Source organism: Aedes aegypti, chromosome 2, assembly GCF_002204515.2.
Source record: "Aedes aegypti strain LVP_AGWG chromosome 2, AaegL5.0 Primary Assembly, whole genome shotgun sequence".
In the NCBI taxonomy this organism is placed as follows: Eukaryota; Metazoa; Arthropoda; class Insecta; order Diptera; family Culicidae; genus Aedes; species Aedes aegypti.
The window spans coordinates 318,165,792-318,275,532 of NC_035108.1; the positions used below are offsets into that span (position 1 = coordinate 318,165,792).

Sequence of the window (109,741 nt, forward strand, 5' to 3'; positions counted from 1 at the left end):
CGGCTCGTAAATAATTGAAAGTGGAGCTGATAGGATTGAGAATCGCTTCTTGGGATATTTGAAATGTAACAGGGACATGATCAGAATCAAAATCAGCATGAGTAATCAGTTGGCTACAAAGATGACTAGAGTCGGTTAAGACCAAATCAATCGTAGATGGATTTCTAGAAGAGGAAAAACATGTGGGGCTATCAGGGTATTGAATTGAGAAATATCCTGAAGAGCACTCATCAAATAAAATTCTGCCGTTGGAATTACTTTGAGAATTATTCCATGACCGATGTTTGGCATTAAAGTCACCAATGACAAAAAATTTTGACTTATTGCGAGTCAATTTACGCAAGTCAGTTTGGAGCAAATTAACTTGCTGCCCAGAGCATTGAAAAGGCAAATAGGCAGCTATGAAAGTATATTTACCAAACTGTGTTTCAACAGAAACACCTAAAGTTTCAAAAACTTTAGTTTCAAATGATGAAAACAGTTGATGTTTTATACGCCTATGAATGATGATTGCAACTCCCCCACATGCCCCATCAAGTCGATCATTACGATAAACAAAAAATTTAGGATCTCTTTTGAGTTTAGATCCAGGTTTTAAATACGTTTCGGTAATAACTGCTATATGCACGTTATTAACCGTAAGAAAATTAAACAGCTCGTCCTCTTTACCATTCAGAGAACGAGCATTCCAATTTAAAATATTTAAATTATTATTTGGATCCATTAGAAAAACGTAATCCAATAACAATTTGATTTGTAAATTTTACACCTACTTGGACTGCTTCAGTCATAGTGGTGGCTTTGAACATTGCATCAATCATTAGATTCAATTGTTCAGTTAGAAAATTAAAATCAGAGGCAGACATGTCATGTGATTTCCCATTAGAATTTTCGGTAGACGAAGAAGCGGAATTACCTGTGGCGGTAGGATTTTTTCCATTTGATTTGAAACAAGTAGAATGGGTACTTATGGAACGAATAGGGGAAGAGTTCAAATTACCTGCTACGATATCGGCAAAGGATTTTCCGTGGGTAGATACATTCGAAATTGAAAGATTCGAACGGCTACCCGACGGATTAAAATTTGTTTGTGAATGAGCATGATTATGATCTTCCTGGTGGGTATGATTCCTAATCAAGCGATCGTTAACTGAAAAATGAGCATTGTTCGATACTCTACCAGGCAAATTCCGGAAACGACCGTTATCGTAACGGATATTATCCTTCATCTGCCTGGCACGAGCCTCAATGACCCTTTTGCGTGAAGGACAATTCCAAAAATTGGACTTATGGTTAGCCCCGCAATTACAGCATATGAATTTGGTGGTATCTTCCTTCACTGGACAAACGTCTTTGGCGTGAGAAGAACCTCCGCAAATCATGCATTTAGCATCCATGCGACAATTTTTTGTACTATGACCCCACTTTTGGCACCGACGGCACTGAGTGGGGTTCTGGTAATTTCCTCCAGGTTTCTGGAAATGTTCCCATGTCACACGGACATCAAACAAAAGTTTTGCTTTTTCTAAAGCTTTAATATTATTTAGTTCTTTTTTGTTAAAGTGAACTAAATAAAATTCTTGAGAAAGCCCTTTCCGAACAATGCCAGATTGGGTTCTCTTTTTCATAATGATTACTTGGACTGGGGAAAATCCAAGTGAATCATTTATTCCATTTTTGATCTCTTCAGGTGATTTATAGTCACTTGAGAGACCTTTCAAGACAACTTTGAACAAACGTTCAGTTTTGTCGTCATAAGTAAAAAAATGGTGCTTCTTCTCTTCAAGATGTTTGAGAAGAAGTTCACGATCTTTAAGAGTTTCCGGCAAAACGCGACAGTCTCCTTTCTTTGCGATTTGGAAGGAAACCTTGATTCCCCTAATGGAGTTCAAGATCTCCTGCCTAAATCCCCCAAATTCGGAACAACTGACCACGATAGGCGGCACTCTTTGCTTCCTCACTTGAATCAAAGAGCCTGGGCTAGAGGCTGCTTCGATTTGGTGTTCGGAAAATTTGTCTAGAGCATCGAACTGATTGCTCATTTCGATACAATCATTCATTTCACCCTTGGAAGAAAGTTCGCATTCCGGGGAAGCGTCCTTTCTTCCATTCTTGCCACGTGTAGTGACAGTTTTAAAACCCACTTTTTTGGAAGGAAGTAGTGAATTCAGAGATTCACCCTTCTATTTGTTTGTTGTTGATACCATGTTTAGTTAATAAACGAAAGAAGACGTGACCTTCGAAAGGTTTTTTCCCAAGACGGTGTCCAAGAAGGATTACCACCGCTAGCTTTCGCCAACGGGTCCAACGAAAAATCGATGGCACGGGTCCAAACAAGGATCGTAAAGGGATCAATAGTAGAAAAAATACTACTGAAAAGTACTGTTTTTGTAGCACTGAAAAGTACTGTTTTATTGCTTTAGGTAGTTTTTAAGAAAACTTCCAAGAGCAGAGAGAATTCGTGTACGCACAGCACGAAGGTACGATGCGCACTGTACATATACAAACTTAATTTTGATAACAGCAGGGTAATTCACGGCTTCGGCACCATTCGGCTATTATCGAAAACTAAAATTTAAACGGTAAATTTACTGTATTTTACTATCATAACACTTCAATGTATACATGTACATGACTCTTTGTAAGGTTAGCATAACTTTGATACATTGTTCAATATCGAACAAACAATTTCGCCCTAATATTCATTATCTGATATATAAACGGCTTAACACCCGGTTGATGTCAAGTTGCCGATAATATTAAAATAATTTACCCGCAGTTCTTATGGGAAAGACTGCCGAAGAAAATGGGGCTGCCGACAATAGACAATAGCCGATAATGTTTTGTTTATCTGCTTCTGATAGCCAGGAGGAGAGTGCTCTTTAAACCATGGAACAAATGGAAATGAAACAAAGCTATGAAATTCAATGGCGTTTAAATTTTCATGCCTCATCATCTTTTTCAAGTCGTGGAAATTTTTTAAAGGGAAACGGTTTCTTGATCGTCTCTGGTTCTAGCGATCCACATCAAAACAAAAAAATAATAGGGTAGATGTACCAATAGTGGAGGTACTAAGCACAATTGAATATCATATAACCGCCTTAATAAAAAAAGCGCAATTAATGTACATGTTAATGTTGTAACGACCATTGATTTTATGAGAAAAATGATTTCATCGCAGTAATCCACGGCATGTTAGTGAAAAATAATACCACCACTATTGGTACACTGTTCCTTTAATTGCGGTATCCATTGTTTTCTTATGGGATCCTCCACTATAGGAACACTTTAGCGCAACAATTGGTACAAATAAGGAAAGTTTTAGCATTTTAAGTGATATTTCATCAGTTTTAAAGCAATTTGAACGCTCTTTCCAACTATTCCGTGTATCAACAAGCCAATACATCGATTGGCAGTGTCGGTTCTGTAGTTAATGTAATAAAATCAGTGAAAACGGCACTACCGCAACTATAGGCACACCCACAACTAAGGGAACACTTACCCTACGGCATGACGGACTTTTCCGTAACGTATTCAAAAATTTAAAAAATCTAAAATAAATAAAAACGTAATCGTCATGCCATCGCAAATTAACATGCTTTTCAATGTTCTATTACATTGTATGTGCTTTATTACATTTGAACACACGTCAGATTGCAACATAATTCCTTTCAAGGGTAAATTTTGAAATTACATTCAGTTACACGTGTCATTCCGTCCAAACGCTGAATGTTGAATATATTATACGACATTACAACGTACGACGTAAAATTGTTTTTAAAATCGTAGAACAACGCAGCAATGCTGGTAGAAACAAAGCTCATGTTTTGAAGCATATTTCTGCCGAACAGAAACAGACGGCGCTAGCTCCTGTCGTTTGTCCGTATTGTGAATAATATAGTGAAAAACAACTGCCTCGTGAAGTTTAATCACTAACAATTCTAAAAATCGGTTTCGTGAGTTATTTCTGTGACATTATTATTTGATACCCGATGCGAACTCCAGTTTCTTACGCGGTAAGGAATTCTGTAACCAAATCATGTCATCATTGGTATGGGTCGATTGAATTCCACTATTGATTGTTAGACCAACATAATTAATATTGCTCCCTTTCTCCTGTTATCTTGACTCGTTTTGAGGCTTCAGCATCATTGAAAAGAATTAAGAAAAGCGAATTAATTGTGATAAAATGCGAAAACAATATATATAGATAAGACTCAGCCGGCTGCTTTTTTTCGTTTGTTTTTCATTACATCGATTTTCTTACATTAAATTTACATTACTTGTCATTTTTTTTTAATACGAAATAATGACAATAATGTGAGGTGGTATTGGATCACAATTGAGACGTGGATGATGTGCATTACACTTTTTTTTTGCTGTGGATTGCTATGAACCAATAGTTTAAGTGTGATAGATTTAGAGCGAAGCATAGATGCATGTGAAAGATGCAACTAAGTACAAAGTACAAAAAAGGGACGGCCCTGGGATTGTACCCATGACCTATGACTTATGAAGCAGAAGCAGTAGCCATTAGATTAGCAACCTAGTCTTCAGTTGTCTACAAAGCTGACTAGAGTTGATTAAGACCAATTCAATAATTTCAGAAAAAGGAAAAACATCATGTTACTCCTGCACTGTTTTCCATAGGCTACACTGTAACAGAAACATCATTGCGTCAAAGACATTAGCAATGCTACATCCAAAAATAACCTCGACTCAGCCTTAATTTTCCTATCTCACTCGTTTATGAGCAGCGCTCATTTTATTGGTTGTTATCATCCTATGCACTAGAATCTACTTATATGCTACTGGAGGTGGGAGTGAATGGGCGGGTATCCATCGGTTCTAACGAGATGCCATTATGCTGAATCATAACGAAGGTTTCTGTGAGATCATTTCTCTGTATACTTCACTTGAGTTTTTTTTTGTATTCTTGACAGTATCCTCTTAGGAAGGCGAATTTCGTTGTACTGGGTATAGTTTTGATTTGCATCAATTCCGGCTAGTGATGTTCTGACTGTCCTGCCAGAATCACATGTAGCCAGTTCTCAGCGTCTCGTCGAGAAACTGTGGCAATTGAATGCTGAAACCAAAACACGTGATTATGGCACCGAGAGGCTCAAGCGTTGATTCGCGAAAATTGTTCAACATTATTAGATAATAAGATGACGATCGGGATAATGAGATCGCCTTTCATAGTGGCACAGGGTTCGACTAGAGGACGTCCGCTGAAATGGAAGTCAAATTCATCGTTTTGCTTGGCTGCGACTGGCTACTTGAACCCAGTGCAGGCTCAAAAGGCAAACAGTATCAATTCCATACATTTTTGGCAGTGTGACATAATTCTTTCACCGTTTTCGTTCTGATGAAAACTACAGTGGATTAACATTTGAATGGGGAGGAAATCCTTATTACTCTTCAAGTGGCGTATGTATGCACTTCAAAAAGAGAACTCTGAGTAACAAAACCCCAGTAATCTGGGGATGACACAGGTACTCAGAGATACGTGACGCAAATAATGCGCCAAGCAAATCTCTACCAAACCTATGTGCAAATTTGAGGCTTGTTTATTCAATCAGACTTGAATAAATCCAATTGTGTCACCAACTGCTGCTCATAAGTGGCCGCAATTTTGGTTTGTTTGTTTTACACATATGGATGTCTTACAGCTTTGACTCACAAACTGTGCAATTTAATGTTGAAAGGAAATCTTGACTAACTAGCAGGTTGATAATCATAAGTATAATGTTTTAAATCAATTTCGTACTATTATTATAACCGGTTATCCGATTTGAACCGTATCTTTTGATGATGATGAAATTTACGAGAAGATCATCATGCACACTTCTTCTTCTTCTTCTTTCTGGCGTTACGTCCCCACTGGGACAGAGCCTGCTTCTCAGCTTAGTGTTCTTATGAGCACTTCCACAGTTTTTAACTGAGAGCTTACTATGCCAATGACCATTTTTGCATGCGTATATCGTGTGGCAGGTACGAAGATACTTTATGCCCTGGGAAGTCGAGAAAATTTCCAACCCGAAAAGATCCTCGACCGGTGGGATTCGAACCCACGACCCTCAGCATGGTCTTGCTGAATAGCTGCGCGTTTACATCATCATGCACACGGTTTGATCAAAATACAGTAGCCTCTTCACATCTCGATATCGGATAGACCATCGAGATAGGGAGAGACAAAAAACATTAATTTAATTAACACTAGATTGATAATAACTTCGTTAATAGGAAAATAATAGACAAACAAACTTCATTTCGAATTTCAAAATTGTTCTGAATCGCTTAAATCGCTTAAATATCATGTAAACATTCAGGAGTCTGTGAGATTACTTGTCATATAACGCTACTTCATATGAATTCAAATTTAAATTTGCGCTACTCCATATTTATATCAAATGAATAAAGTATACGTGGAGTGATTATTTTTAACAATAACAGAAGAAATTCGCAATATGCATAATCATTGATTTGATGATAAGCGAATCATTGTTTTACGTGTTTTATCGTAAACTCACAAATTGCATCCCGACGATCGGAAGGCGATCGCAGCTCTCGAGCTATCATGTTTCTCCCACTTTTATCAAATTTATAAAATCTAATAGGTAGGATGCAGAATTATTTGGGCACTTCCATGATTCACTATTCACTATTCCTAAACTTTTTTTTGTGTTTTTTTTTTTTTCATAGAACCAGTAGGAGCCGGATCCTATCTAGGCACTTTCGATTCATTCCGGCACTGTTTTTCTTTTGAGAGCTCAATGGTTTATAGCCCAACTATTTCAGCAAGTCTGTTAGATATTGTTCATATTTTCAACCATAATTTGTTGAAGTGCCTCGGCAAGTATATTCAGTTCAATATCAATAATAGTATAAAATTATCCTAATGCCTCAAAAGTTGCTTTCTGAACCCCTACAAAAATATCAAACTTCAAAATATTCTGTGTTCTTCTACAAAAAAGTCCAGGAATCCATACTCTGTCCCCTTGATGCTACAACTAGATATCTCGAAATTTGAAATTCTAGATTCTTATATGTCAAAACATTATTCTTAATTTGATCTGCAAAATATCCACGGCGCATAAGCGTGTGATTCAAAATACGTAAGTTAATGTTTATTTTTCAATTATATTCTCTGCGATTAACCATCACCATGTAAAACGATCATGTTTCCAAAGGTGCACATCTCAAAATTTTGATTTTCAAGTTATCTAGTTGTAGCATTAAGGGGATGACTTAACACTTAGATGTCCATATATGACACAATTTTGGTCTTGAGAATAATCACCTTTCTGTTTGAGTTTGAACAACTAAAAGTAATTTTAAGCGGATTGCAAAAAAACGATTTTTTTCTCTTCGTACTTGCAAAAGGAATTATTTCTCTAATTGCTTCCAAAATACATTTTAAAATATTCAAAAAAAAACCAAAAGCCCTTTATTTGAAACCTACAAGTAGACATTTTGTCACAATGTGAGAAATACCAATGAGTTGGTTTGTTGAAGTTAAATGCCGTGAAATCGGGTGAAATTAATCATTGTGCCACACGATCTAACTTATCACAAATAGAGTACGAATATCAATATTACTTGTGTTGTGTTATCGTGTCATAGTTTCTGATGTTTCTTGCGTTGACAAATCCACAAATTACACATATTTATAAAATTGCTTTTTTCAGAGTCATGTTACGGAAGAGAAAGAGAACATACATAAGAAAGAGAACGACAGTCACAAACTTCAAGTTATAAACATGGATTTACAAATGGTGCGTTAAGTCCAAGAATCTAAAAGTAGATTCTTCAACGATCAACGATCAACTGATGGAACATACACTTCGTAGTTGCTACTCCGTGATCAATCAGGATAGTGATATTGCACAGAGAACCACTCAGATGAAGCTTGGGCTTTAGCTTGTTTACCATCTTCAATGTACAATAACACTACCCTTGATATTTCTCAATTGATAACGGCGCCGGCCACGTCCTTATGTCCACCGGGGAGAGGAGGGAAGTTAATTAGTTAGCCGTTGTTACTAGAAAACCGGAGAATCTCCTGCATTTCCCACAGCTACCTTGGAAGTAGGAGTGTTTTTTTGTTAGTGATGGATGAGGTATTCGACCGTATGGATACCACTGTGGTAAGCGGTTAAGTCGATATATTCAGTTCTAGCGATAGATAGAACTGATGATGTTTGCGCCATAATGACGCAGAGAGATAGTGAAAGACAGCTATTAGGAAGAGTGTTACAAATATGTGAAAGGGACGGGCCTGGGATTGAACCCACGACCTTCTGCTTGCAAAGCAGAAGCGATAGCCATTAGACCACCAACCCCGTCTAAGAATCTAAAAGTAGATTCTTTCATCAAAACATGTATAAACATGTTCAATAGGGCGATTCAAAATTTAAAATTGTTCGGAAATCCACCCTGCTATATCTTTTTACCATCCTTACCATAAAAAATAGTTCTGTGAAATTTTCAGCTTTCTAGGTGGATTCAACGCTCAAGGATCCGTCATCGTAATCATCGAAACTTTAAAAGCATTTTTTTTTTCTGTTCAAAACTGAAGTTTATTCGACGAACATTTGTTCACTGTGTTTAGGTTGGAGAATAGAATAGAGTGAACACATTTCCATGTAAACTGCTTGAAAAAACTGCTTTTGAAAATTCTCAAATTGATGACGAATCCTGCCTCCTTAAAGGTGGCCCAAAGACGATGTAGGTTCATATGGAAATTACTATGGAGAAATTTTGAAAAATGTTCCAAACACGTCAGTACTGTAATGAAAGTATAAACTTGTCACCTTATAGTGAAAACTCATTATTTTAACTCTAATGAAGGATGTTTCTGAAGAAACAAATCCCTTTTGAGCTAATTTTGTTTGGGATTTTTGTATATGTTTACTGGGCTCAATCGCATATGAAACTAAATAAGAGCCAACAAACTCATGAATATCTCTCCTCCTATTCGTCGGCCTGAATCTCTCTCTTCAGCAAATTTGTTTATTATGGTTTGAAGAATGAGTTTTTACTATGGGATGATAAGTTTGCACTTACATTTCAATACTATCGTGTTTGGAACATTTTTAAAAAATTCTCAATAGTTATTTCCAAATAAACCTACGTCGTCTTTGGGCCACCTTCAAATCATCACCCAAAAGCTGAAAATTTCCCAAAACAGGGATTGAATTGTGGGGATGATATGGGAGAAAGGATTTTCAACCTTTTTTAAATTTTGAACTGCCCACATGTCCATTCTCTTGAAAGACACGGTTCTTTTGAAAATTTCTTTAAAATGCTTGAGAAATTTTATATATTTAGAAGTACAGTTTTGACTCAGATCCCGAGCACTTAAGGTCAACAGTGACTTCAAATGCATCCGGTAGGCATAAGATTTGTGAAAATTATAATTTCTCTGCAAAGTATTACTGTTAAGTGTTGGGAGTGCCGATAAAAACGTTTATTTAAACCTGTTTAGATTGCTTTTACTCAAAAGTGTGAAACAACATTTTGATTCAAATGCCGAACACTGTGTTCATTCTGTCTCATATTCCGAACACCTTGATTCAAATTCCGAACAGCACGAATAAATTCTATTCAAATGAATAATTTCGCAAACAAATTTATCTGAGCTGGTTCTACTGGTCTCAAACTAGAGAATCATCACAACTCCCGAGGTAGAAAATAGATTTGAGGACGTTATAACTGAATTGCAATTGACAGCCATATCCTGATTATTTGATGACATATTTCAGCGAAACATTTCAACTAAATCGCCATACAAAAACAGAGTGTTCGGAATATGAGTCTGTTCGGAATTTGAGACAAAACGGTATAGCGTGAATCTCCTCCCCTTGGTTATGCGACCTTGCCGCGATGGGAGGGCATAGTCCATTAGCGCATATGATGGAAACCAAAGGCGTACCCTGTAGTGGTGGTATCACATTTTGGCATTTTTGCTTAAAGCCGCGTCATAATTCATATGGAATAGACGCAATAATATCTCGGATGTGATCCAACGGACATTCTGCGTCATTGATAGAATTGATGCCCATTTCAAATAATTAATCTATTCGAAGTGGACATTAATACTATTGGTGACGATCAGTTTACCTTTTGCTAACCAGAATGATCCGTAGCCACTCTTACTATTAGGTAGCTAGACACATCGTTAACATGTACGACGTAGGGGATATAACTCTGAGGAAAATGACTTGTAGATTCACTAAGTAGAAATAAGTGGCGACAATCTTATTTTAATATGGTTTTTACATTACCATAATAAGCAATACCTCGTTTGTAACAGCGGTATAAATAATCTAATTCCAGCTTCATTTTCGCAAAATTTACAAGTAGAAAGTAGGCGTTGTGAAGCATTGCATTTGCCACCGAAAAGTGAATCTTGTAGGAGACTGTAATAGAAGCCTAAGGCACCTTTCCTCTTGAATATTCATGTCATTTTTATGACTATGGAAAGTAAAACGCTAAGATCGATCATTAGGGTCAACTTGCAAGTTTCGAGAAATTGTTGAACAGACAAGGAAAGTGACTTTTTCTTCAAGGATATATGAACGTAATTTTGTTAAGACTTGACGACAATTGACATTTAAGACTCTAATCTTTTACGTAAGACAGGAGTAATCAGAATAGCACTTAAATGACAAATTATTCAAAACCATTTCGACTATACAGTATTAGTAATGACACTACTGCACTATTATTTCAAACAAATTATGATGGAGCTGCTGATTTTCACAATGCTTCCTTTTCTCAGAAGCAAGGGAATATGGGTATTTTTCAAAAACTACCACGTCACAATACGAATAAAAAACAGTGTTCATGTGGGCACCATAGCCTAGTTCGTCTGGTAGTTGGTCCTGGTAGAGGGGAAACTTAGCAAAAGCCAGACCAAGGGTTCAGCCCTGACAAGTTAAGCTGTCACGCAGCTCCAACTGAATACCATACAAAAAAAAGTAGGTCTAGCGTGAATCTCCATTATTGAATATTTCGGCAAACATTGGAATTTAACAATGCTAAATATTCGTCAGGTGTAAAACTAATTATGTACATTGAAATTCCAATATTGAATCGTTAGATAAATGTTGAATAAAAATTTATATAATATTAAGTGAATTATTAAGAATAAGTTGATTAAAAATATAAAACATTGATCAGTTAAAATTCTTAACTGCTCGCTAGGATAACATAACCGATGGAACATGTACAGTATCGGACATATAAAATGTATAAAATCCGTTTTCCCGTACGACAGGTTTCTCTACCAAATGTTTTCGTTTTTCTGTAATGAACTACCGTTTTGGCTCATATTCCGAACACTTAAGGCCAACAGTGACTTTAAATGCATCTGATAGGCATAAATTAGCTGATATTTGTGAAAATTATAATTTTCCCGCAATGTCTAACTGTTAGTTGTTGGGTGTACCGATAAAATTGTTTGTTTAAACTTGTTAAGTATTGTTTTACCGTATAAGTATGGAATAACATTTTGATTCAAATGCCGAACACTGTGTTCGTTCTGTCTCATATTCCGAACATCTTAATTCAAATTCCGAACAGCATGAATAAATCGTATTCAAATGAATAATTTCGCAAGTAAATTTATCTGAGCTGGTTCTACTGTTCCCAAACTAGAGAATCATAACTACTCTCGAGGTATAACATAGATTGGAAGATGTTAAAATTGAATTGCAATTGACTGCTATTTTCTTGTAATTTTATGACATATTTCAGTGAAACAGTTCAACCAAACCGCCATACAAAAACCGAGTGTTCGGAATATGAGACTGTTCGGAATTTGAGACAAAACGGTACGAATTTTATCAATTTTTGATAACTATTGAAAAAGATGTATGCGGATTTTTGTTACGTAAATGGAACTCATGATCTCCCCAAGTAGCACTGGTAACAAATGCAATATTTTAGAAAAATAAAACAAATTACATTGCAGTTGCATTGAAGATAATTTGTAGCATGTCTTGTTGACGGTTTCCAATTTTGGTTACTAGGCTATTACATCGTAACTTACGTTTTGTTTACATTACATAGGCGTTGCATTTTGCCTCGCATGTAACTTGTCCTAGAGCTGTCAAAATGAATAAGTTACATTGAAATTAAATTTGTGGTTGCAAAGAAACACATAACAAACTAGGTTACGTATAGATTGCTAAGTCACTTGTGTGTAACAACATGAAGTTGTATGTTTGGTTACAATGTGTCATAGGGGAAGAGGTGAAAAAATGAACAGGGTGGTGAAATGAACACCGTCCTTGTTACGCATGAAAAACAAATTTCAATGATTTTTATGACAATAAAAATATGTGAAAACTCATCTATCTAAGTCTTAATTCGTGTCGCTGCGTTAATAAACATCTCTATTTTTGATATTGTGCGATAGAACTAATTATAATAAACAAACAAATTAATAAATTAGGGAAAATATCGCGAGTAGACATATCATAGATCATAGAGTTACATTTGTAATGTTCTCTTTACTACTTTTGTGGGGAACGTCAATTTTTGAGCCCAACAGGATGACGAGGTATGGTTTACGGGGGCAGGATCCGTCATCAACATGATAATTTTCAGGTTTTTCGTTCAAAATCATGAATATTTTCATGAAAATGTGTTCACTGTATTTTATTCTGTTGAAGTTTCGATGATGACGATGACGGATCCTCGAACGTTTAGGCGCAAGAAAAAATGGCACAAAAGTCAGAACTGAAAAAGCAGTTTTCTCCTTTTAAAACAACAAATTGATGAAAATCAAAACACACAGCCTTTTTCGCAATTAAAAGAGCTATGTGTTTTTATTTTCTTCGATTTGTCTATTTAAAAAGAGAAAACTGCTTTTTCAGTTTTGATTTTTGCACCATTTTTACTTGGACCTTGAAATGTTTGGGTCCTCTAGTCAATCCCGTAAATGATTGTATTTTGTTAAGCTCGATGACTTTTAGTCGACAGCAGATCAGTTGTTGTCTTCGTTGTTAAAATTTATATAGGTCCATTTGTGCACATTCATAATACACATACGTAATACAGTGCAAAAAATTTGTTAAATTTGTCCTTAAAAAACTTATAGAAGGTGCTAAACTTCAATCAACTGGTGGGGGCTGAACCCCCACCCCCTATTTCATAACACCAAAATCGCTGTTGAATTCAAATTCTACCAAATGTAATGCCACGCTGAAGTAACGCACAAATTGGAACCTTACAAATGTATGTTTTTCGCATCAGCACTATTTAACAATAACATAACAAACAATCACGAACGCCTGCATTACAGGGTGATTACTATATCCTGTCAGTAAAATAAGTGATCATAGAAAAAAAATGGTTAAATGAATTTTGATTACTAGTGCACATCCAGTTTAGGACATCTGTAACATTTGTCTTTGCTATACATAGATAACAAATTAATTTTTTTACCTCAATTTCCAGCCACAAGCATTGTTTCAGAAACATTACAGTTAACACGCACGTTATTCAAAAGCATATATTTTAACCAAAAAATACATATTTTTTCGCTAAAATTTTCCATAATCAGTCTCATTCTATTCCCTAGTAAGTCTAAAAGATTATGGTAACATGCTGTTTCAATCAGGCAATTTTTTCAGCGAAGTTTAGTCAAAAATACATATCTGTGGAAAACGTGCGTGCCAGGTGCAATGCCTTTAAAACAACACATATGACTAAAAACTAAGGTAAATGAAAAAAGATTTAATCTTTACTTTGTCAAAACTAACTTTATAGATGTACATCCTACACCGGAAATTAAAATTCATACATACATCTTTTATCTACGAACACTTACTTTACTGACAGGAATTAGTAATCACCCTGTATATATGCAAGCATGATCGAGTGCGTACGTTTACTGCACCACTAACCGTCTTGCTTCTAAGGCAGCGTCCATTTATTACGTAACGCTAAATTTGGAAATTTTGACCCCCTCCTCCCCTTGAAGTGAAAAATTGCTAACAAAACCGCATATTGTCACCTCTATTCACAGAAGAGAGGATCGTGAAGATTAATCGATCATTGGACTGGCGCCCTTTTTCGAGCTATTTGAGCACGTCACAAACCATGTGCATTCTTGGATGGAGCATTTAGTTTTCATACCTTTGTAAGGTCCCAGTTAATTGGCTTGGGGTTTATCGCACATTATTTATTGATTTATCGCAAATGCATTATTTTCCCATTAGAAGCAAGATGATATCCTTAAGGTGTTCATTTTAACACCCCTTACCCTATTGACAGCAGTGTCATTTAATGGCAGTTTCAGTATAGTTACACATCAGTTTCAAAATAACATAAGATTTCTGGGTAACTGATGTGTTACAAACAAGTAACTTGCTGACAGTGGTCAACACTACAGACCAAAAATGTTCATACGTATCGTGAATTTTGATATAAGAACTTGACTAGTTTATGACCAGTTATTGTTTTCATAGATATTTTTCCAGTGATGAATTAAAATTGTTGGATTCACAATATGCAGCCTTTCTAATAACTTTTTAATAGTTGTCATCACTTTAGGTTGGCTGTCTTCAAACAGTCATTCCTCAGTGTATATGCAGCCAGATGAAATTAAATGGCGGTTTATGATAGGCAATCAAGAAAATCCAACAGAGGGATACGAAAAAACGAGATTTTGGAATCACAAACAATGAAATACAAATGAGAAACACTACTGATTTGAGTAACAGGGTAAATTTCCATTTTTCATGGCATTTACAATGGCATATTATCTAAGCAATCCACGTATCATGTATTATTCAATTTAAAATTATAAGATATTTCATGAGCGCGTCAATTTTGAGCAAGTAAAATGATTGATTTCACCACAAATTTAAATCTGCATGTTAAATTTAATTAGTACTTGTGAATAATTACGCGTTCCAAGATCATAGGCATAATATTTGTTGACATTCAATTCTAAAATGGTTGTTCGGTTTCAAAACTGTCAGAATGAAACAATAAGTTCAACGCCGTTCCTTTTATTTTGTCGCAGGAAAAACTTCCAATGAGTACTGCACACTGGTTCAGGAAGCTAATTTAGGCGGACATGAGGTTTTCGTCAAGATTTATTGATTTTAGAGCCATAGTTTCTTCTGAGAATATGTTCAGAATTTTCAATACTACAAAATGTACGGATCAAAAAATTTCACTTCCCTTCCGAAGGAAGTCGTCACTAAAAATTTTAGTAACTATCTCGGGGATGGAATTCGATCCCAGGTCCTCGGCGTGAGAGGCGTGTGTTCTAACCACTACACCAGGTCCGTCCCCGGACCGAAATCTGTACAGGCTCAATATCCATACATTTCATAAAAATAGATGGCGTTTTGTATGCAGTGGACCGATTTAGATTCATTTCTTAGATGCACAGATGATTGTCCGACTTTTCCCCGAAAACCAATTCCTCGAATGCAATTTCTTCAAATGATGTTTTCCCGAATGAACTACTTCGCGGAAAACTATTTTTTGCAACTTCGTTTCAAAACATCCTACTTTTCAATGAGAGGATGAACGACATAATGGCCTACTTTTCCTATCAAAAGAATCAGTATTGAAAAGTGCTACTTTTCAGCACTATTTTCGGTGCTGAAAAGTGGCACTTTTCAGTACTATGTCCGAATGTCTGAGTCTCTTCAAACGCCATCCGTATAATGTCTAAGAATTTCTCAATAACCTGCCACAGCTACTGATTCTATACCGTTGGGTGGTCCGGATCCGACTCAGATCATTTCTAACTGGAAGCGGAAAGCTCAGCGGGCGTAGAGAAAGTTACAATAAAGTCAGCTTTTTGGCTTATAAGTAAACCCGATCTACATACATACATACATAAGTAAACCCGATCTTTCATGCTACAGTTCGCGTAGGTATTAATAGCAACAAATTAAATAATTGGAAGTTACTCGCGACAACTCACCTGGTCTGTCGTTCCATGGGAATTTCGATCAGTATAATGGGGAGCGTGAAAGTTTGTGACAGTTTTCTACAGTGTGTGTTCTACAGGCTGTGATACAGCCTACCTGATTGAAAACTATTGAGCCTATACTACGCATGGACGTCCACGTGGGGTTTTTTGTAAAACGTTGTGATCCTAGAACCAATGCAATTCAAATGGCATTTTTCGTAATTGCAAAAATGAAGTATTCAACTCGTTGCAAAACTCGATTTTTTCAGCACTCGTCGTATTTATCCAACTCGACGAACCTCGACGACTCGTGCTGAAAAAATCATCATTTTGCAAATTGTTGCATAAATAACAATTTCCGAATGTACCATTTCCCCGAAAAAATCGCATTGTTCTTTACGTATTGAAAACTGTTCATAACTATGCTACCATATAATGTTCAACGTGCTAACTGGTGTACGTTTAGATGAAATGTTGTTCAATTTGCTCTAAAAGCCTTGTGTAAAAATAACTGATGTTTAATAGGATGTGCCACGCGCATTCAACTCAAAACTATTTAAAAATAGCTCTTATGATAGTCTGCCATGAACACATGATAAGCGGTATGTTTGACATGTAGATGTTTGTCTTATGGGCATTTGGCCGAAATGACGATTGGCCGAATTTCGCCTTCTGAGAATAATAGGCTATTCTCTTATGTTATAATCTTCCAATAATTATTGTCACCAAGCTGATAAAATTTCAATTATTAGTTTTCCTTCTTTTGACAATAGGTCGTTCTTTTAAACTTTTTCGCATTTTTTCGCAAAGATACATTATTTGGTCAAACGTTCTTATGCGATATGTCAATTAGGCAAAACTTTTTTTTTGTTTTCATAATATTTAGTTTGGCATAAAGGGCTTTAACTACAGTAGCGTTGTTATGGTATACTTCTTAGAGTAGATACTAGCTATATTCATGTTTTTTTCTTTGATAGTCCCAAAAAAAATGCTTTCAGGAACAAGGCTTGGGAGTTAAACTTGATCTAATCTGAATCAAGAATACCAAAACCATGAATTACCTATTACCTATTACCAGCCACGCCCACCTTTGCCATGACATGAAATCGGGAAAAGAAATGTCGATGTAGCACTTAGGCGGCATCCACAAATTACGTAACGCTCTAGGGGGAGGGGGGAGTAGTCTCAAGCGTTACGGCTAATACAAAAATTCGAAACTTTTCATACAAAAAGCGGCCGAAAATTTCCAATTTTAGCGTTACGTAATAAATGGATGCCGCCTTATTTAATGAGAGGCCACCGACTCAGCGACGCCCTCATAAGTGATACGGAGTTGGGAGCTGGGAAAGGTATTAGGGCAGGATTTGCCTGTGAAACTGGCGATAGACCCAAAGCATCAAATTTATAAAAAAAAATATATATAAAAATAGGATCATAACTACAGTAAGTCCATTAAGTCATACTTAGTTCATAAGGCTAGTGATAGAATCTGTTTCATATTGTCCTGCATAATTGCACGTCCAGAGTTTCACTTCTTGACACTTTTCAAAAGACGAAACAGCTTGTTTTTTCTTAGAATCAATATCGGTTTAACACATTCACATCTTCTTATGTTTCGGTTACAAATATAACGTTCTGATGAACGTCATTTAGGAGCATGTAAGTTATGAGTACTCAATATGCTTACAATTACTACTGAGATAGAAAATAATTAACCTATTTAAAAATGTCTTTATTTTGAGCCAAATGAAGCTTTAAAAATGTTAGAATCTATGGCAGTTGTGTTGAAGCAAACTTGAAGGAATAGCATGTAAATACAAGAAGAAAAATGATTCAGGAACTCTATTAATTTATATTTATTTATTTATTTATGAAGAGCAGCCTTATATTAAAAGAAGAAAACATTTCTGCTGAAATAGTTAGTAGCAGCGAACAAAAAAAAATGACGCAACAATACTTTAAAATAAGAAGTTATTGTTGTTTATAAGACTAGTTAAATGGAAGAACAACCTATGTTTTAAAGAAGGGATATTTATGAATTTGAAAACAAGAAAATTTAACGTTATTAGTTAAAACAAATATTACTATTACTTCTACCTACAATTTATGAACAAAAAATTGCTGACGTGGAAAAAATAAAAAAAAAGCTTTGACGCAATGTATCAATGCCACAATTTCCCAATCTCTTAGATGCTACCCAAACAAAATAATTGACTCAGTTAATCTCTTGAAGTTCTTATGCAGCAAAGATCATGATGTCCTTTTTGAATGACGCTTTTGAATCCTGCAAAATGTTTCAAACCAGTCAAACTTTATTTCATAATTCTGACATTGCCCGTTCAGCCAGATATCATTTAGATTAACTGTTTCACTTCTTGAATATTCTTTCAAAACCAACCCTCCACATATTCTGCATTTTATGACAACTCTTAAACCTATTTTTAACATAATTTACAAAGTAGACCTTTGAATAAAAACTGTCATCAATTTCCATCTAACCGTAATATCTCGGCTGTCGTTTCTCGATTCGAATAATTCATAAGAGATCCGTTCATTTGAAGCGACTATCATACATGCTGAACTCAGTATATAAATAAACGAAATCTGGAATACGTCTATGGAAAAACCTTTTGGGAAAACAGTACATTCGGGGAAACAGTTCATTCAAGGGAATGGTTTTTGGGGAAAAATCCTTCGGGAAAATTTAATACAAGGAAATGGTTTTCGGGGAAATGTCGGACAATCGCACAGATTTTGATCCCGCACGATAGTTTCCACGCAACTTTTTCATTTTTCATAATTTTGTAAGGAAAAACGACTTTGGTGCATTTTATATGTCCCATACTGTAGCTACCCCAACAGTCGACAAAGTCGAACAAACCAGATCACTACGCTGACAGCGACGCTAACGACCACGACAACAACGACGACGACGGCGGCGCCGCTTCTAGGCGTCAGCGTGCGAAACGCGCGCAACTTGCATTTCGTGTCTCCGCTGCCGGTGTATGCAACAGTTGCTATCAAATATTTGGCTACTAATCTCCAATTAGTGGTTGTGGTGGGTAGTAGTAGTGTCTAGTACCGGGCTGTATCCTAGTGTCTAGCCAAGCTGTTGACATTGTCTGCTGCGCTGCAGTAGTTGGGTTAGTAGTCCTAAGAGCCGACATAGCGAATTCTCGTCCGGTCGCCCGCCAAGTGCTTCACGTGATTTTGGCATCGCGCATCTCAACCGTTCCGTCAGTTGGTTGTGGGTCGTGGACGAGATCGGTTCGGTTTTCTTCTGCTTACAAGGGGAGCGTATGATCTTAAAGATTAGTTGGGAAGATTTTCGGAATCTAAGCCAAATTAATGGTTCTGAAAAACATTGATGTGACATTATTCGACGAATAACATATAAATTATCGTTATTATCAGGGCAAATTCTAAGTGCCAAGAACTTGTTGCAATTAGTGCCCACATTCTCGTCGTGCCGTTCAAGGCGAATGTCAATGCAGTTTCTACAGTGAGCTACGGCGAGTGGTGTTACGAATCAGCTGTGCAAACCAAATTAGGTTAAACAATTATAACTAGACTGTGTGCAGTGTTGTCGAGAGTTAAACTTAACCCCGTCGGGCAGAGACGCACGAGAGGTGGCGTTAGAGCTAGACGACGCCTCACCTAGCAGTGGTCAAGCGGCAACAATTTGGAATTCCGGTAGAGCAGAGCAGTAGAGTGAGCCTTCTAGGAGCGTGCACTAAGTAAAGCACGATCAGCGTTCCGCGGACTTGAAGTTCAACCGTTGTTGTCCAAAAACGTATTTCAAGGTGAGTTTTGTTTTCGTACCTCTGCTGCTTGCGTCTCCCATCTCAAATGGGTACAGAAACGGTTCATAATTATGCGGAACAGTGTCGTAAAGTCAGAGAACTGACGAAGGGCGATTCGTTGCCGATTGGATGGCCTACTCAAGTTCAAGGGCAGCCCGGAAGAAGATACCATCGTTCTTCCAAACGTGGATAGTCTTGTGGGGGAGGGGAGTAAGCAGCTGTTTGCGTCAGGCGTATGTGATTTAACCCGTGATAGCGATGAATGCGCCGAAACTATTTAAGCGCATATCTTAGAGCGTCGTGTCGCGTGTTGTTTGCCGAATGCAACGAGATAGTTAATTTTAGGGGATGCTTTGGCGATGATCGTCTGATCAAAGGGTTGATCTTTTGTTTTGGCTTTGTTTACCTTCAAACGTGACGGAGCTTTTTTCAGTTCATGGTCGAAATTCATTGAATATTTGAAATTCAATTATCATCTCGAGGTCTGCTTTATCGATTATGGTGGCAGATTGAAGTGTTAATATCAGTGGCACAGAGTGCGAATATGGCAGCTGTTCATGATCGTGTCGATAACTTACATTACATAAAAGATTAACGGTTCAGATCACAGTGCGTAGTGATAACAAGATGTCATCTTTTATGAGAAAAACATCCAACAATCAAACGCAAATATGTTTTATTATGAAATGACAGTGCATTGATATAACATGGTGTGATACTTGATAGTCAGAGTTCGATATATTTCGAAGATTGGAATCTTATTTTGTGTGCTGGAACGTTTCTCAAAACATTAGCCGACGTTTCATTTCTTACAATCGACTTATGGAACTGTGCTGAAATTATTCTGGCTTCACACCAAACCGATATTTCTATACGGCAGCTTCCATTTATTACGTCTTGTGAATTCGTGTATCGTGTATCGTGCAAAAATTTGGGTTCAGCTGAACTTACTTAAAACACGAACATTCTTTGAAATCTCAAACCAATCATGTACGCATCATTGTCAAAAATGAGTTGCTTGTGGCTCAGGTGAACCCAAACTTTTGCACGATTTGCATCATACTAAGGAGTGAAACCAAACTTTCGCACGATGGTTTGAATGACTGTTTCATTGATTTTGAATAGTTTTCACATTTTTCGTGAGTGCTCTTTAAAGAAGATAAAATTACGATTCTAATGACACATTGATTTAAAATTTTGGTCGACCCAAAGCTGAGGAAATTAGTCATGTTTTTTTCAGTATGTTTTTTGATAAATGTCACAATTTTAACTAATAATGTAGTATACAAAATTCAAAAATGTTTTTGGAAAAATACGGACGAAGTAAGAATAACTCTTTGCTCTTCGAATGCGCTGTAGAGACTTCCAATTCGACGTGTAGTCGTAGAGAATACTTTTGTATGTTTTTAGGGGGTGAACCCAAACTTTTACACGCGAGTGTATTTGAGCAGACTTACAAGGGAAGGTCACGATGGTGTTACACGGGGTTTACAACCGGACTATTTTTGTTAGATTCTACATATCGAAATATGAAAAACCCAAAAGCCTTTCGGGTGATGGACCAGTGGTGTAGCCAGGAGGGGCTCTGAAAGGGGCAATTTTGTACGTATATTATACTATTGAGCTAATTGGAAATTTGACAAAAACATTTTTTTAGTATCTATTGTGATGGTAGAGAACAGAATTGACATTAAAGTATGTTTAAAATGTATTTTCCATGCCATTGGCGTAACCATCATGGAATATGGACACCAAAACAAATTTGGTTTTATTAGAATAGTATACCAATACTAAACCCATCCCGATTGCGCCTATGGCATGGAAAATACATTTTAAACATAAATTAATGTCAATTCTGTTCTCTACCATCACAATAGATATTGAACAAATATTTTTGTCAAATTTCCAATTAGCCTAATAATATAATATACGTACAAAATTGCCCCTTTCAGAGCCCCTCCTGGCTACACCACTGGTCCATCACCCGAAAGGCTTTGGGGTTTTTCATATTTCGACATGTAGAATCTAACAAAAATAGTCCGGTTGAAAACCCCGTGTAACACCATCGTGACCTTCCCTTGTTAGTAATTTTGGATTGCACATAAAACATGTTTTACCAAAAACCTATAAGAAACCCAGGATTCTCAATCTATTTGCCTTATAATCAATATTCAAAGCAATACTATTTTTTGGCATGAACTTAATTGTACAAATTCAGTGACCATCTTTGGGAAAAAATTGTAAATCATGAAAACACTCAAAATTTATTTTACCAATGATAAACATTGAAAAAAACTTATTTTATAAAACTGTATGCCCATAAATCGTAAAACATTGACATGTAGTTCTTAATAACAAATTTGATTGTACAAAACAGTGATTATATTTGAGCAGAAAGATAAATTTGTTATTACACTCAAAATTTATTTTGCGTTGCGAGGTAACGGAGTAATTCGTAGATTGCACACTAAAAACTGTCATGTTGGTTACTTACAACTCTTATTCTAATTGCTCATGGGAAACTATTTGGTAGAAAAAGCTGTTAATCAGAAATTAGAGATGGAAAGACATGACAATTTTCATTGCCGGCCACGCCCATTTTTCCGTTACGAGGAAAGGAAAGGATAATGATGGTATGACATCTACTTAAAGAGAGACCAGCGTCTCACCGACGTCAAGGATTTGGATTAAAGGAAGGGCAATGGGGATGCGACCAGATTCAAATTCAGTGTACGTGTAATTTTTTTTTTGTAATTGTGCGCAAGTGTGAATGAAATCTTTCTATCAACGTTGGGAGTGACGTAGCTAAGAAGGTTAGGGCTTATTCACAAATTACATAACGCTGAAGGGGCGCGTTAATCTTCCAGGGATGGGGAACATATTTTTCCACTATGTGTCCTACACAACTATAAATATGTTGTAAATTTCAGTTCATTTTCATGCACATATTTAGAACATCAAAATAAACTGAAATGTCAACGACAAATCGCTTATTTTCAATCGAATGTATTGCTGTGTGCGTTTGAAATGCAAAAATCAAATGCGGGAACACCAAATGCGGTAAGATTTTTTTCAAGAAATGTGATGTCAAAGAAAGATTTTTCTTGCTAGGGCGGCGGTGATTTCTATAGTCGTTGCTAGGTGTCCTTCGATTGTTTTGTGTTACCGCATTTGGAGGACATTTAGTCAAGATTTGCTTCTCAAATGCAAACAGCAATACTTTAAATATACACGATTATGTAACATTCAAGCATTTTTAGTTCAAAATTAAACGTAATGCTGTAACAATAAATGAATTTCGTTTACTTTTACTATATCCTTCTGTTTACACTACATTGAAATTTAACAATTTTTATCTGTGTAGCTAACAAATAGTTTAATCAGCACAAACTCACCAACTCAGACTCTTAAACGTATAACTGACATGCATTCTATTGAAATCTCTCTTTTCACAAAGGAAAAAAAAACACTACGGGTGGCGTGGTTAAGTAAAAATCTATCATTTGAAACGCAAAAAAACGTGACAAGAAGTGTATAACTTAGCCTCTCGCTGCACCCCTTCTTAATATATGTAACAGAAAACACTGATCTCTTTACAAAACAATTTTTAGAGCATATACAAGTGTCATAGCGCCATCAGCCGATTCTATTTTACATCAAACGAATTAAAAATATCGCTGGACCGAAGTGAACGTGACAGAAAATTAAAAAAAAAAACATTACACTCAAAATTTAATTTAAGGTGAAAATTACAGATTACACTCAAAACTTATTTTGCTTAAAAATAGACGAAACTCTCAATATTCTAAATTATTTGCTAGTCAATCCAAACTTGAAGCGATGACATTCAATTTTTTCGACATAAATTTTATTCTAGAAGTCTATAAAATATGTTTGAGCAGAAATATGAATATTTGAAAACACTTAAAATTTATTTTACCCGAAAATTACTCAACAATCTTTTTTGTTCGAAACTGTTTGAATAAAAATTCATGGTAATTACATGTTTTTTTTTTCGACAATGCATTGACTGTAGAAGTCTAGCAAACGCGTCAGAGCAGAAATAATGCTTTTTGTTAACACTTATTTTTTTTACCTGAAGAGCTACTAAAACCTCAAGGTTTTAGCCTGTTAGTCTATAAACCAAACTGCAAAGCAACGATATGTTTTTTCACAATAATTAAATAATAATTTAATTAATTTTTAATTTAATAACAAGAATTAAATTTTAAATAACACTCAAAATTATTTTTTCCTCTAAAACTAGGAGACATTCAACTATTTAACTTTTTTTTTACCTTAAATCAAAGCTCAATGCAATATTTGCACAAAAATAAACGAATTGACGAGTCATCGCAAATTTGGTTCAAAAACAATTAGTCACGATATTTTTTTGGAATTCTAGTAAAATAAATATAAGAATAATAATAAAAATAAAAAATTCTTTTTAAAACCAAAAATTTTCAATGGACTTCTATAAGCAGACTCAAGTGAAAAAAGTGACAAGTGTTTATTTTCTTTATTTTATTGGATGACACCAACAGAAAAAACAGATCCCAATGATGTATAACTCATTCTAGTTTAACAATTGTTACCAGTTACAAACTTAAACTTTATGACAAAAATACAAACACAATTCCGTTATTCACAAAAAAAATGAAAGAAGACCAGCTTTAAACTTTCTCTAGATCGTTTGTCGGGGAGCGTGGAAGTCGAAATAATCATTTTGAATTTTTAATTCGCAGTCAAAAAGGTTAAAAAAAACTTCTCGTAATTTTTGGAAGTAAGACAAATTATGAATGCACTCAAAAATTGGAACTTCTGGCCAAAAATGTTCACCAGACTTTTATAATAAAATGTTTGGCGACAAAACCATATGTTATCGCATTAAATTTTGATTTATTGGTAAATCGAGGATACTTTCAAGCATCCTCGAGTTCGACAGGGAACACTTAACAAAAAAATTTATACAGATTATTAATAGTTGAATTGCAAGACGAATATTGGAAAGAATTGTTAAAAACCCATAAAATATTTCGAAGGCATCTTTGCATACATTATTGGATTGCTTCATGAAGAAACTTTTCTGTGTTGTTGAAGAGAATATATCTGAGAATTTGACGTGAACATTTGGGGAATCATCTATACTATTTATTCTATTGATTTCTTGATGAATCCATCCCCCACCTTTCCAGAATGGATTTATTTTGAGTCATAAGTGACTTAATAAGTAGCTTTGCTGACAAGAATCTTGACAGAATTCTTGATAATACTGGGGATTTCATAATACTAATATTTTTTTTTGCTGATTACTTGCAAGATCAGTTGTGGGTTCTTAACAAAATAATTTCTATGGTTTCATGTAAAATCTCGAGAAAAGCCTTATTTTTATATCGATATCAATGAATCTCAGAATTCTAGAATAATTATATCATGACGCAATTTTGTATATAGATACAATCTTAGAAAATTTAAATAAAATTTGTATCCCTCATGCCAAAGCTGTAAATTCTGATACTTTTTTTTACCCCACCCTGCCCCTCTCTGGCTACGCCCATGAATGTAACTGTTATTGTCCAGCCATTCAGAATTGTCTGATTAAGAGTTAGACGTTCAGTTCTTATTTTCCACAAAAAAATTAAAGCCACTGAATTTCCGAACAACAGAAAGTAACAAACAAAAATTAAGGTCATTATAAAGTGCATTTCAGGTCATATTGACCTGAATACCGTAGAAAGGTCAGAGCAAACAAAGATGAATTCAAAGGTTTTTAACAAAATATAGCCGTTTATAGCTTTTATATGAAGGGCCGTACCCTGTTTGGCATAAAGTCGTTTGGCATAAGGTCATTTGTAGGGACAATGGAAATTCGCGTTTTTGCGAAAGCCGCGAAATTCGCGAAACTAAACCTTTGCCGCGAAATTTGGGGAATCCCGTGAAATGCCGCAAGATTAGGTTTTTGCTTACATAATGGTTTATTCATCTTGATGCCTCAATTCCACCAAACATTTTATAACCGTTTAGTTTTAGCTTATGCGTCTTTTTAAATTTTGCATTACCATCCTGATATTAAACTTATCATCTTAATTTGTACTATACATAATGAAATTCTTCACACCCTATGGTTAAAAGGTCAAAAATAAATAAAACAATTAAATTCTTCGTAATTTGCACATATAAGGTTTGTTGTTACTAAAAATTTGTATTTTTGGGTAAAAAATGGCCGAAATATGGGATCGCGACAAATTCGCGAAATCTTGGATTAATTGCCTTGATCACACGTGAAATTTCACGAATTTGGCCGTGAATTGCCATTGTCCCTAGTCAGATTTAAACACAATGGCAGCCCAGATTTAAACACAATGTATACATATTATTAGTGATGTCATCTGCACATTTCAAAATTGACACACTGACTTTTTCCTTGAATATTGGCGTTTTTCGAAGTTTTTTAACTAGATTGTTATCACCGAGCTCAAAGCAACAAATTATGACTACTTCCCAGTAAGCACTATATTTTTTTAGAGCACACGGAATTTACAACAAATGCCGAACATCGTAATGTTTTAACCTAACCATAACTGAAATAGGTCTTAGAAACATTCAATTATAAAAATAAATCCTGAGTAAAGTTTAATTAAATTATCAACTGTGATTGACAAGAATTATTGTAACACCACATTTTCAAAATAAATCATTTAATTGAAAGTAAGTTTATGTATGACTGAAAAATGCACGAATAGGTTTCCAGGAATTATTGAAAACCATAACTTAATAAAAGTACATAGCCCTTGATAAAAGGGGACAATTATATGGAAAGTATTGAAAGCTATGATCTAAAGATCTATTATTGCAGCATTATTAAAAAAACTTTATTTATTTATTCATTTATGCCAACAGGTAAAATATTTACCCCAGTGACTGGTTTAGCACGACATTAAAAGTAAAATAATAAAATTACGAACAGGAGAAAATAAATTAACACAAAATTCTACGGAAGTTACACTTATTTGCTACGCGGGACATATTGAAGTCAAAGACACGATAACATTGATTGAAAACACGGCACATGCTACGCATAGGTTCATGCAATCCGTAGTTCGTCCTGGCTGGAGAAATGGTCAAAAACGAGTGCGAGCGTAGGTTGCGGCTGGGTATGTTGATATTCACCAAACTAAGCAGCGTTGGACAATCAATGTTGCCTTGCAGGAGGTCTCCAATAAAGCAGCACTCCCAGTAAATCCAAATTTATCAGCTTGCAACGGCTCCTGTAGCTGGGTAAGTTGAGCGGAATGTTCCATCTGAGATGACGCAATGCAAAGCGGATGAATTTGCGCTGGATAGCCTCGATCCGTTGAATTTCGTTCTGATAGTAAGGCGAACAGACAGCAGAGGAATACTCCAGAATGGGTCGCACAATGGAGCAGTAAAGAGCTTTGAAGCAGTATATGTCTTTAATTTTTTTTGCAAATCGGAACAAGAATCCCAGTTGCGACGAAGCTTTACTAACGACATATGCGACATGATCCTTAAATGTTAATTTGGAATCAATCAGGATACCCAAATCCTTGATTGTTGTTTCACGCTGTAGCTGCACACCATTCAAATTATAGCCAAAATGATGGAGTGCATGTTTGCGGCCGAACGAGATTACTGAGCATTTAGTTACATTGAGTACCATACGATTAATGCGGCACCACTCAGCAAAAACTTTCAGTTCTTGTTGTAGGAAAAGGGCATCTTCGGCCTTCTTGATCGTATAATAAAGCTCCAGGTCATCGGCATACGAGAGTTTTAAGCAATTTAGCACGAAATTAACATCGTTCATGTACAGCAAGAATAAAAATGTGCTGATATGGCTGCCTTGAGGAACGCCGGAACAAACAGAAAATGGTATCGATACATGGTCTCCAATTTTGACGGACATGCTTCGATCGACCAGATAAGAATGGAGCCAACTAAGGATTTGAGTATCCATTCCAAGCTTGTCAAATTTTGCCAGTGCGATTTGATGGTTCATTTTGTCAAACGCAGCGGAAAGGTCAGTATATATAGCATCAACCTGTTGGCCATCTTCTATCTGCCGAATTACGAACGAGGTGAATGACGCCAAATTAGTTGTAGTCGATCGTTTGGCCATAAATCCATGCTGTTGTGGCGAAATATAATGCGCGTAACTGTGAACCAGCTCGCGCAATACGATTAACTCAAAAAGTTTCGAGGTGGCGCTGAGTGCACCCGAGCAGAAGAAAATAACTACTGAATACCAAATTGAGGTATTCCATACCAGACAATTTCCAATACTTAAAACCTGAAAGAGGTATAAATGAGCCCTGCATAAGAGGTAAAATACCTCAAATAATACCTTATGCATATTCTACAAATACCAAGCTGATAACAAGATCAGGTATTATAATACCTAAATAATACTTGATGGATTTTCACATAAAAGTGAAATTCTTCAATACCTCCAGCAGTCCTCAATAGCTATCGAATACTAAAATGAAGTATTTTTAATTGTTTTTCAAATACCATTGTAATACCAAAATGAGGTATTAACAACTGAATAATACCTAATTATGGTATGATACCAAAATATGGTATGCATAAGTTATTGGGGAGTTATTTGTTCCTCCTCGGGCAGCTATGCCACGATAATTTGAAACCAATCGCTTGCACCCTTTCTTAAAAACTGGAAAGACGTACGATTCTTTCCAGCAGTTCGGAAAAATACCAGTAGATAACGATAAGTTAAATATCGATGCTAAAGGCGAGGCTAGTGAATCCACGCAGCGTTTTAAAACAAGCGATGGGATTCCATCCGGCCCACTTCCGGTGGATGATTTCAATTTCTTTGCTGCTGATTTTACCATTCCATCGGTGACGTAGAACCGCTGAACGGAAGTCGGAAGTTGAGGTACAATCCTGGTTGTTTCGTCTACTACACGTGGGTCAACTAGTTCGTCTGTAAAAACGCTACTAAATTGAGTTCGGAACAAATCGGCAATACCCGCGGTAGAATCTGCTTCAAAAATTCCGTTGGACATCGTTGATAGCAAGCCGGATTCCTTCCGTTGATCATTGACATAATTCCAGAAACTTTTGGGATTAGGCTTGAGTCGTCTTTGCAGATTGTCCTGATGGGCATTATACAGATGATCGTTAAGCCGTTTATATTCGGTGTTAGCTTGAACGTACATTTCTCTTGTAGAGTCCGTACGATATTTGCTGTGACGCCGGAAAGCTGCCTGTTTGGCCCTTTTTAGTTGCTTAAGTTCAGGATTTGACCATATCGGTTTCGGAGGCTTGAAACTAGGCTTGATGGGGACAAATTGGCCGATGGCATACAACAAGATACCGGACAACGTCGAAGCAGCGAGATTGGCATCGCTATTATGGAGAATGTCATCCCAGTCCAAGCTTGTGAGATAGTTGTTCATGCCATTGAAGTCAGCTTTGCCGAAATCGTATCGAACGTCTTCCAGAGTGTTGCGGAAACATAATTGTGGATTGACTGCAATTTCCATTAGTAACGCTGGATGGTGTTTGTAGGTTTTGATGAGCGGTGATGGAGCTTGTATGATTTTGCAGTCATTTTGAAGTTCCTCGCTAACAAAGCACAGGTCAAGCATGCGATTATTTTCGTTTACGACTCCGACTTTCTGCTTAAGTCCAGCAGTGCTGTATGAATCAAGCAGGGCCCGAGAGGCCGAGCCAATGGACGACCGAGAGGTTGTCGGGAAAAAGGAACCATTGGAGTCCGGCTGCCACGAAATTGCGCTCAAGTTGAAATCGCCTAAAACGATTATATTGTCTCTTGGTCCCAATTGTGAAACAATCCAGTTAAGCGAATCAATATGATTCTCGATTAACAGGTTATCGTTTACTCGGTCTGGAGGGAAGTATATAACGCACAAATAGAGTGTTGCATCAGTAGTGGTAACTGCGACCCAAAGTTGCTCGACAGACGCGATATTGGGATGAACAAGCCTACGTGATTTAAATTTCGAACGGACAGCAAGCAGTACACCGCCACCAGAACTCTTATCGCTGTTAGAAGGCGATCGATCCTGACGGAAAACAGAGTAGCGGTCATCAAACAGCTGATTTGATGACGTATTCCAATTAAGCCAAGTCTCAGAAATGGCGTAAATGTCGTAACACCCGTCGCTAATGGCCAACTGATACTCAGCCAGAGAGCTGTTCATTCCACCAAGGTTCTGATAGTACATCAGAATTTTCGAGGTTTCTGTTGCATTTTCATGACCGGCACCTTCGAGGACTCGTACGGTGCTGTTTCCAACCGGAAACACGCTGGAGGGGGAAGGTCCAACGGGAACAGGGTGGGCGGTCGGTCGGGGAAGCAATATGTTGTCGTCATTTCGGATCAATACGCTGGAATAAGCATTCTCATCAGGCAGAGAAATTGTTGATTCATGGAAGTACTTGCCTGCTAGAACGGGCTGGAAGACCCCCTCTCCGAACTCATACACAGGACCGGAATGACTGCAGGACGCTGGCGGGAAGTTCTCGACTGTGATGAGAGGACCAGGGGCTTCCATCAGACTTGCAGGCATGCATTTATATGAAAGAAGTTCAAAATGTTATGAGCTCTATTACCAAACAACAGAACACATTTTTAAAATGAATATTTCTGGCCAAGTCTAAGATTGATTTCAATTTTGGATGTGTTCATCCAAAGAACCACTTATTTTTGAAACAAGGGAAGATTTGTAATTGAATCAAATGTAATGTAATTTTGTAATGTAATCATTTTTCGTGCATATCTTAAAACAGGATCAAGGGTTTGGGCAGCAGGATTCAATTTGATAATTATTCTTACAGCAAGGCTTGCAAAAGAATAACTAATATTTGAAAGAAGAGCAATCTCTGCTTTAGTTTATTTCAGACCATGGGATTGTTGACTCATTATGCCAAACGACTATTATACCAAACGACCGTTATGTCAAATAACTTACCACCTATAATCAACCACGGCTCTCCAGAATGAGCCGTTTGTTCTAAAATATATTTAAGTCTCCAGCGCTCCAGGTATAGATCCAAGGGGAAATGTTCAAGACAACGCATGCAAATAATCTCACCCCATCGTTGACGTTTCAAAAGCCTTCAATCTAGAATAAGGATTTCTCATCAATTATATTGGTGTGTTTTATTAGTTAATCGTTGACCCTCCTTGAGTCAGATGATTTTTACAACAGGAAACGAAGCGATAACTGTAATCCAAATATCAAGTCTCTTGTTTTGCCCGAACCCTAATCGAACTTAGCTACCACTTCAGTATCATTCCATTGGACACCACCTTCACTGCTGGTGCCAAAGACAACAATGGAAATTGAACAATCCAAAACACTTGAAACTGTTACCATCCAGCAAAAACGGGAGCATAACAGTTCGCTGGCATGGGAAAATAACCCCACGCGGATCGGCTCGTTGAAAATCCACTCGATTCCCCCCACACTGACTGTTTGCGACCGGCCTTGACGTAAACGCAATAATACTTCGCGGTGCAAGTGGAATCTCCCACTGCAATCAAAAACTCTTCTATCCTATCAATCGCCTTCTTTCGAGTGGAATAGAGCCAGGTGGGGCTAAAGTGGAATAAACAATATTTCCAGAAAAAAAAAACACATCCACAAATACTACTCAATGAATTTTCAACATATAAGCTGCATTTTTTCCAAAGAAACTTGTATTAAAATATTTACCCTTTATTTAGTTATAACAGTTTCAAAATTTATTGTCTTAAACGACATTTTGCATCACTGGTGGGACAAGAGTTTGAATTTAGTGTTAGGGCAAAAGTTCGCTGACTGAAATACAAAATATTTACACTTTTATTGCAGGCATATTCATATCAGTCATAAACTCATGTTTGGTGAAAACTACAAATAAAATTTATTAAAAAAAAACCAAAAGAAGATTGATTGTAATATACGAATATACCCAAAGGTAACAGTTTTTCGCAAAACTAAGTGAAAACGTCGAATTTTGGAGACTACACACAAGAAACAACAAAAGCCAAATCTCTTTTGTTGTTTTTAGACTCACCTCTAAAAACAACAAAAGCCAAATCTCAATCGATTTTTATAATATTTGTAATGATAGTCTTTTGCCTAAATAGCCTTAAAACCACCATTACATCTATGGCAATTGTTTTGAATTGAGCTAGAATTGTTAAAAAATAACTTTTTCCCCACTCTACTCTATACTGTTGCAAATCCACACTGTCTACCGAAGAACATCGCCACTGGATGGACGATAACAATTATCATAGGATGACCTTTCTCCAAACCGGCACCTGGACGATAGTGCTTGCGAGTGTCGTCATGACATTGAACTTCTCGCTGCAGCCGGTTGACTTTGAACGAGCAGTCAGAACCTAATCAGATATTCAAAACGAGATGCGTGTACTTTGGCGGCACTGTTTAGTTTCGATCGTGATAGGTGTGCGATTTTTATAGATGAGCATCACCTGTGGCTTCATATGAAGGTATAAAGGTAGAACGACCAACACGTGCGCGGTTCGATGGCTCATAAGGGTGTGTGATATCAAGAGTGTTTCCGTCAAATACCAAACGAAGTACCTCGAAATTTCATGCATTCTAATGAGGCATTTTTTTCCTATCGGGATATATCTAAAAACTATAAAGATTTCAATTTGATTCCTCACGGTTGCGAACAGATTTCCATAGGGTTTTCTAGGGTTTCCGTGGAAATCCTAGAAGATCCCAAGAAAATCTGAAGAGTCAAAAGATTCTTTAGGATTTCCATTGGACTCCATAGGGTTTGTCAGTGGTGCCTATGTGGTCACCAGAGGTTACCATTGATTTTCAAAGGAGAACCTAACAAGTTTCTGAGGAATATCAATAGTTACCCTTGGGGTTTCTATAATGTATAAAGAAATTGCCAGAGGTTTCCAAAAGGTTCCAAAAGCCTGTAAGTAGTGGATGATTCCAAAAGTTCTTGATGGTTTCCATAGGATTTGGGAGTTACCAAGAGACTCCTATAAGTGTTCTGTATTTCTTAACAGATGTTATGATCGCAATCGATGTTTAGACAGACCGGACTAGCAGATATTTTGGCGTTCTAAAGATACATTGAAGACTCCATCATTTATGATTTTTTCGATGTCATTTTGATACCGATGCATTATCAAATAGATAAGTTCCCTTATTACAGCAAATAATGCAAATATTTGAATACTTCGAATGACTGGCGTAGGTGTTTCTGAAACCATGAAAAAGCACTTGGCACTTGACAGACTGAATGTCTGAACACCGACCATTATATTGAGAGAAAGAAGTACTCAGACTACTAACCTCGTCAAAAGAAGTTATTCGAAGTTCCTATTTCAAAGTTGATTTTGAAAGCATTGTAGAGAAGCCTAAAAAAAGAATATTATGGTGTACTTATTTATCTGCCACCTGAAATCCCCTTCAGAACTAAGTGTGAATTCTCAGAAATGCTTTGCAATCTCATGGAATCGCTTTGAGAACCCTTGATTTTCCTATGGGTATACTTCAAACTTATGCAGTTTATTATCCAAAAACTTACCCAAACGAACTTAACCAACTTAAAAATATATTTAATACAACTATAAAATATGGGGCCTTCCTTAGCCGAGTGATTAGAGTCCGCGACTAGAAAGCAAAGCCATGCTGAAGGTGTCTGGGTTCGATTCCCGATCGGTCCAGGATCTTTTCGTAATAGAAATTTCCTTGACTTGCCTGGGCATAGAGTATCATTGTGCCTGCCTCACTATATATTAGACTGGCCCAGCTCAGTATGGGAGAAAAACAAAATTGTATGATTCCACGGGGCACCCCCCAGGATTCTTTTTTGGGGTTAGAGGAAGCTTTTCTGAAAAATTCAGCTCATTTGGTCGTTCCATGAGCTGGCGCATTTGAATTGAAGTTAATATGGGATTTTCAGCTCAAACATATGAGCAACAGCACATCATCTACAGTTTGGTTCAGGAAAATTGATCATCGCGTTCAATTGGACCCAGAATGTCAAAAACACTACTTGATGTAATAGCGAAGAATATTGTAGAAGATTGTACCATGATCAAAATTAATAAAGTTGGTGTTTTAACCATCTGAAGTATATCATGCAATACTGAGCAGTATGCAAATGTAAAATGTAATGCAAAAAAAAAATTTTTACTGTGTGTATTTTTTTTGGAATCTTTATTTAGTTGTCTAACTTTGTTTCTTTAGTTGTCTAACAATCGAACGAACCGTTTTTGCTGTGCAGCTTTTTGAATATTTTTGAACCATTTTCACATACACCCTTTTGAAAAGTTAGTCGTGACTCAACTTGAAGATTTGATATTGGAAAATGACGATTTAGATGGAACTGAAAAACTGTGCAAAGTTTCAGATATTTTTGAAATGGTCGATCAGAATCGACTTGCATGCCTCCGTGGAATCCCTCTGCTTGTATTTCTTCAACATAGCTTGGAGGTAGCCACTAAGCGCATCATAGCCACCTATGACGCTGGGCGAGCTGAGGCACATGTCGCATTGTCGCATGCCTATAAGTGACTGTACGGGAGGACTGATCTAAGCCTAACTTTCAACAACTGAAGGAGTAATAAAAATTAGATTAAATCCAGATACAACCTTCTGCAATAATGTTCATTAGGGTATCAACTAGTGTATTTGTCATTCTGGGCTTATTTGAACGCAAACAATTAGTATACGGAACGAACCGTGACATAGGATCAATTTTCAATATATTTGAGACGAATAGCCCATACAAACTTCAAATCGAATGCGCCAGCTGGTTGAGCAACCAACTGAGTTGAAATTTTGAGAGAGCGTTTTTCTTACTCTAAGGCGCATATCTAGAGGGTGCCCCATTGAGTTTTTCAACTTTTTTGTATAAGGGCCAGTCTACTATATATGAATGCGAAAATGGTAACTTTGGTAAAGAAAGCTCTCAGCTCATAACTGTGGAATAGGGTGCGGCTTATTTTTCAAAAGTTCTCAAAACCAAAAATTCGTGTGCTCTACTCAATTTAAATCACATTAACAGAGAAACCTCAAAATCTGAGCCAAAAATATTTACATTTAGAGGTGGCGCAAGCGTCTTGAAGGTGAATTTTCAAGTTATAAAAAATTACCTTCAGTGAAGTAAACATAACTTTGTTATTTTCCAACCAATTTCAAATTTTTTAGCATCATTATCTTCAAAATTAAATTTATGAAAACTTTGTAGAACATCAAATTTGTCTTAAATCAAAACTAGTCATAGTTTAAAATACTTTTATACAATTTTTTACTCATTTCACTAAAAATTTCAAATTAGTTGGACCATAACTTCTTGAATACTCAATCGATACCTACCTTGATACCTTGATGGCTACAGCGTAGCATCACGCCATTGCCGGGCGTATTGTAGAGCTCCATCTTCGTCGGTCTTGGGCGAAACTTCTCCAGTTGCCCCGAACGTTTAGGGTCGCCAGGTCCTCTTCCACTGCGTACAGCCAGCGTATTCGTGGTCTTCCCCGAAGCCGCCGGCCTCTACCTGGTTCCCTGCTGAATATTATTTTCGCAATTCTTTCTTCCGACATTCGCACTAAGTGACCAGCCCACTGAAGTCTGCCGTATTTTACACGATTGATAATATTCGCATCTTTGTACACTTGATACAACTCGTGATTCATGCGTCTGCGCCACACACCATTTTCGAGTTTCCCACCGAGTATTGTCCGCAGCACTTTACGCTCGAAAACACCGAGAGCTTTCCGGTCTGACTCTTTCAACGTCCACGCTTCGTGCCCGTAGAGAGCCACCGGAAGAATCAATGTTTTATACAGGGCGAATTTAGTTTCGGTTTGCAAGCTGCGGGACCTAAGCTGGTTACGTAGTCCGTAAAAGGCCCTATTCGCAGCCGCAACACGTCTTTTCACTTCGCGGGAAACGTCGTTGTCACATGTCACAAGTGTTCCAAGGTAAACAAATTCTTCAACAACTTCAAACACATCCCCATCAAACACTACCTCAGCACTTACACCACCATGCCTGACTCTATCTCTACCTGCAACCATGTACTTCGTCTTGGTAGAATTGATGGTCAGGCCTATCCTCGCTGTCTCCCTCTTCAGAGGCACGAAGGCCTCTTCCACTGACCTGCGATCGATTCCAATCAGGTCTATATCGTCCGCAAAGCCAAGGAGCATGTGCGACCTTGTGATAATAGTGCCATTTCTTTGCACGCCAGATCTCCTAATGGCACCCTCAAGTGCAATGTTGAACAGTAAATTCGAAAGTGCGTCTCCCTGCTTCAATCCGTCTAACGTCACGAACGAGGTTGACACCTCGTCTGCGATCCGAACACTTGATTTCGAACCATCCAGCGTAGCACGTATCAGCCTAATTAGTTTCGCCGGAAAACCATTTTCAGACATTATCTGCCAAAGCTCATTTCTTTTCACTGAGTCGTACGCCGCCTTGAAATCAATAAACAGATGGTGAGTCTGCAAGTTATACTCCCGGAATTTGTCTAGGATCATTCGCAAGCTAAACATCTGGTCCGTTGTCGAACGGCCCTCACGAAAACCAGCTTGGTATTCGCCGACGGAGGACTCCTCGAGCGGTCTCAGTCTGCTAAACAGGATGCGCGACAGAATTTTGTACGCCGAATTCAGCAGGGTAATTCCTCTGTAATTGGCACACTCCAGTCTGTGCCCTTTCTTGTAGATAGGGCGGATGAGGCCATCCAACCAGCCGGTGGTAGTAGCATGTCCGAAAGAACTCAATCGATACCGAATCTTTTTACATGTTTTTGAAGCGAACTTAGTTGTTTTCAAACTGTTCATATAACACATTTTTCTAAAAAATGGTTTTGCCTAAGTTTTTCACCAAAAACTATCCAAAAACATGATTTTTTAATGAAAAAATCAAATTTCTTTTGATTATTGAAGTTTTTTCGACAGAAATTGCATTTTTTCTATAAAACTTAAATTTAGAAAGCATCTTTCCTTTATTACGAGTTGAATAGAGCATATATTTTTCAACATATGAAAACATAGTTTTGTTTCAAAATTATTTAAAAATTGTTGCAAAGTCCTTCTCAAAAGTTTAAAAAATGAGAAAAACCAGTTTCAGCTTTAGAGATAATATTTAACTGGCAAAAATTTGGAAAAAACTCGCATTTTTCGTTAAAAATTCATGTTTTTGTGCAGTTTTTGCTGAATAACTTGCTCAAGACATTTATTTAGTGAAATGTGTTGTATGAACAGTTTAAAAACAATTAAAATAGCTTCAAAAGCATGTAAAAATATTTGGAATCGGTTGAGTAATCATGAAGTTATGGTCAAACAAAGTTGAAATTTTTAGCAAAATGAGGAAAAATTTGGAATAAATTAGTTTTAACTAAAACTTGTTCTACAAAGTTTTCGTAAATTTAATTTTGAAGGTATTGATGCTAAAAGTTTTAAAATCGTTTGAAAAATAACAAAGTTATGTCTACTTCACTGAAAGCTATTTTTTATAACTTGAAAATTCACCTTCAAGGCGCTTGCGCCACCCCTAAATGTTAATATTTTTGGCTCAGATTTTGAGGATTCTCTTTCCATGTGATTTGAATTCAGTAGAGCACACGAATTTTTGGGTTTGAGAACTTTTGAAAAATAAGCCGCACCCTACTGTGGAAGTGCTCATAAGAACACTAAGCTGAGAAGCGGGCTCTGTCCCAGTGGGGACGTAATGCCAGGAAGAAGACGAAGATGCTAGAATATGGCCATGATGAAAATTTCAGGTGTCATTTCGTTTCGCTTCGACATGAAAAAAAGCATATCGCATATCCTCAATGCCATTGGTTTGTCATCGTCGGTATCAACATCACCTCAGCTTGGTGCATTGAGATTCTGTTTATATCCCACTTTTTTTTTCATGACAATCGTTAATGTGGTTTAATAGGAAGACAGGCCATTCATGGGCAAATGATGAGCCGTGAAATATTATTATAAATGACAACTCAGATCAGGATGCTTGCCAAGGACGTACAGCGATGCCAAAACAGAAAAGAACTTGAGCAGTCTCCCTGCCGAAGATGCTCTTTCCTCGTCCGCTAAAGCTTTGAATGATATTCAATTAGATCTAATGTGACCTTCTGAGAAGAACATGATTGGTACGACTGACTGACTGACTGACTGACGTTTGATTTGTGTAGAATTCATTATTGAAAGATATTACTTTTACATGAAAGCGATGAGTAAGTTTTTTATAAAAAATAAATTTTAGTACCTATAGTTTTGAGTAAAGTTATAGCCTTTCAGCACAAGTTGATTGTTTAGGTAAAAAATAAAAACTGAAACTAGAGCTATGCCCATATCAAAACATCCGATCGAAGACGGGATACTGTTACCAATTATCTCGATCACGAAGCTTCATGAGAGTTCATAAGAGCGGTAGCAAATATTCGACTAATTAAGCAAGGATTATAGTTGCGCTGAATCTGGGATCTACTTTTCAGCTCAGTGTTCTTCTGAGCACTCCAACAGTTATTATCAGAGAGCTTTCTTTATCAAGTTTGACTTATTTAAGCGTCAAGTAAGTCACTGAGGTCATGGGGCTTACTAACCTAGCATGTTAATGGACATAAGTTCCATATTCTATGTTCTGACATTGATAGAAGTGATTCAAACTCTACCAAATCATACCTTTACCCCGGGCTGCATGTGGCATTCTTGAAATCTTTTGATGATAGTGTCATGTAAATCTTCGGAGTTCATTGGCCAAAATAATAAAAACCTTTCATTTTCCTGTGAAATTTGGTCAGAAATACAATCCGTTCATCGTTAGTTTTTTGGTGCTTCTTGGTCGATTCACCCGATATTGGTTAGCCAAAGATCTTGATTCGTATATTCAGGTTCAAGTTCTAAAAATATGAAAACTAAGTCAAGTAACACATTGCCCATTTTAGACCCAGTAATTTAGCTTCAAATACAGTACTTTTCAGGAGGAGGCAAGCAGGATTCCAGAAGGGATCGTAGTTTCGGATTGGGTGAGGAAGGGCTGGATTATACACTGTTTTGCAATTTCTCATCGTAATAGGCTGTTTTTCATTACGCCAATCTGTCATGAAATGGCCAACTTTCCTGCACTGATTGGTGCAGTATCGTAAAAGTCATTACGCAATTGAAATTAGTTATTAGTCTTTTTCATTACGCAATTGTTTTGAGTTCCGTAATGAATGCATCCTGGCATGATTCTTAAAAGCCTGGAGTGATCTTCTACAAAATTGCAAAAAAAAATTGTACGCAACTCGTTGCAGACTTCGATTTTTACAGCACTCGTCGTATTGCGGCACAGCACAAAAGGATTCCGATGAGCTGAGAGACGATTTGGTTGGGGACTCGTTAGCACATTTATGCCTTTTTTAACATAGGCTGTTCTATAGAATTTAATTCTGTAAAGCTTAATTGATTGCATTTTTATATTTTTCTGTTTGATTGGTTAATTGACTCCTTACTGTTAGAATAAATATTCTTATAAATCCTGCTAATATTCCAACATACTTTTTTTTATAAACACTTGTTTCGAGATATGCTCGAAATATGATTTTCTTAATTACCCTTCTTTCAAAAATAGGCAGTTCTTTTGATTACAACTTCCAAAATTAAAATTAATATTGGATTGTTCGGATGTATTGTCAGAAATATTACTCTTCAAAAATGTTAAAAATGACATTAAAGCTTTAAGCATTTTAAACAAAAAAAAATGCTTTCATATAAAGACCTTTTGTGAATAATACTGAAATAATAAGTCTTTAGATCAAAGCTTTCAATATTTTTTATGTACGTTTTCCCTTCTTTAAGTAAGTTTGTCTTATCATGTGTCATGTACATTTATCAAGTGACGGCTTTTTCAATTTACGATGCTCAATAATCACTGAAAACTTCTTTGCTTATATTTTAGTCGCACATCTGCTTCCAATCTAATTGTTTTCCGTCGAAATATGATGTCACAACAGTTCTTGACAACTGCGGTTGATGTTTTTTATTGGTTATTTTTAGGATTTTTCCAGTTTGCATTCCTCTCTGCTTAGTAATTTTTCACTCCCTTGCAAAGGGGAAAACGCAGCACGCTGCTCTACAGTAGGTATGCCATTAAGCTCTGATGATGTTGAGGAGTATTATCAAGTCCAATTATGTCAAACGGTATTTATTAGAGATGGGCAAATCATTCAAATAAGTCGACTCACAAAATTGAGTGAACGAATCACGGTTCTTTTCAAAAGAGTCACGATTCACAAGCACCTCATTTTTGATAGATAAGTTTAAAAATTTATTCAGGAATAGTTTTTTGAATCGGACTTTTCATTGTCGAGTATCTGTCTAGGCATAAATAGTTTATGTAGATTTATAAAAAATGATCTCGTACATTTACATATTGCATTTATTATACGAAATACATGATTTAGATATGATTTTTTTTAAATGAGTCACTGAATCCATGGCTCCCGAATGAATTGGCTCCCGAAATCGGAACATTTCGCCCTTCTCTAATAATTATGCAAAACGATCATCATGCCAAACGTCTTTATACCAAATAGCCTTTTACGAAACGACTTTATGCTAAACGATGTACAATCGATTCTCGAGGATTTAGGTTATCTTGCCATTCTTGTTGTGTTCTTAAGGCGAAGTAGGCCGTCATTGATATTGGTAGGGGAAAGTGGGGCAAGATGAGCACCCCTTGTTTGTGTCGTTCCTACCGCTTTTTTTCAATAAATTATTTGGGGTTCTGATGAATATTATTAAATTGATATGACGGCCATAAACTTCAGCTAAAAATCAACAGCACATACAGCAAAATAAATTGAATTAAAAAAAAAATACCTTCTCATATAAGATTTGATCATGGAAAAGTGATGTTTTTGTTGCGCGAACAAATTAATTCATACGTTTTTTGCCATATAGTTATAGGATAATCTTCTGTAGATAATCAGGAGCAAAACTTTTATCAAATTGGAAAAAAATAATTCAATTGTTTTGTTTATATTAATAAGTTTTCACCCTTGCGGCAAGATGAGCACCATGTTCAAAATAAAGTAAAAGTGTGAAATTATAGAACCAGATTTAGCTGTGGGCTTGACTTACGGAATCAGCACAAAAGTATTTTTCTAAAAAATATATAAACAGACAGCAAATTTAATCGTTTTTTTTAAGTAAAATCTCAGCAATTTATGAAAAGTTATTTATATTTTCATGAAAGTTTTAAAAACTAAGCTAGTTGAAGATAAACACCATCAGACATTAAAGATAATATATTCGGATATTACAAGCATTGAAAAACAATAATTTTCTTTAGTAAATTGCACTTTTCAAACTTTTAATGGTAAGCGGTCAAAGAAATAATGTAAAAGATTAGGATGGTTACCAATTTTACCAAAATAAGAACGTTCAAGTAGGCTTAAATCGCGCTTATCCTTAGGGTGCTCATCTTGCTCCGCCTGACCCTAGAGGGGCTGGGGGCAAGAAGGACACCTTAAGATGTATCGGTTTAAATCTTGGCTAATTAGCACAAATGTTTAAGAGTATTCCATTGAAGAGGCAAGCTCACCTCTTGTTCTACATGATGTTATCGATGGTTTTCAAAAATATAATAAATGCATGTTCAATTGAGATATGTAAATATGTTTGTTCTTATAAGGTTTTTTGACGAGGCACTTCTGCCCCACGCTCGCCAAATCGATACGCACTTGATCAACCCACCTAGCTCGCTGCGCCCCACGCCTTGTTGTACCAACCAGATCCGAAGCGAACACCTTCTTTGCAGGGTTGTTGTCCGGCATTCTTGCAACATGCCCTGCCCATCGTATCCTTCCAGCTTTGGCCACCTTCTGGATACTGGGTTCGCCGTAGAGTTGGGTGAGCTCGTGGTTCATCCTTCGCCGCCACACACCGTTCTCCTGCACACCGCCGAAGATCGTCCTAAGCACCCGACGTTCGAAGACTCCAAGTGCTTGCAGGTCCTCCTCGAGCATCGTCCACGTTTCATGCCCGTAGAGGACTACCGGCCTTATGAGCGTTTTGTACATGGTACATTTGGTGCGGGCGTGAATCTTTTTTGACCGCAGCTTCTTCTGGAGGCCATAGTAGGCCCGACTTCCACTGATGATGCGCCTCCGTATTTCACGGCTAACGTTATTGTCAGCCGTCAGCAAGGATCCAAGGTAGACAAACTCGTCGACCACCTCGAAAGTATCCCCGTCTATCGTAACACTGCTACCTAGGCGAGCCCTGACACGCTCGGCCCCACCAGCTAGCATGTACTTTGTCTTGGCCGCATTCACCACCAGTCCAATTTTTGATGCCTCGCGTTTCAGGTGGGTGTACAGGTCTGCCACCTTTTCAAATGTTCGGCCGACGATGTCCATATCATCCGCGAAGCAAACAAATTGACTGGATCTCGTAAAAATCGTACCCCGGCTGTTGAGCCCGGCTCTCCGCATAACACCTACTAGCGCAATATTGAACAACAGGCACGAAAGTCCATCACCTTGTCGAAGTCCCCGGTGGGATCCAAACGAACTGGAGTGTTCACCTAAAACCTTCACACAATTTTGCACACCTTCCATCGTCGCTCTTATCAGTCTCGTGAGCTTCCCGGGAAAGCTGTTCTCGTCCATGATTTTCCATAGCTCTACGCTGTCGATACTGTCGTATGCCGCCTTGAAATAGATGAAAAGGTGATGCGTTGGGACCTGGTATTCACGACATTTCTGGAGGATTTGCCGTACAGTAAAGATCTGGTCCGTTGTCGATCGGCCGTCAACGAAGCCGGCTTGATAACTTCCCACGAACTCGTTTACTACAGGTGACAGACGACGGAAGATGATCTGGGATAATACTTTGTAGGCCGCATTTAGAATGGTGATCGCCCGAAAGTTCTCACAATCTAACTTGTCGCCTTTCTTGTATATGGGGCATATTACCCCTTCCTTCCACTCCTCCGGTAGCTGTTCTGTTTCCCAGATTGTGCCTATCAGCCGGTGCAGACAAATGGCCAGCCTCTCGGGGCCCATCTTTATGAGTTCAGTTCCGATACCATCCTTACCAGCAGCTTTATTGTTCTTGAGCTGGTGAATGGCATCCTTAACCTCCCTCAAAGTGGGGGCTGGTTGGTTTCCATCCTCCGCAGTACCGACGAAGGCATTTCCTCCGTTGTCCCGACCTTCATTGCCTGTGCTCTCAGCGCCATTCAGGTGCTCGTCGAAGTGCTGCTTCCACCTTTCGATCACCTCACGCTCGTTCGTCAGAATGCTCCCATCCTTATCCCTGCACATCTCGGCTCGCGGCACGAAGCCGTTGCGGGATGCGTTGAGCTTCTGATAGAACTTACACGTTTCTTGAGACCGGCACAGCTGTTCCATCTCCTCGCACTCCGTCTCCTCCAGGCGGCGTTTTTTCTCCCGAAAGAGGCGGGTCTGCTGTTGCCGTTTCCGTTTATAGCGTTCCACGTTCTGCCGGGTCCCTTGCTGCAGCATGACCGCCCGCGCTGCATTCTTCTCCTTCAAAACCTCCTGGCATTCCTCGTCGAACCAATCGTTCCGTCGACTCCGTCCCACGTACCCGACGTTGCTCTCAGCTGCATCGTTGATGGCTGCTTTTACTATTCTCCAGCAGTCCTCAAGAGGGGCTTCGTCCAGCTCATCCTCTTCCGGTAATGCAGCCTCAAGGTGCTGCGCGTATGCCGCTGCGACATCCGGTTGCTTGAGCCGCTCTAGGTCATACCGGGGCGGTCGTCGGTACCGTACGTTGTTAACGACGGAGAGTTTTGGGCGCAGTTTGACCATCACCAGATAGTGGTCAAAGTCGATGTTACCGCCACGATAGGTCCTGACGTCGATAATGTCGGAGAAGTGCCGACCATCAATCAGAACGTGGTCGATTTGCGATTCTGTCTGCTGCCGCTCCTAACATGGAGTACAGACGCTCAAGGTTTGCAGAAGCAAAAGCAAAAGCAAACCCCCCCCTTCCCTGTCAGCATACGACCAAAGTTCCCACCGGGGGTTGGTTACCCGATCTTCCCTAAGGTTACTCGTACCCCGGCCAGTACCGCGAGGAGGTAGGGATAGGAGTTGCTGGGCAAGAGGCTAAGGACCGCACGGAGGGGTCTATTTTATTCCTTCAGGTACGCGAGGTACCAATGGTACGCCATGCCCAGCCATTTACCAACCAACAAAATGCAACAAATCTCATACATTATTATTTATTTGCCTTAACGGTACATTCTAGAGTAAATACAGATAATAACTGAGGAACAAAAGTTGACTTAATAATGAAACAGCAATTTTATCAAATCAAATTTGGCTGTCGAAATAATAGTAAAACTTTTCAGAAACCTTTTTGAATGTCCTAGATGCTTTATTTTGACTTTAATTAGTAGGATACATTGATTTAATGCAATATTAAACAAGAAAAACAAATACTTCATTTGATTTAATATGATAAAATTGAGGTGTCCCTCTTGCCACATAAGTCATATTGATTTTATATATGCAAAATCTAATGTCAAAAGCAGTTTTTCGAAAAAAAAATCTTCACAACTTTATTAAATAATCGTAAATTATTGATGCTGTGCGGAAAAAGCATTAGTTTTTAGATTTAATGAGACGTCTTCTTATTCTTCTTCTTTTTCTTCTTGTCATTACGTCCTCACTGCGACAGAGCCTGCTTCTCATTTTACTGTTCTTTTCGAGCACTTCCACAGCTATTAATTAAGAGCTTCCTATGACAAAGTTGCCATTTTCGCATTCGTATATCGTGTGGCAGGTACGATGATACTCTATGCCCAGAGAAGTCAAGGAAATTACCATTACGAAAAGATATTTTTTTATTTTTCTTAGTAAAAATTTTAAACTGTTATAGTTTTTTGCTTCCTATTGAGCACGATAACTCTTTTCTAGAATGTCAGTAGCTTCGTGTGTGTTGGATACCTACATGCCTACACTGCCCTTCTACCCCTGCTTGTCCCATGTTTTATGTAAATCGGAACTAATAAAACACATGACGTAATTTCATGTTAAACAAAATACTCAACGTAAAAAAATGAAATGACGTAAATTTGAAAGTATTTGAGCTGGAATATACGTCATTCGTGTAAAATATTATACAGTGTGACTGAAATTTTTATGTTAAGAAAGATTGACTGGACTTTGATGATGATAATTGAAGATTTCGGCTTTCAGTCACGAATTAACGCTCAATTCGTGACTTTACAGCTGAATTCTTCGATTGAAATTTTTATGATCCGAACAACATTCAGTTCAATGTGACGAAAAACTACGGAATGAACTATTTACCGGAAAACCATTACCCGGAAGGATTATTTACCGGAAATGTATTTTTGTACAATGTTCACTGAAAATTGTTAGGAATGACCATCGAAGATTATATACAGTGAAGGTTCTTCCTTCAAAATACGTAAGCATCGGAGAGGAATTTGCGTTTTCATAATACTTGATCACATCGATATGCACAATTGATCTTCTTTTCACTGTTGTTTGTCGCTTTCTTCGCAAGATTATTATTTTGATGTTTTGATTCAATATCAAAATTTGATTTGAAACTGTTTTTACTAAAGAAATTAAGAAAAACCTCATAATTTTTCAAATGCTGATATATCTGATCTGATCTGATTCACTCAAAAGCTTTAAATGCTCGTAATTAAGAAGGTACGGTATGCCTGATTAAACTAAAAAATGAGGAGTTGGAGAGCAGATGAATCCCAATTGCTACAGAGCATCCAAATGCTAGGAAAAATGTCAATATGCAACGAGATGTATTTAACAAACGACCACTTAGGGTTCGGAGAATGTTTGACTTGGTAGTACGCAAACCTCAAATTCAGTCAATAATAATGATACAAGAACCACGAGTCAGTAGATGGCCAACTACCTTATTATTTTTCCTTCTGGCATTATGTCCTCACTGCCTGCTCCTCAGCTTAGTATTTTATTGGATCTTCCACAGTTATTAACTGCGAGCTTTCTTTGTCAAAGTTGCCATTTTTTGCAGTCGTATATCGTGTGGCAGGTACGATGATGCTCTATGCCCAGGGGAGTCAAGGATATTTCCATTACAAAAAGATCCTGGACCGAACGGGAATTGAACCCAGACACCTTCAGCATGGCTTTGCTTTGTAGCCGCGGACTCTCACCACTCAACCAAGGAAGGCCCCAGTATTAAGTTACTCAAAATTGCTTGAAATGTTTGCATTGTTATTCCATTTGTTTAACATTCACGTATAATTCCCTTCAAGATTACATAAACGCATTGAAAATATGAGTCCACAATAATCAATCCGATCAGTTGATTGTAACCTGCACCGATCGGTAAATTTCCATGCTCCATGATGCCTAAAATTAACAGCAATTCGCAACGAATTAGGAGCATGAAAAAAGTACACAACTCACTACATTTGCGCACAAAAACATTCAAGCTTCGATTATTTGCAAAGCAACTTAGCATCACCATAGCTTGTTTTTCTGGAATACAAAGCGACTTTTTTTGCGTTATTATAGTGAGATGACTTCACCAAAACAAGTTAAAACGTTCTTTCCAAAAAAAAAAAAATGTTTCCATTAAATGTTTCCATTCGTGTAAGCTTGGACCATTCTCCGATGTGTGTCAGCAAACCATCGAAAAAATACCCAAAACACCTCGCACCTTGCCAAATGACGCACTAGTTAGTCACTGTCTTCACAGGTTTTGCATATTTTCACTCATTTGTCTTAATGGGTGATGTTTTTCTTTTTCTTCCTTCTCGTGTTGTTCCTGTTTATTAGCTCTCTCTTACAAAACAGCGGTGCTTTTAGTTTACACATGTAATGAATTTTAAGTTACGTTCAAGTCTTGGCGTACTTACACACTCGAAATGGATGCTGCCGTGTACACTTGCTTGTGCTCCGTTTCGAACCTGTTGATGTGAGGGGCATTGTTATGGAAGAAAAAACGACGCAACAAGATCTAATTAAACGACAATTGTTTTGGTGTTTGTCATTCATCGTTCATTGCGGGGCTGCATCACCTGGCCTCAACAGTTGTCTGTCGTTGAGTACATTCAGAAAGATAACGACCTTTTGCTGTTATCTGGAAGTGAGTGCGGATTCAGGGCAATCGCAGTGAATGTTTTAACTACCTATCTCATATATGGCGGTAATAGTTGATGATAATAAAGCGCTTATGAACGCGGTGAAATATGACTGCAATCAACGGAATGGCAGCTTCCACCGGTAGCCAAAGGAAATTGTCAACAAAGGGATGGTCTTTACTTTCCAAAGGGGATTGATCTGGTAAAGAGATAAATTTTTTGATTTGGGTCATTTGATTGTAAACGAGGGTTGGACAAGCTATTAGTAAATGCATTCTTTGTGTAGCTTTGGCGGCTATATGAAATATTTTAAGATAAGACAACGTTCAAACAATCTGTCCCAAGAAAACATTTTTTCGTGGAAAAACAACGCGTTCATATATCAAAACACCAAGAACTGATGAATAGTCACATTAACAATCCACAATGACTAATGTCATTGGAAACATAGAGCTGCTATTTGAATCGCATAATCAAATTGTTCTCATTCTTCCGCCGTAACGTCCTTGATGTACAGGGCCTGCTACTCAGCTTACTTTTCTTACAAGTTATTTACTGGGAACTTTCTATATTAATCGGTCATTTTTGCATTTATATATCGTGTGACAAGCACGGAAATACTCTCTACCCTTCAAAGCCATAAAAATATCCACTCCGAAATCAATTCTGCTACCCTCAGCATAATCGTGTTGAATCAAAACATTCAAAGGTAAATTTTCTGTTCACCAACACCTTTTTCACTCTTACTTCTTTCTTAAGAGGACCGTCAATGTTTTACAAATTTTCTAAAGCAGTTTTACCGCTCAAAATTAAGGCAATGTTCAAAAAATGGCACTGAACACTTCATCTGCAATGCTGCGAAATGATTTCCATGAGGACTTCTTTAATTAAAGTTTGAGGTGCTATATTTTATTGCATGTCAAATTGGATCCGGAGCAGCACAATTTAAAAAAAATCTGCCACAAACAAATCAGAAATCAGTCAAGAGACACACACTAAATTTATCATCCTTATCCACTTTCTACTCTGGAAGCATACACAAACTATCATCCTTGATTCTTAATAGTCTTGGTTGGCATAATACTTAGAAAGCGAGGATTCGAAAATTATTCACAGTAGCCCAGGTAAGGGATAACATAGAGGTGCGTTCCTAAAAAAATAATAAGTTTTGCATGGAAGTTCTTTACATAATAGCGTCATGATCAAGACAGTAAAGTTAAAAAGAACAATTTTTCAAAAAAAAAAATGAAAACCATGTTTTTTTCGAACAGCGCCATATATTTTCATATGGGTAGTGTAATGTAACTTTAAACTCTATTAAGATGTAGCAGACATACTATTCTTTGTTTCGTAAGCGCCTATTTTTTATAATTCAAATTTATTGCTAAGAACAGTGATTCCCAACCTATTCCAAGTGGCGACCCCCCTTGGAAAGTTATTCAAATATGGTGCATACCCTTAACAATTGATGTGTTTTAAACCAAAGTTAATGCAACGATCAACTACACAGCGCAACAGAAATGACACTTTTGCGTGTTTCAAGGATTAAATAATGTGTCTCTAGTAGATTTGTGGACGCTGAATCTGATGCCGTTTTCAGAAATGTTCCTGCACGACACAATTTTTAGTTAGGGGGAGATCCCCCAGTACCGGACACTTAAGTCACTAAATTCATAATTCGAAAAATATTGATTTGATGGGCTCGTGTTACCCATTTATGATAAATATTATCATTTTTATAGTGTACAAAAATAAATTTGAAAATATAAATATGAATTTTGACATTGAGTTTTGATGATGTATTTTAGTACCAAATTGATCGATCTTGAAAGGTGGCACCCAATACCGGACACGATCTGGAAATGCCTCGAATTCTGTAAATTTGAACATCATTGAATGTGTACACTATAGAAATAGTTTATAATTACCAATTCAATGCAATTGCAACATTTACAAAAATAATTTGAGTTTTTCTTAGTTTGCAAGATGCCTATCAAAAACCTCTTTCATATATGATGAAAAATAGCACATTTTACGATGTTGTTATGAATATTCATTCTTCTTAATTTTATTGCATGTTTGATACCATGGTCGACGGAACCCATGAAAAATGAAAGTATTTTGAGACACTGATGCAATAATTACAAAGATATCATATAACAAATCAAGCTGTCCGAAACTGAGGGACAGGAGGTGCTTAACCAAAATTGTAATTTGTCCATATTTACTTCAATTTTGGTACAAAATACATTCATACTATCAAATTAGGATTGTGTTCGATCATGCTCGCGGGATCCAAAGTATTTTTTCATATTCATAATAATTACTAAATAGGCTCAAAATTAAGAAGATACGTCAATTTTTTAAAGATTTTCAAACTTTTCTACTTTTTTAAAAAGGGATGCATATTTCAAGGATGTGTTATTCTACGCAAACATTAGTCTACATAATAGCTTTCTTTTCTACTAATACACCATCTTGATTGGACCATGATTTCTCAATGTTTCGACTTTGTCCGGTATTGGGTGCTGTCCGGCACTGGGGGATCTCCCCCTATAGGTCGCCAAAGTATGATTTATCAAACTCTTTTGTAATCAAATCCAGCAAGCATGCAAAATAGAACTTCAACTTTCATTTCATAAAAAAAATGGTTGAAATTACTCGAAAAATTAGATTTAATCGATTTTTTTAAAATGCTTACAGTCTCCATTCAAAACTCTCCGTTTCTCTTATATGGCAATATGCAAAGCTTTTCTAAAACACAAAAAAAATAACTTTTGAGCATCGAAAATATTATGAACTTTGCTGATAAATATTACTAAACACATAAAGATTTATATCTGTGGCAAATTTAGCATATAAATTACCTTACAAGCTGGCAAACTTGCATGCAAGTTGGACGATATAATCAAATTTGGCATTTTCCAGCCAATTTCTCAAAAACTATACGTGCTATGATATTTTTGAAAACGGCAATGGATTCAGCAATCCTTAATTGAATTAATAGCGGTATTTTGATGCTTGAGACAAAAACCGGAACACGTTATTGCACCGGAGTGTTATTGCATCAGTAGATATTTTAGCCTTCCTTAACGTTCAACGCTCCGTCATCGTAATCATCGTCATTGTTGAAACCTAAAAAGCAGTTTTTCTGTTCAAAACTGAAAATTATTCGATGAAAATGTGTTCACTGTGTTTCGGTTGGAGAATAGAATACAGTGAACACATTTTCATGTGAATTTTCCTGATTTTGAACGAAAAAACTGCTTTTGAAAATTCCGAAATTAATGACGGATCTTGCCCCCTTAACCGAGTGGTTAGAGTCCGCGGTTGTAAAGCAAAGCCATGCTGAAGGTGTCTGGGTTCGAATCCCGGTCGGTCCAGGATCTTTTCGTAATGGAAATTTCCTTGACTTCCCTGGGCATAAAGTATCATCGTACCTGCCACACGATATACGAATGTGAAAATGGCAACTTAGGCAAAGGAAGCTCTCAGTTAATAACTGTGGAAGTCCTCATAAGAACACTAAGCTGAGGACGTTAATGCCAAGAAGAAGAAGAAGAAGAATATATGTTAGCAGGTACACGCAAAAGAGAAGGCCTGTAATCCAATTTCAAACTTTTGTAAACTGCAAAAAATGTGCTAATTTTGTCAAAATTTGCAAAGGGCTAAGCTTAAAATATGCCAGGAATTCCCAGTGGACATCTAGGAGCTATTCGGTTAGAGCCCCCCCCCCTTACTTACACGTAATGTTGGCTAATATATCTAGCTGCCAGTGTTGTGATCTTTCTCTTAGACATCCTAAAAAGATGATAGTTTAATTTTCCAAATTCAATTCTAATTTCAATAAACATAGGCTTACAATCTCTTATTCATAGGATGGCATGGCAAAATTTTAATCATTATTAGTTTAAACAAAAACAAAATAAGTTCTATTTTAAAACTTTTTTTTTTCATAAAAAATAAACTGCCCCTTGGGTAATCCACCTGTTGGGAAACTCTGCTTTAGAAGTAATTTGGTGCATTATTTTTCCAAAAACAGGTAATTTGGAATAGATGTTTTTGTGAGAGACGCTAAAACGCACGAAATGATCCAAAACAAAATTCCTAAATTGTATTTGACCTTTCTAAAATCCTAAAAGCGAAATTTCAAACGAGAATGCTTTGTTCATATTATCAAACGATGGAAGATCTGGAAGTATTGTGGATTGTGGATCGACGGCTTGGTCATTTAATGTGCAATATTTATGTTTTAATATTCGTGGCACCTGTGAAGAAGTTCGTTTTTTTCGTGTCGCACGTTTTGCTTGGTAGTGCTTCGAAAAGCACCCAGTTTGCGTTGTGCGACTGCAAAAAGACATTCGTGTTCAGTCGAAGAAGGATTGCCAACTGGTGAGCTCGTTTCATGCTTACGATAACACATTTTTATCGCTGAAACGTTACGTTTATTTTATTCTTAAACAAACTATGGATGCTTCGTCACTACAAGTGTCGACATAAAACCGTAAAAGAAATAATCATTACACTCTAACATTCCTACCCCGTCCCAAATGATCGTAAAGACATGGCCGGCCCCGTTATTGATCATGTATTGATGTATTGATCATGTATGTAGGACATTTGTCAGAAAATTGTTTGCCAGAATCAATTGGTCAGAATGATTTTTGCCAGAAAACCATTCCCCAGAATCAGTTTTTGTAATTAATGTTGGATGAAAATTTTATTTTAATCTTTTGAACGACACAATTATGAGAAGCTTAGAGCTACCAAATTTTTCGAAACTTGTCATGTCAAACGTATATATTCGGCTATGAACCGCATCTTAAAATAAAAACAATTATTTAACGTTTAAACGTTTATTTTAAGAGAGTTTCACATCATTCTCTACAAGCTATCGAAAAACTTTTTAACTAAGGCAGCGTCCATAAATGACGTAGCAATTTTTGGCCAATTTCTGACACCCCCTCCTCCATCGTAGCTTATTTTCCCATACCTAATACATGGTTCGTAGCAAAATCGTAGACTCCCCCCTCACCCCCAAAAATGCTACGTCATTTATGGACGGCCCCTTATAGTATTTGCCCTGATTGTGAGTTTTGGCTATCTGCTTCCGAATATTTTTAGAAATTTCTTGGAGGATTTCCACCTGTGGTGATAACATGTAGCCATTGATTTTTTTTGTAAATTCTGTCGTTTCTATTAAGTAATCAAAACAATACACCAGTGGATTTCTGTTGTGAAAAAATGAATAATATGAATTTATGTTTTTAAAACCACTGAAGATCTTAAATACTTAGGTGCCGTTTATTAATTACGTAAAGGTCTGAGATCTCTTAAGCACCATACAATTTATATTTTATTTTCATACAAAAACTCTTATCATGGGGAGAGAGGGGTTGAAAAATTCCCAAAAATTTCTTACGAAATTAATAAACAGCCCCTTAGAACAACTTCGTTTTGAAATATAACTATTACTTGGAGAAAACCGAACCGTTTTGTATACATTTATTTTGGAAGCCTCGAAACCTGACATAATGTGACTCATATTCATTTTTTGATAAATTAGCAGTAAATAAAATGACAATGCTATGAAATGTTGAAGTTACCAAGGTACACTTTTCAAAACTAATAGAGTATTTTCGGGAACGTGGTCAAACATGGTTCAAAAATAATCATATTTCATGATTGATTTGCTTTCGGTTAATCGGTTAATAAATTCGGGATTGCGGTTAATCTCCAATGAAGCATATAATCATTAGTTAGCCCTGTCTAACAATCATTATTTGCTCTGCTCTGCTCTGCTCTGCTCTGCTCTGCTCTGCTCTGCTCTGCTCTGCTCTGCTCTGCTCTGCTCTGCTCTGCTCTGCTCTGCTCTGCTCTGCTCTGCTCTGCTCTGCAGAAATGAGTTCTGCGTAAATCATTATTAAGTAAAATTCTTTACTTGTTTTTAATTATGAATCGTGGTTTACGGCTAACCAGCCGAGTGGAGGTACATAGTTGTTAAAATTCATTAGCTTTTTTACTGAATTTCAAAATGTTCAAAACTTCGAAAGTTTTCCACACATATTTTTTAAGACGTAATTTATGATGTTTCGAAAACCATATACCGTGCTGCATCAATATCCGGACTATTAAGAAGAGGCAAATGTTCAATCTCTCTTTCAAAGAAGTTGTTTGCAAGTTAGATCGAAATTCAATTTGGCAACGCACAGTTTGATATTTAAATTTAGCAAGAGTAACAAATTTAAATTTAAGTTTTGTGATCACATTATAAAAATCATCGAAACAATCAAGCTTGTCTTATCTTTAAATCCGGACACTTGTAACATTTCTTGTCTATATTCCGCGACACTATTGAATCAAAATCCGGACGTCGCTATTATAAAACGAAGTATAGGAATGAAATCTATTGAAAGCCTATTCAAATTAAATTGTGTGTCACATTTACAAACCGGTGATGCAGACATTTTCTGTATAATACTTAAGAGAATGGTTTGTTTGATTATTGGAGGTTCAATTTCCTCGACTGAATCCAACCATATGCGATTTGGCACTTATTGTTTGAACTTCAACAATATTTCACTCACACAGTTTTTCTTAGCATACAACTACCTTCTTATCATTTACAATATTTAACTACTGTGTTTTCCAGTTTTTTCTTAGATTTTCTTCTTAAACATTCACTCACAAATATAAATTGTAGTGCTTCGAAATGATGTCCGAATTTAAGGCCACCTGCATGTAATCCCGGACAGCCTCTTTTAATCCGTTTATCACATATTTAAGTGATAATTTACGGCGATATTGCTTAAGAATTCTTAAAGTTATATTGGTTTCACTGTTCTGTTCAATACACTTTCTGAAAATTGAAATTTAACCCATTTATTGGCAACTAAAAACTGTGGCGCGTTCGTTGCCGTAACAAAACTTCTTATGAGCACTTCCACAGTTATTAACTTTGAGCTTACTATGCCAATGACCATTTTTGCATGCGTATATCGTGTGGCAGGTACGAAGATACTCTATGCTCTAAGAAGTCGAGAAAATTTCCAACCCGAAAAGATCCTCGACCGCTGGAATTCGAACCCACGACTCTCAGGTCTCTGAATAGCTGCGCGTTTACCGCTGCGGCTATCTGGGCTTTGTTATCATCTAGTCGCATAAAATTACAGATATGTTAGCGATAAAACCAATGCAGACAGTATGTAGTATTTGCGGTTTAGTGCTATACAAATTATTCTTGATAAATGTATATATTAACAACAGCGCTCAAAATGTCAAACTGTTTACAAATTCCTTCAAATTTTCCTCACGTGCCTCCATTTCTGGCATCTCAAAATGCTTCTTGTTGATGGACTTACATGCCACCCCAACGTGCAAACTCAATCAACGCTTGGATGTTTTCCATCTACTGGAAGCTGCCGGCCAAAGCTGCTAATGGATTCAATCGTCATTCGGTCAGCCAGAAATCCGCTTGCCCCCGCTCTGCCGCAATTCAACCAAAATGCAACTCAAAATTGCAGTTACTCATTTCAACACCGTACCAACAACGGAAGATTCCAATTCACTTACCCACCTCTCTGCCATCGCATTCTTCCAAGCAACAAATTACTGTTCTCAGCAAAGATGAGGTAGTCCATGATCGTCGTCAGACGAGAAATTTGCATATTCCATTCAGGGGGATGCTCACGACAAACGTTGCCGTACTACGTGGAGCATGTCGGCATCTCAGTCGAACTCAAAACGACGCATAATTTCCCATTGAATCCAACGCAATACGCATGTCGCCAAAGGCATACATATAATGGACCGGGCGTAATGATGATCGACAAACGAGCCTTCACTCGATCACTTGGCGGCCGTCAACGCCACTTGCAATGCACACTAGAGTGATGCAAATTTCGGAATTTTTGCTCCCCTATGCTTAAACGATTAAAATAATGGTAAAAAGCATCCTCCCAAAATTTGAAATGATTTGGAAGAAATTTGACTGTGCACACGCCATTTGAAGTTTATATGGAGATTACTATGGAAAACGCCAATCTTTTGTGTTCAGCCCTCTATCTCTTCGTCATAATATTTTATGAAAAAGTGAACACACTCCTCTCATGTGAAATTTTTCCAGCTACAACTTTGCCGAAGACCACATTTTGATTAGACGTCAGGAAAAATTGTTATTCATAATCATAAAGTGGGTTTGCTTCCGTAAGCTGCACCAACTATTCGGCAGGCAACAGTGGTGCTCCTGGCGGGTAGAATAGATCAAAGTAATCCAGGCTACTATGTTCTACAGCAAGGAAGCAGTGTTGCTCTGAAAGTAATTGAATGATCATCTCAGCATGGTTTAGACTTTGGAATCAAGAGTAACAATTTATCCTTACTTCCCAACAAAATTTGGTCTTCGGCAAAGTTGTAGCTGGGAAGATTTTACATCGGAAGAGTATGTTCGCTTTTTCATATATTATTATGACGAGCAGTTAGAGGACTGAACACAAAAGGTTTGGCTTTTCCATAGTAATTTCCATATAAACTTCAAATGGCGTGTGCACAACCAAATTTCTTCCAAATCACTTCAAATTTTGGGAGAATGATTTTCATCATAATTGACACCGTTTAAGCATAGGGGAGCGAAAACTTCAAAATTTGCATCAGTCTAATGCACACACTTCTGAAGGAAGTCGGATCACGCGATTGCAATCGGGTATCGATTTCTGGCTGAAAATTGATCTCTCCACTAGTCAGGGCCGTATTTACCCTTAAGCCCTATGGTCCCGGATTCTTAGAAACCGTGACTAAAAATTTGATAATTGAACTTTAATAAGAATAATTATAAACCGATGAAATGGCACCAACATTTTCAAATACATCATTAGATTTGAATTATCACTACCTACCTCTTTCGACTGTTATGAAATTCAACTTAAAAAATTATAATACGCAGTCTTCAAGCTATCAAAAATGTTTTCTGGAAAAAGGCTACCAAAAGACTATGACCTCCCGAGGTCCCCACATTTGAAAATTCGGCCCTGGCACAACTTCTGTGAGTGTTGCATCTGACCCAAACCGGTTGCGGTGGAAATTTGGCGAGAAGTCATAAATATTCATGGGGCGCTCGATCTGGTCAGTTGCCAAAAAGATGCCATCATCCGGACAAACACGTCCAGGGAGGGTGAAAGGAGTTCGACGAGATCCGATCCGATCAAAACACCGAAAGCGAGGATTAGCGAAATAACGATAAAAATATAAACATAAACAGAAAAGGTGGTAGGTAGAGGAGACGGGGTCTTGGAGTGCAGATTAAGTGGGAAGCAAAATCCGCGAATTTCGTCATTCAACGGGGCAGTGCACACAGGAGTAATTTCAGTCAATCATGGACAAAATAATTGTCTGTCGTAATTACTACTCCGCGATTAATAAGAACAATCGAAGTTGTATGAATATCCAATAAATCATTTTTGCAATCGAATAACGTGTGGCAGGTACGATGATATTTTAAGCCTAGGGAAGTCAAGGAAATTTCCTCCTGGACTGACCGAAATTCGAAGGCGTTCTAAGAAAGTTTGAACATTTCCTAAATTTTGTGTTTTTGAGTCGGAATTGATTTTGAAATCCTTGATTAAGGAAATGCCTTTAAGATCGATAAATTTGCCCGAGGTTTGCATGAAATAAATTACCAAATGAATTCGAATCATTTCTTCAGGAGTTCATTTTGTGATTTCTATAATTTCCTTCAAATTAATCGTTCAACCAGAAAATTTCTTCAGGAATTACTACAGGTTCTATTTTTTTTTATCAAACTCTATGAAATTAAACATTGCTTCAAAGCCCGCTCTGACTTCGATTTTTGTTCCCAGGATCCCGGGAAATCCCGGGATTTTTAAAAATAAAATCCCGAATCCCGGGATTTTTTCGAGTCCGGGAAACAAGATCCTCTATTTTATCTGCTTGTCTACGTGTTAGTTTTCTAGAAATCAATATCATATTATTAAATGAAATTCTTACCACTACTACATAGTGGTTTTTACCAGGTGCCGAATCAGTTTGTGGCCTATGTTCTGGAGAAATCTCTGGTAATTTCTTGTTGGATATCCTGTAGTTGTTCCAGTGAGAATTTCAAAAGGATGTTTTATTGACAAATTCTTGAATGAAATCTTAAGGAAAAACCTGATTTATCTAACAGGGATTCTTCCCAAAACTCTATCTTAAAAAAATCCATTGAGAATTTCGGAGAATCTTTTTTTAAAGAATTTCCTTTACTTGCCCAAAGTATGGAGTAGTCTCAGTGAGAATAAAACTCCATAAGTACCTCCAAGGATTATACCATGAATATTTACAGGAAAGCCTCCAGAAATACCCGCAAGGATTCTTTCAAGAATCCTATCACGAATATCTCAAAGAATTCGTCCTGAAAGTCCTTCAAGGATTACTTCAGGAATTTCCTCAAAGAACATTCAGGAACTCTTTCTATGATTTTTTCAGGTTCTCTTAGAAATTTATTCAGAGGTTGATTTAGTTACTTCTACAGGGATCCCTTCATGAATTCATGCAAAACTTTTTTTCTTCAATTTATTCAAGAATACCTCCAAGAGTTCCTCTAAGATTCCTCAAGGAAACTCATGGGAATATCACCAGTCATTTGTTCAGGAATTCCTCCTGGTATTCTTTCATAAATTTATCTTATCAGGTATCAGGTATCAGAAGGCCGGCTCCAAAGGCACGTTCCCCACCAGTTGGGAGATTTGTGCCATCGCCATATTTGAGCCTATTTCATCATCTACCCGATGGGAGAGGAAAGGGAAGGGAAAGATGGGAGGAAATAGGAGTGGGGTCCCTTGAAGAGGGAAGATCGCATAAGCGAAATGAGAGCATGTAGCTTCATACCACAATGGGTTCGAACAGCGCCTTAAAAAGGGCCCTGCAAAACGCATGAGCGTAAAGAGAGCCTATAGCTCATTACCACAGCGGGTTAAGAATAACAGAATGTCCTGAAGATTCAGGCTTCTGTATTCAGTTTCACTTAATAAGTGTTTACCAAGTAATTGGAATCGCATTTGCGCAAAAACTGGACAGTTACATATCAGGTGATACGAAGTTCCATAATCGGAGTCACAACTATCACACACAAATGAGTCAGCACGCTGAATATTTGCCATGTGATAGTTGAGTCGGCAGTGGCCTGTCAACGCTCTGACCAAGAGACTGCAATTCTGCTTTGACAGATTTGTTAAATACTTCGCCACCTTTGGAGATGGCTCAGTAATATACAATTTTGTTTGACGACACGACTCCAAACTATTCCAATATTGCTTGTGCTGAGTTGCCGCCCAAGAGTTTATCTGAAGCTTCACCCAGCACTTCGAAATTGGAATAGCCGGCTCAGGGCCAATGAAGTCATGCGATGCTCCATCGCGAGCTAGCTCATCAGCCAATTCATTTCCAGCGATGGAAGAATGGCCAGGTACCCATACAAGGTTTACAGAGTTGACTGAATTCAGTTCCTCAATTTGAGTTCGACATGCGATAACAAGCTTCGACCTTGAGTTGGCCGAAGCGAGAGCTTTTATAGCAGTCTGACTATCTGAACAGAAGTATATGACTTTACCCATTACGCGCTGTTGAAGTGCTGATTGCACTCCACACATAAGAGCAAATATTTCCGCCTGAAAAACGGTGCAGTCTCTACCAAGTGAGTAAAACTGATTCAGCCTTAGCTCACGAGAATATACTCCTGCACCAGCTCTACCTTCAAGAAGGGAGCCATCAGTGTAACATACTATATTGTTTGATATACTTCTTTCCAAATAGCCAGACGTCCACTCTTCCCGTGAAGGGAATTGTGTGGTAAATGTCCTGTAAGGAAAGTTACAAGCAATTGTGAGATCACTTGGAGCAAGGACAATTTTGTCCCAATTCACCAAAAGTGGAAACAACGAAGTGTGTGTAGATCTACGATTCACTGGATTTTTCTCCAGTAGATCCAGTACCCATAAACGGTAAGAGCAAGAAAGTGCTTCTTGTTTAAGATATATGTGTAGTGGCGCAACGTCGAAAAGGGCCTCGAGCGCTGCTGTGGGAGTTGTAGAGAACGCACCAGACATCGCCATCAAGCACATCCTTTGAAGATGGCCCAATTTTGATTGGATTGTTCTCACTTCGCCCTTTTGCCACCACACAAGACATCCATATGCCAATATTGGTCGAACAACTGTTGTGTAAATCCATTTGATATATTTGGGTTTGAGGCCCCAAGTTTTACCAAAGGTTCGCCGGCATTGACCGAAGGCCATACAAGCTTTTTTGACTCTGAAATCAATGTGAGCTGTCCATAAAAGTTTGGAATCTAGAATGACTCCGACATACTTTACTTGATCAGTCACATTAATCTCAGTGCCAAAAAGACGTAAAGGTCGAATTCCATCGCGGTTTCGTCTTTCCGTAAAAAGAACAATAGATGTTTTATTCGGGTTAACCGAAAGGCCATATTGGCGACACCAACTCTCGACTACCTGAAGAGCACTTTGCATCAGGTCGAATAGGGTGCTTATGCACATACCAACTATCAGAGCTAGATAGTCGTCGGCAAATCCATAAACTGGAAAACCGCAATTATTGAGTTGCCTCAATAGCGTATCTGCTACGAGATTCCACAAAAGTGGTGACAAGACTCCCCCTTGGGGGCATCCGCAAACACTCAATTTTCGAATCGCTGCTTGACGCAATGTCGAGAAGAGATGTCGGTTTTTGAGCATTTGATGAATCCAATTGGTAATCATTGTAGGTAGCCCATGGTTTCGTGCGGCTTCCAATATGGCATCGAAAGACACGTTATCAAAGGCACCCTCAATATCCAAGAAAACACCCAAGCACGATTGCTTCTGTGCGAATGCTTTCTCGATATCGTATACAACTTTGTGTAAAAGAGTCACAGTGGACTTTCCAGATTGGTAAGCATGTTGATTCACATGAAGAGGCATGTTTGCCAAATAAACATCACGGATGTGATGATCAATAATGCGTTCCAGACATTTCAGAAGAAAAGAGGTCAGACTGATTGGTCTAAAACTCTTCGCTTCCTCATACGACGCACGTCCTCCTTTTGGGATAAACTTTACAGTAATATCACGCCAGGATTTGGGAATGTACCCGGTAGCAAAACTGCTTACAAGTAGCTTTTTCAAAACATGTTTGATAGACTCAAATCCCTTTTGGAGCAGAACAGGATAAATCCCATCCGCTCCTGGAGATTTGAAAGGAGCAAAACTATTAAGTGCCCATTGAATCGATTCAGTAGTTACGATACTGCGAGCCGAGGCCAGAGACTCGTAACTACATGAAAAGACATTTGGTTCATCCGTAGATGCTATGTCCACACATCCGGGGAAGTGTGTATTGAATAAACATTCTAAAACTTCTTCATCGGAAGAAGTAAAGTCACCATTAGGTAAGCAAATTTCGTTCACTTGGAAATCCTTAGATTTTGCAAGAATTTTGTTCAACCGACTGACTTCACTCAAACTGGAAACATTTGTACAAAGGTTTTTCCAGCCGGATCGTTCAGCAGAACGAAGAGCCTTCTTGTAAGTCTTGCGAGCCGACTTGAACGACTCTGATCCAGCTGAACGGCGTCTGTTCCAACTCCTTCTACATTGTTTCCTGAGTCTAGTCAGATCGGAATTCCACCATGGGGTCCCACTTGTAGTCTTTACAGACCACAGAGGACATGCTTCTTCAAAAGCTTCCATAATGTAGGATGTTGTAGTATCAACGGCATCATCCAGATTAGTTGGATTTTCAATGGACGGAGAATATCCATGAAATTTGGTCGCAACCAATTCAATGTAGAGTTCCCAGTTTGTTGACCGGGGATTCCTAAAACGCAAAGTCTGTGCAGTTACATTTGAATGTTCAAAGAAGATGTAGCGATAATCAGATAATGATTCCTCATCGGATACATGCCAATTCGTCAACTCGTGACTGATTCTATTCGAGCAGAGCGTTATGTCTAACACTTCTTCTCTATTAGAAACCATGAAGGTTGGGCGATTGCCTATGTTAAGTAATCCAAGGTCTGTACTACTTAAGTATTCCATCAGACTGGAGCCTCTCAAATTGATATCTGAGCTGCCCCTGATGATGTGATGAGCATTGGCATCACTGCCCACAATCAGCGGAAGGCCTTTTGTTACGCAGTGTACGACAACTCGTTTGAAGTCATCCGTTGGGGATGGTTCATCATGTGGTAAATATACCGAACAATAGACGTATTTCCTGTTGAGGTCACCAACAGAAACATCGATTGTGACAGCACATACATCTCTGGTAGTTAACTCAGAAATGAGTGTAGCAACGATTGCTTTATTAACGAGCACGCATGCGCGGGGCATGGAGCGCGAGTTTGCCATTTCAAGCTTGCTAAAAGTAGCAAAAACTGGGTCCACAAGGTTACCTAGATAGAAGTTCCCTCTACGAAAGTAGGGTTCTTGAACTAGCGCCACTTGGGCTGCACCATTTTGCATGAGTCTGCAAAGATTGATCGTTGCTGTTCTTTTATGCTGAAGATTGATCTGAGCTAACCTAACCGTAGCCACTACCCAAACTAGGCAGGATTAAGCTTTTTGCAATCTCAGCACGAAAAAGACCAGCAACGAAAAAACCAGATCGGTATCTATTTAAAGTCGCCAAAGGCGAAAGAGCACAGAATACACTGTGTAAAACGCATAATGCGAATCCATATAGGTGATAATTTAAATTAAATGTCAACATATTCATAATCCCACCCTTATTAAGCCTCAGGATAGAGACTGAAGAAGGGCAGCCGATTATCTCGGAGAAACACAAGGTCACCTGCACCATTGCTCCGGGTAGCACAGGAAGGACTCAATACTGTGGAGGGCGCCCTGGTACCCCACAGGCTCCGTTTGCGGTTAGGTTTTATTTAGACCCCCCTAACCATTCATTCTTAGGCACGGTACGCATCACACCATAAATTAGGGGTCACCTGTGAGGTGGACTTTTACCACCGGAACAGGCAGTCCGTAGTGTTAATTCTTAGCCAGTTGAAACAACCGCTACCGACACTACGCGGCTATCTAGGCTGCTCGGGAAAAGGAGGTTAATATTGATGATTAACTCCTGACGTGCCCAAGCAGCCGAAAAAAGATTCCTTCAGGAATATCGATAGGGATTTTTCAAGAAATAGCTACATGAACATCTCTAGAAATATTTCAAAGTATTCCTCGACGAATACTTCAAAAGATACCCCCAGAAATACCTCCAAATATTCTTCCAATAATACCTCCAGAGATTCCTCCAGAATTACTATCAACAACACTTCAAGGGATTCCTACAAGGATTTTTCTAGGAATAACTGCATGGTTTTCTCCAGGAATTGAACGAGGAATAACTCTTGAAATTCTTCTAAAAATACTCGCAGGGATTCTTTAGAAACAACTTTAGAGGGGTTTTCTCCAGAAATACTCCAGGTATTACAAGAGGAATACCTTCAAAAATACCTCCATGAATTTCTCCAGGAAAACCTACTATAATTTGTACGAAATAAGTCCTTGGATTCCTCTTGGAATTCCAAAAATTTCTTCTGACTTAACTTCAAGGATTCTTTTAGAAATTCTCCGTGGATTTGTGAAAAAAAATTTCAGAGATTTTTCAAGTAATTTTTCTGGAGATTCTTTCGGGACTGCTACAAAAATTCCTGCAGAGATTCTTGCAAAATATCTCCAGCTTTTCCCCCAGGAATATGTCTGAGGTATTCTAGACTTCTTTCCAAGATTTACTCTTGGAATGTTTCCAGGAGATTTTTAATGGAAAATCACCAGGAATGTTTAAAATAATACCTTCAAAACTGTCTTCAGCAATACCTCCAAGGATTCCATCAGTAATGCTTCCTAGGACCCTTCCTAAAATACCTCTAAGGATTTGTCTCGGAATACCTACAAGGATTTTTTCCAGAACAACGTTCCAAGACTCTTTCATCGTATATTAACAAAGATACCTCTAGAAAAAAAAAACAACAAGCTTTTCTTCTAGGATGCTTCCTGGAGTCCTTTATTGATTTTTTTTGTCATTCCTCCAGGCATTGCTCCAAGGAGTTTTCCAGAAATTCATCTTGAATTTCAATCAACGATTTCCCTATAAACTCTTCCAAGATTTCCTCCATGAGCTTTCCCAGGAGATCCAGAAGTTCTTTCAGGAATTCGTCCAAGATTTCTTTTATGGATTTCTTCAGATTTTTTATGGTTATTTCCAGGATTCTGAGTTTTCGTATCAATGATGCGAAATCAACGATTTTTCGCTCGTAAGGAGAATGTTTTTTTCGCATCCTCACGTGAACATCCTTTATCGCTCACACTTATTTTCTCAAGAGTTTCGATTCCACTCTGAGGATAATTTATTACTTTTTCACTCCATCATATATTCACTCACCAACTTCTCCCGAGAATTATCACTATGTGGATAAACATAAACTGGTGTCGGCGACGGGATTTGAACCTACAACATTGCTAAAAACAACCGCGATGCGTGCACGCTCACCATGCTACCACATCAACGTGATGATAGCGGCGGTTAATTTGGTACATAAAAGCAACTGCTGCTCGTGGCGATGGATATACAAAGAGTTCTCCATGGAAAGAGAAAGAAAAAACAAACTTCTCACAGCTGTGGAAGTGTGAGATTATCAATTTTTGCTTTGTTTTGTTGATGGATAAAATCTCAAGGCGGGTTATCGCTGAAAATTGCGGTGAAGAAGAAATCCATTATCGTGAGAGTGAGTGAGAAAACAGAACCTTGATTATTTCTTTAATAACTTATCCAAAAGTTCTTCCGAGGAGCCTTTAAAGATTCTTCTAAATTCAATCGAAAAGGCTCCAAAATTTTTCCAATAATATATAAGGCATTCCTTTAGTAATCCGCCAAGGGTTCTTCCTCAGGGTTTCTCTATAAGTTTTGCAGTAATAGGCGTTTCTCCACGAATTCTTCCAAAGGTACCAGCAGCGATTCCTTTAGTGACTTCTTCAATGATTCCTAGAACATGAACACCCCTAGAGTTTGTAGTAGGATCTCCTCATGATTTTGTTTTAGGGTTTCTTCAAGATTTTCGTCGAATAAGTTTTCCAAAAATACATTCAGGTATTTCACTAAAGATTGTTATAGATTTTTTTTTTGTTGAAACTTCAGGGAATTGCTCCAGGATTTTCTCTAAAGATTCTTTTATGATTTTTTTTTGAACTCTTGAAAGAAATAATCCTTCAAGTTTTTTTTAATCCTACAAAAAAAACTGATGAAATATATTCAGAAATTCGTGTAAGGATATCTAGAAAAATCCATGATGTTTTTTTTTGATGTTGAAGAGGGCATACCATATGAAACAGTATTACTTGAAACGTCACTTCCTTGTGGCTAACGTCCCCTATGGGAACGGCTTGGGTGTGTTTTGAGAATGACACTACCAAGACAGCCAAAAGGAAGGAGGTTTCAAGCGCCCTAGTACTGTTTGGCGATCAAGCAGGTTCTATAGATCGATGGCTTATATGGCGATAAACAAATTCAAAATAAAATTATCACGGTCGATACCTTTGTATTTAAAGAAATCAGTGAAGCTATTCGTTGAAGAATTCTTGTAGCGATCCAAAGATTTAATAAAACACGAGTCTCCTGGTGGAATTTCAGGAAGAAACTCTAAGGAGAAAATTTTAAAGGAAAACCCAATACACCTGAGGAAATTTCTTGAAAATTATCTTTAAAATATACTCTATTGATTACACCAATAATGAAAAAAAAAACTAAATCACAACAAAAATACATCCATGTGGAACCAAAAATGTTATCAGTGATGCCTTACCCGAATACGACCAGGAAATCTTTAAAATAAATAATCGGAAAACACGGAAAAAAAACAATGTTGGCATAAAAAAAAAGAGAATCAAAACTGAGATTCTGCTCAGAGGGTTCAAATAAGTAACATTACTTTTACTAGGTAAATACACGACAATACTCACGGATAATTTCTTGGGGAAATATTCAAAGGAATTGGTGGAGTATGTCAAAAAAGTAAGGATTTTTTTCTTTCAATTTTTACGGCAATGACTGCATTAAAATACTGATAATTGTTTAATAGTTCTTTTGCTGATGATTATTTCCTTAAGGTGAATAACTCTGTTGTTAAAACCTGTCTAATAAATGAAAATAATAATTTCACTTATGAGAAAACCTCATCATAGAACTTTATTTCTGTTCGGAACATATTTGATCTATTGTAGTATACCCCGTGTCCTTTGTTTAGTGCATGTCGAGTTACCTTACCACTTTCGAGAAGTGATAAAGTATTTGGGTTTCTTACAGTTGTAATTCCTAACTTGATCGCAGAAAAGGATTCTATTTGAAAGGTTCCGCTATTTATGGTGAAAACCGAGACTTGTCACTTTCAACAATGTTTATAAATGTTATAAGGATTAAATATTCCTTTGATTACTATAAATCCTGTTCTCTTCGTTGGAAGCAGTCAGGACCAACGTTCACTGGTAAATGTTTACCCCATAACGCACCTCGGAAAGGTGATCTATCCGCGTTATGGCTTACTATCTATGTAAGTTTTGTATCCCAGTCAGCTTGTAAACATTTAAAAGTGGAGCTGATAGGGTTGAAAATCGCTTTATGAAATATTTGAATTGTGACAGGGCATGATCAGAATCAATATCAGATGAGTAACTGATTGCTACAAAGCTGACTAGAGTCGGTTAAGACCAAATCAATTATAGAAGGGTTTCTATAAGAGAAAAAACAAGTAAGGCTATTGAATTGACTTCAGAAATATCCTGAAGAGCACTAATCAAATAACATTCAGACGATGAATTACTTTGCGAATTTTTCCATGAACGATGTTTTGAAACTGCTATAATATGTACATATGTTTTTTAGTTGTTAGCAAACTATACTGCTCGTCCTCTCAAATTTTACCAGGTTTTTTTTTACCTGTATTAGATGCAATCGTAAAACATGCATCATATTATTAAATTTGTTTAATATGAATAAATATATCAATTAAAAACAAATGAAATTTCGAACTATGGCCATAAAATTATTCTAGCTACTCGTCTGTGCAGCGGTCGTCTCCAGATGGTTCGGTTTTTTTTTGTGGCAAATGGCGATGTCCGAGAAATGCCAGTTCAGTGCAGTTGCGGCAAAACAAATCGGCTGCTCTCAAAATGAAAATTAATTCCGGTGCTCGTTAATGTTATATGACGTCCGATACTTCTTTTTTTTTGTGCAAGATCTCTGACTCAGCGCTCTGATTTTTGCACTAGTTATGACACACTTAATTGTTGGTAGCGTTGTCCAACAGCCAACTCTAGCAACGCGAATTAGTTCGACTCTATACAAAGTCTGACTTGTGTTTACCTCACGGAGGAAAGATATGAACAGAAACAAACCCCACAAAACCGCACATGCTAATTGATCGGCCAAGGAAGCCTGAGAGCAAAGCACAGAGCGAATAATTGAATCTCCCTTTCTTTACGATTTTTTTGCCGATCACCTTGGACTGGTTAGGAAAGCCCTCTATGCCGGATTAGCGCGATTTTACGCATTAAGCGTTTACCGGTCGGTCGGTAACTGATCCGGCCAGAACTGGAACGAGAGGTGTGAATTTGCGAAGAACTGTTTACTACTCACTTTACAGGATTTTTTTATGGGGAATCGCTTGAAGTTTGACTTAAGTGTTTACGATACCTGGTGGATCAGGTTGACCGGAGCTGAGATCTAAATTGGTTCTACAGAGTGATGTCGAAAAGTTTATATTTGGCGCAATTAAGAGAACCGGTTTTCAAGGGAGATCAAGCATCAATAAATCTTCCTGGAATGACAAAAACATCCCAGATTGATAGATTTCTGCTATCAATTTCGTGTTTGTTTGTTTTGGGTTTGTTATGGAAAATGTGACATTATCTGTAGCGCTTAACTTTGAAATTTTCTATATAACCAAGAAGTCAAATATTGTACAGAATAGTAGATGCAATACTGAAGCATACAAAGTTCTTAAGTGTGGTAATACTGATTAGAGTAAAGTGAGGCAAAAGTTCGAGTGATGCAAAAGTTTCTTTTCGTGATTTCTAGCTCAATTCAAAACAAATATTAGGAATGTTATGGCAGTTCGAATGCTGTTCAAGTAAGGGACTTTGAAATATCATAGAAACCGCTTAATATTTGGGAAAGTGGTTGTTTTTAGACCCTTAAATTGTAATTTACGGTCGACCTTTTATAACATGAAAAAAAATAAAATAAAGTAATCATAAATTGTTCGTATAAAGGATTTGCAAGAACTATTATGAGGATGCTTAGGAATGTATTAGTTTTGCATAAATATTTGGAAACCAATTCATAGTGTGGCAAAATTTCGAATCAGTGATGCAGTGGGCAGTTTAGCACATAATTTCAAGTACAATGCTACCATTTTTTTGCATTGTGAAAAGGGATCGCAGTAGGCAGCGCGCGCGAACGGATGTGTTGAAAATTGATCTGTCACGTTTTTATCGTCACCGCAAATTATTAGATTCGGCGGATGAAACGGCTGGTGCATTTTTTGAAAAATCTGTCTATAATTCAAATAAATCGGTTTATTCTGCACGCGTTTTGTTGGGCAGTGCCCAAGCAGAAAAAATGATTTTTCGTCAGCGAAGTGATATTTTGTTTTTGTGACATGAGCATGATGATTAAAGTAGCTTACAGCTGCTCAATCAAGGACGGATGATCAATTTTGTGAGCTCGTTTCTTGCTTTTATTTTAAAAGTACAATATATTTTGAAGCGTATTTTTGCATGACAACAGGGGCCCAGATAGGCGTAGCGGTAAACGCGCAGCTATTCAGCATGACCGTGCTGAGGGTCGTGGGTTCGAATCCCGCTTGTCGAGGATCTTTTCGTAAAGGAAATTTTCTCGATTCCCTGGCATAGAGTATCTTCGTACCTGCCACACGATATACACATGCAAAAATGGTCAATCGGCAGAGAAAGCTCTCAGTTAATAACTGTGGAAGTGCTCATAAGAACACTAAGCTTAGAAGTATGCTTTATCCCAGTTGGGACGTAACGCCAGAAAGAAGAAGAAGAAGAAGAAGTGGACATGGTATTTAAATGAATTGATTCAACAAAATATGAGCAGTTCGTAACTGTAAGTGTTGACATAGACTCTTGCACCAGTGGCGTAGCTGGAGTTTTGTGGGCCCAGTGCGGAGGTAGATTTGGGCGAAAAAAATCCGAGGTACATTCGATTGGCATAATCTGCTGGTTTAAACATAGCGTGGGTCTCCTTAGTGGAGTTCTTGGTTGAAGCCTTGAATAATTATTAGAAAGATTCCTGTAGAAATTCTTGAAGAATCCTGGAAAAAATTCGGGTTGAATTTGTTTGAATCTCTGTGGAAATTTCTTCAAAAATTCCGAGTTAATGTACAAATAAGAACGTCACGTAGATTATTGAGTAGTGTTAGTAAACGCTTGCTTCTGGGCAGTGCGTCAAGAAAGCCCGAGCAGTCGTCAGTTGATTTCCCTCTCGGATCGCGCACCTATTTCCTCTGAGTGCTTTTATATAGCCGAGCAAACGAGTGAAGCTGACAGTGGATTGTTGCTGCTCAGTCAAGGATGACGGATCAATTGGTGAGCTCGTTTCATGCTACTATTTCTTATCTATAAAATATGTATGACAGCACCTTTAATCGTTACAACGGCTGGACGTAAATATGATTTTTCAAAAAAACTATGAATGGTTCGTCACTGTGAGTGTCGACATAAACTCTAATTCATGAATTATTTATGTGTAACATTTTTTCAAAACACCCCTTTCTTTTTACCTTTAATTTTGTAATTTAAAAAAAAAACTTTGAATGTTTCAACACTTCAAGTGTAGACTTACGAAAGGTTCATTCATTCAACAAACTTTGAATGGTTCGTCACCTCAAGTGTCGGCATAATTTTCCTCTTGATAGAAATTGTACATATCAAATGAAAATATTATATTTACATATAAGCATGTTTATACCTCACATATAATAATTTATCATGGTCTAATCGCTTATCAAAGTGAATCCTGTGACCCAACGATCCTTCCCATTAACAAAAATCCCTCCCAGTAACCTTTGTGGAGATGCAGAGGCAAACACGGTCTCCAAATAGCAAAGGTTACACACTAACATTCCTTCCCCCAATCCCACCTGACTGCAAGGACGTGGCCGGCGCCGTTATTGACCCTGTATAAATAGAGGCACTGAATTATGCACACTGAAGAAGATTATGGCCAATCCCAGCCGAACTTCTAGTTCATTCTTTGTGCATTTTCACTGACTTCGGTCAATCACGGAATAGCAACCAGTCTAGTCAGTCTAAGCTAAGTTAAGCTAAGCTAAACAAGAACTTCGCGTAGATTATTAATTGCTGTTTTGTAATGGTTCTGTTTCCGAAGCAATTTTTTCAGAAATCCTAAGAAAAATTTCAGATGAAAATGATTTGAATATTGTGTAGAGCTTCTAAATGAAAGCGCAGGATAAATTTCCTTGGATTTGTTGCTTATATTGATTCTAAAGAAATCCAGCTAGAATTTCTTCAAAAAAAAAAAAGAAAAATAAGTATATATTTTGCTTTTTTTTCAACAAAATCTTAAAGGAATCTCTTGATATGTTTAATTAAACAAATTTTCTTGAAGTCCATGTTATAATTTAATGTAAAATGTTTCAAAAATGTTTCAAAAAATATCCTGATGAATTATTCAAGGTCACCCAAGAATAAATTTGAATGATTTTTGGTAAGTATTTTTAGATGATTTGGAAAATTATGCCTGAAGGAATTTCGATCTACAAAAAGTTTCATGGAGGAGGCATTAGGGATTATTCGGTGAAACCCGTCGAGAAATCATCAAAATACTTTCCTTTTAAACAATCATTGACATACTTTATAGCAGAAACGCTGGAGATATACTATTCAACTTGATGTTAAAATATTCAAAAAGATAAAAAATGTTAAAGTTATCGAAATTGTACATATGGCCAAATAGGGAACCACTATGGCCATAACTGGTACACTTTCCCTACCTGTTGTAATCTCTATAGGATTGATTTTGAGATAAGGCTGATACAAAGATTTTTTTTCCATTTCATCACATCTTTTGAATCCAAAAATTTTTAGAGAGGGAAAAAACGGTTCCTGTAAACCCTATCAGGATATTTACGGGGCCCAGATAGCCGTAGCGGTAAACGCGCAGCTATTCAGCATGACCATGCTGAGGGTCGTGGGTTCGAATCCCATCGGTCGAGGATCTTTTCGTAAAGGAAATTTTCTCGATTCCCAGGTGCTATTCACTTTTTTGTATTGAATTTGTTTGTTCTCAAGTTTATGCCCTTAATATTTTTCCACTCCTTGGGTGGTCTCGGACATAAAAGAAAATTAATATGTGCCTAAATAGTAAAAACGGAAAGCTTTGACCTATTATTTTTACAAAATTCATTGGTTTGAAAACATCTTAAACTCCTGAAGAATTCTCCTAAAAAAAATGCACTCCTTTAATCTTAAGCTCATGGATATTTTATTGAGAAAGTCTTTGTGTCATTTATAAAAAAAATGACAATGAGAATGATTCAGATCGTAAAAAAATGATGACAATTTTTTTAGGTCAACAAACTTGGGTAGATTTGATTGGAAATTGGAATGCATGAAGTAAATATTCATGTGCTTAAAGTTATAATTAGACTCAACATCTTCAAAATAGATACCGTAATTTTGGATGAAATTGATCATTTTTCACGAAAAACCGAATTTAGTATTATGCCATTTAATTCCACTAGAGTTAACACCATACTACCGATCTACGCATATTTGTCTCGCGGTCTATATGGTTATCATACAACATGGGACAAGTAGGCGTAGAAGGGCAGTATGGGTACTCCACAAAACAGCTCGAAGATTTATTATCATTTTTCACGCATTTTCTGGTATGTCTTTTAAAATGTTATCAATACCATACAACTAAATGGAGTAAAATAAGTACGACGGTGAACTTCATTGGCCCATGTACCGAAATTTCCTAACGAACGTGACATAAGTGCTAAAAATAATCTCTAAAATGAAAAATCAGTAGATATCATTTCGGAGAGAAATTGATCACTTGTAAATTTGATTATTATTAGTTTTGAAATTAACTCTACATTCGTAATTTGGGCCTCCTGAATCCGAATATGCTTGCCAAATTCTTAACAGGACAATATTTATGGTGATAATTATTGATTAAATTTCAATAACACCGCGAAAAACGTCTAAATTTAGGCAACTTCCAAAGGATTTTTATAACATGCAGCAGATTTTTTTTTTGTTTTTGAACAAAACGAGAAAGTTGGTTCGAGTTTTGATGGTAAAAACTGTTTTGGAAATATATATTTAGCATCTTCACAAACTTTCAGGTTGACACCATGTCCAAATCCTTGTTTAGAACTAGAAGTTAATGGATGTCTATCAATATCACACCCAACATGATTCTAGAATTTCACATTATTTTCATAGAAATATACATTATTTGACCCAAAACCTCCATTACTTACAATTCGACAATATTTAAAACAGATAACGTTCACTTACTATAGGTTGCATTGATTTTGATGATCAATTTCGCCCTACTGATCAGTTACTCCCGAAATTACGGTATCTGAGCCTACTTAATTATCTTCATGAAGGAAACGTTTAGCTCAGTTCTCTCATGTTTTCATACCATTGAGTAACAAAGAAAATAATTTACAAAACAAATATTTGTGAAGGCCTCTGACAAGTGGGAGTCCAATATCACCACCTCTCGGGGCCCCTCGGCCCACTCTAAACCAAGTCCTAAAGTATTAGAAAAAGGCATAATCAACCTAACCCTAAAGTATTAGAAAATCAGGCATACAGGGGCCCCTGTAAACTATTCCACAAAAATTATGCTTGCCATTCTCATTTTCTTTTAGTAATCTCAGAAATTTATAGTTTCCTTCAAGCTTTGTTGAATTTTCAATGCTTATAGAAATCCGCACTGTGAATTTAAGGCCCCTCCGAGCTCCGAGCTCCGAGATGACCTCGGTCTCTAGTAACAATGGATGTCATACTAACATTCCTTCCCTTCCCCGATGACCGTAAGGACATGGCCGGCGCCGTTATGAATTTTCTAATGTTTGGAGTTCTCGAAAGTGTACATCTCTTGGTTCCTTGCGCAAATTCGATTATTCTGGCCAACCACGGAGTAGCAACTACGAATCATCTATTTCAATTTACGAATTCCTTTTGACATTGCTCCAGGAATTTGATTTTGGTTTTCCATTGAATGTTTATGTTTGTAATAATTGATAAAATAAATCATTTTTGCTTAACTTTTTTGTCTTCTTCTTTTAAAACTTCCATCTGGTTTCACCAGTATTTTTTCATGAATTTATTTTTAAATTTTTAAAAATTTGTAAAATGTACAATAAGGTTTTTATGTACGTATTATCCGTAAGCATTATCCATAAAATATTTATCTATACGGTCACTGTTCTAGTTAATAATGTATGTAAGTAAAGCACTTATGTAAATCGTTTGCCTAAATCTAGCAAAGCTAATCTGTCTTGTTCATGCAAAACAAAGTCAATGTGCGAATTACTTCAAGTTTTTTGCCTGGTAACACACAATAGTTTTAATCGTCTCGTAAGTATCGCACTGCGTACGTCTTACATTCCGAGCCAGGTGTTCACTATAGGTACACGTTTTTTGCAACCCGGCTGCCACCATAAATGTTAATTTATTCAATTGCTCTCCAGAGCATGATGAATATTCCCACTGGATACATGAGAACCTGTAAAGATCAACACTTGACTGGGATTGAGTGCGACATGTGATTAAATTACGTAATTTGGTATTTGATGCGAAACTGCAATTAAGCGTTGTTACGGCAAAGCTCTAGTTGTAATGACAACGCCCTACTACATCACAATCTAACGTCAGCGATATCAGATCAAAAGCAATCGCCGTTCCGATCGGAAATGGAAATCAATTTCAGTCAAATAAGGCATCCGATGACAGCATTCCTTCCGTCACTTCCTCATTTAGAACTTGTTCGTGTGATTTGAATTGTAAAATATGACAACCCTTTGAGAATCGACATCTTCTTCCAAATACTTTGCGAACTCAATTTTGGGCTTGAATCGTGAGCGTAAACGGTCGGTCGATAACATCAACAATGTTTCGTTTGTCGACTTCATAGGTGCTTCCTAGTGTGATAATTGGGAAGGTAAACTCTTCGCCCCTTGTCTTGTCTGAAGATATCAACAAACAGATCATAAAAGAGAAATCCACTGAATTGCCATCCACTGCGGTGCAAAAATTGAAAAAAAAAAAAACAAAAGACCTACCTCAACATCGAACACCATAAGCGCCTTCACCGTCCCACTATGGGCCAGTACTCGAAATATCGCGACAAAATTTCAAGCACCTTCAGAATGGCTGAAAATGAAGCTATTATGAACTCAAATATATATAAAAAAAATAACTTGAGAGTGGTAATGAGAAATTAATCTTATATGATTTATTCTATTAACAAAGTTTTACACCAAGAAATTTTATTTTCTTACCCATAGTGCAATCACGTTAGTTGGCGTTGTACCCGCAATGGAAAAACCAAATCAGCGCAGAAACTTGAATGCACGGAGTGAAGGCGGCGCTGGCTGTGCGATGATGCGACACGCAATGGAAGATTATTTGCGAGGTGTCAATGGAGGTCCTCTTCGGCTGTTGGGTGGGATTCCCACTTGGGTGGAAAGTTGTCCGGCCTGGTAGCGCCATGGTCAAGCTGAAGATGCATTTCGAAGGATGGTTCAAGGTGTCATTCATGTTTGCGGAGTTGTTCTGGGGAAATTGATGCTCTTTAAGTTCATGCTGCTGGAGTATTTGAATATGCCATGAGTTTCTGAAATTGATTGGTATTTTGGATTTTGATTGAAATCAGTTGTCATATCATTTACGAAATTCTTTCCAAAACCGACGAGAGTGTGTAACGATCTTTAACCGAGATGTTTGTTCCTTGCCCAGAAGCAAGTCAAAAGAAAAAGTTGATAAACGGTTCGACAATCTTGCAGCAGACCACCTCGTCGTACCTACTTGATTGATCCGGTTCTTTTTGCGTTTTATCTTGCTGAAGAAATTTTGCGTCATACGAACGACTTTTAAAGAAAAGGTAATAAAAAGTTTGTGCTGGGGATTCCCGATGGAAAGGTTATGGAACGATCAACGAAAAACGTGATCTTTCGATTTATTTTATGGAGCCTCATTCTACTCTGGTGATGCGTTCCAAATGAGACATGGTATGCCTTTCGAACTTTCAGTTTATATAAACATTTTCATGAATTCGTAAATTGTTACACAAACATAAAAATTCACATTTGCATTGATTGGGAGATCAAATTCGCAACCCTAGAGATGTTTGACATAATCCAAACTGCAGTTCAACTCCTTCTTCAGTAGTTTGATTATAGGCTTTGTTTTAGAAAGCTGGATGATACTTACTTCGATATTACCTATGGGTACCGCGAATCGTCCAAATTCCGATGTCTAAAATTGACATGGAGGAACTTGATTGCTGACTTTTTGTTATTCATATTAAATTGCATTCTACCCTACCGATTTAGTCATTTTTAACTAGGTCTATTTTTCAACCAGCCTCTTGACATTATTTGAAACAATGAAAAAAAAACTCAAATTAGAGAAATATTTTTATAAACATAGGTAACACACAAAATGTGCATCTTATTACAAGCAAGCGACACAAATCCTTAGGATAGCATTGGGACACTACACTGTTTTGATTTTGTATGGAATTTTGACGTTTACTGGCCTTGTTGCTAACATTTCATGGAAGAGAAAAAGACAGCGACTGATTTTTGTGCAGAGCCCCTTTGGGACCACTTTTTCCTACACAGGAATCAGAGCCTTCTGAGATCATCAAGTACGGAGGGCTTGTCTCAATGGTTCGGATCTCGCCGCTAGTTGCAGTATCCTGAGGCACAACAAGTTGAGTCGTCATTGCGCGCCTCCGATCCAAAGACGACGCCGTTGTTGATGTCATAAGGCTGTGTAAATCGTCGTCCTTGTTACGGGTTGATGGCATTGCTTTCAACAGCAATTAATTTTACACACCTCCATAATCATACGTGAGGACGGGTTTCTTACTTCTTGTCTCGTTTATTCAGAAGGCTCGAGCGCCCCAAACCCAAACGGAGTCAGGACTATTTATGATGGTGTCAACATTTGTTTATTTTGATAAAATTCGTACACATATTCGTCTTCTTCTTGGCATTAACGTCTTACTGGAACAGACCTTGCTTCTCAGCTTAGTGTTCGATGAGCACTTCCACAGTTATTAAAAGACACTACACGTTAATGCTTCCAGTGGGCTATTTGCCCTTTGAAGGAAGCACCACACTAGACAACGGACTAGCATGCAACGCCCAGTGGCACAGTCGGAAAACATTCCTCTCGAAAAGTTTTTCGGTCTGAGGCGGGAATCGAACCCACACTCCTTAGCACGATGCGGCTAAGTGCCTCGGTGACACTAACCGCACGGCTACGAAGCCCACTAAATATTAATCGAGAGGTCCATTAATTGAGAAATCCATTAGAAATCGCAACACACAAAATAAAACAAAATGAAATTAACATCACTTACACTACACTTTCTTTTTCAATATTTTTTTATAAATTTCATAATTTAAGTATTAACCTTTCGGTCGTCGCGCGAATTTTTGTAACGCGAGTAGTCGCGCGTTGTACTTTGTACAACACCCTTGGTTTTGCGAATAACCCAGGAGTATGAACACTTAGAAAGATGACGTCTTCGACAAAGTTGTTCAGTAGCTCAAGGGCTATATCATTAGTTGAGCCATGAAATTCGGGATTTTGCCGCTAGGCAGCGCTAGTGAGCATGAAACTTTTGTTTTGCGGATCACATGATCCTGACCACTTAGGCCATCTTTCTAAGTGGTCAGGATCATGTGATCCGCAAAACAAAAGTTTCATGCTCACTAGCGCTGCCTAGCGGCAAAATCCCGAATTTCATGGCTCAACTAATGATATAGCCCTTGAGCTACTGAACAACTTTGTCGAAGACGTCATCTTTCTAAGTGTTCATACTCCTGGGTTATTCGCAAAGCCGTCTTCGGCAAAGTTGTTCGGTAACTCAAGGACTATCATTGTTTGAGCGGTGGTAGGTCATTTGGCATAAAGTCGTTTGGCATAAAGCCATTTGGCATAAAGTCGTTTGGCATAATGGTCATTTGGCATAAAGTAATTTGGCATAATGGTCGTTTGGCATACTGGTCGTTTGGCATAATAGTCGTTTGGCATAATGAGTCTGAAACCAAAAATTTCTTAAGGCTAAGTAGCCCGTCATTCATTTTGGCAACAATGATGACTTTTCAGCTTGCATTTCAAAGTGATAAAACTCAGTCTTGATAATTTATATTGACTTGAAAAAGTATCACTGTACGCGCTAACATGCATAAAGTATGCTGATACTTTTTCAGCTGTGTCAGTGCAAAACCAACAGATTTTCTTTGATTAGAAATCGTGAGAGGAATTGGCAACAATCATCAACGACGCGTACAAATTTCAATGACGGCCTACTTCGCCTTAAGATGACATTCGTTTTTACGTATCTATTGAATCTTTCTGATGACATCAGACTGTAGCCAATTGATACAAAATGACACTTTATTCAACAATCATATGCTCTTGAATAAACTAAAGCATATTAGGAAAGTTATTGCCAATAATATTTTATTATTAATCCGGAAATTACTATTCTTTCAAATAATAATTCTTCTCTTGAGTCTCGCTATTGGAATAAATTTTTGCACTGAAGATTTTGATGTATTTATCACAAATTTACCCTCCTTTCAAACGTTTTATGTTTTTTATTCTTAATATGATGTAACCATAACTATAGGGATAAAAACTGTTGATTTAAAATTTAAATAAATTTCACCTTCTTTTAACATAGGCTGTTCTTTGGAGCTATATTTTTTAATATTATTTTGTTTCTAGCTGACAAAAGGGTTGCAACCGATAACATTAATCTGTTCAAGTTATCAGCGAAAAGAGAAATCGATTACTGCAGTTACTTCAATGGGTTGTGCTACTTTTTCCCGAATGTCGTTTTCAGAACGCCAGGTCCCCGAATGTCCCGTATCCCCGAAAAGTTTTTAGCACTCATAATTGTCGTAACTTAATACATTTCAGTTTAGTGAAGGAACTAGCCATCTAATATGCACCCTTCTTTATTTAGTTGGTGGTTCTTTCAAGTTTTACCGTCCTCAGCATTTTTGACAACATGTGTATTAGTATGGGACAAAATTTAGATTCTCGCTCCAGTCCACTTTTTGGATTGCATTTAGGTCCCATAACAACTGTACAAAATTTCAGCTCGATCAGAGAAACTATATTTTAGCGCCAGCTGTTCAAATTTTTAAGGGATTTACTAAGGGAAAACTTACTTTTGCAAAGAAAAATCGCCAAAGGTCACCCATTGACCTCTATAAAAATTCTGAACACAGACCACGATAGGTACTTTTACTATTAAGGGTATTGCCGAAGACCGCGAAACAATCCGACATTTGTGAAAAAAGCTATTCAATGAAAACCTATTGGCAAGGCGACGTTGATTAACACGTAAAGGAATAACAATAATAACAAAATCGGGCCAAATTTCCGAATAGTCTATGCTTAATAACTTTTTTTTCACAAGCATCGGATTGCTTTGCGGTCCTCGGCAATGTTGTTCATCGTAGAAATAACTATCGAGATCTGAGTTCAGAATTTTTTATAGAGGACAATGGGCGACCTCTGGTGATTTTTCTCTGCAAAAGTAAGTTTTCACATAGTAAATCCCATACAAATTTTGAACGGCTGGCGCTAAAATATAGTTTCTCCGATCGAGCTGAAATTTTGCACAGTTGTTCTGGGACCTTAATGCAATCCAAAAAGTGGACTGGAGCGAAAATCTAAATTTTTCATATAACCGTGTCCCAGGCTAATGTGTATAGCCGAGAATGACAGAATACATCCCTCTTTTGTTTGCTCATCGTTATTTCTTATTCATTATCCAGCCACTGAAGGCTATTATAGTACCTTTTTAAACTGCACCACTTTTCGGGGAAACCGGTCATTCGGGGAAATGGCATTCGGGGAACTGACATTCGGAGAAATGACATTCGAAGAAAAGTAACACAATCACTTCGATGATTCTGAACACAGTTTTTGATGTCTTTTTGTTTTATTATGCAGCAGTATTTTTGGCATCCAATCTTCTATTGGTCTAATCATAAATTTTGCCTTCTTCTAAAAATAGGCTGTTCTTTATATTTATACTGTTTTAAATTTTATTGTTTAGTAAAGCTAAATGTTAACCATTGTTATATGTTTTATCAATTTTTGCAAGAACTTCTGTTTTAATAATAATTACTTTAGAACCAACATATTTCGTTTCGCAAACGCATGATCACTTTTCGAGATATGTTGGAAAAAAATATTATTTCAATCACAAATTTTCCCTTCTTTCGATGATAGACGGTGTTTTTTGATGGACACTTCCAAAATTAAAATTTATATGGAATCGTTAAAAAGTTTTGCCATAAATATTTTCTTTCATTTTTTTTTTCATTTGAGGCGTATCTGCTATCGTATATAGGAATTTTTTGAATAATGCTGCATAATAGATCTTTGGATTAGAGCATTAAATATTTTCCGAATAAATTTTCCCTTCTTTTATCAAGTAATTTTCATCAAGTAAGTAAACTGGGACAGAGCTTGATCTGCAGCGAAATATTCTATGAGCGTTCCCTTTATTAATAGTGGCGAACTTTCTTTGCCAATTTACTATTTTCAAATATGTATTATTTATCGCAACAAGCTCAAAGATACTTTATGTTCTGGAATGTAGAGTAAATTATTTTTTCGAAAAGATCTTCCGCCAGACCCATCACGAGTAATGATTTTGCCAAACGGCCATTATGCCAAATGACCATTTTGCCAAACGACCATTATGGCAAACAACCATTATGCCAAACGGCTTTATGCCAAACGGCTTTATGCCAAACGACCTTATGCCAAACGACTTTATGCCAAACGGGGTACAATCGTTTGAGCTAATTGGTTCAAAATTTCGCCACCAGGCAGCGCTAGTGAGCATAAACTATTTGTTTCGAAAATATCTCAGGAGTCTGATCACTTAGAAAGATGGCGTCTTTGGCAGAGTTGTTCAGTAGCTCAAATTCTTCCTTTGAATAATCCTTAAAGTTCGAGATTTTGTAAAATAATGATAATCCCTGAGCTTCTGAACAACTTTGCCGAAGGTGCCTGTCTAAAAAGTCAAGATCCTGCAGTATCCGTAAAACAAAAATTTCATGCTCACTAGCGCCACCTGGTGGCAAAAAATCCTATTTTTGGTTCAAATAATGATAGCCCTTGAGTCACTGAACTACTTTGCCGAAGACACTATCTTTCTAAGTGGTCAGGTTCCAGAGATATCTGCAAACAAAAGTTTCATGCTCACTAGTGCCGCCTAGTGGCAACATTTTGAATTAACTAGCTTGAACAATGATAGTCCTTAACATTCTAAACAACTTTGTCGAAGACATCATCTTTCTAAATGGACTGGCTCCTGAGATATCTGCAAAACAAAAGTAAAACTTCCATGCCCTCAAGTGTCACCTAGCGGTTAAATTCCGAATAAAATGAGGTACCATCAGATAGCGCTTCAACTCCAGAACAACTTTACTAAAGACCCCAAGTTTCTATATTATCTGAATTTTGAGATATAACGATTTGAAACTATGGTTTCTTTGAACCGTATATAGTGCGTTCATTATTATGCGACTTCCATGTACATTTGTTGATTTTACCGTATTATAAAGGGCCATACTGTAAATAAAAACTGGTGAGTATTGTTCTTTAGAAGATTCTTGAGGAATACATTTTGGTTTGGTGTAAATAGAAATCTTTGTTGCAAAATGATAGCATATAAATCACAACTGTTGTACAAAGTACAACAGTGCGACAGCCCGAAGGTTAAGAAATAAAACAAAAATATGTATATGTAAAATGTACTAGTCTACGTCGGTTGACGAAAATAAATAAATAACCACTTGGCTAAGGAAAGCCCCAACACGGTTAAGATTTTTCTGTTCGAACATTTCACCCTCTAGCATGATGCATGTAGCGCAACACTGGTTGAATAGCACATCGAAGACATTTCACGAACCAAGAAAGCCAAAAGTAAAGCAAACCGGATTGATTTCACTTCAATAGACTCGGGCCAAGACTTGGCCACGAATAACAACGATCGGAGGTCGGATCTCAGAACGAGAGAACATGAAATGCATCCGCGAATTACGGAATGTTGTTGTGAATTCGGAAAATATATTTGAAATACGCTGGCCCAAAACCGGAGAACGTGGAATCCCGAGCAGCGGATCACATCGTCAAAGTTTTATTGAAGTAAAACATCTACAGGGGAGACAACAAAGCACGATGTAGAGCTTGGATTTTAGCGAGTAACTCGGTGGGAATCGGTCGACAACCGAATTTGTATGTTGAGAATGAAGAATAATAAGCTCTGCTATAGCAGACTGATCAGCATCTATGCGCATAAGAAGGTTGAGCTCGATAACGTTAACGATCAACGCTCCGTCATCGTAATCATCGTCATCATCGAAACTTGAAAAGCAGTTTTTCTGTTCAAAACTAAAAATTATTCGATGAAAATGTGTTCACTGTGTTTCGGTAGGGGAACAGAATACAGTGAACACATTTTTCTGTAAATTTTCTTGATTTTGAACGAAAAAACTGCTTTTGAAAATTCCGAAATCAATGACGGATCCTGCCCCCTTAAAGATGAGCTCTATTAAAGACTAGATAAGATATAGGGGTCATGCACAAATTACGTCTCGCTCCGAGGGGGGAGGGGGTCAAGTCAAGCGTGACAATTCTTACAAAAAATTCTGAGGACCCATACAAAAAACGTGACAAAGGGGGAGGGGTCAAAAAAGTTGAAATTTAGCGTAACACAATTTGTGTACCATCCCATATGGAGAGTGCTCAAAACAGTTTCAAGATAGCCTTCAGCGACACAAATGCATAAATTGAGAAAGTTAGTTTCTTCCGATTTATCATTGCAATGAAAGACATTGATTGCTGCTGTAAGAGACATAGCAATCAGCAGCTTACAGGTTGATGGGAGACGTTTATTTAGTTTTATGGTTATCAGAACGGACAGAGATTGAATTCGGATATAATTGAGAATATCTCTCACTTTTTCTATTCTCAACTTACTTGTATTATGATTTGTAGCTCATTTCGCCCAATGATCACTAGAGCAAGGATCTTTTGGACTGTATGCAGTACTAGAGCACAATGTCTAAATACACACTATTCTACAACATAATCTATTTTTGGATTTGATTCTACGTTGTCTCTTGGCGCACGCTATGTCTGAACCAGACGATTATAAAAATCGAATGTACATCGGATTTTTTCTCGATAGAGTTTAGTATTCAAGTTATATTTTCATAATCGGAAAGTTTTAAAATATTCCATCGGTGAAATTTTGATTTTTTCCACTTTTTAGCCATTTTTCATACTAAATCCCACGAAAATCAATTATTATTATTGTCTTTATTTAAGAGATTTTCAGCCCTAGGCTGGTTCATCTCGAGAAGAAGGAACGAAAATCAAGTTTTCGACGCATTTCCGCCCATACAAAATGTATGGAAAAAATTTCACCGATAGAATATTTTAAAACCTTCTGAATATGAAAATATAGACCAAATACTGATCTCTAGCGAGAAAAAATCGGATGTACATTCGATTTTAATAATCGTCTGGTTCAGACATAGCGTGTGGCGTTCTCTACATTTCGCCGGTAGATCGAAGAGCACGTAATAATGCTTTCTCAGCCCTAAAGTGGTCCATTGTTCATTGCCGTGTTATCCAGGTTCAGTTGAGCGTTCGTTCAGAGGAGGGTCAGATGTCAGTCCGCTTTCAGACGGCCGTGATGTTGGACGGATGGGTTCCTGTTGTTCTTGAGCGGACTGACGAAGTTTTTTTGTTGAGAGGGCTTGCACCACGTTGCTCCCCTCCCCCATCTCCCTCTTATCGCTCTTTGTAACAATCATGTTCCGCAACACATCATTTACTTCGCTGCCGTTTTCCTGCACACTGCCGAAAATCGTCTTAAGTACCTGACGTTCGAAGACTCCAAGTGCTTTCAGGTCCTCCTCGAGCATCGTCCACGTTCCATGCCCGTAGAGAACTACCGTCCTTATGAGTGTTTTGTACACGGTACATTTGGTGCAAGTGTGAATCATTCTTGACCGCAGCTTCTTGTGGAGGCAACAATAAGACCGACTTCCACTGATGATGCGCCTCCGTTTTTCACGGCTAACATTTTTGTCAGCCCTCAGCAAGGATCCAAGGTAGATGAACTCGTCGACCACCTCGAACGTATCCCCGTCTATCGTAACACTGCTACCAAAGTGAGTCCTGTCGCGCTTGTCCCCACCAACTAGCATGTACTTTGTCTTGGTCGCATTTCAAATGTTCGGCCGATAATGTCCATATCATCCGCGAAGCAAACAAATTGACTGGATCTCGCAAAAATCGTACCCTGGCCCTCTGCATAACACCTTGTAGCGCAATATTGAACAATAGGCATGAGAGCCCATGTAGTCCCTGGCGAAATTGAAACAAACTAGAATGTTCTCCTGAAACCTTCACGCAATTATGCGCACCTTCCATCGTTGCTCTTATTAGTTTCGTAAGCTTTCTGGAAAAGCTGGTCTTGTCCATGATTCTTCATAGCTCTACGAGGCTGATACTATTGAATGCCGCTTTAAAATCGATGAAAAAGTGATGCGTTGGAACCTGCCATTCACGACGTTTATGTAAGATTTGTCGTACAGTTAATATCTGGTCCGTTGTCGATCGGCAGTCAACGAAGCCGGCTTGATAACTTACCCCGAACTCGTTTACTACAGGTGACAGATAACAGAAGATGATCTGGGATAATACTTTGTAGGCCACATTCAGAATGGTGATCCCTCGAAAGTTTTCACAATCTACCTTCTCCAATAGCTGTTCTGTTTCCCAGATTGTGCTTATCAGCCGATGAAGACAAATGGCCAGCCTCTCTGGGCCCATCTTTATGAGTTCAGCTCCGATACCATCCTTACCAGCAGCTTTATTGTTCTTGAGCTGATGAACAGCATCCTTAACCTCCCTCAAAGTGGGGGCTGGTTGGTTTCCATCGTCTGCAGTACTGACAAAGGCATTTCCTCCGTTGTTCCATCCTTCATTACCTGTGCTCTCAGCGCCATCCAGGTATTCAGGTCACATCACGCTCGTCCGTCAAGATGCCCTATCCTTATCCTCGGCGTTGAGCTTCTGTTAGATCTTACGTGTTTCTTGAGACCGGTACAGCTGTTCCACCTCCTTGCACTCCGTCTTCTCCAGGCGTCGTGTTTTCTCCCAAATCAAGCGGGTCTGCTTTTGCCGATTCCGTCCATAATGTTTCATTCAGCTCTCCCTCTTCCGGTAATGCAGCCTCGAGGTGCTGCGCGTATGCCGCTGTGACATCCGGTTGCTTAAGCCGCCGGGGCGGCCGTCGGTACCGTACATTGTTAACGACGGAGAGTTTTGGGTACAGTTTGACCATCACCAGATAGTGGTCAGACTCGATGTTAGCACCACGATAGGTCTTGACGTCGATAATGTTGGAAATGTGCCGTCCTTCAATCAAAACGTGGTCGATTTGTGATTCTGTCTGCTGTGGTGATCTTCTATCGGTATAGAAGGCTGTGCTAGAAGTAGGTGCTACGAATGGCCATATTCTTGGAGACGGTGAAATCAATTAGTCGTAGCCGTTTTCGTTACTTTTACTTTCGATGGCGCTGCGTCCTCCAAGACATGACTGCTTCACAATGTTACGCCAACTTCCTCGATCCATGGCTGCTAACCTCCAGCTTCTCGATCGCCTCACACTTACAAGATCCTGCTCCACATGGTCAAACCCCCTAGCTCGTTGCGCTCCTCTTCGTCTTGTACCGGCCGAATTCGAGGTGAGCACGGATTGTTGTCCGGCATTCTACAACGTGTCCCTCTCATCGTACCCTTCCAGCTTTGGTGACTTTCTGGATACTGGGTTACGTTTATTATGCTGTGTATTAAGTTGAAGAACCGGCCTTTGATCCTCATCGTGCACCTCTCTCATTGATCGGCCACCACCCGATCACGCGCCTCTGCATATCACCCATCACTATAAAAGCTGTTCCAAGCTCGTGTGTTGCTGCAGCTCTTGTAGATGGTATGGTTATCTCAAAACGTTCGCACCATTGATCACTTCCAGCACACTTCCTGCAACGCTACGACACCGAAGCCACGGTCCTTCAGCACGTCGGCGAGAATGCGTGTGCTCCCGACGAATTTGAGAGATTTACAGTTCCACGTACCAGGCTTCCAATCACTTGTCCTTTTAAGTCGCTGTGGTCTTCGCCTATTGTCCTGGTTCGTATTCTCCAGTGATTATTCGATGCTTGATTTTTTACCGCTGGCTTGAAGGATCCGACACTAACCCCCTATACATCCGGAGGAACATGCCCCCTAAATGTTCGGAGGGTCATAGTGCACAGTTTAGCTAGAGTCCTTTACTGGCACTCGAACGATAATTCTGAAGAAGATCCAATAGGGATCAAATCGTAATAGATGACACCACACTGTATTTTTTTATCTCAAAAATTCGACTGTACCGCCAAAACTTCTCAAAATCATATCCAACAGTCGTAGGGGAAGTGGTGGTAAAATGAACACCGTGCCTTTTACCGTAAAAAAATAGATGAATTTTTATCAGAGCGTTAATGATTAATCATAAATTTAATCATGGTTAATGATTAATGATTATGATTAATCAAAAATGTTAATCATTAATCATAAAAAATCAAGAGTTAATCATTAAATGTTTTAATCATTAATCACCAGGCTTCCGAATTCTCACTCACTCTCACGATAATGGATTTATCCCTCACAGCAATTTTCAGCGATTAGCTGCCTTGCGATCCGTCCACAAAACAAAGCGAAAATAGATAATTGCACATATCCGCAGCTGTGAAAAGTTTGTTTTCTCTTTCTCCGATCCATGGAGAACTTTTCCTGTATGCATCGCCACAAGCAGCAGTTGCTTTTATGCACCAAATTAACCACTCCTTCCGTCAAGTTGGTGTGGTAGTATGGTTAGCGTGCACGCGTCGCGGTTGTTTTTAGCAATGTTCTAGGTTCGAATCCCGTCGCCGGCACTAGTTTTTGTTTATCCACATAGTGATAATTCTCGGGAGCAGTTGGTGAGCGAAAATACGATGGAGTGAAAAATATGTTATCCCCGGAGTGGAGCGATTTTCGGTTATCCACCATCGTAGCTCCAGGGAAAATTAGTGTGAGCGATAAAAGATGTTCACGTGAGGAAGCGAAAAAAGCATTCTCTTTACGTGCGAAAAATCGTAGATTTAGCATCATTGATACGAAAATTCAGGACCCTGTTAATCACTAATCATAATCATAAAGATTGCAAATTTTATTCAGTAATCATAATCTTAATCATAAGTCAAACATTTAATCAATCATCAATCAATCACTGAACAAATTTTACAACATTGCCTTCTAATGTATAAATAAATTTTGCATTTCTTATATCTTGTGGCATTTACAATGAGAGTTTATGCCCAAGGAACGTCCAAATCCAACCAAGTACAGCATGACTTTGCTTTGTATTCGTGGACGTTATCATAAGACTAAAAAAGACCCTTAAATATTTCCTCCGTGTAAGACGGTGCATTTCTCAGTTTTCTTCCTCTTCTTGGCATTAACGTCCTCACTGGGACAGAGCCGGCTTCTCAGCTTCGTGTTCTTATGAGCACTTCTACAGTTATTAGCTGAAAGCTTTCTTTGCCAAAGTTACCATTTCGCATTCGTATATCGTGTGGCAGGTACGATTATACTCTATACCTAGGGGAAATACGATTATACTCTTTGTCCCCTCAAGAAAATTTCCTTCACGAAAAGATCCTGGACCAACCGGGAATCGAACCCAGACACCTTCAGCATGGCTTTGCTTTGTAGCCGCGGACTCTAACCACTCAGCTAAGGAAGGCCCCATTCTCAGTATTTGATCCAAATCTGAAGACGCGGTCGAAAGCTTGTGAATGGTACCATTTTACATGAAGGATTGCTGTTTATAGGGGCAGATCACAACATTTCGACCTAGCACTGGTTTTTTGGCCGTTCATAAGATTGTTATATACTTTGTATGAAAATCCGAAAATTGGTACATTCGGCATTCTCGAGATCAAAAAAGCATTCCCGTCTTCGTAATGCTTTTTGTATAAACATTTTCAAAATTTTGTTTGAGTAGCACCGTATGAGCCTACCCCTTCTTCCTTAGAGCATTACGTGATTTATGGACGGTGCCTTAGGAAGATGCCATTTAATCATTACTTTTATTAATAATCATTGATTAATGGTTAATCATTCAAAGGCTAATGATTAAATGCCCAAAAGTATGCACTAAACGCTTTGAAGTATGCAGCAAACAAGTTGTACGTTACATAATGATGATTTTTTCCCTTGATTAGCAATAAAACTGACATAAAATCTTTTGAACTTTATTACAGCAAATTTTTAATCGCAAACCGTTTTCACTGAAATTCAGATTCAAATCAAGGAAGAGCTAAAATTCCTTTAAAACATCGTTTGAAAAAATATTTGCCAGTGTTCCATTAAGGTGATTATAGAACGAAGCCACACCTCAAATTTTCAAGAACACGAGACTTGAGAACCAAACAGCGCTCCACGTTGAAAATCCATCCCATTGGTCACCACCAGCAAGCAAGCAATTTGATTGGTTTTCAACGCGAACTGTTGTCAGATTCTCCAGTCTTGTGCACTTGAAAATTCAAAGTTTGGCTTCCTTTTATAATCACCTTAAGATCTCGTTAGGAAATTCCTAGCATATGTTCAAACTGATTTCGCCCAATATTTCTCTAAGAATTGGGTTGTTAAGTAATGACATATTTGCAGTGTTTCGTAGCATGTTCGAAAGATCACATTTTCTAAGTATATCAAGTATATCAAAAAGATTTCAATCCGTAGACTCAAAGACATTTCAATTTAAACAATGACAGCTCGCTTGATGTTAAATTTGCTGGGGGTGATGCAAAAGTGATTTCCATACTAATATCAAACGTTATTAAAATGTTTCAGGGCACGGACAACTTTGAAATTTTGAGTTGTGGTTCAAACTTTAATGTAGATTCAGAATATACAAAAAAATGGATACACCTACACAAGCCAATTCTTCCGAAAAACCTAATGTCTAATACTTCAATAATTCCCTTGAAAATGAATTTAATGGCTTGGTTTGCAAAATTTATGAAGTTTAATATATGGAAAGCTAGGTTTCAGAACTACCAATATAGTGCTTCACTTTCATTTTGGAGTATGAATAAACAACTAATTAAGTTTTAACATTTCACTTTACACTTTACAAAGAATTCTAAAAATCACTAGAAAGGCGTGCAAATACCATTAAACTTTTATATGTATAATAATAATATACTCACTTGCTAATGTTTTTTCAACACCAATATTTTGAACACTTTCCCCGGGAAATCGACACACCTTAACAACCCGGCATATGTTCAAGTTTATCAATAACGCTTTAAATCGTCGTTTAAAACTAAATAATTGATGAATTTGGATGTGTCGCAAGCTACGCTTCACAAAGTCAATATATTGACCACTACCTCCAGGATACTGGCTCTTGAACCAGAGCAATTAATCACGATTTGTGATTAAAAACTGTGATTAATTTATCATAACGAAGTTGTTTATATAGGATTGTTTGTTAATCATGAGTAATATTCTTCATTATCTAATGTTAGTTTATAACCCACTGGTTGCATACTTCAAGTCGTTTAGTGCATCTTTTCGGGCATTTAGTCATTAGTTATTGAATGATTAATGACTAATCAAAGATTAAGCATAGCATAGCATAGCATAGCATAGACTGACTGTACATGTCAATGGTTGCTACTCCGTGATTGATCGGAACTGGTAATAATTGCACTGCGATCCAAATGAATAAAGGATGGGAGTTTCCGCTTACTCTCGGAGTGCAATTTTAGCAGATCTAATATTATTGATCAATAACGGCGCCGGCCAAGTCCTTACAGTCAGTTGGGATAGGGAAGGAATGTTAGGGTGTAATGATTGTTGCTTCTAGAGACCGAGAATACCTCTGCATCTCCACAATCACCACGGGAAGGGTGTTTATTAGTGGAGAAGGAAAAGATCTGGGAGTCACCTTTGGTCGGTGATGCGATCCATGGATAAGGAGGAAAAATACGGTTTATACTTAAAGCTAGTTTTTAGTTTTGTCTCAAAAAGTATTTGGTAGAAGATTTGAAATAAACGTCAACATCTGTAATGTCGAACCATTCAAAAGAAGTTTTTATTAATGGCGAAAAGAGAAAAATATATGCGTATATTTTAAATTATATGAAACAGGAATAATGCCGACACTTGTAGTGAAGAACCATACATAGTTTGTTTGATAATTACATAAAAGTATTACTGAACATTTATGCCTCAAGAAGAAAAGTCTTTGGTAGAAGTTTCAAAATAAACGTCGACATTCATAATGTCGAACAATTCAAAAAATATTTTAAGTAATATCAAAAAGTTTCTATGTTTATTAGAATTGTATAATACAGGCATAATGCCGACACTTGTAGTGACGAACCATACAAAGTTTGATTGAATATTAGAAAAAAGTAACGTTTACATGAAAGAATGTGTTATCATAAGCATGAAACGAGCTCACCAGTTGGTAATCCATCCTCGACTGAACACGAATATCTTTTCGCACTCACACAGCGCGAACAGCAAAACTTCTCGGCGCCTCGAAAACGAACCGTCTTGCTTGGGCTTTCCAAAACACGCGAACCGAAAACCAAACTCCCGGCATCCCGAAAACGAAGCGTCTTGTTTGGGCTTTCCAAAACACTACCCAGCGAAACCCGCGAACCGAAAACCGAACTCCCGGCGACCCGAAAACGAAGCGTCTTGTTTGGGCTTTCCAAAACACTGCCCAGCAAAACCCACGAACCGAAAACCGAACTCCCGGCGACCCGAAAACGAAGCGTCTTGTTTGGGCTTTCCAAAACACTGCCCAGCAAAACCCACGAACCGAAAACCAAACTCCCGGCGTCCCTAAAACGAAGCGTCTTGTTTGGGCTTATCAAAACACTGCCCAGCAAAACCCGCGAACCGAAAACCAATATCCCGGCGTCCCGAAAACGAAGCGTCTTGTTTGGGCTTTCCAAAACACTGCCGATTAATGACTAATCAAAGATTAATCATAAAAACATTAATTAAATGACATGAGATGCCCAAAACACCTTTAAGTATGCAACAAATGCATCACACTCTTGGAAATTTATTTCAGTACACTTATGATTAAAAAAAATCTGAAACAAATAGCTCTCATCATGATTTTTCGTTCAATCATCAATTTTTCAATCATGATTAACTAAATAGGGGGGTCCGTAGCCTTGAAGTAACGCTTTCGCTTCATTTTTAAATTATATGAAACAGGAATAATGCCGACACTTGTAGTGAAGAACCATACATAGTTTGTTTGAAAATTACATAAAAGTATTACTGAAAATTTATGCATCAAGAAGAAAAGTCTTTGGTAGAAGTTTCAAAATAAATGTCGACATTCATAATGTCGAACAATTCAAAAAATATTTTAAGTAATATCAAAAAGTTTCTATGTTTATTAGAATTGTATAATACAGGCATAATGCCGACACTTGTAGTGACGAACCATACAAAGTTTGATTGAATATTAGAAAAAAGTAACGTTTACATGAAAGAATGTGTTATCATAAGCATGAAACGAGCTCACCAGTTGGTAATCCATCCTCGACTGAACACGAATATCTTTTCGCACTCACACAGCGCGAACAGCAAAACTTCTCGGCGCCTCGAAAACGAACCGTCTTGCTTGGGCTTTCCAAAACACGCGAACCGAAAACCAAACTCCCGGCGTCCCGAAAACGAAGCGTCTTGTTTGGGCTTTCCAAAACACTGCCCAGCAAAACCCACGAACCGAAAACCAAACTCCCGGTGACCCGAAAACGAAGCGTCTTGTTTGGGCTTTCCAAAACACTGCCCAGCAAAACCCACGAACCGAAAACCGAACTCCCGGCGACCCGAAAACGAAGCGTCTTGTTTGGGCTTTCCAAAACACTGCCCAGCAAAACCCGCGAACCGAAAACCGAACTCCCGGCGACCCGAAAACGAAACGTCTTGTTTGGGCTTTCCAAAACACTGCCCAGCAAAACCCACGAACCGAAAACCAAACTCCCGGTGACCCGAAAACGAAGCGTCTTGTTTGGGCTTTCCAAAACACTGCCCAGCAAAACCCACGAACCGAAAACCGAACTCCCGGCGACCCGAAAACGAAGCGTCTTGTTTGGGCTTTCCAAAACACTGCCCAGCAAAACCCACGAACCGAAAACCAAACTCCCGGCGTCCCTAAAACGAAGCGTCTTGTTTGGGCTTATCAAAACACTGCCCAGCAAAACCCGCGAACCGAAAACCAATATCCCGGCGTCCCGAAAACGAAGCGTCTTGTTTGGGCTTTCCAAAACACTGCCGATTAATGACTAATCAAAGATTAATCATAAAAACATTAATTAAATGACATGAGATGCCCAAAACACCTTTAAGTATGCAACAAATGCATCACACTCTTGGAAATTTATTTCAGTACACTTATGATTAAAAAAAATCTGAAACAAATAGCTCTCATCATGATTTTTCGTTCAATCATCAATTTTTCAATCATGATTAACTAAATGATGGGTCCGTAGCCTTGAGGTAACGCTTTCGCTTCATTTTTAAATTATATGAAACAGGAATAATGCCGACACTTGTAGTGAAGAACCATACATAGTTTGTTTGAAAATTACATAAAAGTATTACTGAAAATTTATGCATCAAGAAGAAAAGTCTTTGGTAGAAGTTTCAAAATAAATGTCGACATTCATAATGTCGAACAATTCAAAAAATATTTTAAGTAATATCAAAAAGTTTCTATGTTTATTAGAATTGTATAATACAGGCATAATGCCGACACTTGTAGTGACGAACCATACAAAGTTTGATTGAATATTAGAAAAAAGTAACGTTTACATGAAAGAATGTGTTATCATAAGCATGAAACGAGCTCACCAGTTGGTAATCCATCCTCGACTGAACACGAATATCTTTTCGCACTCACACAGCGCGAACAGCAAAACTTCTCGGCGCCTCGAAAACGAACCGTCTTGCTTGGGCTTTCCAAAACACGCGAACCGAAAACCAAACTCCCGGCGTCCCGAAAACGAAGCGTCTTGTTTGGGCTTTCCAAAACACTGCCCAGCGAAACCCGCGAACCGAAAACCGAACTCCCGGCGACCCGAAAACGAAGCGTCTTGTTTGGGCTTTCCAAAACACTGCCCAGCAAATCCCGCGAACCGAAAACCGAACTCCCGGCGACCCGAAAACGAAGCGTCTTGTTTGGGCTTTCCAAAACACTGCCCAGCAAAACCCGCGAACCGAAAACCGAACTCCCGGCGACCCGAAAACGAAACGTCTTGTTTGGGCTTTCCAAAACACTGCCCAGCAAAACCCACGAACCGAAAACCAAACTCCCGGTGACCCGAAAACGAAGCGTCTTGTTTGGGCTTTCCAAAACACTGCCCAGCAAAACACACGAACCGAAAACCGAACTCCCGGCGACCCGAAAACGAAGCGTCTTGTTTGGGCTTTCCAAAACACTGCCCAGCAAAACCCACGAACCGAAAACCAAACTCCCGGCGTCCCTAAAACGAAGCGTCTTGTTTGGGCTTATCAAAACACTGCCCAGCAAAACCCGCGAACCGAAAACCAATATCCCGGCGTCCCGAAAACGAAGCGTCTTGTTTGGGCTTTCCAAAACACTGCCGATTAATGACTAATCAAAGATTAATCATAAAAACATTAATTAAATGACATGAGATGCCCAAAACACCTTAAAGTATGCAACAAATGCATCACACTCTTGGAAATTTATTTCAGTACACTTATGATTAAAAAAAAATCTGAAACAAATAGCTCTCATCATGATTTTTCGTTCAATCATCAATTTTTCAATCATGATTAACTAAATTGGGGGGTCCGTAGCCTTGAGGTAACGCTTTCGCTTCATAAGCGGAAGGTCATGGATTCAATTCCCAGCCCCTCCAAAAAAATAACCCGTCCAGCCACCAGAAGACGCCGCACGGAGGACCGTGCATAGGGGAACACATCCATCCTCCGTCAGTATCAGATGGTGACTGAGACAAACTGACCCACTTCGCAGGCAGCTAGCCTCAAACGACTCAGGAACACGGCAAAACGAACCACCGCAAGAGCAATTGACTATGGCTTATGGAAATCGATTGGACCAACAGCAGAGCACTCTCCTACCTGCTCGGTGTGAGAGCAAAAGAGCAGAAGAGAGTGAAAGCAGATGTAAATATAGATTAGCTAAAAATAGAACTGTATCGGTAAGGAAGATACAGATGAACTGATTCCGGCACAGTAGTGGCCACGAGCACGGAGTGCCTTAAAAAAAAATGATTAACTAAATACTCTTCCCTTGAACCATCCTTCTTTAGACTAGGTTTGCAAAACAATGAAACTTGATTAATCGTTAATAAATTTTGGGAATCGGTATGAAGGTGGCTTCTGACTCTTTAAGGGGGCTACTCCAGTACTTCCCGTAATTGAATCCGGAACTATCGTAATTTACGAATCGATACACGCAGTTTCAAAGACAAACAGCAATCCTGAATTTTACGAAATTTCGTTAGAAGACGACTGAAAAACATAATTTTGAAAAACTACCGTAAAACTAAACATTACAAATAGGGAAAGTGTACCAGTTATGGCCATAGTGGTTCCCTATTTGGCCATATGGGTTTTCTCGAAAACTTTCATATTTTGAATATTTTTGAATGTTTCAACATCATCAAGATTGAGTAGTTTGACACACAGAATAAAAAAAAATGAAGAAAATCAAATTATCCCGTATAGCGAAATAGGGAACGATTATGTCCATAACTGGTACACCTACGCTACTTCGCATATGGATCAAATGGAAAAAAATGATGTGAATTTTGCGATAAATTGACACGTTTTCTCAGTGAGAATCGAACTAATAACTCCCTGTTCACTATATAGGGTGCGTTATCCTTACACCACGAGTGGACTCATGGATGCAGAAGTTAACCTGAATTCGATTTCAACTCAACAATCACACACTACTCGCCAACGACTTGTTGGACGAGATTTGTTTAGTGCAACGTTTTCAATATAAATACGATAAATGATAATTAAAAAAAACTATTATTTTGATATTTAAAATTTTGAACAAATTTGAGTTAATCATAATCACTAATCGTATTGAGTTTATTCATTAATCATAATCATTAATCATCTAAAATTGTAATTTAATCAACAATCATAATCATTAATCATACTCTGGTTTAATAATCAATCACAATCATTAATCATGACTTAAAAATTTTAATCAATAATCATAATCATCATAAAATTGAATGTAATCATTCATTACTTAATCATTAATTGTGACCCGTTAATCATTATCACGCACGGACGATTTAGAGCATAAATCTGCGTCTTCGAGTTGATACGTGGGTCAATTGTAGTGAAAATATCAACGAAAACTAAGATTTTAGAAAACCACGTTTGAAAATTAGAACTGACGTAACTTTTAGCTCGGAAGACTTGAGGTTTTTCAGTGAGGTGAATATCGTTATGATATGATGTCAAATCGGATACCTATTAAAATTATTTTTGAATGGGTTACAATCATTAATGGATGTATTTTCGGTGGGGCAATGAAAATTTTCAGAAATATTTGTTGTGCTCATGTTTTTTGCCTGGTGTTCATATTATTACCAACTGCTGTTCATTTTACCCACATAGTGCAGGTAAAAATGAACATTTGCATCGCTTTTTGATAGCGATGAAAATATGTGAAAATTTAGCTATTTTAGTCTGAATCCATGTCGTTGCTATAGATTACATCCCTATTTTTGATGTTGTGAGATAGAACTATACAAATTCCTCATTTTCCTAACAGAAACAAGATGATTTCCTTAAGGTGTTCATTTTACCACCCCTTCCCCTATGCAAAAAGTCGAGATATAAGCCTGGTTTGCTGCTGAAAAGGAATCGCTAAAGAAATTTTTCGCCGATTTCTGGCAGAAATTTTCTACAGCGACTCCCATTTGAACTGACATTTCTTTTTAACTGCGTACTGCGATCAGAAAAAAGCGTATTCTTGATCGATTGCTTGCAGAAAATTCCCATGCATCAAGATAGGCCGAAAAATTACTTGTCAGCAGCGAATCAGGCTATAGAGTTTAATGCACCCACCTAGGATCGAAGTATGCTGGATTGAAAGGACCACATAATCCATCGAATTACATAATATCGAGTAATGTCGATTTTACTGTTATGAATAAAAAAGGTGCTGAATTTCCAAATAGATGTATGCAGTAGAACTTGAGGCTTTCTTCGTCGAATGAAGAGGGCAACATCTATCATTAATATATTAAATTGTCTTCCCGTGCGGCCTCAATGTGTGTCTGAAAACCTTAAAACTCAATTTCAACTGGAAGCAAGCAGCTGAACCGTGACAAATTGTATCAGTTGTAAAATATTGAGATCAATCTCCGTCCGATGATTTGATAAGGGGCATTGTGACACGTAAACAACCCCCAACGGGTTATTCACTTTATCTGCCACAAATGGACAGTCGACATGCAATCCCATATAGGTACGTATGAAATTCTCCCTGTCGTAAATGATCGTTTCAATGGAAGCGATAACCGCATGAGTGGAGGAGGGTCCCGTACGAAAAAAAAATACATAGGTAGATACTAACAACTCTATTAGGTTCCAGTTTGACATAATAACAGCTTGCTTCATGCGCTCTAATCGCGGTATGCGGCAGTCGAGCGCTTTATCTAGTCATTCTAATTCCACCTGAAATCATTGTTGAGTATGAGTGGTCGAATGAATCCATTCGAGATGGATTGATTCAGTGTATGATTACAGGTAAAAAGCGGTCTTCGAGAACGTAGACCTCCGATGAGTGCCGGTGGTGATCTTTCCGCATCAAATTCAAGGTCATCTGGATGATGTTTCCCACCCAAACAAGAACACCGGTACAACCGGATTGAAGTGCCATTGCAAAAAATGCTGCACCACTCCCGACTAAGGGTATGCGATATGCACTTTTATTGTGATCATACGGAATGGAACAAATATGTAACAAATATGAAGAATGTCTTTATCCACTTATAACAGAAAACGAAAACTTTGTCTTAAGAACAAGCTTTTTGTGCGGTTGGTATACCTTTGAGCGATAGTTAAATACGTTTTAATGGAATGCAAGAAAAAATTGCCTTGAAAAAATCAGTTTTATTTCGTGTGCTTACTAAAACGTTTGAAACATCGCATACCCTCACTCCCGGCAGAACCTGTTGAAACTGTTGTAGGCATGTGGTTCTTGAGGCCCTTCGCCATCATCGATGGGAGCTCGGACCGATTTTACGATAGATACGAATCACTCTCCATTTTCAGCGCCCGCACTCCAAAACTGGTTTTGGACCAGGAAGCCGGCCTTTTTGCGTCGAGAGCTTTGTTTCTCAGCGGATTGCGCGATTTAATTGCTGCAACTGCGTGGTCCAGGAACCGGTGCTAATGCCAACCGAGCGGCAACTATGAATGGCAAGCGGAGAACTAGAAAAAAAAAACTGTAGCGAACAATTGCGGTAGTTGCACTATTGCTGATGAGACAATTAAAACTGGGAAATGCTCCAATCAGAATTATTTTACATGCAAATAAGAGCAGAATTGAAAAGGTTTTTTCCCTGTTAAGAATTCCTGTTTTCTGAGCATCAGCTGTACCTGGTCCGGGGCAAAATGTTTGATGGCTAAATGCTCGAATGGAAATTGTTGCAGTCGAGACCGCGTGACGCTGGGATCATCTGAGGAAGAGCGTAATTCCGTCAATTGAATAATCGCCTAGTGGCTTGCGTGTTGGTACCTAATATACGCGTAGGTTGGTCCAAAGAAACGAGTGTCATCTGTATTGAATAATGCAGCGGATTGCGCTGTTATGTATAAGCGGAATAGTTTAGATGAAAAAAAAATGTAGGAAACCGTTGACATTGACATTGGCCTTCTTGACCAATCTGAGTTACCGGTTTCTGTGTTTATTGAATGGAATATCTTCCACCAATAAAATATGAGTAGCCTTCAACTATCCATTATTCGTTAATCACATAGCTCTTCAATTTATTACCGCATGACACTGCGAATTTAAATATATGGACAACAAATACTGTAATTCAAGAGAAGTACAAGGAGGTGGGGCCTTCATAAACCTAGTGGTAACATTTGCGGATACAAAGCAAAGCCAGACTGGTTCAGGTGTTCATAACAGTGCTGTTTTCACCTTTCTAACACTTCATGTTCAATCAACAAGATGCTCTCATTCACCATCAACCATCTCTTTCATTGTGAAATTCGGAATACCTTCTTCTTCTTGGCATTACGTCCTCACTGGGACAGAGCCTGCTTCTTAGCTCAGTGTTCAATGAGCACTTCCACAGTTATTAACTGAGCTTTATTTGCCATTTTCGCATTCGTTTATCGTGTGGTAGGTACGATGATACTCTATGCCCAGAGAAGTAAAAAAAATCCATAATAAAAAGATCCTGAACCGACCAGGAATTAAACCCAGATACCTTCAGCATGGCTTTACTTTGTAGCTGCGGACTCTAACCACTCGGCTAAGGAAGGCTCCAGAGCAAGACCATGCTCTTTGCTTATTAGGAATCTGCATGGACAATAATGCAAACAAAGTGTTACTGGAATTTAATAATCAATACCAGCAATCCAAAAAAGTAAGAATCAGGGTAAACTCATTAACCACACAAAACCTTTCCCTCATCAAATATGGGAAATATAGACTACTGGCCGAAATATACTTACCCCCTGCATAAAACGCGTGGCCAATCCTTTAAAACTACTTACCATTCGCTGTTAATGACCACGTTTTGGGGACATGATGGACACTCCGTGCGAACAATCACAATGTCAACTTGTTTTCAATCAATGCGGCGGTTTCGATTAGCGATACCCCAGCACTTGCTCACTTTACAGCTGAAATGAAACGTAGGAGGTTTGGCATTCGATTGAGTGGCGAATTACTGTTGATTTCGCAAATTAGTGTCGTCGATTGTCGTAAACTGCGATACGTGATGTTCGTTTATGTTCGAGATCTGACTCATTTTGGTGCATGGGAATTCCCCCGAAATATAAAACTTGTTCTTATGCAAAACAAGTAAAAGATCGTTTTCCTTTTTTTTTTCGTTTCAGATAAAAATCAAACAAAATGACAGTGGACAAAGGACATAGTAATACGGCTTTCGTTGGGGATGAACAAGTGACCAGCAAAAAGTCAGCCCCAGTGAAAACCATCAGTGCCAACAACTATGTGCTGGAAATTCAGGACAAAAAGCCCGGCCTTGAAACGGACTACAATCCTTACGAGCACCGACACGTGGAGCATCCCACCACGAGCAATGAAACGTTGATCCACCTGCTGAAAGGCTCTCTCGGTACCGGCATCCTGGCAATGCCTAATGCTTTCCATCATGCCGGTTGGTTGGTGGGTGCCGTCGGTACCCTGCTGATCGGCATTCTGTGCACCTACTGTATTCACCTGCTGATCAAGGCCGAGTACGAACTCTGCCGGCGGAAACGAGTTCCTAGTCTCAACTATCCTGCTGTGACCCAGACTGCCCTCCTGGAGGGACCCGATGCCCTAAAACCCCTCTCCAATGTGATAATGTAAGTTTGTTAGAACAATATCATACAAGTATCATCGATCAGCACGCGCTATGTCCAAAGGGGGTTATAATGCGAGTTACATGTACAGTCGAAGTATAGAAGTTGGATGTCGTTATGGAGCATGGAGGAATAAAACGATTAGAATATGTGCTAAAATAGCTAAACGAATGTCGTTATATTGAGTGACTATTGAATATAACACTAATGTCGCAATAGAGAACGGTCGAAACAGAGAAATGTCGCTATAAAAGTTGAAATTAGTATGGGAATTTGAAGGGACCATCGGAAATGTCGTTATAGAGAGATTTGTCGCTATAAAAGTTGTCGTTATAACGAGCTTCGACTGTATCTCAGATTTTCATTCACAAGAAGTTGCTCTTGATCATAAAGAGCAAGCTAGAAAAAAAACTAAAATATTCTAACTAGAATTTTTTTAAAGAAATTATTTTTGGATATTTCTCATAGTTTTTCTTCTTCTTTTTCTGTTAGCATGAGCCACTGCGACCATTATTTTGATCTATTGTGGCATTACCCGTATCTTTAGTGTATCCTTCATTACACCAGAAAACATAACCTTACTAAGTTTGACAATAATGATGATCTTTGTCTTGTTTACGGATGACTTGTCAAAATGACCTGAGTGCAGTGGGGATTCGCTCGTTGGGGTTCCGCTATATTGGAATGACTCGATGGTTGGATGTTCGCTAGATGAAAAAAAAAAACAATTAAAGGCACTCGAATGTCATGAGTAGATGTCAAACTGGCTTTAACGTCTGAGCATCGTCACATAGAAGTCGCCTTATATAGGACAAATGTTTTTGTATTCCGGACTAAAAAAACGGAATTCGAGATTTTTATTTTCAATTTCCATAACATAACATGAACATAAATTTTTTTTTTAATTTTTATTAATTTATTTTATTCAATTTATTTATTGAATGTTGAGGTGATCACGATGTACCGGGCCCAGATAGCCGTAGCAGTAAACGCGCAGCTATTCAGCAAGACCAAGCTGAGGGTCGTGGGCTCGAATCCCACCGGTCGAGGATCTTTTCGGGTTGGAAATTTTCTCGACTTCCCTGGGCAATAGAGTATCTTCGTACCTGCCAGGCAAAAATGGTCATTGGCACAGTAAGCTCTCAGTTAATAACTGTGGAAGTGCTCATAAGAACACTACAATGAGAAGCAGGCTCTTTCCCAATGGAGACGTAATGCCAGAAAGATGAAGAAGAAGAGGTGTTCACACTCTTCCTTCGCAAATCTTGGCAACTGGTTACGTGGGATGATCGGCAAATCAGTAGAAGTGCACAGAGAATTACTGTTTTGAAGCAACTTTATGAGAGAAACTAGCTTAGTGCACACTTATTTTTTTCACGAGCTCGACTGTTCGAATCTCGGTTTCCCAATTTTAACCGAGATTCAGATAACAAATTGTTCGGTTACTTAGGAACGAAGCATGATTATCTGATACTCGGCTTTTATTTCCGGAGATTCCAGGAAATTTGTTTGCCGACTACTCGGCTGTGCAAATCTCGGTTAATATAAGCCGAGATTCAGCATTCCAAATTAAGTGTGTGTTTCATTGTTCATTCTCTCGTTTCAGAACAGCAGTGTATAGTTTAGCTGAGAAAGGATTTTAACTTTTCAGCTTATTTAGCAAAAATGTCAGCTTATTGAGCAATACCCAAACAACCAGAAGTCGCATCAATGTTCACGTAATAACTCGTTTATTCATATAATTCACATCAAACCCGCAAAACATGGTGGATAAATTCGTCAGTATGATGAGTTTCCTCGCATAAAACGCTTTTTCTTCTAAGTTCATTTGTACATTTTGTTTTGTCCCGTACACTCGTACAAAGTAAGTCGATTCAATCCGTAGCAGCTGTCAAATCAACATTTGTTATCATAAGTTGAATCGCATTAGATTACAGGTTAGTTTTGTAGAAAATTTATACACTCGCATTGTTTGCTATTATTCATCACATAATATATGCACGTATATCGTCTCTACTTTTGTACGTAGAAAGCCTTTTCGCGACATCTTACAAGTGAAATGTTGCACGTGCAAAGCCTCCAGGTGATATCGTTATACGTACATTTTGGATGACTGGGTAGTGCCTTTAATATTAAAAATACATTTATTAGGGTGTTGAAAATATTTCTCGATTAATTTTTCAAATTGACGTAAGTAACTTCAATTCGTTTTTGAGAAAATTAATTCAGAAGAATCACAACCTATCTTCTAAAACTGTTTCAAAATAAATCACCTTTTTAACATTTTTTTGCCGTGTACATTGCTTAAATTTTGCATACAATAAGCTCGCGTTCAAAAACTAGGGTGTTCCTATTATTTTCCACAAAAATTGTATGACAAAATGATAAGCCGTTTTATTCAGTTACTTGCGACGTTTTTGTACCAGTGTAGAATCAACTCAAGTAGTGTTTTGTTTTGATTCGTGGTTAAGTCACAGCAGAGCGGCGAAAGTGGTGGTTAGGCTCCGAAAGTTGAAAATCTTACTTTCGTCGTTTTGTAAATCCGGAAATAAAACGTTCTAATAGTGTAAAATTGATTTGGTTCAGAGCGAAACGTGTAAAATTTCGTCTGCGAAACACATAAAATCGATAAAGTAAGATTGTATACTTTTTTGACTCGAGTCTGTTTGAATAAGTTTTCGAGATTTGAATAAATGATGATTTCATACAGAACACTGGCAGACGAAGCATGGACTGTTCTCAGTTACTCAGTCAAAAAAGTTGGCAAAGGAATGCCGAAAACGTGTATTTGATGTGTGAGTGGAGAATAAATTTTCTATACTTTACAACGCTCTGCTCCTGGAATGAATAATGGAATTGAAAGAAAATAGTTAAATTGAAAAAAAAAAAACTAGTTAACCTATGTGTCTTATAAGCGAGCCTCAACAAAAAAGAATAAATTTTTGGACTTAATTTCTAGATAGAATGAACGATGACATAAGTTCAAAACCAAAACAAACTCGCCAGCTGTCACTTCTTATCTGGTTTCAAAATAACTGAATGAGGGATCTGGCAGATTGGACTACCTCTCTTCTAGATACCTTGGTTCCATTCTTGATATTGTTTTCTATTTACATTCACTTGACAGTTCTAGAACAAACCTTTCAAATACAATAGTCAGCCACATTCACACAACAGACTGCTTCTACAATATTGCATACAACATACTACCAGAACATTCCATGAGATAATGAATAGGGTAGAGGACTATAAGTACAGAATCAGTATGAAATAAATCGTGACAGTGTCTTTCTCGTATTTCAATTCTCTACTGGATCGTATCCACGGGGACAACTTCATTTCCATTGATAAGTAATAAAGTATCGATCTCTGTACAGTTTTAGTTTCGATGCCTCAGAGATTGAAAATTTTGATTACAGGAAAAATCAGAGCTTAAATCTATGATGATTTAAGCTCTGAATTTTCCTGTAATCAAAATTATAGATTGCAATATTATTGTATATGCTGACAATGATAAGTTTGATGGTTTCAACGCGAAACCTTGTCGAAGAACTTAGAAAATGAAAGAATGAAATACAGTGATCTTTACATGAGGGACGCCAATTAATAGGGGATCGATGGGAATCGCACACATAAATACCTGTAGCATCTGGGGATTGCTGGCTGTGCGTGATTTCCGCTAGGTAATCGGAATCTGAACGAGATAGAAACTTTATAAGTTTTAAACACTTGTGCCAGTGTGAGTGAATATTTCCTATTTGTTGCTATTATATGATATTTCGGCGTCTAAACAAGACAGAACATTCTTGTTTGCGAGTGTGCAGAGGATGCAGTGCTTCCCTTCAATGTTCCAAAGTTATCCACTGCTTGAGTAATTAGAGTTTCCTTAAGGGACCATTCAAATCTCAAAAATCATCCACAACGTGATGCAAGTGTAACTCGACATATCTCAAATCAAAACATCATGTCTTTGAGAAATTTGGTTTGAATAAGCAAACCTATACCAAGGAACTATGCAAAGTTACGAATATATGTATTGTTTAGGTTGCGCTAGTGTACGTAAATCTTTACGGTATGATGCGATTGAAAAATATTTCAGAACCCTAAGGGAATATTTTTTGTTTCTCTTTGAGAAAATCGCTCAAAGAAAGAAGAGCAACATCATTGGAACCTACAAAGTTCCAAATTCATCCAATAAATGGCACCAGTTGAAGAATATCTCGAACTCTAAATAAAATAGAAAATTTCTGTTTAAGAGAAAGTTGCTCAGAGTAACCAGAGCTTCTCCGATAGAATCTACGTAACTCCAATTTCATGGACTGAGTTTTTTTCCTGAGTTGCAAGAATTCATGTGAGATTACATTGAAGTATTCCTGAAGGTATTTCTGGAAAATTTCCTGAATGAATACTAGTAGGAATTACTGTAGGTATCTCTGAAAGCATTTCTGTGAATGCCTGTGGAAATTCTAAACAAATCCCTGGAAAATTTACAAAAAGAATGCTTGGGAGATTTCTTGAAATCAAAGAATCTTCAAAGTTATACGTGAAAGCATCCCCTGTAAAATTCCCGAATTAATCTGAAATGATCTTCGAAGGATTTTCTGAAAGAATCCCAAGGCGAGGTTGCTATGGAGTAATATCAAAGGAAAACTCTGACGGTAGTCTTGATGTAATTCCTGGAATAACCCTAGGAAGAATTCTTTAACGAATGTTTGGAAAAAATCCTTGAGCATTTCTAAAAGAATCCCCGGAGTAACTTCCGAACGAATTCATCGAGGAACCAATGGAAGTATTCCTAGAGAAAATAGGAATCTCCAGAGGGATCCTTTGAAGCAATCACTACAAGTATCCCCGAAAAACCTATACTGGATTAAATACACGAGATCAGGCAAGAATTAAATGTTTTGAAATTTACGAACGGAAGCAAGGAAGGTTTTCCTACCGCTCTATAACTTAAAAGATTGTGCAATAATAGATACCTTGAACAAATTATACCGTGATGTATATTTGACAACGACTTATTTTAATCATACCATTCAAAACGAACCAAGAAACGAGCGGAATTCTGCAGGGTCCTTCGAAGAAGCTCTAATCACTTAGTGGATAAAATTGGATCTTTGCAGGGTCCTGCTGAACTATTTGCTGCTCACCATGGGTAACTTTCGTTTAGGTTCTGAAGTATTCCACAGTATTTACAAACTGGAATTATTTACTAGGGCGCCACATAGTGAATGAATTAGGAACTTTGTAGGGTCCCTCAGGGAAGCACTCCCAGGTAACATTGGTAGCTGAATAATAGTTTATTCAACTAAAAAGAAGCTGTATAAACAACATTTAAGCTGAATAAGCTGTTATTCAGCTACCATTCCGAACAAGTGTTTAAATAATATAAAACTTCTATCTCGATCAGATTCTGAGATATCCTACCGGAAGTGATGTTGTACACTACCGTTGCGTAGTGTTGATTTTCATAAGATAACATATTCTGAAAGGAAGCAAGCACTGTCCTGTACAACTCTCCCGAAAACAGTATCCCCAGTCTGATACTTTGGTTGGTATAATTTTTGCTATACATCATTCTATATGAATCAATGCCCTCGTATAAAATGCATGGAAATACATACCAAAGTGGATTCCATATACGCGCTTCGCGCGACTTTTTCAGAGTTTTCATAATCAGCAATACGATGACTCAAAATTTCGATGAAAAGTAAATAAAGTTTTCAACCAGTCTCGAACACGGGACCTTTGGATTCTGTATAGATCACCTTACCACTGCACTTTAATATTATACATGTAGGAAACGTGATTATTTGCCAATATGAATGCATGTATCCTATACAACAACACTTGCTTTGTTAATCTTCGAAGCCCACCGTCAGAAGATACCAAGCCTGAGTGGCAATTTTTACTAAGTTACTGCGATTTAATTTGTGCTGTCTGGAATGATATACGATCAATTTGACGATCAATTTGACACGATTCTAGATAATAAGCGAAATCGCGGCGACAACGATAAAAAATCGTCGCGATTTCGGCGATGTTTCGCTGCATGCACAGTTTGATAAGCGCATCTAAGCCACAGCGACGCGATTTCACAGCGAATCGCGTCGTGTCAGTCAAGATGGTTTCATAGAAGAGTGCTTGCAGCGACACAACAACGAAATCTTGACGATTTTTTGTCGCTGTTGCCGTAAAAAGTCGTGTAGATTTGGGGGAGCCTTATATCAACAAATTTTGTTTGCTGGCGACGATTATGTTAGTCTGTTTGAAAGCTGGCAGCGCGTTTTGCTATCCATGAAACAGACAATACCACTCTGTAGGCGCCACCCCATGGACTAGAGTTGGCACTCTGGCATAGACCATCAAAGCATGCCCGTTTTTGACTTTCGTTTTCCGTTTTGAGAGCTAACTTTGCCTCTCTGAATGGTGCACCACGTTTTTCACTTACGACTCGTGCTGTAAATATCATCACTCTGCAACTTGTCAGTCACGAAATTGAATTTTTTTACGAATTATACAATTTATTTTTATCTTCATACAAAAAGTCTTATCATGGAGGAAGGGTTGGTTAAAAATCCTTAAAATTACCTTACGTGATAAATGAACCGCCCATTTTCAGTGTATTTTTTTTGTAGCGCAAACAATTCACTCCAACTTTACTATATAACGTTTTGCTATAAAATCAACAATTTTTGAAGTCAGAATTTTTGTAATAAATTGCATGCAACAACATATAGGCCAGTTTCAGAAGTTATTATTTTTTGAGTTTAAATTATTCTACCATATCAAAACATGCGCAAACGTGGAAAGACTAAACGTCGAAAAACGAAACGTCAAATCCCAAAACGTCGAAATCCGTGAAATTTTAACAGCGATTTGGAATTATTTTCCAGATCTATTTTTTCATAGTTTGTTCGTTAAGCACATAGTGAATAATTTATTCTTTCGAGAGAGCACCATTTTTCCAAGAAATTTTCGTTTCCTTTCATGTTTTCGTCCAACCATTTTTCATATAGGTAAAAACTTTCAAGAGCAACTTTGAAAAAAATCTAAAAAACGATTGCTTAAAAAATCGAAGATAGAATGTTTGCTGGTTTCGCTTAATTGTTTCTTATGGTCAACAGAAGATGCCTGTGCAAGAACACCTAAGGTATATGAAAGTTGCATAAGAATCCCCATTGGACATAGCGTAACCACTAAGTACCGCAGATCATCCTCATCTCATTTTCAGAGAACGCGCGCAACACTGCTGTGCAGTTTTATCATCAATCAATCACATTCCTTCCTCCATCCCACGCTCACGTCGATTATCCACTGGATGAACGCAATCAATCACAAGTTATTAATCGGAAAATTCTTTTCTCTACCCCTCCTTCCTCCGTACTGCAATACTGATCGAAATGGTGCATGAAAATGTCGTGGCTTCAAACCTCAACCCTTCAGACACATAATCAACGTCTTTCTGCTCGTCTACCAGCTGGGCACGTGCTGTGTGTACGTAGTGTTCGTCGCGTCCAACATTAAGGCAATCGCCGACTACTACACCGAGACTCCGACCGACGTGCGGTTGTTTATGCTGATCATCCTGCTGCCATTGATCTTGATCAACTGGGTAAGTGTGCATTATTTACTAAGCCGAAATCATCGTCGTCGTCATCGGAGGATGGCTTCCCTAGTGCGGAGGTGTACTGCAGCTAGAAATAGTATTTGCGATCTGCTTAAGGTCGAGAACAATGCGTCGCATGCATCAGGGTTGGAACTGAGCGACTTTTTACTCATGGGTTTTGCACCAAAACATAAAGCATGTAATTTCAGTTAACTATGTTAACACTGTTATTCCCCAAATGTTGTCAGAGCTGTAACAAAAGATTTTAAACAGCTTCTCATGGTTTGTTGAGGATCATCATTGTTACAGAGAGCGATAAGTGAGAAATACTCTCATTTTTTTTTTAGAATTCAATCCTATAAACATAATTTGTATTAGTTACGAAATGCCTTAAATGTTTGGCCACAAACGTCCATAGGTACAACCCTGTAAAACTACCAAGTTCAACCGATGTGCACTTTATTGTTCAGAAATAGCCACATAGTTTGACGCGTTCGAGCAATACACGCTTAGCCGCTGTCCATCGTCATTTTTGAGTCCGGATTAATTTTATTCGCTTAATTTTCTTCTCACCCCTCTGATCTCTCTTCCACCAGGTTAGAAATTTGAAATTTTTGGCACCCTTCTCGACGCTGGCTAATTTTATCACCCTGGTATCGTTCGGAATCATCCTGTACTACATCTTCCGCGAACCGGTTACCTTCGAGGGAAAGGAAGCGTTCGGCAAGATTAGCGAGTTCCCGCTATTCTTTGGAACGGTGCTGTTCGCCCTGGAAGCTATCGGTGTGGTGAGTATGCAAGTTCAAGGTGTCATTGAAGAACACTGGTTTAACTTTCCATTCAAATCAAAATCTAGATCTTGCCTCTGGAAAATGAGATGAAGAAGCCCAAGCAGTTCGGAGGAAACTTCGGAGTGCTCAACAAAGCCATGGTGCTTATCGTGACGCTTTACATCGGAATGGGATTCTTCGGATATTTGAACTACGGAGCAGACTCGAAGGGATCGATCACGCTGAATCTACCCGAGCAAGAGATGTGAGTATTACATTAAAATAATAATGGAATTGAATTCTACATAAAAAACCTCCTTTCAGTTTGGCACAATGCGTAAAAGGGATGCTTGCTTTCGCCATCTACATCACGCATGGTTTGGCTTGTTACGTAGCCATCGACATCACCTGGAACGATTACGCCAAGAAACGGTTCGGCGATTCGCCACGAAGCGTGTTCTACGAGTACATCGTCCGAACCGTCCTGGTTCTTATCACATGTGAGTAACCGTTGAATTGAGAGACGAATATTTTGACAAGACTTTTTTCGTATTTCAGTCCTATTGGCCGTTGCCATTCCCAACTTGGAGCTGTTCATTTCGCTGTTCGGTGCTCTCTGCCTGTCGGCACTGGGAATCGCTTTCCCTGCTCTGATTCAAACTTGCACCTACTGGCACCAGAGGCATGGATGGGACAAAACCTGGATGATCGTAAAGAACGTCGTCATCGGTGTGATTGCCATTGTGGGTTTGGTGGTTGGAACCACCACCAGCTTGAAGGAAATTGTACACACTTTCTTCGAGGAAGAGTAAAACGCGCCGAGTATCCACAGTTTCCAGTGATGACGACAAATAAGAATAGATATCTGCAGTGATTCGAATGGTTCACGTTAGACGTGAACTTGTGAGTATTATTCAGCCTGACATCGTTGAATTGACGGCTGCAGTCTTTCAACGGTGTGGGAGTCATTTTATCGCTCAACGCAAGGAGTATGCCTTCTTTCAAACACATGAGCGAAGCAGATTTTTTGAAACATTCCTAAAACAGTTTAAATCTGTTTGTAGATAAAATTCGAACTAGTAGGTATCGTTCAGTATATGTATAGTTTGTAGAACATTTCGTTGAGCAACCCCACAGACAACCCACTGTACTGATAAGTGAGTTAGTTCTCATAATGTTAGTTTGTATTTGTTAATTCTTAAGATTGAACGATGTAAAGTCATGTGCCAACGCAATTAAGTATTGATTAGATCGTATAACACGAAGAAAAGCAAAAAATGCGGAACTTGTTAAGATTTCTAAGTATGACGAACAGAAAAGCCCTATAATTATTATATACCTATTTTATGACATAAAATTATGTAAAATTGAATAAATTATTTAAGCAAATGATAGTGTGTATTCATGACTGAATATCACAGCTGTGCATTAATTATATGAAATCTTTTTATTATAAAACGTGCAATATCCTGACCCAAAACATTTTCTGACAAATCACAAAAAAATATTCTTCAATTATGACGTTTGCTCGGCTATGGTCGTCACCATACTAGTTTTGTTTCTCAACCTTAGTTACCAAAGAAAAACGGCTCGCTGTAAGGTGCTCGATTCCGCAAAGTTTTCAGAAGTCTCGAGGGTCAGCGAACCCTCTGTTGAGAAACGTGGTACTAGTTCAATGCGTTTATCGAGTAATATCGCGAATTCGTTTAGGTGCAAATATATCTGAGATCGTCTAAATTACTTTATCTTACGTTCAGTATCATAAGGAGGTAACTGCAGTGTTCGATTTCTCTTCATCGATTTTCTCTTTGGATAGTCATTAGAGTGATGCAAATTTTAAAATTTTAGCTCCCCTATGCTTAAACCATTTTAATTATGGTAAATAGCATCCTCCCAAAGTTTGAAGTGATTCGGAACAAATTTGACTGTGCACACGCCATTTGAAGTTTATATGGAGATTACTATGGAAAACGCCAATCTTTTGTGTTCAGCTCTCTATCTCTTCATCATAAAATTTTATGAAAAAGTGAACAAATTCTTCTTATGTGAAATCCTCCCAGCTACAACTTTGCCGAAGATCACTTTTTGATTGAACGTTATTATTTACGCGTTATTATTTGCGTTATTAACGAAATTATTTATCATCATAAAGTTGGTTTGCATGTAGCATGCTTCACCAACTGTTCGGCAGGCAACAGTGGTGCTCCTGGGGGGAAGAATAGATCAAAGTAATCCAGGCTACTATGTTCTACAGCCATAAAGCAATGTTGCTCTGAAAGTAATTGAATGATCATCTCAGCATGATACAGACTTTGTTATCAATAATAACAAATTATCCTCACGTCCCATCAAAATATGGTCTTCGGCAAAGTTGTAGCTGGGAAGTTTTCACATGAGATGAGTGTGTTCACTTTTCCATAGATTATTACGACGATCAGTTAGAGGACTGAACACAAAAGGTTTGCCTTTTCCATAGTAATTTCCATATAAACTTCAAATAGCGTGTGCACAGCCAAATTTCTTCCGAAACACTTCAAATTTTGGGAGGATAATTTTCATCATAATTGACATCGTTTAAGCATAGGGGAGCAAAAACTTCAAAATTTGCATTAGTCTTATAGTTATCCATCCGCTTCTTAAAAAAGTAAAAGTTCATTGGTTCAATCCCATTCCCATCCCTTTCCTCGTACTTTGTAGTTGTATCTTTCACTTTCTTCTATTTTACACTATTAATCTATCACACTTGAATAAACAAAAAATATTCTTTCAAAGCAATCGCTAGAACCAGAGACGGACACCGTTTCACTACGCTTCCATTCTTACAGCACGCCTTTCGTAAGCCTTTTCTTACGCCTGATATATAGGCAGTCTGCTAATCAAAAACAAGCCTCTCTGCCATAAATACCTTTTCGCATAAACTGACGTAGATGCAGGGGTGTATCCGGTTTACTGTGGGCCAGTTTTGAATGCAACATCAATTCCTCCCCTTCTCCACCGTGCTCCACACAACCAGCTGAGAATGTCTGTTTGTCCCAAGCAATCATCTGGTTGGTTTCTTGTGTAAGTGCAGCTGATTTTCTTTTAGGATCTGTTCACACAATTTAATCGATTTCCAAAACTTTTAAAGATACATGGTGACGAAGAACGATGATTACTAACCAGAACTGACAAGTTTCATCCTAGTTCCACCGTGTGAGATTTGATAGAGACTAAGTGCCGTATTCGTGAGTGCTGCATAGTGGTGATGGAAAGCATCATGCCGTTTACGCAAAATTAACCAATATAAAGCAAGATCCACGCTCTCACGCTCACGAACCAACAGTTTAGCCTTATAGGGCTATTATACTGCTTATATACTGACCATAAAAGCAA

The 109,741-nt window shown here is 38.0% G+C and overlaps 1 protein-coding gene across 1 annotated transcript; it reads left to right on the forward strand.

Annotated features, from left to right (window-relative positions):
* Window positions 1–19,088: 19,088 nt before the first annotated feature.
* On the forward strand, window positions 19,089–107,758 carry LOC5571215 (proton-coupled amino acid transporter-like protein CG1139). Its single transcript, XM_021845773.1, has 7 exons — window positions 19,089–19,752; window positions 97,520–97,993; window positions 105,437–105,605; window positions 106,196–106,387; window positions 106,456–106,634; window positions 106,694–106,869; window positions 106,928–107,758. The coding sequence occupies exons 2-7, from the start codon at window positions 97,536–97,538 to the stop codon at window positions 107,179–107,181; spliced, it is 1,428 nt and encodes a 475-aa protein (XP_021701465.1). The 5' UTR covers window positions 19,089–19,752; window positions 97,520–97,535; the 3' UTR covers window positions 107,182–107,758.
* The last annotated feature ends 1,983 nt before the right edge of the window (window positions 107,759–109,741 follow it).

What these genes read in the sequence shown, in the direction of transcription:
- LOC5571215 (XM_021845773.1), top strand. Translation starts at nt 97,536, where the DNA reads ATGACAGTGGACAAAGGACATAGTAATACGGCTTTCGTTGGGGATGAA. An exon ending in AATCTACCCGAGCAAGAGAT is followed by an intron (nt 106,635 to 106,693) that starts GTGAGTATTACA and finishes ACCTCCTTTCAG; the next exon opens with TTTGGCACAATGCGTAAAAG. An exon ending in CGTCCTGGTTCTTATCACAT is followed by an intron (nt 106,870 to 106,927) that starts GTGAGTAACCGT and finishes TTCGTATTTCAG; the next exon opens with TCCTATTGGCCGTTGCCATT.